The sequence below is a fragment of the Gigantopelta aegis genome, chromosome 2, assembly GCF_016097555.1.
Source record: "Gigantopelta aegis isolate Gae_Host chromosome 2, Gae_host_genome, whole genome shotgun sequence".
In the NCBI taxonomy this organism is placed as follows: Eukaryota; Metazoa; Mollusca; class Gastropoda; order Neomphalida; family Peltospiridae; genus Gigantopelta; species Gigantopelta aegis.
The window spans coordinates 39,144,587-39,261,077 of NC_054700.1; the positions used below are offsets into that span (position 1 = coordinate 39,144,587).

A 116,491-nucleotide genomic window follows, 5' to 3' on the forward strand; every position below is an offset into this window, starting at 1 on the left:
AGCTGCTACTACTACTACTACTAATTACCTACTACTACAACTACTGTTGCTGCTGCTACTACTGTCTACTACTACTACTACTACTAACTACCTACTACTACCAACTACCTACTACTACTACCTACTTACCTACTACTACTACTACCACCTACGACTATTAACTACTTCTATTACTACTACTGATTACTAGTATACTATTAACTACTACTTACATTACTATTTATACTATTACTACTTGTACTACTTGTACTACTACTACTACTACTACTACTGTTGCTTTTGCCATTACTATTGTTGCTACTACCACGTAATAACAAAGTAGTAATAATAATTCATGACGAAACGTAATCTATCCTAACCTAAAGTAATATCAATATCAATGATAATAATAATAATAATAATAATAATAATAATAATAATTATAATTCTTAAACGCAGGTGCGTGTGCAGGAGCAATGTTTTGGGGTCGAAAAACTTCCTTATCCAGCAAATTGTTTTCTTCTTTTTTTTCTATAGATTTTCCGGGTGATCATGACTTGACCCGCCTTATAAACGTCGCTCGCCAGTCTAGACCTCCCTGCTAAAATTCCTGCACAAGCACCTGAAACAAGTTCCATTTTGTATCATGTTTGTGTTCAAAGTGATTTTTAAATGATTTTTTTTTACGAGCTTTACTAACCGATATTGTTTTTTCGCGATGGTCATAAACGTGATACCAAAGAATAACGAGTTTTTGTATTCTATATAATACCAAATATTCCTGTTTTAAACGGTGGCATATAATTTTATATATGTCGAATGGAAACCAACAATGTTTACACGTCCAAATCCGAGAACGTCAACCGATTGTTTATGACGTCATGAAAAGGCACTTCCCGATACACGTGTTATATTATTGTTATATTATTTGTTTATTCTGTGGTAATAGACCACAATACGTGACACAACTCACTTATACTGACTCTGTTCATGTATTTATGAATAAATAAATTGATTCGATATATTATGAATCACGTGACATGATGTGTCCTAACGTAATGTAACCTGCCGTAATGGTATACCGCAATGGTATGCAAATTTGCAAGGTCTCTAGGTAATGTGTTGCTGGTGATGGGTCATTTGCTTACAATCCAAAAAGACCCGTGTACCTGAGCGTAACGTTTTCAAAGATTTGTTTAAAATGCGTGACGTCAAACTAATCTGTGCTAATCGTGATGACGTCATATTATCGATGACGGCGACTTTAGTACTGTGATTTACTAAAACAATTAATTAAAATGTTATTTTAGAAGTGTTATAGGATAAAAAGAATTCGCTACTCGTTTTTTTTAATATGTAAAATATCAACCTCGTCTAGTTAATCGGTATTTGTCTCGGCAGAGCCTCGACAAATACCGATTAACATAGACTCGGTTGATATTTTCCATATTAAAAAATACTCGTGACGAATCCTCTATGTAACTTAACAGCATAGTATAGCATGACATGGTATATGGCACAGGCAAATCACAGGCATAGGCATAGCACAATACAGCACAGCACAGCATTGTATAGCAAACAGCACAACACAGCATAGCAAAGCATAGCTAGAACAGCATAGCACAGCACAGCATAACATAACATAACATAACAGTATATAATTATATCATATCATATCAATAATATAATCTAACACAACAAACAATATAACACAACATAACATAATAGCAATACACCATAATAGTGTTTAGATCTAAATGCAATGCAATCCAATCCAATCCAATCCAGTCCAAAGCAAAGCAAAGCAAAGCAAAGCAGTGCAAAACATAGCCCGAGTACAATGAGAGCGTGTTTATGTCCAAATGTCCGTCTAGCTCTCTTACAGTCAGAGTACTCGGGCTATGCAAAACAGTGCAATGCAATGTAGGCAGTGGTGGATCCAGAAAATGCATGGGGGGGGGGGGGGGGGCAATGACATGAGGCGGAATGCCAAGGGAACTTTTAGAGGAGGATCGTAAAAAAAAAAAAAATATATATAATAAAATTATAACTGTCGCAAAATATAGGGGGGGGGGGGGGGCGGAGCCCCTGGGGCCCCCTAAATCCGCCTCTAGTAGGCCTAATAAAACATAGGAACTCATTCTTTAACATAAATGACTTTCTTTCTTACTTTTTCACTTTTTTCCCACTGACGTTAGTTAAATTTGGTGTTAGTTTTACGGTCACACGACATCATCGTGCCAGTCGCACCTTGTAGTAAACTCATTTCGGTATCACGGCGTGTTCCGCATAGTCCTGACCGCTGTTTTGTTTCACCTTCCTGCTTAAATGGTGTACCGTTAAAATACCGGTTCCCACGGCGACAATGTTAAACAATGTTGCCCTTCTGTACTGTTGCGCATACATCACGATATGACACTCTAAAATTAGAAAATAACATAGACCGCGGAACACGGAAAGAAAGAAAGAAATGTTTTATTTAACGACGCACTCAACACATTTTATTTACGGTTATATGGCGTCAGACATATGGTTAAAGACCACACAGATTTTAAGAGGAAACCCGCTGTCGCCACTACATGGGCTACTCTTTCCGATTAACAGCAAGGGATCTTTTATTTGCGCTTCCCACAGGCACAATATCACAAAACCATGACCTTTGTTGAACCAGTTATGGAACACTGGTCGGTGCAAGTGGTTTACACCTACCCATTGAGCCTTGCGGAGCACTCATTCAGGGTTTGGAGTCGGTATCTGGATTAAAAGTCTCGTGCCTCCACTGGTATCCGAACCCAGTACCTACCAGCCTGTAGACCGATGACCTAACCACTACGCCACCGAGGCCGGTGCGGAACACGGGTGCGTGGTGATCGAAGGGGAAATCCCGCCAAGTATTTGGGGGCATAGTTTGCTTTACTCACCTCTGGGACTTAAAGAAAATTTGTGAATCGGGGTTTGGAATAGGTGTTTGAATGAATGAAAGAATGAATAAAAAAATTGATGAATGAATGAATAAAAGAATGAATGAATAAAAGATTGAATGAATGAAAGAATGAATAAATGAATGGATGGATGGCTGGACGTCTGAGGTGCATGAATGAATGGACTGATGGATGGATGGATGGATAAATGAACGAATGAATGGATGGGGTGAATCAATGAATGAATGAATGAATGAATGAATGAGTCAGTCAATGAATCAATGAATGGAAATCTTGACAAACAGATGCTAACATTCATAAATATTTTAATATATACCTCCACATCACGAAGCAAGATGTAGCTCAGTGGTAGAGCACTCGCCTGAGGCGAGATAAGTCGCAGGAACAATGGTTGTCCCCTCCCCCCCCCCTCCCCCATCCCAAAAAGTGCCCCACGACTGGTATATCAAAGATTGTAGTATGTACTGTCCTGTATATGATAAAGTGTATATAAAAGATCCCTTGCTGTTTTAGCATTAGGAGACGCCTATGTGACGACAGCTGATCCCCCCTTCCTCACTCCCTCTCCCCTTCTGTCTGTCTGTCTATGTGTGTGTGTCTCTCTCTCTCCCCCCACCCCCCGTTATATATGTGTCGAAATAACCATATGTAATAGCCGTAATTTAAAATGTGCTGAGGTGCCGTTAGGCCTAAACCAATATTCCTTTCCTTTCTGAGGAAAAACCATTGTATGGTGATACATATTTGTTGGCGTGGTTGGTAACAATAGCTATTTGTGACTGCAACAGACTTTGCTGCCGCAGTATGTCTAATAATAACACGGGTACCGTTACAACGTGTCAAACGTCGTTCACACATATAGGCGTATTCCGCTGCTTGGAACACATGCTTACGGAAATGAAACGAGGCTTCTCTCACGAACATGCAGTATTTAGATAAATAGTAAGGGGTTATTCGTCTATTACGTAAAGCTTGAGAAGTGGGAAAGTTAAAAGTTAAAGTTTATCTTGTTTAAGGACAACACTAGAGCACATTGGCTCATCAATCATCGGCTATCTGATGTCAAACATTTGATAATTGATAGTCCTAGAGAGGAAACCCGCAACGTTTTTTTTCCATTAGTAGAAAGGAGTCTTTTATGTGCACCATTCCACAGATATGATAACACATACCACGGTTTCTGACACAATAGTCGTGGTGCACTGGCACATGGAAAGGTTTTCTTAATTCAACAAAAGTATTTTGATGTCAGGGTTCAATCGTATGCAGATTCCTTAAAAACAAGTTAAACGTAAATATACCCGTTTATGGGGTAATCCGGTTCACAGTTTTTCACGATACTATTAAAATGCAAACCTTAAAAAAAATATGTTACTACTATTATTATGACCTACTAGTGTATACACGGGCCTCGTTGGCGTCGTGGTTAAGCCATCGGACATAAGGCTGGTAGGTACTAGGTTCGCAGTCCGGTACCGGCTCCCACCCAGAGCGAGTTTTAACGACTCAATGGGTAGGTGTAAGACCACTACATCCTCTTCTCTCTCACTAACCACTAACCACTAACCCATTGTCCTGGACAGACAGCCCAAATAGCTGAGGTGTGTGCCCAGGAAACCTTGGCATGGTCAGAATGGACTGGGGGAAATAAATATTTAAAAAAAAACAAAAATCAACATTGTCCTGGACAGACAGCCCAAATAGCTGAGGTGTGTGCCCAGGACAGCGTGCTTGAATCTTAACTGGATATAAGCACGAAAATAACTTGAAATGAAATGAAATGCTTGTGTATCGATTCCTAATATGACCATGTATCGATTCCTGTATTAATTCTGTATTCATTTACCAACACCATTTATATTGACACGTTATTTCTTTCACAAAAACAAAACAAAACAAACCCGACAGTGGACAGAGCATAATTATGTGCATGCGTATGTCAATATGTCTATGATGTGGTATTTCTACATTAAAACTGTGTTTCATCGGTCTTTTTCTTTTATCAGGTTTATTTCGTATTTTTAAATCACTTCACGTAAGCTTCAACTTCTTGTTTTACTGTGAAAACACAGTGAATCAGGTATCGTGATACGTATCGTATCGTGGGCTATATATCGTGATACGTATCGAATCGTGGGCTATATATATCGTGATACTTATCGAATCGTGGGCTATATACCGTGATACGTATCGTATCGTGGGCTATATATCGTGATACGTATCGCATCGTGGGCTATATATCGTGATACGTATCGCATCGTGGGCTATATATCGTGATACGTATCGCATCGTGGGCTATATATCGTGATACGTAACGAATCGTGGGCTATATACCGTGATACGTATCGTATCGTGGGCTATATACCGTGATACGTATGGTATCATGGGCTATATACCGTGATACGTATCGTATCGTGGGCTGTATACCGTGATACGTATCATATCGTGGGCTATATACCGTAATACGTATTGCACCGTGGGCTGTATATCGTGATACGTATCGTATCGTGGGCTATATATCGTAATACGGATTGCATCGTGGGCTATATATCGTGATACGTATCGTATCGTGGGCTATATATCGTGATACGTATCGTATCGTGGGCTATGTATCGTGATACGTAACGTATCGTGAAGTAGGTGTATCGTGACACCCCTAGTACGTACATATGAAGATTTATGACGTCGTTGACGTTTGCATGGGTAAAGTAAAAAATGTCTGTCACATTCACAGAAATGTTCGTAAAAATAAAGTTGAAACGAGCAAAAAACAAAAACAAGATTGAACTTGACCCACTCATAAAAACGACACATTTCTTAATACCTTTTTATGATTTTCAAAGACTGTCATTTAAAAGAAAATATAATTTTAAAAACTGTTTGTGTCTGTTCTCAACTGTACTGCTATCTAGTTATTGAAGTCACATGCTTGTCCTTATATGTTTTAACGTAAATATTTTTCTGAATATCTCTTTATATATATATACGGTATATAAACTCAGAATGCAGCATATATTTTTTAACCAAGCAATTTCACCATTATAACCATTCATTTGCTCAACTTATATCACGATTGCAAGAGATAAGAGTTGTTTTATTCGTCTTCCTAAAATGCTGTCTGTTAACATTGGTTCTCGAGGACTCCCATTTTGTAATTTGCCATAAGATATTTTTAAAAAAATAAAAAAAATTATATAAATTATTACAAGTCAATCTTTTGTTGAACAACATACATATTTTGATAAAATACTGAAAAGGTTTTGCTGTAAGGTATAGGCCTACTACTAAACATTTCACTCACCGAAACAGGTTACGCAGTTAACCATAGCAGGCCCGTACGCGGGGGGTGGGGTGGAGCGTACGCACCCCCCATAGTCTGCCGAGGTCCGTCCATGGATGTGTAAAAAATATATTTGACATATTCTGAGGCAAAGAAACATTTCAAATTTACTTCCCAGAATACAGGAAAATACATCTCCTGCATTCTAGATTTAAAAAAAAATATAAATATAAATTTCTGAGTATGGGTCTGCCATAGGGCCTATTTACTACTGAAGCATGCTTCAGTTTTTACGCACGTGCGGTAAACTTTGCTACATAACGCTAGGCTAATATCACCTGGCGAACAAAATAATTCCCGTTTCTCCAAACTGGCTTTGGACATTTGGCGATAAAGGTACTTAAGTCAATGTTTCTAAAAACCTGACAGACATGACTTTTTGTCAGATCACCTTTTTTTTCCATTTTATTTTTCACGCACACGGTCATGTTTACAATGAGTTAGGTCTGACTTCAGCCACACGTTTGAATTGTTCGCTATCACTGAACGTAGTCCTAACATCATATTAATTAAAGACCTTTTTTATGGGCTTTTACACACTTTTCAGGAATATTTTCTCAAGAAGAGGTGTGACACGATAATGAAGTTTCATTTTCATAAAGTCGGTGTACATTCAGTTTATCACCCAAGATGTAATCGTTACGAAGAACCTGACCACACCCGCTGTTTGTATAATCAGTCAAATCCTAAACAAAATTATTTATTTTTATTTGTTTTTTATAAATAGAATAATGAACAACTAATATTAATAAAAGATCACTACTAATGGCTAGATAAGTGCGACTAAAAGCAATATAAACAACAAAAGATAGTAGTCACAAAAACAATAAACACCGTTTCTGATCTTCAGGTTACAAAATTTTGGAATGACACAAAAATAGTTGGGCTTTTTAAAATTATTATTTCCAAAACCCAAAACACTTTTCTTTTCTTTTCTTTTCTTTTCTTTTACTTAATTCAAATCAAACTGAAATCATTTACAAAACAACAACAACAAAAAAGAATAAAATAGGTTCATGGAGGCTGGGAAAGACTAGAGGTTGCTACCAATATCCGTCAAAATACGTAATATGTCTACGGTGTCACGAAATGATGTGGATACAGCCAATTTCAATCATGTTTTCACTAACATGATACTTTGTATGACAAAAGATTTGAATTGAACCAATAGGTGTGTATTTTTAATATTTAATATAAAACAGCTGCATACAACAAATGCTCTTAGCTCAATCCAAAGTAAGCCCTATAAACGGAATATCCATGCATGGAAACATATAATTATTATATATACTTATAAACACAGCACCACCTAAATTTATTTTCAGGCCTTCAAAACAAAATCGGACATAACCATTTATGCATACATATGCGAACTTAGTTTAGTGTTGACTTCACAGAACACAACTTTCTTTACACTCAGACCATTCCACAGTGGTATAGAGGAACATATATAATAAAGTAATTATAGGAAAAATTGATTTACATATATTAGTATATACTCCTTAATTCAGCCTTTAGTTATTAGTTGTCTTGAGTAACTGGGTTGTTAATTACACTAGATAACAGAGAATCTGGATACGTCTTATGTAACGATCGAAATCTCTGTAACGGTAGGTTGCTATTAAAGCCGCACACCCTAGTTCCATCCAGCGAAAATAAATTATAATTTGGTTAATCTACAAACCTGTAACACACTTAGATCACGTGTTTATCAAATGGAGTGAAAAAGCAGGTTTTATATCGATAAATACCATGGGAATCCCCATGTCCCAATTGCTTGAAATAATTTTGAAAGTTAGTATTCTAATGTCACCGGTAGATGTCGCTCGAAGCACAACAATGCCTACGTCACGGCAAATTTCACAGAGTGCGCAGTGCGTTCTTTTCACCTCTCCTGGACATGTTCCAACTGTTCTGTCCTGGTTGTATTCCCTCTCCAGATATCGTAAGACTTAGCAAACTTATTGGTTTTAAAGCCGTACACGCTAGTTCCATCCAGCGAAAATAAATTATAATTTGGTTAATCTACAAACCTGTAACACACTTAGATCACGTTTTTATCAAATGGAGTGAAAAAGCAGGTTTTATATCGATAAATACCATGGGAATCCCCATGTCCCAATTGCTTGAAATAATTTTGAAAGTTAGTATTCTGATGTCACCGGTAGATGTCGCTCGAAGCACAATGCCTACATCACGACAAATTTCACAGACTTGGGGTGCGTTCGTTTCACCTCTCTTGGACATGTTCCAACTGTTCTGTCCTGGTTGTATCCCCTCTCCAGATATCGTAAGACTTAGCAAAAGTATTGGTTTTAAGGGTTTGTAACGTTTTGTATTGAGACACTTACTTGTCTGAACTTTATTGTTACTGAAAATGTTCACGAACTGTGAAGAAAAATCTCACAAATGAACAACAACAAATCGGATGTTGATTGCGCGAACCGTGCACGAGAAAACAAACCGAACCAAAATGATAACGGTCACGTGATATACCAACGTCTGTGACATTGAAATGGAAATATCCCCTCTAAAAATAGATTGGACCTCGCTTGCTTAACGGTTTTTTCTCGACAACACGTCTTGTCAAAAAATGCAAAAAAATGCATTTCGTGGTTTTACAAACATCAGGTTTACCAAAAAGCACTTCAGGTGAATGGAAATGTGTATTCTAAATAATAAAATGTAAGTAAAGTGCAATTTTATTTGTGAAAAATGGGGTTTAATAGCGAAAAACAACGCCGTAATGGTTAACAAATAAACGTAACTAGGGTGTGTCCCTTTAAGAGTTTATAACGTTTTGTATTGAGACACTTACTTGTCTGAACTTTATTGTTACTGAAAATGTTCACGAACTGTGAAGAAAAATCTCACAAATGAACAACAATAAATCGGATGTTGACTGCGCGAACCGTGCACGAGAAAACAAACCGAACCAAAATGATAATTTTCACGTGGTATACCAACGTCTGTGACATTAAAATGGAAATATCCCGTCTAAAAATAGATTAGACAGTGTCTGTTCAACGGTTTTTTCTCAAACGTGCATCCGTTTTTAAGAAATACGAAAAATGCATTTTGTGGTATTACAAAAACCAGGATTACCAAAAAACACTTCAGGTGAATGGAAATGTATATTCTAAATAATAAACGGTAAGTAAACTGCAATTTTATTTGTGAAAAGATGGGTTTAATAGCGAAAAACAACGCCGTAATGGTTAACAACTAGCCGTAACTAGGGTGTGTCCCTTTAAAAATAAAAAGGTTTGTGGGGGGGGGGGGGGGGGAAATAGGAGGGCCAAAAACAACGTTCAACCAATTTTCTTTGCGCCGATTTTCTGTGGCACCCCCAAATAATTCTTTGTTATTTCAAGCCTGGAAAATGACATTTGTAACTTTCCTTTTCCTTTTATAAACCCACTTTAAATAAAAGTATTCAGTATTAGTTGCGATCATTCAGGCTAATACATTTCAAATTTGGCTAAAACAAAATTGAACTTTTAGCCAAATTGGCTATTAACTTATAAAAAGCTAGAGTCGTTATTAAACGGCTAAGCTTAGTTTAGTGCTCTTTTGAAGCGTAGAAATACTAATAAAAACGTAGCTATTTGGATAACAACTGTGGCTTTTACTGTCTGTTTATAAATATTGATATGCTCCAGAACCGAATGTTTATGCTCACCGAAAGTGGTTCATCCATGTTACTACGGAACAAAATTAAATTATGACAATTACTAATTTGAGAATCCACATGGCATTCTCATCTATGGTGTAAGGGGGGTAACTCTAAAAACTGTTCATCTTCATAAATCAAGATGGCCACTGAAGCTCTTCGAGCAGAAAATCCGGATTCTTTAGAAGCTCTTAACCGAGAAGCGGAGGACCTAAAATCTAAGTTGGAAGAAGAAAAGGACAAACTAAACGATGTAGACAGTAAGTGCATTCTATAGCGTCCTTTGTCTTTTTGTTTTCTTTTAATAATAAAACAAAATTAATAGTGATTTTACCAAAACATCTCCTTCTCCAGAACTGTCAGTGTCACTCGACTCACTGGCATGTGCCCAAATATTTCACTCTCGTGTGATATTACGATCAATTCATAACTGTATCGTGAAAAACCGTGAAGCTGGCTACCCCATAAACCTGTCTATTTACGTTTGACTTCTTTTTTAAGGAATCTGCAGAAGATTGAACACTGGCATAGAATACTATTGTTGAATTAGGAAAACCTTCCCAAAAAAAAAAAAAAAAAAAAGTTTGTTTTATTTAACGACGCCACTAGAGCACATTGATTTTTTATCTTATCATCGGCTATTGGACGTCAAACATATGGTCATTTTGACACTTTTAAAGAGGAAACCCGCTGTCGCCACATAGGCTACTCTTTTTTCGACAGGCAGCAAGGGATCTTTTATTTGCGCTTCCCTCAGGCAGGATAGCACAAACCATGGCCTTTGTTGAACCAGTTATGGATCACTGGTCGGTGCAAGTGGTTTACACCTACCCATTGAGCCTTGCGGAGCACTCACTCAGGGTTTGGAGTCGGTATCTGGATTAAAAATCCCATGCCTCGACTGGGATCCGAACCCAGTACCTACCAGCCTGTAGACCGATGGCCTGCCACGACGCCACCGAGGCCGGTCCCAAAAACAAAGTCCACAAATGAGGAAAAGACAAGTATCATCAACGTCCCTAAATGCGTTATGCTTCAAATTCCGTTCACTTTGTTTTCTTGTGCACGGTTCGCGCAGTCAACATCCGATTTGTTGTCATCGGCATGTCGTTCATTTATGAGGTTTTTCTTCACAGTTCAGGAACATTTTCATAAACAATAAATTTCACAAAAGTAAGTATCTAAATAAAAAACTTTACAAACCCCTAAAACCATTAATTTTACCAAGTCGTTTTTGTTTATAATCTTTATTCCTTAAAATTACCGATATGGGGTCCACATGACTCATAGAAATTGACTTAAAATGGAGAAAGATGAATTAACATTCGGTGCGTGTCACATGACCTCACATGTGCCAGATCAACAAAGCCAAAGCATTTAATTTTTACGATTTTTAAGACCCCTGTTGTTTTCAATTGTTACATTTGATCTGCAAAGGTATGCTACATTTTTGTGCCTCTATTGTACTGAATAATATTCATAATCCATTCATAATAATTGTAAATAATTTTGAGTGTATAAATTGTGTTAATTATGAATCAATTCATTAAAAAATTATATTTTACAAATTATTCACTTGTATAAACGTAATGCCTGTCAGTATTGACATCAAGTTTGAGCGATGTGTGTTGATAAAATGCGGACCGGACCAGAATGCTTGACAAATAGAATTTTTTCATTTAAAAAAATATTTAACTAAGTGTTCGTCAACTGTGCATAGTTAAGAAACATATATTTTTTCATGTAGTGGTCTTAAAAATGGAAAATGATGAACTGCACATGCGTGTTACGATACTTTTTGCAAACGCATGCGCCTGAACGCAGTTATAGAAACGTCACACTCTTTCCTATTTACCAGAGGGTGTTTCACTTTTGTTTACTAGAATGGATTTGTTTTACATCCACATTGTTGATTTTTTTATGTTAATTGATTGCAATCTATTTTGTTTCATGTATCGTAGCTGAAAAATGTAGAATAATATTTCCGTAAATATCATATTTGTGTTTTTGTCGTTAGGTGAACACAGTTTGGGACGTCGATGGTAGGCCTAGACACAACCGCCATTTTGCACTGGTACTATATTAAATGGCGTGTAATATTAAACAAATCTAAACAAACAACAGTTTCACACCGCTGTCATTGTCAAAGTCTCATCTGCTTTGTAAAGTCATTGCATACGATTTTTGGTGACATCACTTGACACATGTCACTATTGAAAAACAGTAGACCGGTTTACGGGAGTACATGTAGCTGAAGAAAATTGCATGGATATTAACATTTGTTGGGTTGATTTTGACGATAAAGTGAACAAGGTAAAACATTATTTCATCAAATCGATTGTACATTACAATGGGTGTGTGCAGAAACCACAGGGCTAGCTCTGGCAGCCGCCAAATTTGCCAATTGCGAATTTTGAAAACAACTGGCGAATTTTATTTTAAGTTGGCGAAATGATTTTACTACATTGTATTAGAAAATAACTGGTTTTCTGCCATTTTTGAAGTTTAATAGATAATTTGGCGAAACTTTGTGTTAACCCAGAGCTAGCACTGAACCATTTCCGGTTAATAGGCCGGTTCACGGTTACTCAAGGATACACAACTTTTTCTATAGACAGTCTCTCCCTCCCTCCCTCTCTCTCTCTCTCTCTCTCTCTCTCTCTCTCTCTCTCTCTCTCTCTCTCTCTCTCTCTCTCTCTCTCTCTCTCTCTCTCTCTCTCTCTCTCTCTCTCTCTCTCTCTCTCCCTCTCCCTCCCTCCCCCCCCCCCTCCCTCTCTCTCTCTCTCTCTCTCTCTCCTCTCTCTCTCTCTCTCTCTCTCTCTCTCTCTCTCTCTCTCTCTCTCTCTCTCTCTCTCTCTCTCTCTCTCTCTCTCTCTCTCTCTCTCTCTCTCTCTCTCTCCCTCTCCCTCCCCTCTCTCTCTCCCTCCCTCTCTCCCTCCCTCCCTCTCTCTCTCTCTCTCTCTCTCTCTCTCTCTCTCTCTCTCTCCCTCTCTCTCTCCCTCTCCCTCCCTCCCTCCTCCCCCCTCCTCTCTCTCCTCTCTCTCTCTCTCTCTCTCTCTCTCTCTCTCTCAAAGTCTCTCTCTCTCTCTCTCTCTCTCTCTCTCTCTCTCTCTCTCTCTCTCTCTCTCCCCCTACCTCCCCTCCTCCTTCCATCCCCCCAAAGTGTCACTGAAATAACTACAGTCAACCTGTATATGTTCATCCGCTACATGTAACTATAATATTAATAGTCATAATTTGAAATGTGCTGAGGTTGTGTTAAACAAATATTTCATATGTTTCCAGTGTGTGTTCTTGGACAGAGACTGGATAGTCTGCCTCCACTGAACATCAAACCACGGCGCGTGTTGAAAGGTCACCAAGGAAAAGTTCTCTGCATGGACTGGTCCTCTGACAAACGACACATTGTTAGCTCCTCGCAGGTATGGAGAGCCTAATTAATTGCTCAGATACGGTGTTTGAGAAATGTTTGAAAAAAGTCACTACCTCTCACAGCTTTATATAGTGATAACCGAGGACTTGTGGATTTTTTTAACTCTGTCAAATATTTCATTGAGTTAATCAAGTAACATGGAATACTAATTATGTTAGTAATTAAAGCAGGTAAATACATGTAAATATGACGATTGGACAAGTATCAGTTAGCTGTGGTAAGAGCTGGGTTCACACTTCACTGTGAACAAATTTACAGGTAATGATTAATTGCTCTAAGTTAGAAGTTAGATCATCGGAAGCCATTTAAGATATCACCATATTGATACAGTCTTTGCCAGGAAAGACAAGTGATCACTCCTGTTTCCTTCCACACTCATCTGGAGTGTTAAGAGGGCAGCAAATTTACTCGCCTTGCAAATCAAATTTTTTTTTAATCAATTTCTTTTGAAATTTTTTGATTGCTCACCTGACATCATTTAAGGAGAGTAATCTTTAGCTCGCCTTGATTTTGCTATTGATGCCATATATAAATTCACTTGCTAAACATTACTCTTCTTGAACTAGACTCGGGGGAAGTGATGGGAAGTGAGAGTAATGTGTGGGTTCGTATACTCGGACATATGATTAAGGACCACACAGATAATGAGAGAGGAAACCTGCTGCTGCCACTAAATGGGCTTCTCTTTCCGATTAGCAGCAAGGGATCTTTTATAATATGCACATGTATCACCAGTTGTGGAGTACTGGTTGCAGAAATAAAATAGTTTAATGGGCCCACTCGGTACTGACGGATTGATCCAAGATTGATTGTACATCCAGCGAACACTCACCACTAATCTACATCTTACTCCTTGGTGTGTGTGTGTGTGCGCACGCGCGTGTATTGATGTATGAATATCTATATATTGTATATATGTCGAGGTTGACTGTTACATACAATGATACATAGATATTAACGCACTGGTGCAAGGAATAATTAAATCCTTTCTGGCCTCACAAATTGTCCCATGCCATTGCTGGGACTAGAACCTATGACACCGAATCGCCTGCAAATTGCTGACTAACCACAATGTGTTTTGGGCTATCCAGGCATCCATAAAAAAAGGATGCTGTTTAACTCAACCACATGCATGGGGCCTACAATCTACGCGGTCGATCCTGTTTACGTGCATGAAACAGTAGGCAAACCTAGCACTGGCTAGTATGTATTGATGTATGAATATCTATATATTGTATGTATGTCGAGGTTGACTGATGTATGTATCTATGTATGTATATATGTATATATGTATGTACATGTATGTATGTATTTTTGTTTATCTTGTCTTCATGTAAAATACTCAAATTTCATTGGTTCTTTAGCCTTGGACAAAACCCTTATACCCCGTATGGGCGGAGTCAGATCTCTTATACCCCACCTGTAACATCTGACTGTTGTTATTGTATTAATGCACCATGAAAAAATTTGTCTGTTGCAAACATAAATAAAACATGGCTGTCAAACGATTTGCCAACCACTCGGAAATTGAAATTGAAGAAAAGCGCATTATAATGTGGCAAAACATTGTAATAATGCAGCTAATTTTGAATTTGAATGACGTCAGTATTCCAATGACGTCACTTTACATCTCCTTACATCTCCTTACAATAACACTAAACTGGATACATGATGTTGCCATTGAATTTTTGTTTGTTATTAATGCACCTGCATGTGTTCGAAGAAATTTTTTTAATTAAACATGTCGACAAGATATATTTTTTGTAGAAGCATCAAGAAAAGTTTATGGATTTTTATACCCTCTGTATGCTCTTGTACCCCTTGTGATGCTTCTACAATTTATAATGTATGATGGAGGGAGGGAGGGAGGGATGGATGGATGCATGCATGGATGGATGGATGGATGGATGGATGGATGGATGGATGGATGGATGGATGGATGCATGCATGTATGACCTGTAATGTAAGTGTATGTATGTATGACCTGTAATGTAAGTGTGTGTATGTATGTATGACCTGTAATATAAGTGTATGTATGTATGTATGTATGTATGTATGTATGTATGTATGTATGTATGTATGTATGAATGAATGTATGACCTATAATTTAAGTATATGTGATAATAAGGCTTGGTACTAAAAGTCGTCAATATTAAATTTCTGATGACCGAAGAATCATTAAGTACTGTGTCTAATATACACATACTGTCTTAAATCTGATGCCACTGACCTTTACTTTGATTATTTTGGAGTTCACTGATACTGAAAAAAGTGATGATAGCATTAAGTTATAAATGTATGTTTACGACTTGTACAGAGGCTGCCAGGAGAAGCCTAATTAACATCCCTACCGGTATCTGAAACACAGTGTTATCCAGTTTTCAATACGCCTGTCTCGTTTCTTCTTGTAGTGTTTGTGCTAGTCACTAACATGTAAGTTTAATGTTATAAGTAATCTAAAAACAAAATATGTCAAATTAAAGGTTTCTGGTTTTAAATTTAAGAAAATCAGGGCTAGCTCTGGGTCAGCAGAACATTTTGCCAAATTATTTATTAAACATCAAAAATGGCAGAAACCCAGTTATTTTGTAATAAAATATCAATTATTACATGTAATTTGTTTGCAAAATTAAAATAAAATTTGCCAATTGTTTTTTAAATTAGCATTTGGTGAATTTAGCGAGTGCCAGAGCTGGCCCTGAAAATATACAAGTATATATTTTTTTTAACACAGTATATGGCAACTGTTAGGATGTTGAAAATTGACAGTCTGTTTCATGGAGTGCACTCTAGCCGTATTTACACATCAAAAAGGATACAGCTCGATGACACTCAAGCTGACGTGTACATGTATGTGTGTTTCCTGTCCGGATGTACCGCAGATTTTATGACATCAGGAAACAGAATGTATGCCAGTCTAGTCTTAAAGGAAAACTATGAATCAGAATTGCAGAAACAAACAAAGGCTTAATGGATTAAATTAAGGAATAGATACAATCATATGCCATTACTGAAATATAAAAAAAAAAACCTTACATGTATATTTATTTATTATTTTAACAGTCAGAAAGAGTAACTCAAATGGATTTTATTTTTTATGTAAAAATGTACCAGTTACAGACACAGTGACATGATTTTAACTGCAAATAAGAATATATACATGTACACATTCAAGCAGAGTGACGGTCGACATAAGAGGCATTATACCCTTGAAAAACAACTGATGCCCCCTAAGAATTTGCTGGACTTTAGCTATTGTGTGTGTTTGCATTAATTGAGTATGCATCTTTAAAATTACCCCCCTCCCTCCCCACCCAAGTTACATAACTGGCTATGGACCTGTATAACATTGTAACATTTGATTTTCAGGTTGATTTCAGGTTGTACATGTATGGCTTTTAAAAACAGAAATATTTTTAATGTTCATAAAATTGTGTCTGAATGTAGGCAATTCTATGACGATTGATGTTAAAGGGACATTCCTGAGTTTTCTGCAAGTTTTAAGATGTTTTCGACTAACAGAGACTTTTTCACAACTGTAATTACATATCAAATATATTTTTCTGCATAAAATATTAGTGTCTGTATATTAAACATGTTTCTAATTGTTCTAATATTTGTAAAAGGTTAAATTTCATTTTATTTCCTAAAAAAGATTTTTTCATACATACGAAATTATTTGAAGACAAAATCCAGTTTGGGCTTCTTACAAATATTAAGACGACCAGAAACACATTGAATATACAGACACTGATATTCTAAACAAGAAAATATATTTAATATGTAAATTTAATCGTAGAAATATTTTATTTGTTGGAAACATCTTACAATGGAGCAAACTCGGGAATGTCCCTTTAAGGCATTTTTAAAATTTCAAATACAACTTATTTTCATCATTATTGCATGCATACATTTCTTTTTTGAAAGGTTAATAACAAAAGATCACAGGCAACTTAATGCTGCAGTAAAACTTCATCAGACTATCTGAAGCAGTCTTTGATTGATCATGACTGATGTTTTATTTGTAATACAGAACAGAACTTTATTACACTCAGGCCGTTACACAATGGTATATGAGGAACATGATACATAAGCTGTAGTGACCAGATAGGCTTTACAGGAGACAATAGTATAATACAAATGGAATAAAATAATAATGTAATGTTAGCCACAGTATGTTTACTTGAAGGAAGGAAGGAAATGGTTTATTTAACGACGCACTCAACACATTTTATTTACGGTTATAATGGTGTCGGACATATGGTTAAGGACCACACAGATATTGAGAAAACCCGCTGTCGCCATTTCATGGGCTACTCTTTTTCTATTAGCAGCAAGGGATCTTTTATATGCATCATTCCATAAACAGGATACCGGTAGCACATACCATGGCCTTTGGTGTACCAGTCATGGTGCACTGGCTGGAGCAAGAAATATGTTTACTTGAGGTACATGTAGTCTGTAACAACTGTCCTGGACAAATATAAATGTTTGTTTACTTGAATGACATCACTAGAGCATGTTGTTTAAGCTATAAATATTATCGGCTGTTGGATGTAAAACATCCCAGATAATAGTGGTATGTGCCCAAGAGAGCATGCTTGAACCTTAACTGCATTTATAAGAACGGAAATCAAGTTAAATTGAATATGATATACTGATGTTGTGTTTGATTGTTTTTCAGGATGGAAAGATGTTGGTATGGGATGCATTCACAACAAATAAGGTATGGCCTTAAATTTAATTTAAATTTGCATCTAGCTGTCTGCATCACGCCCACTCCCTCTCTTTCCCTGTAGTTACGGCCTTGCTGTTTACCAAATTTAATATGAATGTAACCAATAATCTTATATTTATGCTTGTTACATTTATTTAGAATTAATCTTTTATGACTTTAATTTAAGACACTTACCTGTTTGTTTTGAACAGGAACATGCTGTTACCATGCCAACAACGTGGGTGATGGCCTGCTCTTATGGACCCTCGGGAAGTGTTGTTGCGTGTGGGTGAGTGTCTTCAACATAACATTAGTACCCTACACGTAACCAGTGCTTATGGTTTGAAAATCCATGGTGAGTAATAAACTGCTCTCAACGTCAAGTTCACAGTATTTTTGTTTGTGATAAATTAGTGATATCAGTGTGTGATGAGGCGTGCAGTTTTTCATTTTGCACAAATCTGTATGAATATAAAATTCAATTTTTATTAGTCGTTAGATATCTATGACATTCAGCCTTATAAACAATTTTGTTCATTTCTATATTGACAAAATGGACTGACTCATAGAGAGATACAATTTTAAGTTTAATAAATGAATTGCTTTTGCACATTTGGCATCCATGTGAAGTTTGCATACATGTTTATAAATTATAGTCATTTCTCATAAACTAAGTCTTTTATCAATAAAACTGTGTTTATGATATAGAATTTATAAATTTTTATCCCAATGCATGTTAAAATTAACCAAATTAATTTTTTTATTTTATCAATTGTTTTTAAAAGCGTTTAATTGGTATTTTACCATATGTTTATGAATGCATGGTTTTGTTAACTAAACAAGTAACTTTTATTTCTAGAGGCCTTGATAACAAGTGTACGATATATCCTCTGAGTCTGGATGAAGACCCGGCAACAAAGAAGAAGGCCGTAGCCACTCATACCAGCTACTTGTCATGTTGTTCCTTTACCTGTTCTGACTATCAGGTTTGTATGAAGTGGCCACTCATACCAGAAAGAAAGAAATGTTTTATTTAATGACGCACTCAACACATTGTATTTACGGTCATATGGCGTCAGACATATGGTTAAGGACCACACAAATATTGAGAGAGGAAACCCGCTGTCACCACTTCATGGGCTACTCTTTTCTATTAGCAGCAAGGGATCTTTTATATGCACCATCCCACAGACAGGGTAGTACATACCACGGCCTTCGATATACTAGTCGTGGTGCACTGGCTGTAATGAGATTTGGCCCAATGGGCCCAGCGACGGGGATCGATCCCACGCACGGTACCACTTGGCTACGTCTCGCCCCACTCATACCAGTTACTTGTCTTGTTGTTCCTTTACTTGTGGATTTGTACGAAGTGTGTACTTTATGCAAGGATTTTTATAAGTGAAGATGAAAGAATGGAATTTGAAGCATGAATCAGCAATGAAAATGTATTTCTGTGCTTATGTATTAAGATATAATTAGAAACTTTCTGCTGTTATAAAATTTACTTGATTCTGTTTGGGGGCGAGACATAGCCCAGTGGTTCAGCATTCGCTCGATGCGCAGTCAGTGTGGGATCGATCCCCGTCGGTGGACCCATTGGGCTATATCAAAGGCCGTCCGTGGTATGTACTACCCTGTCTGTGTGATGGTGCATATAAAAGATCCCTTGCTGTTAATCATAAAGAGTAGCCAATGAAGTGGCGACAGTCCTCTTTCCGTGTTGTCCATAACCATATGTCTGATGCCATATAACTGTAAATAAAATGTGTGGAGTGCGTCCTTAAATAAAACATGTCTTTCTTTCTTTCTTGATTCTGTTTGGCTGATGTCACTTAGAGACTGAATCTTATCCTTCAATAAAATACTGAAGTTGACATATTTAGATGTATGTACAGTGCGGTGTTATTACATAAAGCACATCTAGGAAAGGTTGTTACAAACTAATTTATGTCTATTTTGAACCAAATAAGTTGTTGGTAATTTTGTGTTTATTTATCACAAATTTAGTATAAAATCATTTCATTTATACCGTTTTTACAATTTGTGACTGTTGCACGTTAATAAATTCACAAAAATTAGATTAATATATAAGCTTAATATTGCTTCAATGCCTGGTGTCTTTTTTATATTATCTCTATTAATTCACATATTGTTCCTTTTTTAAAAAACAGATATTGACAGGAAGTGGTGACAGCACCTGTGCATTGTGGGATGTTGAGAGTAGTCAGCTGATTCAGAGTTTCCATGGCCACGCTGGTGATGTCATGAGTATCGATCTTTCCCCAACTGAAACCGGAAACACCTTTGTATCTGGGGTAGGAACAGACCTGACCTACATTGTATGTTTTGGACCGCAAATAGTGATTGTTTAACATGCGCTGAGGTGTCATTAATTGTTTTCCTCATAGTTGACAATAAAAGCTAACTCTTGAAATGTTTTCTAAAGATATGTTTTGTGAATCTTAGCAGGTAGTCAGTCCTTGGTTTTTGAAAATTATAGGTGAGTGGAAAATCGCATACCTCAATATGCTAAGGTGAGTGAAAAATCATTCTCCAAAATAAATAAAATAGGCAGTGTAGCTGCGATTGGATTTTGACTGGTACGTTCACAAAATTGTCTATTAGACCAGTAGTTCCCGATTTGTTCAACAAAGAAATACCAGTTTAACGACTACATGGAAGCCACTGTCATGTTTTTAACTTTTATTGTTTTAATAAAAGGACCTTCCTATCAGCTATGAAAACTGTTGATTTTTGTAAACATTGGAAATAAATATACACATCTATTTTACATGTGCCATTTTTCACACTCGTCAGATTGAAATTACGTGCTCTATATGAGCGCGATCGCACCGGCGCACCTTAAAAAGCAAGGTCTGGGTAGTAGTACACCATTTATATGCTTGTAGTTGGTAGACTTTAATAAAACATGTCTACGTACTTCACCATCAAAACGAAGGGTTGTTTTTTTGCAAGAACATTCACAATAATCTGCGTTAATCTACTCACCAGGTTAACATCTTAGTTCTGCATACACCAAAGCAGTATACATTTTTTAAATTGGGAATCCTTCATTAGTGTATTATTCAACACCATATCTTAGCACAAGACTGATTCCAAAAGAAGTTATGACAGAGGCATGTGCTTAATACATGTGTTTGATTTCAGGGCTTTGATAAGAATGCGATGGTATAGGACATGAGGACTGGGGACTGTATATATGTTTAATACAGGTGTTTGATTTCAGGGCTGTGATAAGGATGCGATGGTATAAGACATGAGGATTGGGGACTGTGTATATATGTTTAATACAGGTGTTTGATTTCAGGGCTGTAATAAGGTTGCGATGGTATGGGACATGAGGACTGGGGACTGCATATATATGTTTAATACAGGTGTTTGATTTCAGGGCTGTGATAAGGTTGCGATGGTATGGGACATGAGGACTGGGGACTGCATATATATGTTTAATATAAGTGTTTCATTTCAGGGCTGTGATAAGGTTGTGATGGTATGGGACATGAGGACTGGGGACTGCATATGTATGTTTAATATAGGTGTTTGATTTCAGGGCTGTGATAAGGTTGCGATGGTATGGGACATGAGGACTGGGACTGCGTATATATGTTTAATACAGGTGTTTGATTTCAGGGCTGTGATAAGGTTGCGATGGTATGGGACATGAGAACTGGGGACTGAATTCACAATGTTTAATATAAGTATTTGATTTCAGGGCTGTGTCATAAGGTTGTGATGGTATGGGACATGAGAACTGTGGACTGAATGCACAATGTTTAATACAAGTGTTTGATTTCAGGGCTGTGATAAGGTTGCAATGGTATGGGACATGAGGACTGGGGACTGAATGCACAATGCTTAATACAAGTATTTGATATCAGGGCTCTGATAAGGTTGCAGTGGTGTGGACATAAGAACTGTGGAATGAATGCACAATGTTTAATACTAGTATTTGATTTCAGGGCTGTGATAAGGTTGCGATGGTATGGGACATGAGGACTGGGGACTGTGTGCAGGTGTTTGATGGTCATGACTCGGACATCAATAGTGTCAGGTTTTATCCTAGTGGAGATGCATTCGCTACGGGATCAGATGATGCAACGGTAAGTAACTATTGTGTGTTCCTTGTTTACAATTTATCACTAATATCAGTGGTCGAAATACTGCCGTCGCGACTTGTTTTTACCAGTCAACATCACTACGGACAGGGAGATATTTTTGCCAGCCATCACGTTGGACCAGCAATTATTTTACATTTATACTTTATGATCATATTTGGTCCAGCAGGTTTTGATTCAGTCTGTCAAAATTTGTAGCTTTCTGAACCAAATGTCTTGCAGGAATTTCAGCAAATTTTGAACCCTGAGTATGAATCAACTTTTATTATAAGTTTTGTACAAACTTTTTGAGTACACAATGAATGATGCGATCTCAAGTATATTTTAAATATTTAAGCATTTAAAACTTTTTTTCTCTGTTGCAGCATTTGTTCAATTTTCTTTAGTTCTTGTTACAATCTGGGCCATTTTCAAATGCAGTTTGATTAAAATTGACATTCAGACCACTGATCTGGTTTCTTATCGTGTTTTTTGCAGTGTCGTCTGTTTGACCTGCGAGCTGATCGAGAAGTTAATTGCTACAAGAAGGAGAGTATCATCTTTGGGTGTAATGCAGTGCACTTCTCTGTCAGTGGTGTGTACTGAAGATGTGGTTATATAAATTACGTCCCATTATTTCATACGTAGCTTTAAACAACAACTGTGTTTTCAGAAAAGGAATTAATCAGTGTTCTGTAATAACTGTTTAGAGGTTTCTCCAAATAGACAAAACAGGTCTATTAAAACAAAAAAGAACACTTATTCATAATTTCTGGCCCACAACAGTGATGCCTCATAGCTTATTAATAGTCACCTACTTATCCAACCGGAAGGTACTGCAGAGTATGACAAATATTTTGAAAAGTCACTAGCCACAGGGCTAGTGGGTTTGTGAAAACCACTAGCCCACCAAGATAAAGCACTAGCCCAAATTCCTGATCAATTATAACTGGATTTTTATATAATTTTTGTAACATTACACATTTACGAGTATAACAGTAAAATAAAACAAACACTTAAATCATGTTGTAACTTTCAGTTTTGTCGTGTCATACGTTTTGTCTTTTGTCAAGTGTGATCCATCGTCATTGTCCCATTTTCGTTTTTGCCCTCCCCCCGGGGAAAAATAATTGAGCAAACTCTTGGTTGGTATGTAAACACACTATCAAAATAATTAAATTTAAATGAGGATACGACAGTGTGACACACGGTAATAGATGGTTCAGTGTATTTGGTAGTTGGGTTATATATTTAGGGCCTACTATTTATGTCGCCAGGAACGGTGATGCCAAATACAGGGCATTATCCCGTGTCAGACCGATATCAAATGAATATAACGGCGACATCTAATCCGTTGTTAATTGATGAACAAAAAAGGTATTATCTTGTATCGTCAGCTGTGACGTATTATCCAAACCGCTACACGTAATAGGCCAAGCCGAGTCAGTGCATGTGCGGTTACCATTAAAGTAAATTGTTTTCCTGATTGCCGATAACCACATGTCAGCGAAGTGTTAAATTAGAAAACAATAGGTAAATAAAACAAACACTGAAATACAAAGCATGGCTGGGGTTTACTTGATTGAGATTAACCTGTCGTCGCAATTGGTGATTTCCAAGTTCTTAGCCTAAAACATATGTGCGAGATTAACTACCACGTGACGTGTCTAACCAATCAAAACACGCATGTCATTAGACTTTATTTCCTGTGCCAGAAACTTGAAAGGGAAAGGTAAACAATGCATGCTGTAACTGTGACGATGTAGAGATAGCATGTTACTGCAGTTTGCAGACCTAGCTCAAGTGGATTATTAGTATATACTGATTGCGTTGTTGATATTATTTGATGACAAACGTCACAATCAAATTTATTAAACGAAATTTCAGCCGAGAGAAAAAGAAAGAAAGAAAAAAAAACACCCCACGATCGAGCGATGACGAGAGGAGGGGGGAAACCACTAGCCCGCAGGGGCTAGTGGTTTTGCGTTTCTCACTAGCCCGAACTTAAAAACCACTAGCCACGGGCGTCGGGCTAGCAGATTTGTCGAACTCTGTACTGTAAGTTTCATCTCAATCCTTCTGTCTGTCTGTCCATCCATCTGTCCCACATATAGTTTTCTGCATGTTTTTTTTATTTTTACAATGCCTTGAGATAATATGTATAGTTTTATCATGTTCTGTTAAGATCAAGCGATTTAAACATTATTCACAAAGTTGTGACCCTTGAATTTAGAACATATATATATGAAAATTTGTTAGGCCCAGTAGAGGACATGTATTGCTTTAGCAGTACTCTCAGAATGCTTGTAAGTCCCCGACCGGTCCAACTGCAGAGGACTATAGGTTTCATTTCCATCCTTCTGTCTGTCTGTTTATCTGTCCGTCTGTCCATCTGTCCCAAATTAGGTTTCTGGATGTTTATTTTTAGAATGCCTCGAGATGTTGAGCTGAAATTTGGTGTATAGCTTTATCATGTGCTGTTACAGATCAAGCTTGACTTTCATTGCGATTTACCCAGTTTTAATGGAGTTATGGCCCTTGAACTTAGGCATTGTGAAAATTAGTTTTTCAAATTCTTTTTCAGAAGGTCTTGAGATAATGAGCTAAAATTTTCTTCATAGCGTTATTATGTACTGTTACAGATCATGTTTAACTCTCATGGCAATTTACCCATTTTTGACAGTTATATCCCTTGAAAATTTGTTTTCCAGACTTTTCTTTTGCAATGCCTGAAGATATTGAGGTGAAATTTTGTATATAGCTTTATCATGTACTGTTACTGATCAAGTTTAACTTTCATGGTGATTTACCCACTTTTTACCGAGATATGGCCCTTGAATTTAGGAGATATGACAAATTGTTGATTCAGGTAGGGGACATGTATTGTTTTAGCAATACTCTCAGAATGCTTGTTTAATATTAATTAAAGAAAAGACATTCTGTTTTCCTTTGTATGATTAATTATGCGTATGTTGCAGGTCGTCTGTTGTTTGGAGGGTACAATGATTACACCATCAACATATGGGATGTTTTGAAAGGGACCAGACTCAATATCCTCTATGGCCACGAAAATAGAGTTACCTGCCTTGGAGTGTCACCAGATGGCACTGCTCTCTGTACAGGAAGTTGGGACTACACACTAAGGGTAGGTTGCACTCAGTCATCAGTTAATTTTCTATGCACAAAATTACTAAAAAAATTTTTTTATTAATCTGGACACATTGCTCTCCTAAAATTATACAGGCAAGCAGTTGCTTTCAGTGTATGTATTGCTAGTAATTTTGAGTGAGTATATTTTAGCAATATTGGCAGGCCCGTATGCAGAAATTTGTATGGGGGGGGTGCGTAATCGACGGCCCAAAGGGCCGGAGTTGCTAGGGGGTCTGGGGGCATGCTCCACCGAAAATATTTTTAATCTAGAATTTTTATTTTTTTTACACATCCATGGACGGACCTCGGCAGACTATGGGGGTGCGTACTCGCCCCTTACACACACACACACACACACACACACACACACACACACCGATTGGCATGTGATGAGGCAACCAATTTTTCGCCCCTGCGTAAATTGTTTTGCTTTAGCACACGCGAGCGAGAACAATTGCTTATGTCAAACCATAAGGACTGAGCAAGAATAAATTCACCTACAATTTAAGTTTGTTGAATAAAGATGTGTAGACCACTTGGTTTAGCAGACAACAGAATGCCATTTTGTCTCAAAAGTCTATGTCTCTAAACTAGGTATGTCTTATAGTAGCCCCACCTGGATTGTGTAACTTCACAGATGACATACATGTATCGTAGTTTATTAGACCCCATCGGTCCAACTGGAGGGGACTATAGGTTTCATCTCTGTCCTTTTGTCTGTCCGTCCATCCATCCGTCCTTTCGTCCCACATATTGTTTTTCAGATGTTTTTTTCTCAATGCCTTGAAATTTTGCGTATAGCTTTATCATGTTCTGTTACAGATCAAGTTTGACTTGTATGACCATTTACCCATTTTTCACTTGAGTTATGGCCCTTGAACTTAGGAGATATGAAAATTAGTTTTCCAGATTTTTGTTTTGCAATGCCTGAAGATATTGTGGCTACATTTTGTACATAGCTTTAGCATGGCTTGGCCTTATGTGTGACCGCACACGAAGAGGATTAAGCTAAGCTAAGCTTTAGCATGGTGATACAAGAAATCGTTGGGGCTGGTTAGGGTCTGATAGGGGACATGTATTGCTTTTCTGGTTTTAGTAGATTAATATGCAGGAAGAGTTTCTCTTGCAGGTTTGGGCATGATGAAACTGGTTGATCAGATTGCAGAAACACTTCATTACGACAAACTACAAACTATGACAAACAAGCCGGAGTCAGCCGTGCATGCTAACTTGTGGCAGTTCACAATACCTACACAGACTGAGCTTGCAGCACGCCTGAAAACCAAGCATCTCAACTGCAAACAACCATTGAATATTATTATTATTATTAGTGCAGCATAAAATAGAGAGTATTTAGAAACCATCCTTTGATAGTATGAGTGTAAAATGTTTATATAACAAAATTAATGGGGGTTTTGTTGTATGAACAAAACATAGATCATTTATGCATAATAGAAGTGAATGATTAAATACCAGAACATTATAAATCATTTATGCATAATAGAAGTGAATGATTAAATAACAGAACATTATAAATCATTTATGCATAATAGAAGTGAATGATTCATTCCCTACATGGTAAGTGTAACCAGTGGCGTAGCGAGGGGGCAGGCAGGGGGTCCATGCCCCCCAATCAATTGTTTTTTAATGTATTAAATTTTATAAAATTATATACATAGTATATACATAGTGTGGGTTGCTCCCCACACCCCCCTCCAATATAAAAACCTGGCTTGTATATCAACTAGCAGACGTACTAATATTTTTCTTTCTTTTTTTTTAAATTGTGTTAACAAAGCTGGACTATGTATATGTCACTAATTTTACTTCAGGGGACCATGGCGATTATAAATTTGTCTAACTGCCGTACACCAAAGCTTATATTTACCATAAAATTATGCATCTGTTGCAGATCAAATCAAAACCACAAAGTTAGATTAATTTTGCAGTATCCCTCTCTGGTATCTGTTGACACTGAATTACCTGGTATGTGTGAAACGTATTAAAATGAAAGAGAAACAACAAAACTGTATGATGCACTAAACATTTGACAGAATTATGGATGATGATGTGTTTTTGTTCTACAAAGGACCACAATGTTGTTTTGCTTGTTATTGTTTCATTCCTAAGCATCATTATATTCTTTAAAAAGGACAGAATAACCTGTAAAGCATATGTCTGGACCAATATGCAAATGTCGGGGCCAATATGTCGAGACTAATATGCATATATCTAGGCCAATAATTTAACTAACCTGTCGGCACATTTCTAAAACTTTTAATGTTTTAAAGATGGCAAAGTAAATATATATATATATATATAGAAACACTTAATTGTATAGACAATTGTCTTCAGTGGCATAGTGGTTGTGCCTTCAGCCAGAAGGCTTGTAGGTACTGGGTTCGAATCCTGGTACCGGTTCCCACCCAGAGTGAGTTTAATGCCACCACACCGACTTGTCTCTCATTTACCACAAACAACTAACCGTTAACCCCTGTCCTGTTTTATTTAATGACACCTTTTTATTTACCATGTATGGTGTTGATTGTAGGGTTAAGAACCGTACAAATAACAAGAGAGGAAACCCGCTGCTGCCATTCTGGGCTATTCTTTTTTCAATTAGAAGCAAGGGATCTTTTATATACCCTATTGCACATACAGGATAATAGGCTACATACCATGGCCTTGTTACGCCAGTTATGGCGACGTTAATTGGATATAGTGGTAAGCACGGAAATACATTTTAAAAGCAATTAAGGTGTAATGGTAGATTTATTGTCCAGAATTTTGTTATGCTTGATAAAAATGTGACTTCCCAAGAGAAATGTTCTCACAAACAGAAGAAAAGGAGATGTGATCAAGTACATTGAGACTTCAGCATAATGCAGGTGTTTTAAATTTTAGTCCTGACCTGCACCCACCATCATCTCCCCACACCTGCACCTCTGGTGCAAATCTAGGTCATGTAGTGGTACAAAGAAATCTCTCAAAACCGGACCCTCTGTAAACAGAAATTCCCTCAAAACCGGACGTTTTTTGCGACCCCCTTTTAAATATATGTACAGAAGAGAACCTTTCTAAACCAGATAGCCCTTAAAACTGGACGTTTTTCTTAGTCCCAAGGATGTCTGGTTTAGAGGAGTTTCACTGTAGTAGTACTACTGATTTTGGACTAGGTGGCATCAACGTGGACCATTGTTCTCATATATCATGTGCAATATTTTTACTTGTTTATTTTGGAGTCGTTAACAAAATGTTTATCATTTTGGGAAATATGTATAGCATTTATGTTTTGATGTTAGTACATGTGTATTTTAATTATGACGATAACTGATTGAGATGTTCATCAATGCACAAGAAAGTTAATATGCAAGTCTGTTGAGAGGAGTCTGTATATTTAGAAATTTGATTTTATATTTTGTTGTATCTTGTTGGTGTTCTTAGTTAAAGTCCTGATTAAAATTATACATAACCATGTTTTTGCTTGGGGCATACGATTCATAAAAATCAAGAGAATGGATCCTGAAAACCATATTAACATTATGATAACCTGTGACTACATACAAACAACAGACATAAATAAATAAATAACAAAAGGTTGCCTTCTATAGATGAAAAGTTATTCTTTGTTATAAATCACATCAAAATGTTTGCAAATGTGAAGAAAAAAACACCTATATGAAATGATTGCAAGCTTTACCTGTCGTTACACCAGGGACCAGGCACATGTGAACACACCTGTTAAAGTCTAACCATATCATTTGTAGTATAGTCAGTGGTGGATCTAGGGAGGTGGGGGGGGGGGGGGGTCCCCTAAATGTTACAACAGTTCTGTTTTTAATTAATTAATTTATTTTTTATGTTTGAGAATGCAACAAATCCCTTCTGGAATGTTTGTGGCCTTCGGTCACATGTCATTGCCCCCCCCCCCCCCCCCACCCCCCCAAATCAGTTTTCTGGATCCATCGCTGACTGTCTTGATGATTTTTTATCTGTAAAAGCTAACTTTTTAACATTTATTACACCTGTGGTTTGTATGATGTAGTAATATATTGTTGAAATGTTAATGCAGTTTTCAGGTTTTCATTTGGGCGATTTTCAAGAATCAAAAGTAATAAGCGAAAACAAATGGTTGGGTATAATTTTGATTACCACTTTGATTAGTATTCATGTTTATAGAAAAAGGTAGAATAATACCTGTGTATACATATAATTCTGTATATTAAATAACTAGTTAATACTTAAAGATAAATAAACATCTACAATTTACAAAGCCTGTTCATGTCTTAGACACATGCCACTGCATACATTTACAATGCTTAAACATCCATGTTTAAGAAAAACAGGCTTCATAAATTCAGCCCCTAGTGTTCAAATTTGTAGTATACACTTTAAGGTATCTTGACTAAAGTCTTAATCAAAATTATACTTGATTATTTTTTGCTTATTACTTATGATTCCTGAAATTCTTTGGAATGAAACCTGTATTAGCATTATGTTGGCCTGTTACTTTATATAAAAAAATATAAACGAGACATTTAAAAAAAAAAAAAAATCTTTTTAAATTGCATTGTTAAAGATTTTAGTTTTTTGTTTTTTTTAAGAAACCTATATAAATACAGAATATATGAAACAGACTATAACAAGAATGTAATCATTGCCTTGCTGTTGTAATCACATATAGATCTGTAAGTGTAATGATGTCATATAATATCTATAGTCTCTTTCAAAATTTCTATCTTTGTATGATATTGTTAGAAAAAAGTGCAACTTTTTAAACTGCAGATTTTAACTTGGTTCACAAAAGTAACTAGCTTTATTATAATGCTTTGTGTAGATGTTATGTTTAAACCAGGTTAAAATACTGTGCATGTTGGTGCAATAGAAAGATACCTAACAAACCAGTGTTTATGTACCTAATGTTTCCATGTTTATAGTATAACCATGACTACGGTATATTTGTTGTGTCTCACAAAAATATCCTTCTTTTACACTGGGTCCTTTTAATACAAGTTCATCTGTACATAAATGATGGAGTACTTAACCACATATAGGAACCGTTTTGTATGCTTTTTTTATACACATTTTATGTTGAGTTTTGTTTTGTTTTTAACATAACATCTGATGCAGAATGATGTTGTCAAACAAATAAATGTTTACATAGAAATATGTAAGCAAAAACTATTTGTAATCAATCTCAACAGTTCTGTTTGTTTCAGAACTGATTTTTAAACTGAAGCATAATATTATTTTAGAAAGCTTTTAGTCATTATAAACAACCATGTTTTAGATTTTCTAGTCAATATATACATGTATTTGCAATTCTATTCATTTAACATGAATTTCTAGTCATTATACTTGAATTTCTAGTCATCAGTATTTATTCATTGTTTATATTAATTGTTTGTTTTTATGTTGCATCGTTTTGTTATTTATTTCTTATTTTTGCTCATAAGGCTTTTTTAAGCCTTGATGCTTTACGAAGCACCCTCAGTTGATAATGTCTGAAATAGTCCAGGACCCGTGCTTATAAAACTTAAAGTCCAGACTTTAACGTAATGCTATTTGAATGGCGTTGCCATGACATTAAAGTCTGGACTTTAAGGTTTATAAGCACGGGGCCTTATCTCATTTCTTAAAGAGATTGTCCTCAGATTGCTGCCATTATAACAGAGCCTTTTTAACCACTAAATTTACATGTTCAATACATCTTCTTATTTTGGAAGATCAGTGTCTGTACATTTAATGCATTTGTAGTAGCCCAAAATGTTTGTCCATACAGAATGAAAACGAAATTTGAGCTCCTTTAAACATTAGGATGATAAGAAATGCAGAGACTATAAATTGACTTGATATTTTAAAATCATATAATACCTAGCTTTTCCAGTGCAATCAAAGTACGGTAGGTGATATTTTCACATCACATACTTTGAGAATTTGATAACTGCAAATTTGATGTAAATTAATAGAGATCACGACACAACATTTCAAACATTTCAATAGCAACTTTACACTGCAAGCTGTCCAGCGTTCAGAAAATATATTTTTTTTAAGCAATAGTTTTTTTTATTGTGTAAGGATATCCAAAATGACATCATTCACATTTTATGTCATTTCCATTTAAAAATAAACTGCACCACATATTCTTACATCATTTGAATATCGTGTAATGGCTGACAGGAATTAAAGCTGCATATACTGTTTACAAAAACAGTTTGTATTAAGCTTGAGATTACATGATAAAGAGATTATTACCCTCATGTGTTTCGGTATCAACAATATCATATATTAGGAATAAAAATGGTATTATGCAAGCCTCTGGCGAGTATAATACATTATTTTATTCCTAATATATTATATTGACGATACCGAAAAACACTAGTAATAACCTCAGTGTGTATGTGTATACAGTCAAACCTCGTTACAACGACATTTACACCATCCAACCACAAATTGTCGGGAACATACATCAGTGTTATTTTACATGTATTCATTACACTGGGGGCGGGATTTAGCTCAGTTGGTTGAGTGCTCGCCTAAGGTGCTTGCATCGCAGGATTGAACCACCCCAGTGGATCCATTCAACTGATTGGGTTTTTCTCATTCCAACCAGTGCACCACAACTGATCAAAGGCCATGGTATGAGCTTTCTTGTCTGGGGGAAAGTGATCTCGTGCTACTAATGGAAAAATTTAGTGGGTTTCCTCTCTAAGTCTGTGAGAGTTACCAAATGTTTGACATCCAATAGTTGATGGTTGATTAATATATTTAAAAACATATTTATATATAAGTCTGTTCGTTGTTTTTTATAATAATTTCAATGCATCAATTATTTAAATGCTATTCAGTCTTCAGTTACTGTTAATCAGTATTATATATATATATATATATATATATAAAATTTTAATTGTTAAAAGGCTCTGCAAGTCCGAAACATCTTAACAAACTCGGCACAGGCTCTTTGATAACATCAAATACAAAACTCATATACCCATACTTAATTTGATTTTAATAAAATTACACTATTCATTGCTTAGAAACAGTTTTATTTGCATATTATGTACCGGTATTATCCATAATAGAGGTATGTTATAAAATATATTTATCAGTTACTGTATTTTGCTATAATTTTGTTTATTGTTGAAGTATTTTTATTCATCTCAGATGTATTTATATACATGTATAGATAAATAATTTATTTTAGAACTGCGAGCACTTGAACAAATATAACTCTTTTTGTTTTCTTAATTTATTGAAAGAAACTTAAAACAACTGTTTTAGGAATTAAAAAACAACCTGTGTATGTCTAGGGTAATCAAAATATATTTCTAGAATGATACTTGTTAGCACTTGATAAACATATTGTTAAGAATTTGTTAACTATAGCCTCGTGTCATTAAAAAATGCTAATATAGCTTTTGTTAGTTATTATTATTACCGTTAATTACATCTTGTCCCACTCACCGGATAAGTTAGCTCAGGCTCTGTATACATGTACTTGTGACATACTTTGTTATTTTAACTTTGATTTATATGAAACAGTGGTAACTAGTCGCAGGAAATATACCGGAGTCCATAGGAGGTGATTTATCCTGCACCCTATTGCATCTCATGTTTGTTAAAGATAGTGGAGGTGTGTGTGTGCCCAGGACAGCATGTTTGTTAAAGATAGTGGAGGTGTGTGCATGGGCGTACGACCCGGGGGGGCAGCGAAACAGTGGGAAAAATGTCGGGCAGTTTTTATTTGGGTAAAATGTCGGGCAAATCAACCCCTCCAGCCCCCCTAAATCAAAGTCCCCAGACGCCCATGGGTGTGTGTGTGCCCAGGACAGCATGTTTGTTATAGATAGTGGAGGTGCGTGCGTGTGCCCAGGACAGCACGTTTGATAAAGATAGTGGAGGTGTGTGTGTGTGCCCAGGACAGCATGTTTGTTAAAGATAGTGGAGGTGCGTGTGTGTGTCCAGGACAGCATGTTTGTTAAATATAGTGGAGGTGCGTGTGTGTGCCCAGGACCACGTTTGTTAAAGATAGTGGAGGTGCGTGTGTGTGCCCAGGACAGCATGTTTGTTAAAGATAGTGGAGCTATGTGTGCCCAGGACAGCATGTTTGTTAAAGATGGTGGAGGTGTGTGTGCCCAGGACAGCATGTTTGTTAAAGATAGTGGAGCTATGTGTGCCCAGGACAGCATGTTTGTTAAAGATGGTGGAGGTGTGTGTGCCCAGGACAGCATGTTTGTTAAAGATAGTGGAGGTGCGTGTGTGTGCCCAGGACAGCATGTTTGTGGAGGTGTGTGTGCCCAGGACAGCATGTTTGTTAAAGATAGTCCCCAGGAGGTGTGTGTGCCCAGGACAGCATGTTTGTTATAGATAGTGGAGGTGCGTGTGTGTGCCCAGGACAGCATGTTTGTTAAAGATAGTGGAGGTGCGTGTGTGTGTCCAGGACAGCACGTTTGTTAAAGATAGTGGAGGTGCGTGTGTGTGCCCAGGACAGCATGTTTGTTAAAGATAGTGGAGGTGCGTGTGTGTGCCCAGGACAGCATGTTTGTTAAAGATAGTGGAGGTGCGTGTGTGTGCCCAGGACAGCACGTTTGTTAAAGATAGTGGAGCATGTGTTAAAGTGTGTGTGCCCAGGACAGCACGTTTGTTAAAGATAGTGGAGGTGTGTGTGCCCAGGACAGCATGTTTGTTAAAGATAGTGGGATGTGTGCCCAGGACAGCGTGTGTGTGCCCAGGACAGCATGTTTGTTATAGATAGTGGAGGTGCGTGTGTGTGCCCAGGACAGCATGTTTGTTAAAGATAGTGGAGGTGTGTGTGCCCAGGACAGCATGTTTGTTAAAGATAGTGGAGGTGTGTGTGCCCAGGACAGCATGTTTGTTAAAGATAGTGGAGGTGCGTGTGCCCAGGACAGCATGTTTGTTAAAGATAGTGGAGGTGCGTGTGTGTGCCCAGGACAGCATGTTTGTTAAAGATAGTGGAGGTGCGTGTGTGTGCCCAGGACAGCATGTTTGTTAAAGATAGAGGAGGTGTGTGTGCCCAGGACAGCATGTTTGTTGTAGTATAGATAGGAGGTGCGTGTGCCCAGGACAGCATGTTTGTTATAGATAGTGGATGTGTGCCCAGGACAGCACGTTTGTTAAAGATAGTGGAGGTGCGTGTGTGTGCCCAGGACAGCACGTTTGTTAAAGATAGTGGAGGTGCGTGTGTGTGCCCAGGACAGCACGTTTGTTAAAGATAGTGGAGGTGCGTGTGTGTGCCCAGGACAGCATGTTTGTTAAAGATAGTGGAGGTTCGTGTGTGTGCCCAGGACAGCACGTTTGTTAAAGATAGTGGAGGTGCGTGTGTGTGCCCAGGACAGCACGTTTGTTAAAGATAGTGGAGGTGCGTGTGTGTGCCCAGGACAGCACGTTTGTTAAAGATAGTGGAGGTGCGTGTGTGTGCCCAGGACAGCACGTTTGTTAAAGATAGTGGAGGTGCGTGTGTGTGCCCAGGACAGCACGTTTGTTAAAGATAGTGGAGGTGCGTGTGTGTGCCCAGGACAGCACGTTTGTTAAAGATAGTGGAGGTGTGTGTGTGTGTTTGTAAAGATAGTGGAGGTGGAGGTGTGTGTGCCCAGGACAGCATGTTTGTTAAAGATAGTGGAGGTGATTGTGTGTGCCCAGGACAGCACGTTTGTTAAAGATAGTGGAGGTGTGTGTGTGTGCCCAGGACAGCATGTTTGTTAAAGATAGTGGAGGTGCGTGTGTGTGCCCAGGACAGCACGTTTGTTAAAGATAGTGGAGGTGTGTGTGTGTGCCCAGGACAGCATGTTTGTTAAAGATAGTGGAGGTGCGTGTGTGTGTCCAGGACAGCACGTTAGTTAAAGATAGTGGAGCTATGTGTGCCCAGGACAGCATGTTTGTTAAAGATGGTGGAGGTGAGTGGGTGTGCCCAGGACAGCACGTTTGTTAAAGATAGTGGAGGTGCGTGGGTGTGCCCAGGACAGCATGTTTGATAAAGATAGTGGAGGTGCGTGGGTGTGCCCAGGACAGCACATTTGTTAAAGATAGTGGAGGTGCGTGTGTGTGTCCAGGACAGCACGTTTGTTAAAGATAGTGGAGGTGCGTGTGTGTGCCCAGGACAGCACGTTTGTTAAAGATAGTGGAGGTGCGTGTGTGTGCCCAGGACAGCACGTTTGTTAAAGATAGTGGAGGTGCGTGTGTGTGTTCAGGACAGCATGTTTGTTATATACTCTTCAAAAGAAGAAACGCAACACCACATTGTCGTAACATTTGGAGAATTGATTTAATTATTGAATGGTGAGTCCGATAATTACCAAATGTTGCAGGATTGTTCACAATTCACTCTAGTCCATTGTGAGTAAGTGATAGGACACACCACCAAGGTCAAGGTCATCTGGAGTCAGTACCGGGTGTGGCCTCCGCGTGTGTTGACAACTGCCTGGCACCGCCTGCCCATTGAAGCAACCAGAGTACGGATGACGTCCCGGGGGATGGTGGCCCACTCGGCCTGCAAGGCTGCTGCCAGCTCGGGCAGGGTCTGGGGCTGTGGTTGTCGCTGTGGTTGTCGCTGTCGGAGGCGTCGGTCCAACTCGTCCCATAGATACTCATTTGGGTTCAAATCCGGTGATATCGATGGCCAAGGAAGGACATTAATGTTGTTGTTCTGTAGGAAAGCCGTTGTGAGACGTGCTGTGTGAGGCCTGGCGTTGTCATGTTGGAACACTGCGTTGGCGTTGGCCATAACTGGAACCATGTGTGGCCGGAGGATCTGGTCAATGTAGCCCTGTGCATTCAGGTTGCCCTGCACGTGGACCAGGTCAGTTCTGCCAGTGTGTGAGATGGCTGCCCACACCATGACACTACCCCCGCCGAATCTGTCCACTTCCTGCACGCAGTTTGCCGCATAACGTTCACCACGACGCCTATACACGCGACATCTTCCATCATGACGTCGGAGCAGAAATCGGGATTCGTCACTGAACCACACCTGTCTCCATCGCAGTTGAGGCCATTGTCGATGAATCTGGCACCACTGCAGTCGGAGTCGACGGTGTTGTGGTGTTAAGATGATACCTCGAACTGGACGTCTGGCACGAATTCCTACCTCACGTAGGCGGTTCCGTACGGTCTGGTCGGATATCCTGCGCAAACCTGGTATTGCTGCGGCTCTGGAGGTGGCAGTAGTCAATCGTTCCCGAAGGTGGCGTACCCGGATGTAGCGGTCCTGCCCGGGGGTAGTGACCCGTGGTCGACCGGATCTAGGGAGGTCACGTGTTGATCCATGTTGCTGGTAACGGTCCCACAGTCTGGAGATGGTGCTTGGGGACACATGGAATGCCCTGGCAACGGCCGTTCTGGATTCGCCTGCGTCTAGTCGGCCGATGGCATTGTTTCTCTGCGGTTCACTGAGACGTGGCATGTCCTGGATTGTCAATGTTTGTTAAAGATAGTGGAGGTGTGTGCCCAGACAGTCGGCCAGATACAGAGGCCAGGCAAGCGAACACCCTGCACTTTTATACTGTTGGTGTTCATGTTGCACGTGCAGACAACGCACGTGCAGTGGTGACATGGTTTGCACGTGGCTGCGTTTTTGCGAATATTCACATTTTGGAACTTTATTGTACAGTAGCTGCGTTTTATCGAATGTAACCTGGGAATGTGTTTGGGACATGCAATGACCTTATATTCACAAAGCATGAACCGGTAGGAAACATAAAATCGGAGTTATAACTCAGTTGTACCCTTTTGCGTTTCTTTTTTTGAAGAGTATAGATAGTGGAGGTGCGTGTGTGTGTCCAGGACAGCACGTTTGTTAAAGATAGTGGAGGTGCGTGTGTGTGCCCAGGACAGCATGTTTGTTAAAGATAGTGGAGGTGCGTGTGTGTGCCCAGGACAGCACGTTTGTTAAAGATAGTGGAGGTGCGTGTGTGTGTGCTCTGGACAGCACGTTTGATAAAGATAGTGGAGGTGCGTGGGTGTGCCCAGGACAGCACGTTTGATAAAGATAGTGGAGGTGCGTGTGTGTGCCCAGGACAGCACGTTTGATAAAGATAGTGGAGGTGAGTGTGTGTGCCCAGGACAGCATGTTTGTTAAAGATAGTGGAGGTGCGTGGGTGTGCCCAGGACAGCACGTTTGTTAAAGATAGTGGAGGTGCGTGTGTGTGCCCAGGACAGCATGTTTGTTAAAGATAGTGGAGGTATGTGTGCCCAGGACAGCATGTTTGTTAAAGATAGTGGAGGTGGTGTGTGTGCCCAGGACAGCATGTTTGTTATAGATAGTGGAGGTGCGTGTGCCCAGGACAGCATGTTTGTTAAAGATAGTGGAGGTGCGCGGGTGTGCCCAGGACAGCACGTTTGTTAAAGATAGTGGAGGTGCGTGTGTGTCCAGGACAGCACGTTTGTTAAAGATAGTGGAGGTGCGTGTGTGTGCCCAGGACAGCACGTTTGATAAAGATAGTGGAGGTGAGTGTGTGTGCCCAGGACAGCATGTTTGTTAAAGATAGTGGAGGTGCGTGGGTGTGCCCAGGACAGCATGTTTGTTAAAGATAGTGGAGGTGTGTGTGTCCAGGACAGCATGTTTGATAAAGATAGTGGACGTGCGCGGGTGTGCCCAGGACAGCACATTTGTTAAAGATAGTGGAGGTGCGTGTGTGTCCAGGACAGCACGTTTGTTAAAGATAGTGGAGGTGCGTGTGTGTGCCCAGGACAGCATGTTTGTTAAAGATAGTGTAGGTGCGTGTGCCCAGGACAGCATGTTTGTTATAGATAGAGGAGGTGCGTGTGCCCAGGACAGCATGTTTGTTATAGATAGTGGAGGTGCGTGTGCCCAGAACAGCATGTTTGTTAAAGATAGTGGAGGTGCGTGTGTGTGCCCAGGACAGCATGTTTGTTAAAGATAGTGGAGGTGCGTGTGTGTGCCCAGGACAGCATGTTTGTTAAAGATAGTGTAGGTGCGTGTGCCCAGGACAGCATGTTTGTTATAGATAGAGGAGGTGCGTGTGCCCAGGACAGCACGTTTGTTAAAGATAGTGGATGGGTATGTGTGCCCAGGACAGCACGTTTGTTAAAGATAGTGGAGGTGCGTGTGTGTGCCCAGGACAGCACGTTTGTTAAAGATAGTGGAGGTGCGTGTGTGTGCCCAGGACAGCACGTTTGTTAAAGATAGTGGAGGTGCGTGTGTGTGCCCAGGACAGCACGTTTGTTAAAGATAGTGGAGGTTCGTGTGTGTGCCCAGGACAGCACGTTTCTTAAAGATAGTGGAGGTGCGTGTGTGTGCCCAGGACAGCACGTTTGTTAAAGATAGTGGAGGTGCGTGTGTGTGCCCAGGACAGCACGTTTGTTAAAGATAGTGGAGGTGCGTGTGTGTGTCCAGGACAGCATGTTTGTTAAAGATAGTGGAGGTGATTGTGTGTGCCCAGGACAGCACGTTTGTTAAAGATAGTGGAGGTGCGTGTGTGTGCCCAGGACAGCATGTTTGTTAAAGATAGTAGAGGTGCGTGTGTGTGTCCAGGACAGCACGTTTGTTAAAGATAGTGGAGCTATGTGTGCCCAGGACAGCATGTTTGTTAAAGATAGTGGAGGTGCGTGGGTGTGCCCAGGACAGCACGTTTGTTAAAGATAGTGGAGGTGCGTGTGTGTGCCCAGGACAGCACGTTTGATAAAGATAGTGGAGGTGAGTGTGTGTGCCCAGGACAGCATGTTTGTTAAAGATAGTGGAGGTGCGTGGGTGTGCCCAGGACAGCATGTTTGTTAAAGATAGTGGAGGTGCGTGTGTGTGCCCAGGACAGCATGTTTGTTAAAGATAGTGGAGGTGTGTGTGCCCAGGACAGCATGTTTGTTATAGATAGTGGAGGTGTGTGTGCCCAGGACAGCATGTTTGTTAAAGATAGTGGAGGTGTGTGTGCCCAGGACAGCATGTTTGTTATAGATAGTGGAGGTGCGTGTGCCCAGGACAGCATGTTTGATAAAGATAGTGGACGTGCGCGGGTGTGCCCAGGACAGCACATTTGTTAAAGATAGTGGAGGTGCGTGTGTGTCCAGGACAGCACGTTTGTTAAAGATAGTGGAGGTGCGTGTGTGTGCCCAGGACAGCATGTTTGTTAAAGATAGTGTAGGTGCGTGTGCCCAGGACAGCATGTTTGTTATAGATAGAGGAGGTGCGTGTGCCCAGGACAGCATGTTTGTTATAGATAGTGGATGGGTATGTGTGCCCAGGACAGCACGTTTGTTAAAGATAGTGGAGGTGCGTGTGTGTGCCCAGGACAGCACGTTTGTCAAAGATAGTGGAGGTGCGTGTGTGTGCCCAGGACAGCATGTTTGTTAAAGATAGTGGAGGTGTGTGTGCCCAGGACAGCATGTTTGTTATAGATAGTGGAGGTGCGTGTGCCCAGGACAGCACGTTTGATAAAGATAGTGGACGTGCGCGGGTGTGCCCAGGACAGCACATTTGTTAAAGATAGTGGAGGTGCGTGTGTGTCCAGGACAGCACGTTTGTTAAAGATAGTGGAGGTGCGTGTGTGTGCCCAGGACAGCATGTTTGTTAAAGATAGTGTAGGTGCGTGTGCCCAGGACAGCATGTTTGTTATAGATAGAGGAGGTGCGTGTGCCCAGGACAGCATGTTTGTTATAGATAGTGGATGGGTATGTGTGCCCAGGACAGCACGTTTGTTAAAGATAGTGGAGGTGCGTGTGTGTGCCCAGGACAGCACGTTTGTCAAAGATAGTGGAGGTGCGTGTGTGTGCCCAGGACAGCACGTTTGTTAAAGATAGTGGAGGTGCGTGTGTGTGCCCAGGACAGCACGTTTGTTAAAGATAGTGGAGGTTCGTGTGTGTGCCCAGGACAGCACGTTTCTTAAAGATAGTGGAGGTGTGTGTGTGTGTGCCCAGGACAGCACGTTTGTTAAAGATAGTTGAGGTGTGTGTGTGTGTGCCCCTGACAGCACGTTTGTTAAAGATAGTTGAGGTGTGTGTGTGTGTGCCCCTGACAGCACGTTTGTTAAAGATAGTTGAGGTGTGTGTGTGTGTGCCCAGGACAGCACGTTTGTTAAAGATAGTTGAGGTGTGTGTGTGTGCCCAGGACAGCATGTTTGTTAAAGATAGTTGAGGTGTGTGTGTGTGTGCCCAGGACAGCACGTTTGTTAAAGATAGTGGAGGTGCGTGGGTGTGCCCAGGACAGCACGTTTGTTAAAGATAGTGGAGGTGAGTGTGTGTGCCCAGGACAGCACGTTTGTTAAAGATAGTGGAGGTGCGTGGGTGTGCCCAGGACAGCACGTTTGTTAAAGATAGTGGAGGTGCGTGGGTGTGCCCAGGACAGCACGTTTGTTAAAAATAGTGGAGATGCGTGTGTGTGTGCCCAGGACAGCATGTTTGAGCATTAAAATAGAATAAAATAATACTGTTCCGTGTTTGCAGCAGCTTTCCTTTTGTACAAGGAGGCGGGGCGTAGCTCAGTGGTACAGTGCTCGCTTGATATGCGGTCGGTCCGGGATCGACCCATTTCAGTGGGCCCATTGGGTTATTTCTCGTTCCAGCCTGGTATAACCAAGGCCGTAGTATGTACTATCCTGTCTGTGGGATGGTGCATATAAAAGATCCCTTGCTGTTAATCGAAAAAGAGTAGCCCATGAAGTGGGGGACACTCCCAAGCGAACTAGCGATGAGACTAGACGTTGTTTCGTGTGCTCTCAACCTACCCCCCCCCCCCCCCCACCCACCTGGGGGGATTGATGGCTAGCTACGGCTTGCTGTTGGAATACCACGTCGCGTACACCGGGTCACGGGCAACCGTAACCTTGGTGTACGGGGACGCGGTTTCAAACAAGAGGAAGAGGACAAGGAAGAAGAAACGTGCGCCAGGGACAGCTCAGGCGGGGACAAAGCTGGTGGCCAACCACCAGCGGCGGTCCCGTCTGCGTCGCTGCCCCCACCACGACCAATCCAGACGGAGCGGAAGGAGACGACTCGTCAACCGACCGTACAGAAGCGGAAAGAGGAGCATCTACCCAGTGCACCACGGCCTGCATCACCTGTTCTCGCCCGTCGCTCATCAGCGTCGAGACCCCCATCCACGGGGGACTCCGCGATGGCGATATTGGATGTTGGAGTTGCCAAGCGGAAGGCCGTGACCCCCCCCCCCCCCCCCCCCCCCGGGGGGACCAACCAGCCAAGACGCGGCCTTCTGCTTCCGCCAGGGACCAGTGGCAGCTCTCGAAGTCGAAGATCAAGAGTCAGTACGCCAAGTACGTGATCGGTGACGTCTCGGATCCCTACAAAATGCCAGGCGGGATCCAAGAGGAAGAATTTAAGACCTTCCCGGATGGCAACGAGATCGCCATCCATCCTGGGGATCTACGGGGAATCGGGCAGGTACTGGTCATCACCTCGCGCCGGGATGGATTGTATAGACAAGGGATCCTCTACAAAGAGATGGACAATCACACCGTCCACAGGATCATCAAGATCATCGCCGGCGCCCAGTACCTCCCACTGGCCCAATGCCTATGGGCGCACGACTTCAGAAAGTTGGTGCCCCATTTCAACGACAGCTACATCATCTCGTCCCCGTAGACGCCAACCTTAACTAGGACAGGTAACCTCCTTTTTGGGCTTAGTTGGACTTTAAACATTTTTCGATCGAGCTTCCAAATTCTTATGTTTATTTTTTTATAAATAGTCCAACGCATTTTACTTTGGCGCCCGTTCAATTGCTCAAATCACCTTAAAACCTTTTCGACCGAGCAGTCAAACTTATTTTTGGGTTTAAACTCTTAGTCCGGACATGATGTTAGGTGCAGTTATTTTCCGTAGACTTAGGTTTTTCTAGTTAGATCCGAAGGAATCGAAATTCAGCCAGTCAGAATACGGCCCATTTTCGGTGTCTACTAGTCGGTCCGCGCAGTCGCTGGACCCTACTAAATACTTGTATTCCGTATTCCAAATTCCGCCCACCTCAAACTCCCCCCCCCCCCTTGTCCTAGACTTAGTCACTGGCGAAGTCGGAGACTAAGCCCATGACAGGCATGCGTGAAGCTTTCGTGGCATGTATGCACGTTAAAACGTACCAACAACAACCATGAAGTGGCGACAGTGGGCTTCCTCTCTCAATATCTGTGTGGTCCTTAACCATATGTCTGACGCCATATAACCGTAAATAAAATGTGTTGAGTGCGTCGTTAAATAAAACATTTCCTTCCTTCCTTCGTTTTGTACAAATATTGACCTTAATGTGTCTTTGATAAATACCCAACAAAACAATGGAAAAAAAAAAAAAAAAATTATTCAAGAAAACTGCACAATAGCTTGTTTATCACAGATTCAAGTAAATAAAAATAAAAAGAGTTAACAAAAATAGGTTTTCATTCTACATAATAAATTATTATGCACTAAATAAGGTGGAAATAGGATTCTGATCTAAGTAAGTATAGTAGAAAATTGAATTGCAAAACACGGTTCAAGAAGCTAATATGCATTTAAGCCATCTAACTTGAGACTGGGTGTGCACCCTGGTACCGGCTCCCACTCGGTGCAAGTTTTAACAACTGTGGGTAGGTGTAAGGCCACTACACCGACTGTTCTTTCTCTAATCACTAACAACTAACAACTAACCACTAAGCCACTGTCCTGAACAGACAGTCCAGATAGCTGAGTTATGTGCCCAGGACAATGTGCTTGGACATATCATCACATGGAGATTTGCAGTTTGGCCAAACTATCATCTACCAGGAACATATCGCGTATAGAGGAGGTTTGCGGTGTTTGGCCAAACTATCATCTATCAGGAACATATCGTGTATAAAGGAGATTTGTGGTGTTTGGCCAAATTATCATCTACCAGGAACATATTGTGTATAGAGGAGGTTTGCGGTGTTTAGCCAAACTATCATCTATCAGGAACATATTGCGTATAAAGGAGATTTGTGGTGTTTGGCCAAACTATCATCTACCAGGAACATCATATCGCATATAGAGGAGGTTTGCAGTGTTTGGCCAAACTATCATCTACCAGGAACATATCGCATATAAAGATTTGAGGTGTTTGGCCAAACTATCATCTACCAGGAACATATCGCATATAAAGATTTGAGGTGTTTGGCCAAACTATCATCTACCAGGAACATATCGTGTATATAGGAGGTTTGAGGTGTTTGGCTAAACTATCATCTACCAAGAACATATTGTGTATAGAGGAGGTTTGCAGTGTTTGGCCAAACTATCATCTACCAGGAACATATCATGTATAGAGGTTTGCAGTGTTTGGACAAACTATCATCTACCAGAAACATATCGTGTATAGAGGAGGTTTGTGGTGTTTGGCCAAACTATCATCTACCAGGAACATATCATGTATAGAGGAGGTTTGTGATGTTTGGCCAAACTCTCATCTACCAGGAACATATCGCATATAAAGGTTTGAGGTGTTTGGCCAAACTATCATCTACCAGGAACATATCGTGTATAGAGGAGGTTTGTGGTGTTTGACCAAACTATCATCTACCAGGAACATATCGCATATAGAGGACATTTGTGGTGTTTAGCCAAACTATCATCTACCAGAAACATATCGTGTATAGAAGAGGTTTGCGGTGTATGAAGGTTTGAGGTGTTTGGCCAAACTGTCTTCTACCAGGAACATATCGCGTATAAAGGTTTGAAGTGTTTGGCCAAACTATTATCTACCAGGAACATATCGCGTATAGAGGAGGTTTGCGGTGTTTGGCCAAACTATCCTCTACTAGGAACATATTGCTTAAAGAGGAACATGCATATAATAGGACAGACGTCTTACAAAGAATGTTTCTGGTGTTTGTTATCACAAGGACTGTGTTACATGACACTATGTTTCTTGGATGTTTCTTTTCTTCAGTCCGCAATTATTATTTTTTATCACAGGAGTTGTGTTACATAACACTGCATGCATGTCTTTGATGGTTTCTTCTACTCTTCAGTTTCTGATTTTTTTTTATTCCAAGGACTGTGTTACACAACAGCACGTCTGTGATGTTTCTTCTCCTCTTCAGCCTCTGATTTTTGTTTGTATCATAAGGACTGTTACATAACACTATGTCTTTGATGCATAGAACTTCTATTAGAAGTACTGGCTCCCATTCTTGTAGGGGTGGGGGCAGGCTGGTTTCTGCCCAAATTAAACGAAAATGCCAGAATCTGAATAACAATGTTTATTGATATAAGCATTACTACCAAACAGCTATGTAAGGTTGCAAATGAATCACTACGCATTTTCCAATAGACTGACGCCATATAACCGTAGATAAAATGTGTTGAGTGCGTCGTTAAATAAAACATTTCTTTCTTTCTTTCTTTCTTTCCAATAGATTACAAATAATTTTGCGGGTAGAATAATGAAAATACATGGTAAAAAGGTCTCAGGTTAGCACTTTTTGTCTGAATATCTTTAACGTATTTGCCCGGATTTGAGGATTTGCTCGGATTTGAGGATTTGCTCCAGCAATGGGGAGTGTGTGTGTGTGTGGGGGGGGGGGGGGGGGGGGGGGGGGTGCAGTTGCTTGTTCCCCTGTCTCGTATGCTTATGCTTTGATGTTTCTTCTCTTGGTCAGGTTCCGGTATGGTTTTCGTTATCACAAGGAGCTGTGTTACACAATAGTGCATATCTTTGAGTGGTTTTTGTCCTCTTCAATTTTTTGTGGTGTCTCGTGTTCTTGGTGGAACTTCAGCATTCTCTGTTCTCTGCAAAATAAAACTTGAAAGATTAATACTGAAGGAAACTGCATTTCGTGTTAATTTACTTTCATACTGATAATCAAAATAAGATTCATGCCGACTGTGCTAGACTCATGCATCCATTAACTTGGCTGTCTGTCCTGTTATTTATAAGATATTAAATGGGCTGAACAGAACTGTCAGTAATGGACAGAAGTGGGGACGCCTTCAGCCCTGTTACTTATAACATAATTGGTAGAATATTTAATTAGATAATCGACAGAACAGAGTATTCTAAAAAAACCTGTTATTTATTTAAGAATTGTCTGTTATTTCTTTTGTGTTCATCGGGTATGAATTAAAAAAAAAAAATCATCCACAAACTGTGTGAAATGGTGAATCATACTTGCCAACTATAGCACTAAAAATTCATACTTTATTTTTAATTATTTTTGAATTATTATTCATCGAGAAATTAACAAACATCTGGATAAATGGGATGACGTCATATTGTAATAAATGTAACAGAAATTTAATCATGAAATAATGGTCAGAAAAAAGAAAGTAAAGTTTGTTTTATTTAACGACGCCACTAGAGCACATTGATTTTTTTATCTTATCATCGGCTATTGGACGTCAAACATATGGTCATTTTGACACTGTTTTGAAGAGGAAACCCGCTGTCGCCACATAGGCTACTCTTTTTTCGACAGGCAGCAAGGGATCTTTTATTTGCGCTTCCCACAGGCAGGATAGCACAAACCATGGCCTTTGTTGAACCAGTTATGGATCACTGGTCAGTGCAAGTGGTTTATACCTACCCATTGAGCCTTGCGGAGCACTCACTCAGGGTTTGGAGTCGGTATCTGGATTAAAAATCCCATGCCTCGACTGGGATCCGAACCCAGTACCTACCAGCCTGTAGACCGATGGCCTGCCACGACGCCACCGAGGCCGGTCAGAAAAAAGAAGTACAGCTATTAATAAAATAATAGGTAGAGCAGGGGATTCCTCAAAATTGTTATTTATTTCAGATAATGGGCAGGACGGAGGTTTCAGAGTTAATAAAATAATGGGCAGAATGGAATCCCAACAACCCTGTTATTTATAAAAATGAGCAGAGCAGGGATTTTGACAACCCTGTTTTTTTATAAGATATTTGGCAAAAGTGGGAACTCCTTATAAAATGATGTGCAGAAGAAAGGATTCTAACTGCTTTTCATAAGACAACTCAGGTATTTATATGCAAGTCCATTATTCATAAGACAACTCCATTATTGTTAAGTCAACTCCGTTATTTGTAAGACTACTCCGTTATTCGTTAGTCTACTGTTATAATACCTTATTATTCATAAAACAACTATAATTCCAAAGATAGCTGTTATTCATAAGACAACTGTTATTCATAAAAAAATTGTTATTCATAAGACTGCTCTGCTAGTTATAAGACAACTGTTATATACATGACAACTGTTATTCATAATACAACTGTTATTCATAAAACAACCAGTTGTGTTATTCATAATAAAACTATGTTATTCATAAGCCAACTATGTTATTCATAAGACAACTCTGTGAGACCTTTGAGCTCGTCCGACACAAGATTCTTCATCAGTGCTGTCATTTTCCTCCATTGAGGCATCTTCTGTCTTCTTCGCATCAGTGTCAGGTGCTGAAAGACACACATTATCAAATGATAACAGATTAACACTTTCTGTGATAAGTCCTTTTGTAGATATGTTTTTTTCTGACACAGGTCTCAAGACGAGAGCTTTAGTGAGCTCCATAGATCGATTTGAAACAGTTTGTTTTGTTTAACGACACTACTAGAGCACATTGATTTAATAATCATCAGCTACTGGATGTCAAACATTTGATAATTTTTTACTCATGGTCTTAGAGGAAAGAAATGTTTTATTTAATGACGCACTCAACACATTTTATTTATGGTTATATGGCATCAGACATATGGTTAAGGACCACACAGATATTAAGAGTGGAAACCCGCTGTCGCTACTTCATGGGCTACTCTTTTCGATTAGCAGCAAGGGTTCTTTTATATGCACCATCCCACAGACAGGGTAGTACATACCATGGCCTTTGATGTACCAGTTGTGGTGCACTAGCTGGAGCGAGAAATAGTCCAATGGGCCCACTGATGAGGATCGATCCCAAACCGACCATGTATCAAGCAAGCGCTTTGCCACTGGGCTACATCTCGCCCCATAGTCTTAGAGGAAACCCGCCACATTTTCCCATTTTAGGTCAGGTCAGGTCAGGTCAGGTCAGGTCAGGTCATAGGGTTTTACGTGCACATTCAGAACAAGCTGTTGTAGCGCACGCCTGTCATGGGCACAAGCGGCTCCTCCATCCATGACAGGAAAGGGGAGGGGAGAGGAGGGACCGTTAATGCCAAAGAGAAAAGGTGCGCAATTTAGATTGAGGAAATTTGGCACAATTTTCAACGGTCAGTTGAAAGTTCTCATTTTAGTAGCAAGGAATCATTTATATGCACAGCCTTTGAGTTGTGAGGTACTGGTAGGGATGGGAGGAAAACAATCAGAGAATGGGACCACCGAGATGGTTCGATCCTACAACACAAGCGCCTCGCACCGACTGAGCTCCTGAAACATGTGTCGGAAAAAACATCTATAAAATATGACGAGTCCCATAAATATTTTCAAGGGCAGACTCAGGAAAATAGTTTACGTAAGGGAACAAAAGCAAAATGGTACTTTACCATGTGTTTAATGCCTTGTCACCTGCAATATCTATACATCAAAACAAAACAGTTCTTAAATTAATTCTTATTTTAAAACTAAAATTAAACTACATAATACATAATTTATTGCTGTGTGAGGAACTACATAATATATAAAAAAATATTCTATGAGGAACTACATAAGAGATAAAATATCATTACAAGTATATAGAACATCACACACCAGCTACAGATTTACCACGGTCATGTCCATCTTCCTGTGGTGAGTGTCTTGAAACTGGGTCTTCTGACTTAGTCAAGTCTCCATCTTTATCCGTCTCCTTGTTGTCTTGTTCTGCCTCTGTGTCCTGTTTACGAGCAACTGTTTCATACTCTGTGTCATCCATTTTTCTGTCATCCCTTTCAGGTTCTAAAACAGTGTTATGCATGTAGTTAGAGATTACATGAGCTTGTGTCTTTGTTAGTTAAATCCTGATAATATCAATTCACTGGCACTAGCTCCTACTCAGATAGCATCAGTACACTGGCACTAGCACCTACTCAGATAGCATCAGTACACTGGTACTAGCACCTACTCAGATAGCATCAGTACACTGGTACTAGCACATACTCAGATAGCATCAGTACACTGGTACTAGCACATACTCAGATAGCATCAGTACACTTGCACTAGCTCCTACTCAGATAGCATCAGTACACTGGTACTAGCACATACTCAGATAGCATCAGTACACTGGTACTAGCACCTACTCAGATAGCATCAGTACAGTGGCACTAGCTCCTACTCAGATAGCATCAGTACACTGGTACTAGCTCCTACTCAGATAGCATCAGTACACTGGTACTAGCTCCTACTCAGATAGCATCAGTACACTGGTACTAGCACATACTCAGATAGCATCAGTACACTTGCACTAGCTCCTACTCAGATAGCATCAGTACACTGGTACTAGCTCCTACTCAGATAGCATCAGTACACTGGTACTAGCACATACTCAGATAGCATCAGTACACTGGTACTAGCACATACTCAGATAGCATCAGTACACTGGTACTAGCACCTACTCAGATAGCATCAGTACACTGGCACTAGCACCTACTCAGATAGCATCACTTGCACTAGCACCTACTCAGATAGCATCAGCACCCTGGTACTAGCACCTACTCAGATAGCATCAGTACACTTGCACTAGCACCTACTCAGATAGAATCAGTACACTTGCACTAGCACCTACTCAGATAGCATCAGTACACTTGCACTAGCACCTACTCAGATAGCATCAGTACCCTGGTACTAGCACCTACTCAGATAGCATCAGTACACTTGCACTAGCACCTACTCAGATAGCGTCAGTACATTTGCACTAGCACCTACTCAGATAGCATCAGTACCCTGGTACTAGCTACTCAGATAGCATCACACTGGCACTAGCACCTACTCAGATAGCATCACTTCAGCACCTACTCAGATAGCATCAGCACCCTGGTACTAGCACCTACTCAGATAGCATCAGTACACTTGCACTAGCACCTACTCAGATAGAATCAGTACACTTGCACTAGCACCTACTCAGATAGCATCAGTACACTTGCACTAGCACCTACTCAGATAGCATCAGTACCCTGGTACTAGCACCTACTCAGATAGCATCAGTACACTTGCACTAGCACCTACTCAGATAGCATCAGTACACTTGCACTAGCACCTACTCAGATAGCATCAGTACCCTGGTACTAGCACCTACTCAGATAGCATCAGTACCCTGGTACTAGCACCTACTCAGATAGCATCAGTACACTTGCACTAGCACCTACTCAGATAGCATCAGTACACTGGCACTAGCACCTACTCAGATAGCATCACTTGTACTAGCACCTACTCACATAGCATCAGCACCCTGGTACTAGCACCTACTCAGATAGCATCAGTACACTTGCACTAGCACCTACTCAGATAGCATCAGTACACTTGCACTAGCACATACTCAGATAGCATCAGTACCATGGTACTAGCACATACTCAGATAGCATCAGTACACTTGCACTAGCACCTACTCAGATAGCATCAGTACACTGGTACTAGCACATACTCAGATAGCATCAGTACACTGGTACTAGCACATACTCAGATAGCATCAGTACACTTGCACTAGCACCTACTCAGATAGCATCAGTACACTGGTACTAGCACATACTCAGATAGCATCAGTACACTGGTACTAGCACATACTCAGATAGCATCAGTACACTTGCACTAGCACATACTCAGATAGCATCAGTACACTTGCACTAGCACATACTCAGATAGCATCTGTACACTTGCACTAGCACATACTCAGATAGCATCAGTACACTGGCACTAGCGCCTACTCAAATAGCATAGTACACTGGCATTACTCAGATATCATCAGTATGGTTGTCCATTGTTGATTTGGTCATAGAGAATACTATATGTATATGAGCCGCTGTTGAATACCATTTATATTTTATGAACAAAGCCATATAATCGTAATTTAATTATTTTGAGTGCATAGTTAAATAAAACATTCTTTCTTTCAAAACTGCAACATCATGCAAGGCTGGTTTTACAACTTGCATTATAACATTTATATAAAAGTATGTTAACATATTAAAAAACCCTGTTACAATTAAAATTTAATCTTACACATGTAATATGTGTATCTTTAGTGGTTCAATGCTATTAAAGGGACAGACCCTAGTTTCAGCCCGTGAAAATTAACACTAAGTTTAGTTAATCTACAAACCTGTAACACATTTGGATAAAGCAACAATTGAGTGAAGAATGAGTCTGTGACTTTGAAATGGTGGTAAAAATAGACTAAAACTTGACTCCATAACTGTTACTTCTGAGACGCATGTGCGTTTTAAAAAATATGAGAAATGCATTTTGTGATATTAAAAACACCAGGATGACCAAAAACATTTTGAATGTACGGAAATTGATAATCTAAATCATAAAATCTAAGTAAAGTATGATTTCACTTATGAAAAACAGCCATTATAATAGTAAAAAATATGATTTCACTTATGAAAAACAGCCATTATAATAGTAAAAAATATGATTTCACTTATGAAAAACAGCCATTATAATAGTAAAAAATATGCCTCTGTGTTTAAAAACTTGAAGGTATGTCCCTTTAAATAAAGAAAAGGGAAAATTAAAATAAGAATTTATGTAGACTGTTATAAGTCAAAAGAATTAAGTAACACCTACAAAATGATGATTCTGTCATATAAGATATCACACCACTAGGATGTCCAGTGAAACCTGTCTAACCAGATCACATTGGGGACCTAATATTTATCCCAGTTAGACAGGATCCAGTATTTAGAGGGTCGTGTTTTACAATTTAGAACATTTGGGATCACGAAAGGTGGCTGGTTTTGACAGGATTCCAATTTGTTCAGTGTCCGGTTTAGACAGTTCTTACAGTATATTATTATATAAAATGTAAAACTAACAAAGATAGTGTTATCCCTAGAAATTTGCCAAGGCATGGTAGACAAAACACTTTGGGGGCATTTTCACCATTTTTAGGGCACTTTTTTGCATTAAAGACAACAAAATGTTTTTGTAATAAACATAAATGTAATTAATGTTTTTGCTTTAATAAATGAATGGCAAAATTTATAACAGATATTTTTATTAATTATTAATACATTTGTTAGTGTTTCATGAAGGCAATTTTAGAATTAATTATTGAAAAAGGCTTTTTTAATCTCAGTGCAGCATGGCACAGGTTAAGGCAAGATCGTGCTAGACTATTGAGGCATGGTGCTGCACCATGCTAAAACAAGCTATGGAAAACACTAAGACTATATTATATAAATATATAACTACAGCTATATTAATATAGAAAACGGGAGTGCACTAAGTTTGTAGGGAAATTTATCAAAGTGTACAATACCTGTACATAGAAAGTGCTGAATTTGTACTGAGATTCTTGGAGACCTCCCCAAAGGATACATAAACTGAACATTGCAGGGGTTAATAGGGGGTAGTAACAAGGGGAGGAAATGGGAGGCAAAGCTGAGTGGATATCACAGTGTGATAGTTTTAAGTTGTGCCATCCTTTAGGGAGTAAACTAGATATATTTTTATGACCGTAAGATTTATTGGATGCATTGAATACAGAATATCACTTGGTAGAAAACAGAAAATATACCTTGTTTCGACTCTGGAATCTCATTAAAGGCTTTAGACTTGAATTTTGTACTGCTATTGAAATGGCTGAATCACCACTGAGAAAGAATACACTCACTGCACATGCATATGAGATGATGATCAGGTGGTGGGTGGGTGTAGTCTCATGAAGTTGGTAAATTTTATGGGAGTTTTCAGGCAGAAAAGATACCAGCACTACAAAAACTCATATGTTTATATAACTGACAGAGAATGTTTCAGAACCACCACTGTCACAACATGGTTAGCATTCCAGTCTTTGCTAGTGTCCTATAGTATTGTACATATCCTAGTTTTTGTCAGTATCCTAGTCTTTGTACACATGATAGTCTTTGACAGTATCCTAATCTGTGTAGTATCCTAGTCTTTGTATATATCCTAATCCTTGACAGTATCCTAATCAGTGTAGTATCCTAGTATTTGTATATATCCTAGTCCTTAACAGTATCTTACTCTGTGTAGTGTCCTAATATTTGTAAGTATCCTTAAAGGGAGGATCAAGTCAGATATGAGCCTGATGTGTTGGAAAGATACATACATGTACCTAGACACCAACACATACTGACACTTTAAAAAAATTAAAAACAAAAATTTTAGAGTTAATAAAAAAATGTGTTTTGTTTCGTTTTTGTGACATCTGGTGGCATAGCTTGGGGCAAAGTGACATCAGCTCTGTCCAACTCCTCTATGCACAGTGTAAACAAATTCTCTAATTTACGACAAGACGCTTCGCTTTCATCAACCTGACTTGTAATACAACATAAATGACTTGATAGTATAATAAACTATTTAACTAAATACATTTCAGTTTGCATCAATAGAACAAAATGGATTGATAGTATTTTACTCTTTTAAAAAATCCAAATAAAAAAATGCATATTATTAGGCCTATTGGTATAGTCCAGCAAAAATACTCCCAAGCAGGAAGCAGGTTATTGTTGATTTTGGTAGGGGAAGTAGTGTAGAATCTGAATCTGAATGATGCCCAGCTGGCATCTTTGATCATTTTGAATTTTTCAAGATGGCGTCCAAGATGGTGGCCGCCGTAACCCGAAAAACAAACACGCAAGTTTAACCTTCTGAGTACTACAGGCGACACGTCAGTCGATATACTGTATACTGTATACAGTTCATTCCCCAATTCATATTTTCCGCCGTTTTGCACACGACACTCACCTGAAACGGAAATATAATTAAAGAAAAAAGATTTTGTTTTCAAAATGGTGGCTTTTGTTTTAATTTTTTCAATGGAAAATACCTTGAAATGTTGAGTTCAAAAAGTGGTTTTCGGCAAGTATTTTCGCTTGACAACAATGGCAGCAAGTCGGGGCATTTTCAGGGATCGATAGCTGATTATGACAGCTAATTTGATAATAAATTTGATCGATTTACCAACAATGAAAATTACCAAATATTGCAATATGAATCGTAGTTTGGGTTTAAAAAAAAATTCTGTTCAGAAAACCACTGTTATCAGGAATAATGGACATAAATACCGGACAGCTGGCAACAAATGCCCGTAAGTAAACACAACTTTTTCGATTTTTTGCCTAATTTTAATCACCATTAGCCGATCTAAAATAATAAAAATTACAAAAAAAGACATGAAAATAATACTTACTGATTCATATATGAACTTTATTTCATGTATTTATAAAACATTTAGTGAATATATGTGAGTAAAAATTATAAACTTGTACCCACTCAACGTGGTTTTTGTTAAAAATTAATCCAGTAGTCTAAAGGTTAAGTTGGATTTTCTATTGTAATACATCTTTTTCAATGTTTTTGTAGTAAATAAATCCATCTAGAGAGGATACAGAGCAATTGGAGTCCATTTAGTGCCTCAAATGATAGATATTGGCAAAATTATGTCCAAAATTGCCGCCAATTTGAGATCTATTGTATATAGTTTATTTTAATAGCATTTTTTCCAAGTTTTTATGGTGGATAAACCCATCTAGAGGAATAACAGAAGAATATGGTGGTTATCTCACAAAGGTAGCCCGTGATCAAAATCTCACAGTGAGACCAGCCACTGACACGAGATACAGACCCTTACTGGATCTCAAGCCTTCAGGTCCATCAACAGTGAAAACAGCAATGGTTGAAGCCGAGTTGTTAAGTTCAAATTGTGGACAGCAGTTTGTAGTTGTAACAGCAGATCAGCAGATTTACAAGGTCATAATTGTTAACATATGGACTACTCCAGAGGTGTTCAGCAATATTTACCCACGATTGGGAGGATTACACACAATCATGAGCTTTAGTGGCAGTGTTGGCAAGCTCATGATGGACAGTGGTCTGAGCGAAATCCTCAAACATGCCTTTGGTGGTGTAGACAAAATGTTATCTGGTAAGAAGTTTCCTCAAAATGTGAGAGCATTTAGGATGCTCACCGAGGAACTACTACGTAAACACATGGGTGATGTGGAAACTTATGAGGAGATGGATGCAATGCTGACAGACATATCCAACAGAAGTGACACAGTCAAGTTATGGGTAGACTGCTTTGTGCGTCCCACTCTCATAATGATGGTCTTCATTCGAGCTGAACGAGACTCGGACTGGCCACTTCACTTGTGGGCTGTGAGTCAAATGGTCCCATACTTTTTTGCATCAGCACATGTAAACTATGGAAGGTATGGTCTATACTACCTCAGGTCAATGGAATCCCTTTCAACAGAAGTACAGTGACTGTTTCTGCAGGGTCAGCACACAGTGAGATATGTTTGTGGTGCATCGATTTCAATCTGGTCTGATATGTTCATAGAATCAACATTTATGCGGTATGGACATAGTTAACGTGGCCTGACAGGAATTACTTATAACGACAATGCTACAAGGCGATGGGCTCTCAGCTTGCATTCCTGCTGCCAACTCATGGGGAGGCAGAGGTCATCATCGTCAATCAAGTGAAGTCGGCAGCCAAACAGGGTTACAAAACCATTCACATTGTATGTAACGATACAGATATCTTTGTACTGTTGGTACATTTCTACAAAACACTGAACATTACCAGTGAATTACTTATGGTGCCAACAAGTTCTAAGACTAGGAATGTGGCTAATATTGGTACCACAGTAAGGAAGCATGAGAAAATCATGCTGCATATACTGCCCTTACATGCACTGACTGGCTGTGACACTGTCAGCTCAATCTATGGTGTCGGGAAAGTAAAGGCAGTAAAGGCACTCCAAAAAGGTAACGTGCCACCATCATTGGGTAATGACCAGATAGATATTGAGACCATAGTAAGTGGAGCTACTGACTTCATTGCAGCCTGCTATGGAAGTAAGTGCAGCGGAACCATGTCTCAGATACGGTTCAATATCTGGCAGCAAGGCCACATCTTTCTTCTTCTTCTTCTTCTGCGATCCCGGCCATGTTAGATGGGTAGTCCGGTATTATGGACGAAGTCCGCAGTCAGCTTTAGCGACGTCGCTGGTCCCCTCAGCTTCTCCCTTAGGTCCACTGCACTGGGCCACGTTTGCTGTCACAGAGTGTCGAAGGTGGGACAGGATTGGAGAATGTGGGCTGGTGTCTGTGGACCAGTGCCACATGGGCACTCGTCCGTGTGAGAGATTTTCAGCCTGAAGAGATGCGAGAGGAGCTGACAATGTCCTGTTCTCAGCCTGAAGATTGTGACCTGTTATGACCTGTTCAACTGGTAGATGCCATTGCCTTCAGGCCCTATCTGCAGATGCTGCCTCCACATGTTCTTGAAGTGATTTTTTAGAAGGGTCTTGACTTCACCATATGACATTTGGTGGGCAGTTTGCTCCTGTTTGCTGTCCAGCTTGGAGAGTCTGTCAACTTTTTCATTTCCCATAACACCACAGTGGGAGGGGGATCCACTAAAACACCAGTTTTGTTTTGGAGCCCAGTGTTTGGAGTTCCCTTCTGGTATCCTGGAGGATCTGGTCTATCTGTATGGACTGAAGACTCTGGAGAAGGGCTCGGCAATCAGTGAGGAAGACTGTGTGAGAAAATGGGTCGTCTCTTCCATTCAAGATCTGAGCAGCATGAAGTAAGGCACAAGTTTCAGCTCTGAAGTTGGTGGAGAACTGACCAGTGGCGACAGACTTGGTGTCAGACACCACCTCCCTCATTTCGCACAGCATTTTCTGCAGCCATCTGTGTAGACTCGAGTCCAGATGGTGGGTGGGTAGTCCCTGTTCAGCATTTCAAGGGTCAGGGATTTCAGTTCTACTGCTGCGTGGTCTTCTTTTGCTCCGACTCCATGAACGTCAAGGATGACAGGTGGGATATCCACTGACCATTCCTCATAGTCTTGGAGCACTTCCTGTTGTTGGTTTTTGAGCGGGAGATGTTCACCATGTTTTTTCTGAAGAGCCTTAATCAGGTGATTTGGACTCTGCCGTTTGATGCGGTTCTTGGTCAGAGACTGGAGCTTGGAGTGCAGTGGGTGAAATGGAAGCTTTCAAGCTGCCATCTCTTCCACCTACTTCAGAAGCCTTTGGGCTCCATATGAGACGGGCACATCACCAGGCATGCATACGGAGGGCTGCAATAGATTCAGATCCACTTGCACTAGATACTGCGGACTATGGGTGGCTGGCTGACCATGACACTAAGACTCTCTTGCCTGTTGCGTTGCCCGCTGCGACTATGCCTGCACCAGCTCCGGTCTTAAGTCTATTATGTTGTACATGTAGCACCAATGAGCCATGAGGGGTGTCCGTGTGGTTATCACACAATACCCTGTGATCTTAATGAAAGAAGCACGTCTTTTAAGTGTGTCTAGACACAGTGTCTGGGGACCACCTAAATATACACCTGCCAATCAGGAACCACAGGTACAGGCCACGGAAAGAAAATACCAATTAACCAAGAAAACACTCCGATTATTATTTCAGTGTGTGGGTTAATTTATGTACAAAACATAAGACAGTTCTTTCAACACTTTGACAATGGTGGTTTATTTTGTATTGAAAAATAATATATACTTGGTGCTGGCTTACTGGGATGGATATTATTACAGAACATTGCGATGCACCCTTAAAAATCAGGTATTTTTGTTTCTTCAGTTCGAAGCCTAATTCCTGATGTGACATGTTAGGTATTAAGTAACCACCAGCTCGCCAGAGGACATATTCACTGGGATGGTACAAAATGGCTGTGCCCGTGACATATAATGGCCATCACATTTAACTGTTTTATTAATTAACTATACGATTATACTTGTTGATATTAAGCAATAATGTGCATTATATATCATTGACTATGCATACCAGGCCAAATACCTTAATTGTCCCCTCCTTTAATGAAGTTTGTTTTGTTTAACAACACCACTAGAGCACATTGATTTATTAATCATCGGCTATTGGATGTCAAACATATAGTCATTTTGACACAGTCACAGAGAGGAAACCCGTTACATTTTTTCAATTAGTAGCAAGGGATCTTTCATATGCATCATCCCACAGACATGATAGCACATACCACAGCCTTTGATATACCAGTCATGGTGCACTGGCTGAAGTATCCTTAATGAGACAGAGACTAGAAAAAACTACAAGCAAACTAGACATAGAAGACTGGCACTGAGTTACAAGAACAGTAAGTTTCTGTCTGTGAAGGTATACATGTGTTACCACTGGCGTAGGAAGCAGGCACTTTGTAGCAGCAGTGATGGTTTTTATATATTTATATATGTTTGTGCCCCCCCCCCCCCCCCCCCCCCCCCCTCCCAAGTTTTGACACCTACCTATGCCCGTGGGCATTACAGCCATGGTTACTTTTTTTATTCTAGAATGTCTAAGTTAGTGTACAAATGGATACAGGTATGGGACAAAATAGAGGCTGTTAAAAATAGTTAAATTATGTTATGGTAACTGCTTTTTCGTACACAACGTGGCTTGTTTCCTTTGATGTCCAGTGTGCAGACTGATCATTGTAGTTTTTTATGTGTGGAAAAAAGTGTGCATTTGGAAATAGGGGAGATAGGTGCTGTAAAATATAGTATGGTGCTGAAAAATAAAGAGGGGCGCAGAAAAATAAAGGATGATGGAGAATGTTAAAAGAGGGCGGCAAAATGCAATAGCGGGGTGGGTTTCCCCACTTAAATGGAGCAGCAAGAACACTAGTCTAACACTGTTCAACACAGTACTATATAAGTAAGAAATGTGGAAACACGTTATACAAGCAGATGCAGCTAAACTGCACATACCTCCACCGGTCTGTGTTTGAGTCATGTCAGTAACATGAGGACTCTGTGCACCTGACACAGCTTCTCCTGAATCATCAGCATCATGGAAAAAATTTACACCTTTGCTGAGATATTGATATTTGTTTTGCAACTCCTCACTTTCTTGTTTTTCATCTGCATGAAGAGATTCGGTTTTTAACTCCTCACCACCTTGTTCTGAAGTATGAATTTATTCAGAGATACCATTATTTTTAATGTTCCCATCTTGTTTGAAGCATAAATTTGTTAAAGGGGCATTCCCGAGTTTGCTGCAATTTTTAAGATGTTATCGACCAACAGAGACTTTTTAACGATTGTAATTACATACCAAATATATTTTTCTGCATAACATATGAGTGGTTGTATATTAAACATGTTTCTTATCGTTGTAATATTTGTACTAGGTTATATTTCATTTTATTTCCTAAAATATGGGTTTTTTTTGTACCTACGAAATTATTTGAAGACAATCTACACTTTGGGCTTCTTATAAATATTAAGATGATCAGAAACACATTGAATATGCAGACATTGATATTGTAAACAAGTTAATATATTAAAGATTAATCGTAGAAATATTTTATCAGTCGGAAACATCTTACAATGCAGCAAACTCAGGAATGTCCCTTTAAGAGATACAGGTTTTAATGTGTCCCCATCTTGTTTGAAACATACATTTATTTTGAAATACTGTTTTTAACTTTTTCCCATCTTGTTTTGAAAAATGAATTTATTAAGAGATACTGTTTTTAACTTTTCACTATCTTGTTTTGAACCATCAATTTATTAAGAGATACTGTTTTTAACTTTTCACTATCTTGTTTTGGATCTGCATAAAGAGATTTTGTTTTTAACTTTTCACCATCCCGACCATTTAGAATTTTTGTTTCATGCAAGTATGAACTGAAAAATAACATTGTACCGTACACACTTTCTTATGACTCAGGTATACATGTGCTCAATGTATTTCTTTCAGTTCACATTAGCATCAACTGAAAAATCTACGTGGTCAGTTTTCACTTAAATTGTCTATCATGCCTCAACCGTCTTCTAGAAATCGGTCCTAAATTGAAGACAGAAATACGACTGCATGTTGTAAAATAAGTACAAGGATATTCGGGGCAGGACGTAGCCCAGTGGTAAAGCACTCACTTGATGCACGGTTGGTCTGGGATTGATCCCCACTGGTGGGCCCATAGGGCTATTTCTCATTCCAGCCAGTGCACCATGACTGGTATATCAAAGGTCATGGTATGTGCTATTCTGTCTGTGGGATGGTGCATATAAAAGCTCCCTTGAATATAATGGAAATATGTAGTGGGTTTCATCTCTAAGACTATACCAAATATTTGACATCCAATAGCCGATGATTAATAAATCAATATGCTCTAGTGGTGTCGTTAAACAAAATAAATTTTAACATTAAGTTTTCCACTTCTCAAGCATTACATAATAGATGAATAACTTTATTTTACAAGGATTTCCCATATTTAAGCCCATGTGAAATGAAGCCCATTTCCTTAAAAATGCTAAAAATTACTGAAATAAAGCCCTATGGACATTGAAGCGTGTTTTGTATAGGACTAACGAAGTCTTGGAATGACATTCTGTTCTCCATTGCTATCCTAAATTGCATCTTTGGTCTTTATTATAGTGTAGCTGTTTTCATCTTCTTAATTTAAGTTCTGGACCTCATTTCAGTTAAAACTTTATTTTCTCCTAGGTGGTGTTTCTCGTATTTAAGCCTGGATGGGAAATCACGATAAGTATCTTTAACCTCTCACCTTCTTGATTTGATTTGACACTTGAGTCAATTTTCAAGGATGCACAATTGTTTGTCCCCAAATAAACAGAGTCATATGTGTTGTTGGCAGCTGGCAGTTGTTTTTGGTTGCTGGTACTTTGCGTAGGGTCTGGTTCCTTAGAAGAATCAGGTGGCACTGGCTGAGGTTCTCTAAAACAAAAACTATTTCATTCATTCATTTAATCGTCGATTGATTCATTCAATCATTCATGCAATGCCTGTATTCATTCATTCATTCATTTATCAAATAAATAATTTCATTCATTCAGTTCAATCATGCATTCATTAAATTTAATTATTTCATTCATTCATTAATTCATTCATTCTTTTCATTCATTCATTCATTCATTCTTTTCATTCATTCATTCATTCATTCTTGTCATTAATTAATTAATTCATTCATTCGTTCATTTATATATACATTGTAAATACATTCAAGATAATTAAGTTACTCATTATTCAATTCCTTCCTTCCCTAATTTTAATACATTGTAGACTCTTGTACATGCTTCTAATGGAGAAATGTAAAGACTACATGTTAGAATTATCAAAGTTTGACATCCAATATGGTCGGTCTAGGATCTGTGGGTCCTTTGGGCTATTTCTTGTTCCAGCCAATGTTTCACAACTAGTATAATAAAGGCCATGATATGCACTATCCAGTCTGTAGGATGTTGCATATATATGCCGCTGATTAAAAAGAATAGCCCATGATACGGCAGTAGTGGGTTTCCTGTCTTACTATCTGTGTGAGGTCCTCAACTGTATGTCTGATGTCAATTAACTGTAGTTAAAATGTGTGTCATTAAATAAAACATTTCTTCTTTCCTTGGTTCCTGGCATCACACCAAAAACTGCATGTATGGAAACAGGCCTTTCAGTTATCTGTGCTGTTTGTCCAGTCCAGGAGAGAAGCTTTACGCATCTCTTTATGCTTGAACCTTCTCTGATTTCGAGCCAAACTAATGCTTGTATTAATTAAAGGTTCAAGACAATGTGCTGATGTTATCTGAGTAGATACTTGCCATAGTGCCAATATGCTGATACTGAGTAGGTGCTAGTGTACTGATGCTATCTGAATAAATGCTAGTGAACATTGAGCCAATATGCTGATACTGAGTAGGTGCTAGTGCACTGATGCTATTGAATAAATGCTAGTGAACATTGAGCCAATGTGCTCATACTGAGTAGGTGCTAGTGCACTGATGCTATCTGAATAAATGCTAGTGAACATTGAGCCAATCATGCAATGTGCTGATATTGAGTAGGTGCTAGTGCACCGATGCTATCTGAATAAATGCTAGTGAACATTGAGCCAATGTGCTGATGCTGAGTAGATGCTAGTGCTAGTGCAATGATGCTATCTGAATAAATGCTAGTGAACATTGAGCCAATGTGCTGATGCTGAGTAGGTGCTAGTGCACTGATGCTAGTGAATACATGCTAGTGAACATTGAGCCAATATGCTGATACTGAGTAGGTGCTAGTGCTAGTGCACTGATGTTATCTGAATAAATGCTAGTGAACACTGAGCTAATGTGCTGATACTGAGTAGGTGCTAGTGTACTGATGCTATCTGAATAAATGTTAGTGAACGTTGAGCCAATATGCCGATGCTGAGTAGGTGCTAGTGTACTGATGCTATCTGAATAAATGCTAGTGAACACTGAGCCAATATGCTGATACTGAGTAGGTGCTAGTGTACTTATGCTATCTGAATAAATGTTAGTGAACATTGAGCCAATATGCTGATACTGAGTAGGTGCTAGTGCACTGATGCTATCTGAATAAATGCTAGTGAACACTGAGCCAATGTGCTGAGTAGATGCTAGTGTACTAATGCTATCTGAATAAATGCTAGTGAACATTGAGCCAATGCGCTGATACTGAGTAGGTGCTAGTGTACTGATGCTATCTGAATAAATGCTAGTGAACATTGAGCCAATGTGCCGATGCTGTCTGGGAAATAGTGAAATGAGGACAGCATGTCCTGTAGTTCCATGAGGTTGTCACAGTACCTGAACTGATCACCATGGTCAGAATGCGTCTCAGATTTAGCATCTGTTACTGTGTCAGTATCCCAGTCAGTATCCAAGTCAGTCTCTGTTGAATGCTGATGAACCTGCAACACAAAACCATCATTGGAATGGTGACTTTGAACACTTTCCAAAACATTGTCCACACCTTCATCATTGAAAACTCCAACCCATTTCTCTATATGGTATATACCATACACATATGTATGTTTAGTGATGATATATTCTAGACATGAACTATTCCGGCTGCAATATAGTTTCGTCGTGGCTAAAATAATGGGTGTAGATTATTTGTTCAGTTTGGCCTACAAATTAGGGTTTGAGTTAGTTTTAGAGTTAGACAAATAATTCTAGAGTCCCTTAGATTCTTGGATATAGTGACCAGCATGACATATTTCCAATCAGACTCTACAAATTCTAATAGGGACATATGCATGATGTGTATGTTTTGTATTAAATTGTGATGTCCATTATTGTTAATGTTCTATAGGACTCCAATGGGCACTAGGGTTTAAAGGGACATTCCTGAATTTGCTGCAATTTTTAAAATGTTATCGACTAACAGAGACCTTTTAACAATTCTAATTACATATCAAATATATTTTGTCTGCATAAAATTGTTCTCATTTTAAAAAAAAAAATTGGGGGGGGGGGGGGCATTTCCCCCGCCATTTTCACAATATACAAGTATTATAGTGCCACACATACATTTACACACTGCACAAAAAGTAGAATATAAGCCAATACACACTTGAGAGTTTTTCATATACTAAGCTTGTTATACAAAAGGTTACTATATAGAAGTTGGGTTTTTTCTTTTCAGTCTTTTATGACGCAGTTTTTCCTTGTTTATAAAAATAGTCAACACACCAAAACATTCTCTGTTTTAACCTAGTCCAGAACTATTTTGTCGCCCAATGTGTCTTGAAATATATATTGGAGCACACAGAGTTGAACATAAATATGTATTATATATATGTTTGAATCCTTTTTTGTTATGCAATATTGTATGTATAAACTTTGGCCAAAATAAGAACTCTGAAGTGGTTTTTTGGAAAGATTGGGCCATCTGTTTAGTATTGCAGCTTTTAACCCTTCGAAAATCGTAAAAGGAGGACGAAAACCATAAAACCATTTCCGTCCATTATCAAACATATCATGTATATTAGCTAGTAATGCCTAATAAATTCCAACTTTTGTAATAAGGTCTCACTACACAGATCACTTCCGGGTGAGAGTTGATTGATCATGGTCCACTATAGTTCCTAATTGTGACACACATTATGGTTCACATATTCACTTCTAGGAAATGGTGAAGAATTAAAACAATATGTATGTTTAATGGTAAGCCTTCTGGCTGTATTTTGCCCATGTCATTTTGTAATATTGTGCATCGACCTTTTGGGACATGGGTATACAGCGCAAGTGACAGCCGGAGTGAATCGGTTAATGAACCACCTGTTCGGACCGGTACTACAACCAGATGCGGTCTATTGGTAATCTTCATTTGAAGTTGGACAATTTAACATGGGTTTCAATGGCAGATGACATCTGTGTAGTGAGACCTAAATGCTTTTATTGTTAATTAAAATTAATGAATTATACCATAATGGTTCAGAGGGTATGTCATCTTCGGATAATTCAACTTTATGTTTATAGTTTGCCAGGATATTAAAGTCTTCTTTCCAAAATACACATGTATATTTTAAAAAATTTGCCATAGAGTCTATGGTAATCGTCCCCAACATTGGTAGTTAAAATATGTTTGTTAGGAAGTTGACATTGGAGAAGATTAACCCACGACGACTCTGAGCAATTGATTACCCTCCTTATTCAGGTTAATTTAAGAGTGTTAATAATTTTTTTCCAAATTAATCATCTTTAAGCCTCCATTTTCAATTTCTTATATTAATGTTTTTCTGGCTATGCGATCAACAGAATTTTTCCAAAAATACGAATAGAATATTTGATTAATTTTGTTTAATGTTTCACAGTTAGGGTTGGGAATACTAATAATCAAATAACAATTCTTCCTAATAAAGTAAAATGTCTTTTTGACCAAGCTTTCAATAATTTTGAAATTTCATCAACATTTTCTGTATAATTTAATGTTACAATTTCTTCTAAATTTACATTGAATTTTATTCCTAAGAAAGTAAAATTATTCTTCGACCAATTCAAGTTTTTGTCCTTACAAATTTGAAATCCGTTTTGTGCGTTTGCTCCAATCCATATAACAGTGGTTTTTTCAATATTTGGTTTTAGCCCAGAGTATTTAGAAAACTGTTCTATCAAGTTTAGCGTATTTCTTAATGAGGCCTCTGTGCCATCAAATGTAATAGCTGTATCATCAGCATATTGCAATAATTTATATTCGAATTCTTCTACGGAGATTCCCTTAATTACCTTATCATTTCTAATTAGATTTCCTAATATTTCAGCACATAAGATGAAGAGATATGGTGCTATTGGATCGCCCTGTCTACATCCCCGCCCTACAGAGAAGAAATGTGAGAAATAACCATTCTGTATTACTGTTAATTTACACTCCTTATTCAGTATATTGACCCATTTTATGATATCCTCACCAAAATTTAAAAAATATAGTTTTCTCAATAAAACGTCAAGAAACAGAATCGAAAGCTTTTTCAAAATCAACTAATAAAAGGAGTGCCGGAATATTATTTTCGCTAGTGTAGTGCATCAAATCATGTAGTAATCTGGTGTTTTCTGCGATACATCTGCCGGATACAAAACCCTTTTTGATTACTACATCTAAAGATTTTTAAATTCTATTTGCTATACAACCAGATATAATTTTGTATGTTGTGTTGAGAAGTGAAATTGGTCTCCATTTTTTTTTTTTAATTCACGGGGTTTATTTCCTTTAGGTAAAAGAGTAATAATTCCCTCTTTTTGAGTTATTGAAAGTTCACCTGTTTCAAAAGAGTAATTAATACTTCCAGAAAAACTTTTAAAATTCAGAAGTAAATCCATTGGGACCCTGAGATTTATTATTTTTCATATTTTTACTACCATTATTTCATTTGGTGTTATATGTCCTATTGATTCTGTTCCTTGATTTACTTTAGGGATATTAATATTTAAAAAAACATCTTCTAAATCAATTTCTATTAAGTTTTCATCTTGTGATTTATATAATTTTGAATAGTAATCTCTGGCTTCCTGTAGTATTTGCTTTTTGATCATTAATAATATTACCAGTTTCTGTAACAAGTTTTGTTATTGTTTTGTTTACATAGTTTCTTTTTTCCAAATTAAAAAAATATTTAGACGGTTTTTCTCTGTCTTCTATCCATCTAGCTGTACTCCTTAAAATTAATCCCTTCATATATTCATTTCGGATCAGTTCTTCCTGTTTTTTCGTTTCTTCTAGCCATTCTGCAAATTGTTTTATTTCTGGATTTTTATCTACAAGTTCGGACAAAAAATTAATACTGTTTTCTAATTCTTTTCTTTTCTCTTCTTTTTCTTTTTTAAGTTTCGAACTAAACTGGATTGTCATTCCTCTAATTTCTAATAAAAGCATTTTAAAAAACATGTGTTCATTTATCATCAAATTTATAGAGTCCAGGTCTGCATTTAGGACATAGTTTCAGTCATATGGAAGAGCATCGTACTGCTCAATTACACTAAGAGATCAGACACTACATTTTTTACATACTGTTCATTGTATAGCAATGAGTTATTAAATTTCCAGAATCCTTTTCTTTTTGAAAAATCTGTAAGATTTATAGAGATTTCTATAGCATTATGATCAGTTTTGTATCCACAAATTATATTTATTTTTTCAATGCCAGATGATAGTTCCTCAGATATTAGAAAAAAATCAAGTCTAGCCTTTTTTAGTGGGGATTTCTTTGTCCATGTGTATCGCCTACTGCTAGGGTTATTTACTCTCCATGGCTCACATAAATTACAATTGTTTATTAGATTTAAGACCTCTTTGCGAGCTCGAGGGTTATTTAAATGTTTATAATTATATGTATCCAATTCTTGATCCAATACGAGATTAAAATCTCCACAAATGATAGTGAATTCATTGTCAAACTCTGTAATTATATCATTAACCTTTTTATAAAAATCTGGGGAATCTCTATTAGGTCCATATATATTTACAATTGTTATTGTGTAAGACATTGTTTCTATTTCTAGAACAAGTAAATTACCATTATCATCAGATTTTGTTCTACCCAGTTTGTATTCACAATTTGACTTTAACAGAATGGCTACTCCTCTTGAATGACTACTAAAGGGATTCAGAAAGCATTCATATCCCCACTGCGCTCTTATATAGGCTTCTTGATTTTGCTGGAAATGAGTGTCTTGTAGGCAATAGATAGAAAAGTCTAATTTCCTTAATTAAAAACATCTCTACATTTATTAACATTCCCAAGTCCCTGATAGTTCATTGATAATATTTTAAGTGTTATAGATATATACTATAACTTGGAAACATATTACAGATATTCCAATATTAATAGTCCTGGTACCACAGAGAATTTTTGATGCGTTGATTAGAATAATTGAAACACATAAACAACATTTATACAAGGTAGACTGTTTAACTGTATTCCACTAAACATGTTGAAAATTGTCATTGGCTTATTAGCCTCAAGTATTTGCATGTACACAGTTATAAAGAAACAACAAAATAGATCTATACTTATGCGCATACTAAACACAAAACAACAATAATGAAAATGGGGAGTTGTCCACAGTTTCCGCATATTACACTAGCCTCTCTCCCAGTACTTGGACAATTAGGAAAGAGTGAAAGAATAAAAAAAATAATAATAAAAAAAATAAAATAATAAATAACATTAAAAAAATAATAATAAAAAAAATATAAAACAAAAATTAATTTTTTTTAAATTTTTTTTTTTTTAAAACATAAAAAAACACAAAAAAACCGCAGCTAATATAAGTAGCAAAGGTGGGACGGTCTTTGCTAAACATACTTGTGTCTGAAAAAAACAAACAAAAAAACCCCCAAGAACAACTAACAGACTAGAAAAACAAAGAGAATAAACAAACAAGAGCTAGTTATTTAGACATAATGTTCTCATATGATTTAGACATAATGTTCTCATATGATTTAGACACAATGTTCTCATTTTATTTAGACATAATGTTCTCATATGATTTAGACACAATGTTCTTACCGTTATGTGATTTAGACATAATGTTCTCATTTTATTTAGACATAATGTTCTCATTTTATTTAGACATGATGTTCTCATTTTATTTAGACAATGTTCTCATATGATTTAGACAGAATGTTCACATATGATTTAGACATAATGTTCTCATATGATTTAGACAGAATGTTCACATATGATTTGGACATAATGTTCACATATGATTTAGACAGAATGTTCACATATGATTTAGACACAATGTTCACATGTGATTTACCGGGTAGACATAATGTTCTCATATGATTCAGACAATGTTCACATATGATTTAGACATAATGTTCACATATGAAAGAAAGAAGTGTTTTATTTAACGACGCACTCAACACATTTTATTTACGGTTATATGGCGTCAGACATGGTTAAGGACCACACAGATTTTGAGAGGAAACCCGCTGTCGCCATTACATGGGCTACTCTTCCGATTAGCAGCAAGGGATCTTTTATTTGCGCTTCCCACAGGCAGGATAGCACAAACCATGGCCTTTGTTGAACCAGTTATGGATCACTGGTCGGTGCAAGTGGTTTACACCTACCCATCGAGCCTTGCGGAGCACTCACTCAGGGTTTGGAGTCGGTATCTGGATTAAAAATCCCATGCCTCGACTGGGATCCGAACCCAGTACTTACCAGCCTGTAGACCGATGGCCTGTCACGACGCCACCGAGGCCGGTTGTTCACATATGATTTGGACATAATGTTCACATTTGATTTGGACATAATGTTCTCATATGATTTAGACATAATGTGCACATGTATTCAGACATAATGTTCAAATGTGATTTAGACATAATGTTCACATGTGATTCAGACATAATGTTCACATGTGATTTAGACATAATGTTCACATATGATTCAGACATAATGTTTCACAAGTGATTTAGACATAATGTTCTTGTATGATTTAGACATAAGGCTCACTTGAGGCTTTGATAGTGTTCATTTCATTTCAACTTACTTTCATGCTTATATCCAATTAAGGTTCAAGCACGCTGTCCTGGGCACACACCTCAGCTATCTGGGCTGACAGTGGTTTAGTTGTTAGTTGGTTAGTAGTTAGTGAGAAAAAAGAGGGTGTAGTGGCCTTACACCTACCCATTAAGTCCTAAAGAACTCGCTCTGGGTTGGAGCCAGTATTGGGCTTCGAACCCTGTACCTACCAGCCTGTTGTCCGATGGCTTAACCACTGCACCATCGAGGCTGGTCGATATTGTGTTGCCACGTGGTCTGGACATGGACAATAATGTTCATGTAAGGTTTGGACATAATGCTCTCAAATGGACACATTGTACTGATATGATAAAAGTGTAAATGGTATAATTAAGGATAAAGTGTTACTCTGTAATAATTAATAATATTGAAAGAAAACGAATGTAAAACAAGAATATTTTCAACTGGGATGTTGATTGAAACCTCTCTAAATCAGAAACCCACGGAACAAAGTAAAAAGTCCAGTTTTAAGAGGTATTAAAAAGGGATCATGGTAAAAGTTCTGTTTTGAAGGAATTCCAGTTTACTGAGGTGACTGCTAATTTTCAGGTACTAGTATACTTTTTCATATTTAATGGTTGTAGATTGAAGTTGAAAAAATTACAAATTTAATTATGCAATATTAATTAAAACACATGTACACTACTTTAAAAGCATTTTTAATATAATAGTAATAAAAATAATGAATCATAGGAAAACTGAAGTGAAAGCTATTTTTAATTTGATCTGAAATTATCAGCCATGCTTCAAACATTATTTACAATCAAAGTTATTCTATGATTACAATTAATGCATTACTAGTTAAGACTTTGCCATGGGGCATTTGTCAATTAAAAAGACTTTAAAACAGTATTAATTTAATTAAAAAACAAACAATGTGCTCTAGTGGTGTCCAAAAACAAAACAAACATTAACTGCAATAAAAACAAACAAAAAGTAAACACAATAACAAAAACATTTGCTACGTCAGTCAAACCTGTTCTAGTGGCCACCTGTAATCAGCGGTAACTTTTTTCCCTCCCAAACGATTTTTAATGTAAATGCACCTGTAATAAGCGGTCACCTGTCTAACACTGCCAGTGGCCAGCTAAATTGGATTCCAAATTGTTAAAATACCTGTATTGAGTGGCCACAGTATATGTTTACTATTATATAAAAGGGATATTTTAATGAGCAACAAGGTGCAGCAAATAACGGATCTTCACACCTTCATGAATACTAGTACCCATTCAGTCCCAACATCTCTACTGTGTATCAATTAAGAAAGTACGACTCTGGAATGCAACTAATTGTCTCTGGGCAGTGGCGTATCTATGAAAAATAGTGCCTATGGCAAGCACTGAAATTGCGACCCTGTCCACAAATCTGAAACCCATCTTTTAGATAACTTTACCATCCGAGGATGGCTTGTCTGACTTTAATAGAAACTGCTCAGTGGCGCCTTCCCCCTCCCCATTCAAGTGGTGCCCAGGGCACGTGCCATAACTGTCATACCCTAGGCATGCCACTGCCTCTGGGTAGGCTAAACTTTACATTTGTAGATTCACTTACTATGACAATATTGTGCATGAAGTGGGAATGAGCGTCTTAGCTGAAACAGGTGGAGATAACTCTATTCCAGATGGCGCGACGATCGACAGGGTCCCAGAAACCTGGTTTGTCTCTGACTGGCTTCAGGTTATAAGCGACCAACTGAGTGACTGAGTTTGTTTTAACAGTAAAATAATATTTTAAATATTAGAATGTGTTTTGTTGCATTTTTCTTAATGTCTATCTAATTGGGAAAAGTACATAAAAAGAAATTGGGGTGGCAAAGTTGAGCTTTTATGCGGCAAAGTGTACCCATGCACACGTTTTTATACAGTGTCAACACGAACGCATTGAGTATTATACAAAATATATATTTATTACTTTTACTGTTAATGTCTTTTCCACGATATCTAAGTATATAAAATACTAGACCGCCCTGTGTAGGAACGTCCTGTATAGAGCCGTCATCACTATATATATATATTTGTTTAATACTACACACGCACACGTTATACCATCGACGTCCCAAACAACAAAAACACGAATATGATATTTACGGAAATATTGTTCTACATTTTTCAGCTACGATACGTGAAACAAAATAGATTTTAATCATTTAACGTAAAAAATCAACAATTTGGATGTAAAACAAATCCATTCTAGTAAACAAAAGTGAAACACCCTAGAATAAACAGGAAAAAGTGCGACGTTTCTAACTGCATTCAGGCGCATGCATTTGCAAAAAGTATCGTAATGCGCATGCGCAGTTCATCATTTTCCATTTTAAAGACAACTACATGAAAAAATATATGTTTCTTAATTATGCACAGTTGCTGAACACTTAATTTTTTTAAAAGGAAAAATTCAATTTGTCAAGCGTTCTGGTCCAGTCCGCGTTTTATCAACACACATCGCTCACACTTGATGTCAATACTGATAGGCATTACGTCCATACCTGCGCATAGTTTGTAAAATATAATTTTTTTAATGAATTGATTCTAAATTAACAAAATTTATATACTCAAAATTATTTACAACTGTTATGAATGTATTATGAATACTATTCACTACAATAGAGGCACAAAAATGTAGCATACCTTTTGCAGATCGAATATAATAATTGAAAACAAATTCTAACAACAGGGGTCCTACAAATCATAAAAATAAAATTCTTTGGCCTTGTTGATCTGGCACGTGTGAGGTCATGTGACACGCATCGAATGTTAATTCGTCTTTCTCCATTTTAAGTCAATTTCTACGAGTCATGTGGATCCGATATCGGTAATTTTAAGGAATAAACGAAAACGACTTTGTAAAATTAATGGTTTTAGGGGTTTGTAAAGTTTTGTATTTAGATACTTACTTTTCTCAACTTTATTGTTTATAAAAATGTTCCTGAACTGTGAAGAAAAACCTCATAAATGAATGACATGCCGATGACAACAAATCGGATGTTGATTGCGCGAACCGTGCACGAGAAAACAAAGTGAACGGAATTTGAAGCATAACGCAGTTAGGGACGTTGACGATACATATGCACATATATATTTTATTGATTATTATCCACAATATACATATATTTTCTTTATTATTACTGACTTCCACCCTCATATCTCAGTACACATGTAGACAAACGTCAGCTGGTAACAACTGGTAACCATTCACTCATGGGCGTATGGGGACTCTTTGATTTAGGGGGGCTGGAGGGGTTGATTTGCCCGACATTTTACCCAGATAAAATTTGCCCGAATTTCCCCCCGTTTTGCCCGAATTTGGGGGGGGGGGGATCCCCCCCCCCCCCCAGGTCGTACGCCCATGCATTCACTGCAGTGTATACTATAGAACGTCCTGTGCAGAACCGTGCTGTGTAGGAACGTCCTGTACAGAGCCGTCATCACTATATATTTTTTTTTAATACGCACACGCACACGTTAAATATATATATATATATTTTTTTTTTCCCCCCGAGTATTATCCAAAATATACATATATTTTCTTTATATACAAAATATATATTTATTCCCTTTACTGTTAATGTGTTTTCCACCATATCTAAGTATATAAAAATACTAGACCGCCCTGTGTAGGAACGATACAAAATATATATTTATTCCCTTTACTGTTAATGTGTTTTCCACCATATCTTAGTATATAAAATACTAGACCGCCCTGTGTAGGAACGTCTTGTACAGAGCCGTCATCACTATATATATTTTTTAATACTATTATCCACAATATACATATATTTTCTTTATTATTACTGATTTTACTGCCCCCCCCCCCCCCCCCCCCCCCCACCTCCCCATATCTCAGTACACGTGTAGACAAACGTCAACTGGTAACCGTTCACTGCAGCGTATACTATAGACCGTCCTGTGCAGAACCGTGCTGTATAGGAACGTCATGTACAGAACCCATAAGGTTTTGGTCCGTTATGATTGTGGTATAACAAAGAATGACAAAGCAATGAAAAAAAATACAGCTATTGTCCGAGTTTGTTGGACCCTGACGAGTGACGCGCCACCTGTTTTATTATCTCCCCTGTTCTGAGCTAAGACGCCCATTGTATAATTAAATGGAAAAAGAAAACAAACTTATTAAGAACTGTTAAAATAATACATTCTAATTACCTTATTTCTTAAGTTAATTTATAGTAAACTGTGGAGCACACGGCCATTAATTAGATGTAGGTCTACAGACAGCAACAAAAGAAACAACTGAACTGAACTTTATTGATACTCTGGCCCTAATTCAACGGCATATGAGGATAAACGTTTCAAAGACTATATATGCGGCAACCTGTAATGAGCGGCCACCTGTCTTAAGTGGCCATTTTTTCTCTACTCCCTTGTGTGACAGTTTAAGACAGGTTTGACTGTATCTACTTAACATTACTCAAACTATCAATGTCTACAGACCTCCAAAATCAAACATTACTCAAATTATCAATCTCTACAGACCTCCAAAGTCAAGCATTACTCAAACTATCAATGTCTATAGACCTCCAAAGTCAAAGAAAGATCAAATTCTATATAAAATTTCTAAACATCTTTTCTTTATGGATGCTATCTCGCATCTCCCTATTAAGAGAGTTCTACAATACAGCACACATAACTTGCACTATTTTGAAATTTCACTTCTAACACCATGACAGCTTTAACAGTATAAGTGCAGTGCCTAAACAGTATTAATGTTGTGGGTATTTTAGTCACTCAGTCTGTGGTGGTGTTTTGTGTACCTCGGCTTTAACTGTTGACTTCTGCTGTTGAGTAGTTGTTTTCTGCTTGGTTTTCCCTTTTTCCATTGCTCCCTTGCTAATATCTAGAAAGGGAAGGAAAGGGAAAAAAGATAATAAACACATTGCTTCCACAAATATTTTTCTCAAATCTTAATAACACATGTATGGAATAAAAGATTAATTTTTGTAGCATTAGAAAAGGTTAGTAAAAAATGTGGTTCCACTCACTTTAAAATTGTTGTACACACACTCATGCACAATACACACTCACACACATAAAAAACCACATACACATGCATACAAACATAAATACTCATACATCCACATGCATGCACACACACTTGCATAGGCACATTAACATAGAGGGTGTATTCCATGATATGTGGTAAAGCACGGTCAGTTTGGGATTGATCCCCGTTCGTTGGACCATTGGGGCTATTTCTCGTTCCAGTCCGTGCACCACAACTGGTATATGAAAGGCTGTGATATGTGTTATACTGTCTGTGGGATGGTGCATATAAAAGATCCCTTGCTACTACTGGAAAAATGTAGCGGGTTTCCTCTCTAAAACTATATGTCAAAATTACCAAATGTTTGACATCCAATAGCTGATGATTAATATATCAATATAACTATGTTGAGATCTGGAGCATAAAACTGTAGGCTGAGACCTATAACATAAAACAAACTCTAGGACTGTATGTCAAAATTACCAATACTAGTAACATAGAGCTAAAGCTGTTACAATGGTAGCTGTTAAGTCATAAATTTCTGCTTAAATCATGCAACTTGAGACTTACACGTTTTCGAGAATATCAACACAGAACTAATAAGACGTGGCTGGGTCCAATTAAATTGGATCACAATGAGCATAAAATGTAAAATAGCCCAGTATTAAAGCTAAAGTTTGTTTTGTTTAATGATACTACTAGAGCACATTGATTTATTAAGTTTTTGAGAGGAAATCTGCTACATTTTCCCACTGACGGGGATCGATCCCAAACAGACAGCACATCAGATGAATGCTTTACCACCGAGCTATATCCTTATCCTTCCAATTTTAATAAAACTTGATTAACTGAAATATTTACTGAATCAATGTTATGTTGTAACTAACAGTTGTAGTAATCTTGAATATAATAATTAATAACAACAATGACAAGTAAGTAATAATTTAGGGTTTTTTTTAAGGAAACAGACTATATACGGTGAGCACATGATTATTATTCAACAAAGAATATTCCAGTTTTGATTTTGGCTGTGCATTTAAATTACAATGTGATAACTGGAGGGATAGTTGAATTTGAGAAGGGCCAGTAAGATCTGTCTTCAACTGGCTGTGCTGGCAACCACGGTTTTCATGTTAATTTTCAACCCTGTATGAGATACCGATTTAATGTGTCCCCATCTTGTTTGAAGCATAAATTTATTTTGAAATACTGCTTTTAACTTTTTCCCCCATCTTGTTTTGAAAAATGAATTTATTAAGAGACTCTGTTTTTTAACTTTTCACTATGTTGTTTTGAAGCATGAATTTATTAAGAGATACTGTTTTTTTTAACTTTTCACTATCTTGTTTTGAAGCATGTATTTATTAAGAGATACTGTTTTTTACACCTTTGCTGAGATGTTGATGTGTCTTTTGTAACTCCTCACTTTCTTGTTTTTCATCTGCATGAAGAGATTAGTTTTTTTCATCTGCATGAAGAGATTCGGTTTTTAACTCCTCACCACCTTGTTTTGAAGAATGAATTTATTAAGAGATACCATTTTTAATGTGTCCCCATCTTGTTTTGAAACATGAATTTATTAAGAGATACTGTTTTTTAACTTTTCACTATTTTGTTTTGAAACATGAATTTATTAAGAGATACTGTTTTTTACTTTTTCCCATCTTGTTCTGAAGAATGAATTTATTAAGAGATACCGTTTTTAATGTGTCCCCATCTTGTTTTGAAACATGTATTTATTAAGAGATACTGTTTTTTAACTCTTCACCATTTTGTTTTGAAACATGTATTTATTAAGGTTCCACACCACCATTAATTACTCCAAGCAGTTCAATACAATTTCTATGTCAGAATATATTCTGTAAAAATATTAACACTATTGAGAGGGTTATATGCACCATCCCAGACAGGATAGCACATACCATGGCCTTTGATATATCAGTCATGGTGCACTGGCTGGAGTATACTTAATGAGACAGAGACTAGAAACAACTACAAGCAAACTAGACATAGAAGAGTGGCATTGAGTTACAAGAACAGTAAGTTTCTGTCAGTGAAGGTATACATGTGTTACCACTGGCGTAGGAAGCAGGCACTTTGTAGCAGCGGCGATGGTTTTTATATATTTATACATGTATTTAAAAATATGTCTGTGTTTGTAACACAGTATATACATGTAAGTAAGAAATGTGAAAACATGTTATACAAGCAGATGCAGCTAAACTGCACATACCTCCACCGGTCTGTGTTTGAGTCGTGTCACTAACATGAGGACTCTGTGCACCTGACACACCATCTCCTGAGTCATCAGCGTTATTGAAAAGGTTTACACCTTTGCTGACATAGTGATCTGTCTTTTGTAACTTCTCACTTTCTCGTTTTTCATCTGCAAGAAGAGATTCGGTTTTTAACTCCTCACCACCTTATTTTGAAGAATGAATTTATTAAGAGATACCGTTTTTAATGTGTCCCCATCTTGTTTTGAAACATGAATTTATTAAGAAATACCGTTTTTAATGTGTCCCCATCTTGTTTTGAAACATGAATTTATTAAGAGATACTGTTTTTTTAACTTTTCGCTATTTTGTTTTGAAGCATGAATTTATTAAGAGATACTGGTTTTTTAACTTTTCGCTATCTTGTTTTGAAGCATGAATTTATTAAGTGATACTGTTTTTTTTAACTTTTCACCATTTTGTTTTGAAGCATGAATTTATTAAATGACCGGCCTCGGTGGCGTCGTGGCAGGCCATCGGTCTACAGGCTGGTAGGTACTGGGTTCGGATCCCAGTCGAGGCATGGGATTTTTAATCGAGATACCGACTCCAAACCCCGAGTGAGTGCTCCGCAAGGCTCAATGGGTAGGTGTAAACCACTTGCACCGACCAGTGATCCATAACTGGTTCAACAAAGGCCATGGTTTGTGCTATCCTGCCTGTGGGAAGCGCAAATAAAAGATCCCTTGCTGCCTGTCGTAAAAAGAGTAGCCTATGTGGCGACAGCGGGTTTCCTCTAAAAACAGTGTCAGAATGACCATATGTTTGACGTCCAATAGCCGATGATAAGATAAAAAATCAATGTGCTCTAGCGGCGTCGTTAAATAAAACAAACTTTACTTTTTTTTATTAAATGATACTGTTTTTAACTTTTTCCCACCTTGTTTTGAAACATGAATTTATTAAGAGATACTGTTTTTTAACTTTTTCCCATCTTGTTTTGAAACATGAATTTATTAAGAGATACTGTTTTTTAACTTTTCACTATCTTGTTTTGAAGCATGAATTTATTAAGAGATACTGTTTTTTAACTTTTCACTATCTTGTTTTGAAGCATGAATTTATTAAGAGATACTGTTTTCAACTTTTCACTATCTTGTTTTGAAGCATGTATTTATTAAGATTCCACACCACCATTAATTACTCCATGCAGTTCAATACAATTTCTATGTCAGAATATATTCTGTAAACAATCCTACACTATCGAGAGAGTCATGTGACTACTAATTTTAGGGAGTGCTCTCAACTGACAAGTACTGTGCAAAACAAATCAACATAGTTTGACCACAAAATGTTTCAGTCAGCCACCCTCATGTCAGAGCACCGCCTCGTGTTGCTGTTATACAAGTGGCACTATACCACTTGCACGGTTGTTATCAGTTAGTACTACATTATAAAAAGTAATTTCAAACCAGTGGGTTATTTAAATACCACAGAGGTCAACCTACTTGTAATCATCAAAGAAAGATTTCAAAAGGCATATCAAATTTTTTTAGTATTATTTTACGAGGAACTATTTCCTAAACCAGACTATATTAACCCTTATCCTGCCGCATTCTTTTTGCTAAATTTAAAGAATTTTCACCTGTTCTACATTTCTAGTAATTTTATTAAAATCCATGGACATTTTAACATAAAATTACACCCATATATACCATAATGATCCACCTACGTAATGATAGCATTTTGTAGATGGTTATTTTATTTATGTTACCATGGCAACAGCTGCAAATTTCAATATACAATTGTTTCATTAATAATTAAGAAAACATGAATAAAACACTATTTTTTCTTTTAATTTAAGTGTATGCTGTGATTTATTAAGCATAGTGATTGATTTAAAGAAAAAATTAAGTAGACTGCCATTTTTTTCAGAATAATAGGGTGCAATGCACATACTGTCATCAACGCTTTTTTGTAAATTATGAAGATAATGTCCAACATTATCTATTATACATTTTTAGTAATATTATTAAAATCAGTTGACATTTCAGCATAAAATTACACACATATATACTAAGAATATCCACCTACGTAATGCTAACATTTTATAGTCAGTTATATTGTTTATGTTACCATGGCAACAGCTGCAAATTTCAATATACCATATTTTCATTAATAATTATGAAAACTTTAATTAAAAACTAATATTTGTCTTTTAATTTAAGTCTATGCTGTGATTTATTAACCATACTGCTTGATGTAAACATACAATTAAGTCGACAACCACGTTTTTTCTGAAAAATAGGGTCAGATGCGCATTCGGCTATCAACGCATTTTTGTAAATTATGAACATAATTTCCAACATTAACTATTATACATTTCTGGTAATATTATTAAAATCAGTTGACATTTCAGCATGAAATTACACTCATATATACTAAGAATATCCACCTACGTAACGCTAACATTTTATAGTCAGTTATATTATTTATGTTACCATGGCAACACCTGCAAATTTCAATATACCATATTTTCATTAATAATTATGAAAACTTTAATTAAAAACTAATATATATTTTTCAATTTAAGTCTATGCTGTGATTTATTAACCATACTGCTTGATGTAAAGAAAAAATTAAGTCGACAACCGTGGTTTTTCTGAAAAATAGGGTCAGATGCGCATTCGGCTATCAACACATTTTTTTGTAAATTATGAACATAATTTCCAACATTAACCATTATACATTTCTGGTAATATTATTAAAATCAGTTGACATTTCAGCATGAAATTATACACATATATACTAAGAATATCCACCTACATAATGCTAACATTTTATAGTCAGTTATATTATTTATGTTACCATGGCAACAGCTGCAACTTTCAATATACCATTTTTTATTAATAATTATGAAAACTTTAATTTAAAACTAATATTTTGCTTTTAATTTAAGTCTATGATGTGATCTGTTAACCATACTACTCGATTTAGAAAAAGAATTAAGTAGATAGCCAATTTTGTTTTTGAATAATAGGGTCAAATGCACATACTACCATCAACGCATTTTTGTAACTTGTGGACATTGTGTCCAACATTATCTAGACACTAAAAATATGTATACTATCTCTATTACTTTATATATCTTTGTCAAATGACACAAGATTTAAAAAAAGGTATATGCCCTTTCACTTTCTGTCATTTTCAAATGAACATTATTAATTCTGTTACCATGGTAACCAATGCAAAAAGAAGAACCGTTTCTCATATGAAATGTTTTAAATGAATTTATTTGAATACAAATCACTGTATAATGATGTAATAATAAGCTCCCAGCTGTTTACAAGAGATGGGTGAAAATTGTGAATTCTGTTACCAAGGTAACCAATGCAAAACAGAAAACAAATTCCAAAAAAAATATCATTTTCAAGGACCGAGAAAGAACAACAATGTATAGTGACATAATTGTACTATGCCTGTAGAAAAGATATATGAAGCTTATTAATTCTGTTATCATAGTAACCAGTTCAAAACTATATGTTACCATGGTACCCAGATCGAAACTGTTACCATGGTACCCAATGCAAACTATTGGTTACCATAGTAAGGTATGTAAAACTGGAAACTATTTGCTGTGTGCATGCAACTTTTGGGTCATAAGGTCAAAAGTAAAGGACACCAGTAATCAATAATTTGAGGGTACTTGAAAACTCCACATCACAACTGCCGCTACTAGGTGGTTATGGGGTTTGGAATCGTTTTAAATTGGACACTGCATTTCATGTACACACTTTAAGCAGCAGCTATCTTACTATAATCGTTCTAAAAATTATTAAAACGTATCCATTAATTCCCAAGATTTTAGGGTACATAATTTTACCCTTCATACCCTCTGGCAGAAACCCTGGACACTGATATTAGAATAATAGAAATAGTAAAAAGGATTTTATGCATTTCCGTAATTTATTGTGACACAAGATACTTGCCATAGTGCTTCACACGGTCACAATTGTATAAAAAAAGAAAAATGTCCATTCATCTAAAAAATGTTTTAAACCCAAAGAAACAAACATCAACATGTGAGCCCTAATTAAAATTCAATATGTACCGTATACATAATGTGTATCCAGTGTTGAACACTTATGCATGATACAAAATAGATCTAAACAGTCACCTGAGTAAATTGCTGACCACAACTACCAAACACATGGAATGCGGAGCACCCATTTTCCTAGGGGGATTAAAATGACCAAATTCATGGTTTTGGGTTTTCCATGGGTGAGAGCAACTACCAAATAAATTTGGTTGGAAATGGTCTAGTATTTCTGTAAACATAATAGTTTAAATGCATTTGTCTATATGATAGATGGTTTAATGAATTTGTCTCCTGCCTGGGGAGGGGGGGGGGGGGGGGGGGGGGGGGGGCAGAGGACACGATATTAATGAAATTCGCAAAATTGATATTTGTGTGGTATTCCTGGACACGATAATTGGCTTAATTTTCCCCTATTTGTGCCCCACCTTTAGGAGAGGGGTAGAATGACCAAATTCACAAGGAAATGGGTCACGAATATGCAATTTCTATATAACTATTGTGAACTCCATCCCCACCTAGGGGACATTCACAAGTTATATACACTGGTCATCTATTTGCCTTTATATATTATTTGAATACTATCCAGGTATAGCATTTCGGGCAAATGAGCTAGCCTACAACCTTTTCACCATGTATTTCCATCATTTTACTCTGACACAATATTAGTTGTAATCCATGTAAAAATATGTAGTGATTCATTTGCAACCCTATATAGCTGTTCATGGCTGTAACTAAGATTTAAACAATGAACCAATGAGCATGGAAGGTGCAAGACACCATTTTGTGGTCATTTCAGGAAGGTTACATACTTAAAACATCAGTATCAATAAACTATTTTTATATTATTTTACCCCCCCCACCCCAATGCATTCCTCCCACTCCAGGGGCGGGATGCAGCCCAGTGGTAAAGGGCAGCTGGTTTGGGATTAATTCCCATCGGCGGGCTCACTGGGCTATTTCTCGTTCCAGCCAGTGCTCCATGACTGGTATATCAAAGGCTGTGGTATGTACTATCCTGTCTTTGGGATGGTATATATAAAGATGCCTTGCTACTAATGGAAAAATGTTGGGGGTTTTCTCTCTAAGACTACTAGTATGTCAAAATTACCAAATGTTTGACATCCAATAGCCGATGATTAATAAATCACTGTGCTCTAGTGGTGTCGTTAAATAAAAAATAAAACACATACACACACACACCATTGCCTCTACCCGTTAGCTGAGACCCTGCTTTTTGGCAGTAAAGCTAATATGAATAATTGTTGTTATCTAGATTCAGGGATTTTCGTTCAACTCTGGCAGAAATCTGCCTGCATCCCCAACAAAAATGAGAGCCCGTACGCTTAGGCCTATGCCACTTCATCATTTTTTTTCATTTTGTTTTTTCATTTTGGGCCCTGTCGCTTAAGCCCTTGGAGAGGAAGGTCAGAATGTGTTTATGTGTGGCACAAAATGTAGTAGTTGGAACTGATAAAAAAAACATTGAGAAGTCAAAAATTTGAAACGTTTATGCGTGATGCACAGTAGTCCAAGCGGACGTAGAAAATGTGCTCCCTACCACAATAGGTCACTTGAGATGTCACATAAGTAAACATTTAAAACATTATTATCGGAATCATGAATTTATATTTGTGCAACTTCTTCTGACATTTTTACTGACGGAGTGAAAGAAGAAGAAATCACTGGCAGTTGGTCCCGCAAAGTATTGTATCTGGGTCAAGTGTCGATAATATAGGTCAACTACACTTCGAAGTTTTTGCGATTTTTCTTTGATATTTTTATCAACAATATAGGATCGTTTTATGATTTGTGATTATTACATCCTGAATACAACATTTATTAGTTTTAGCGTTACTGCCAACCAGCTATATATAATATAGGGTTTCAAACGAAGCACTACACAATTTTACACGGATTTAATTACAACTAGTATTGTGGGAGAAATGTTGGAACTACTAATACATGAAGAAAAGGTTTCAGGCCAGCTCAATTTGCCCGAATGTCTCTGTCGTATTCGCCCGAATTTTAGATTTTGGTACTAATAAATTTATCAAAATACAATAGATCCAACAGTGCAACACAACTACAGTTTACCTCATGATGATTAATTTATCTTTATAACATTTGCAGATGTGTGTGCAGGGAATGGGTCGACCCCCCCCCCCCCCCCCCTTTCCGGTCCCTGCTCGAGCAGATTAAAAAAAAAAAAAATCAATACATATTCCGGCGGAGCATTACAGAAATCCCCTATAAACTTCGCTCTCCAGACACCCATACCTAAAATCCCAGCACACATGCCTAATTTTTAAAACGATTGTCATCCACCATACAACATTATTACAAAACATTCAATGCTTATATATGCTTATTCAAAAAAGCCATGCACGGCACCCCCCACCCCCCTCCCTCCACACCAAATCCTTGGATCCGCGACTGGTACAGTAATAAAAACAAAACACCGGTGGCGCCACATAATTATGTGTGACACGAAACGAGAATGTTTTGTGATTGGTTATTGAAAATAATGTAGGTCAAGGTATTCTACAGACTACTTCAGCAGATATTCGTAACCTATCGTTTGTAATTCATTTTTTAAAAATGAGAACAAATATATATCCACTCAGTAGTGATTAATACTAATGTGAATGTTGAAAAGGAAAAACTGGCAGAAAAACAACACACAACAAAACAACGACGAACACCGAGCACATGTGCGTATTCGATCATATAGTCGACGTAACTGTTCAAGTAAACATAGCTAGTTAGAATCGTCTGCTGTAGTATAAGTAACCACGTTGTAATTATTAATGAAAACAGTTAGCCGCACATGCAAGCAATGTGTACTACTGCTGTCAAATTGTATGGCGGGAAATGTGCTGTCACATGACCTGTTATTTATAAATAGAAATAGGGAAATGGCGCTTTTCGACGACTGTTTATGCCGTCGGATTACAATTATTTGATTGTGTTTGTACCTTTTTAGGCATTAAAAGTGATACTTTTTCTATTTTAATGCAACTGTCATAATGTAGTTCATATATAATACTATATTATGACAAATTTGTAGAGATAAAAGAAACCGCTACCAAAAAAACAAGAAACAATAACAAACAATAGCACGTGCCATTTGACGGGTCATTTTTGTTTTTTAAAAAAACATAAGATGTACAACAGCAATTTAGCAAATATTTGGATATGTCATTCTAAGACTATTTATTGACATTTTCTTACTTTGTTTTTGACAAAAATGTCAAAAATTAATTTAGAAAACGATTTTTAAATGAAAACAATGTAAAGTGACGTCATTGTGATGACGCTTGACGTGTATACACATCAACGGCAGGAAACGTGTTAAGCCGCTACAGCAAGTAATGACATGACAAACAGTGGGGTGTTGCTTTAAAAATATACTGTTTTTAACTTTTCACTATCTTGTTTTGAAGCATGAATTTATTAAGAGATACTGTTTTTTAACTTTTCAATATCTTGTTTTGAAGCATAAATTTATTAAGAGATACTGTTTTTAACTTTTTAATATCTTGTTTTGGATCTGAATAAAGAGATTTTATTTTTAACTTTTCACCATCCCGACCATTTAGAATTTTTGTTTCATGCAAGTATGAACTGAAAAATAACATTGTACACACTTTCTTATGACTCAACTATACATGTGCTCAATGTATTTCTTTCAGTTCACACTAGCATCAACTGAAAAATCTACGTGGTCAGTTTTCACTTAAATTGTCTATCATGCCTCAACCGTCTTCGAGAAATCGGTCCTAAATTGAAGACAGAAATACGACTGCATGTTGTAAAATAAGGACAAGGATATCCGGGGCAGGACGTAGCCCAGTGGTAAAGCACTCACTTGATGCACAGTTGGTCTGGGATTGATCCCCGTTTGTGGGCCCATCGGGCTATTTTTTGTTCCAGCCAGTGCACCATGACTGGTATATCAAAGGTCAGGTATGTGCTATCCTGTCTGTGGGATGGTGCATATAAAAGATCCCTTGCTACTAATGGAAAAATATAGCGGGTTTATTCTCTAAGACTATATGTCAAAAATTACCAAATGTTTGACATCCAGTAGCCGATGATTAATAAATCAATATGCTCTAGTGGTGTCGTTAAACAAAATACATTTTAACATTAAGTTTTCCACTTCTCAAGCATTACATAATAGATGAATAACTTTATTTTACAAGGATTTCCCATATTTAAGCCCATGTGAAATGAAGCCCATTTCCTTAAAAATGCTAAAAATTACTGAAATAAAGCCCTATGGACATTGAAGCGTGTTTTGTATAGGACTAACAAAGTCTTGGAATGACATTCTGTTCTCCATTGCTATCCTAAATTGCATCTTTGGTCTTTATTATAGTGTAGCTGTTTTCATCTTAATTTAAGTTCTGGACCTCATTTCAGTTAAAACTTTATTTTCTCCTAGGTCGTGTTTCTCGTATTTAAGCCTGGGTGGGAAATTTTGACAAGTATCTTTAACCTCTCACCTTCATCCGGCAGTTGTTGGTCGCTGGTAGTTTGCGTAGGGTCAGGCCGTGTAGAAGTAGGTGGGATTTCTTGTGTCTTGCTAACCAGTTCCTTAGAAGAATCAGGTGGCTCCGGCAGAGGTTTTCTAAAACAAAAGATATTTCGTTCATTCATTTAATCGTTGATTGATTCATTCAATCATTCATGCAATGCCTGTATTCATTCATTCATTTATCAATTCAATAATTTATTTCATTCCTACAGTTCAATCATGCATTCATTAAATTCAATTATTTCATTCATTCATTCACTCCTTCATTTTCATTCATTCATTCTTTTCATTCATTCATTCATTCACTCATATATATATATATATATATATATATACATTCAAGATAATTAAGTTATTCATTATTCAATTCCTTCCTTTCCTAATTTTAATACATTGTAGACTCTTGTACATGTTTCTCGTTCCAGCCAATGCTTCACAACTAGTATAATAAAGGCCATGATGTGTACTATCCAGTCTGTAGGATGTTGCATATAAAAGATCCCTTGCCGCTGATTGAAAAGAATAGCCCATGATACGGCAGTAGTGGGTTTCCTGTCTTACTATCTGTGTGAGGTCCTTAACCGTATGTCTGATGTCAATTAACTGTAGTTAAAATGTATGTCATTAAATAAAACATTTCTTCCTTCCTTGGTTCCTGGCATCACGCCAAACACTGCATGTATGGAAACAGGCCTTTCAGTTATCTGTGCTGTTTGTCCAGTCCAGGAGAGAAGCTTTACGCATCTCTTTATGCTTGAACCTTCTCTGATTTCGAGCCAAACTAATGCTTGTATTAATTAAAGGTTCAAGACAATGTGCTGATGTTATCTGAGTAGATACTTGCCATAGTGCCAATATGCTGATACTGAGTAGGTGCTAGTGTACTGATGCTATCTGAATAAATGCTAGTGAACATTGAGTCAATGTGCTGATACTGAGTAGGTGCTAGTGTATTGATGCTATCTGAATAAATGTTAGTGAACAATGAGCCAATATGCTGATACTGAGTAGGTGCTAGTGCACTGGTGCTATCTGAATAAATGCTAGTGAACATTGAAAAAAGGTGCTGATACTGAGTAGGTGCTAGTGCACTGATGCTATCTGAATAAATGCTAGTGAACATTGAGCCAATATGCTCATACTGAGTAGGTGCTAGTGTATTGATGCTATCTGAATAAATGTTAGTGAACAATGAGCCAATATGCTGATACTGAGTAGGTGCTAGTGCACTGGTGCTATCTGAATAAATGCTAGTGAACATTGAAAAAAGGTGCTGATACTGAGTAGGTGCTAGTGCACTGATGCTATCTGAATAAATGCTAGTGAACATTGAGCCAATATGCTGATACTGAGTAGGTGCTAGTGTACTGATGCTATCTGAATAAATGCTAGTGAACATTGAGCCAATATGCTGATACTGAGTAAGAGCTAGTGTACTGATGCTATCTGAATAAATGCTAGTGAACATTGAGCCAATATGCTGATACTGAGTAGGTGCTAGTGCACTGGTGCTATCTGAATAAATGCTAGTGAACATTGAGCCAATATGCTGATACTGAGTAGGTGCTAATGCACTGATGCTATTGAATAAATGTTAGTGAACATTGAGCCAATATGCTGATACTGGGTAGGTGCTAGTGCACTGATGCTATCTGAATACATGCTAGTGAACATTGAGCCAATATGCTGATACTGGGTAGGTGCTAGTGCACTGATGCTATCTGAATAAATGCTAGTGAACATTGAGCCAATATGCTGATACTGAGTAGGTGCTAATGCACTGATGCTATTGAATAAATGCTAGTGAACATTGAGCCAATATGCTGATACCGAGTAGGTGCTAGTGCACTGATGCTATCTGAATAAATGCTAGTGAACATTGAGCCAATGTGCTGATACCGAGTAGGTGCTAGTGCACTTATGCTATTGAATAAATGCTAGTGAACATTGAGCCAATGTGCTGATACTGAGTAGGTGCTAGTGCACTGATGCTATTGAATAAATGCCAGTGAACATTGAGTCAATGTGTTGATGCTGAGTAGGTGCTAGTGCTAGTGTACTGATACTATCTGAATAAATGCTAGTGAACATTGAGTCAATGCGCTGATACTGAGTAGATGCTAGTGCACTGATGTTATTGAATAAATGCTTGTGAACACTGAGCCAATATGCTGATACTGAGTAGGTGCTAGTGCACTGATGCTATCTGAATAAATGCTAGTGAACATTGAGCCAATGTGCTGATACTGAGTAGGTGCTAGTGTACTGATACTATCTGAATAAATGCTAGTGAAAATTGAGTCAATATGCTGATACTGAGTAGGTGCTAGTGCACTGATGCTATTGAATAAATGCTAGTGAACACTGAGCCAATATGCTGATACTGAGTAGGTGCTAGTGCACTGATGCTATCTGAATAAATGCTAGTGAACATTGAGCCAATGTGCTGATACTGAGTAGGTGCTAGTGCACTGATGTTATTGAATAAATGCTAGTGAACATTGAGCCAATATGCTGATACTGAGTAGGTGCTAGTGCACTGATGCTATCTGAATAAATGCTAGTGAACATTGAGCCAATGTGGCGATGCTGTCTGGGAAATAGTGAAATGAGGACAGCATGTCCTATAGTTCCGTGAGGTTGTCACAGTACCTAGACTGATCACCACGGTCAGAATGCGTCTCAGATTCTGTATCTGTTACTGAGTCAGTATCCCAGTCAGTATCCAAGTCAGTCTCTGTTGAATATTGATGAACCTGCAACACAAAACAATCATTGGAATGGTGACTTTGAACACTTTCCAAAACATTGTCCACACCTTCATCATTGAAAACTCCAACACATTTCTCTATATGGTATATACCATATACATATGTATGTTTAGTGATGATATATTTTAGACATGAACTATTCCGGCTGCAATGTAGTTTTCTCGTGGCTAAAATAATGGGTCTAGATTATTTGTTCAGTTTAGCCTACAAATTAGGGTTTGGATTAGTTTTAGAGTTAGACAAATAATTCTAGAGTCCCTTAGATTCTTGAATATAGTGACCAGCATGACATATTTCCAATCAGACTCTACACATTCTAACATGGACATGCATGGTGTGTATGTTTTGTATTAAATTGTGATGTCCATTATTGTTAATGTTCTATAGGCCTCCAATGGGCACAAGGTTTTAAAGGGACATTCCTCAGTTTGCTGCAATTTTTAAGATGAAGGGGCGGATTACGCTTTAGGTAAGGGGGGTTTCTGAAACAATATGTAAATGTTTATAATTTGAAATTATACATTTTACGTGGACATCAATTTAGATCTACATTGTGGGGTGGGGTTTTTTTTTAGCCGGGGGAGGGGGAGACCGTGCAACTGGGAAACCTAATCCACCCCTGAGATGTTATCAACTAACAACGACCTTTTAACAATTATAATTACATATCAAATATTTTTTTTTTGCATAAAATATTAGTGGCTGTATATTAAACGTGTTTCTGATCATTGTAATATTTGTACTTGGTTAAATTTCATTTTATTTCCTAAAATATAGTTTTTTCGTTTGTACGAAATTATTTGAAGACAAAATCCAGTTTGGGCTTCTTACAAATATTAAGACGACCAAAAACACACTGAATATACAGACACTGATATTCTAAACAAGAAAATATATTTAATATGTGAGCTTAATCGTAGAAATATTTTATTAGTCCGAAACATCTTACAATGCAGCAAACTCAGGAATGTCCCTTTAAAACAATCAAACTTTGTTTTATGATGGGTAGCGCTACTGGTTAGCTTTTCAACTCATGTGAATCAAAGATAAAATCGTGTCATTTTTGTTTATGCTGTTAAACAATTATATACAAAATCTGGCTTTTGTGTGTCTCCTTTCTCATACCTTTATTTGTAATAAAAAGACTTCTCCATTGCCTAAAATTACTTAACAGTCATTACAAACTACTCTTCCCTGTTACAGACACATTTTTTTTATCAACACTGTTGAATTTTTAAAAAATATAAAAACTGTGTTTTGTTTTCTTTTGTCTTTTGGTCACAACTGGAACAAAATGGCCAAAAACGTAATCCCTCTCCCAAAGCATTTTTGTTTTTAATTAAGGCATACTAAATGCCACCCCTCCTCACTAGAAATGTGCATATAACAGACTGACAAAGACACACAGTACCAGTCTAGATATAAGTAGTTTAGTCCGATGTACATGTCACAATAAGTCTAACATCCATACTAAAGCACAAGATCTATATTTATACCCCCAAAAGAAGAAAAACAAAACTAAACAAAACTTATTATTAAAATATTCATTTCACGACATTTACATAGAGAGTAACTAATAATTGACATCGGATATCTGCTTTATTCTGTGAAGGTGAGAATGGGAAATTCCATGAGGCTCTGCCGAGTTAAATTTCTTCTCATTCGGCCTGAACAGGATAAAGCAGATATCCGACATCATTTACTAGTTATTATCTTTATCCTGCAGACCACAAAAAGTAAGGGCAAAAGCTATTATTTCTGTTATTTCAACCACATTGTTGATGATGACCTAGAGGTCAAATGAGCGATTTTGTAATATAGCTATGTGTAGGACATCAAAAGTCATATCCTGATAGTAGCAGGTTATGACTTTGCTTCATCCGTCATCATATTCTGTCAGTAGAAACAGTGGGTGCAGGATAAAGTAACATAATGTTCCCTTATGATCTGCACATAATGTTCTTATGTGATTTAGATATAATGTTCTTATGTGATTTAGACATAATGTTCTTATGTGATTTAGATATAATGTTCTTATGTGATTTAGACATAATGTTCTTGTATGCTTTAGACATAATGTTCTTATGTGATTTAGATATAATGTTCTTATGTGATTTAGACATAATGTTCTTATGTGATTTAGACATAATGTTCTTATTTGATTTAGACATTATGTTCTTATGTGATTTAGACATAATGTTCTTATGTGATTTAGACATAATGTTCTTATTTGATTTAGACATTATGTTCTTATGTGATTTAGACATAATGTTCTTATGTGATTTAGACATAATGTTCTTATGTGATTTAGACATAATGTTCTTGTATGATTTAGACATAATGTTCTTGTATGATTTAGACATGTTCTAATATGATTTAGACATAATGTTGTCATTTGATTTAGACATAATGTTCACATGTGATTTAGACATAATGTTCTTGTATGATTTAGACATGATGTTCTAATATGATTTAGACATAATGTTCTCACATAATTTAGACATAATGTTCTATGATTCAGACAATGTTCTCAAACAATTTAGACATAAGGCTCGCTTGTGGCTTTGATATAGTGTTCATTTCATTTCAACTTATTTTCGTGCTTATATCCAATTAAGGTTCAAGTACGCTGTCCTGGGCACATGCCTCAGCTATCTGGGCTGTCTGTCGAGGACAGTGGGTTAGTTGTTAGTTGGTTAGTGGTTAGTTAGAGAGAAGAGGGTGTAGTGGCCTTAAGAACTCGCTCTGGGTTGAACCCTGTACCTACCAGCCTGTAGTCTGATGGCTTAACCATTATGCCATCGAGGCTGGTTGATATAGTGTTGCCACGTGGTCTGGAAATGGACAATAATGTTCATGTAAGGTTTGGACATAATGCTCTCAAACGGACATATTGTACTGATATACATGACTGATGGGAATATGATAAAAGTGTAAATGGTATAATTAAGGATAAAGTGTTACTCTGTAATAATTAATAATATTGGAAGAAAACAAATGTAAAACAAGAATATTTTTAACTGAGATGTTGATTGATTCAATAGTCTTTGATAACTACTCTCGAGTGCTAAATAAATGAAAAAATGTTGGTGTCTACGCTTATTCAGCACCCTACGTTTAATTACATCTTTAAAAAATGTAACCCCCTACGCTAATTCGCCACCCAACGCTTATTACAATTCTTAATTTATCAAATGCTTACATATAGCCTCTATTAGGGGTACCGATTTTCCGCGATCACGGAATCGCGGATGGAATTGCAAATCTTAAACAGAATTTACAATTTTCCGAGTTGTCAAATAAAATGCCAACTTTTGTGGTCAGATAATTTATTAATATACATACATTGTTTTTCTGCTTAATTGATCATTTGAACCATTAAGGCACAACAAAGTATGTTACTCTACGACAAAATGTAAACACACGTTTCAGAACATTGTTGGCTGCCATTTTGTTTTTATCACTCGGCTCGGTTCGGTTTTATTCGGTTGGGTAAATTCCTAGGATGCGTTCGATTGAGTGCTCGCCTGTAAATCGATGCAACAGTTCATGCAAGCACTTTATATAAATTAATCAATTACACTACAACACTTCATCTTTTTACCAAACATTGAAGACGGGGGTACCGAATTCTTAAAGGTAAATATGACTTTTTGTTAAGCTATGTATTCTAGAGTAGATAAGTACAGTTCCTTTAGGATAAGGGGAACTGGCCCAAACTTTATCTACATTCTTTCCTCTTTTTATATATATTTTTTTACATTACAAATTCCACTCATTTTAATTACAAATTCCACTCAACCTTTTTATTTTCACTTGCAAATAGAGTTTATTAGAAATTAGCGAGAAAAATTAGGCAGAGTTACATCCCCTAACCGCATTCCAGTTCAGGCGCGTTCCGCTAACAGCTGGCATGGCCGATGACCACAGTTTAATTGTTTGTGAATCTTCAGCTGAGATTTATGCATGCCAGCCCCTGGCATAAGTGTCCCCACCTATGCTTTAAAAATAAAGAATGATACAGGTAAAAATTAAGTTGATGAAATTACGTTTTGTTATAACTGACCATGTGTTAAATATAGGAGATGAATCTAGCGAGCTGTCATCCACCCTGATTGTTTTGGTTTTCTTGCATGGAACTTTTGGATTTGTTTTCAAAGCTGCAATCTCACCTCACATTAATTATCATAATTTCATTTAAATGTACAAACACACTTACAGTTTTAATTAATTGTGTGTGACACTGACAGTGACACAGTTGTAACAGTTAGATAACAGAAACATATGTTTATAGTGAACACATTTTTTCATACTATGGAATTTACTACAAGTTATTTATTTCTGAGCCGCTTGTTTTCTAAATTACATGTACACATGTACACACAACAATAGTATATTTTTGTTATTTCCAAAACACTTATTTTTATTTTTACGTCAAACCAAATTGTTTTCATTACTAGTAAATTTTTACAGTTTAGCTAAATTTCCAGACCCTATGCTAATTCCGCACTCTACTCTTATTGGGTTTTTTTTAAATTTCCACACCCTATGCTAATTCCGCACTCTACTTTTAATTGATTTTAGAAAATTTTCCAGCCCCTATGCTTATTCAGCCCCTATGTTTATTAGGCACTCGAGAGTACTACTAAAACCTCTCTAAATCGGACACCCATGGAACCAAGTATAAAGTCCAGTTTTAAGAGGTATCTGGTTTGGAGAGGTTGTTCTGTAGTACTATTTAAAAAGGGATCATGGTAAAAGTTCGGTTTTGAAGGAATTCCGATTTTGAAGGAATTCCTGTTTACTGAGGTGACTGCTAATTTTCATATACTAGTATACTTTTTCATATTTAATTGTTGTAGAATGAAGTTGAAAGAATTACAAACTTAACTATGCAATATTAAGTAAAACACATGTACACTACTTTAAAAGCATTTTTAATATAAAACATGTGTAGTAATAAAAATAATGAATCATGGGAAAACTGAAGTGAAAGCTATTTTCAATTTGATCTGAAATTATCAGCCATGCTTCTAAAATTATTTACTCAAAGTTATTCTATGATTACAATTAATGCATTACTAGTTAAGACTTTGCCATGGGGCATTTGTCAATTAAAAAAACTTTAAAACAGTATTAATTTAATTAAAAAACAAACAATCAATGTGCTCTAGTGGTGTCCAAAAACAAAACAAACATTAACTGCAATAAAAACAAACAAAAAGTAAACACAATAACAAAAACATTTGCTACGTCAGTCAAACCTGTTCTAGTGGCCACCTGTAATCAGCGGTCACTTTTTTCCCTCCCAAACAATTTTTAATATGTAAAGCGGTCGGCTAAATTAGATCCCAAATTGCTAAAATACCTGTATTAAACGGCCACAGTAAATGTTTACTATTATATAAAAGGGATATTTTAACAAGAGCGACAAGGTGCAGCAAATAACGGATCTTCACACCTTCATGAATACTAGTACCCATTCAGTCCCAACATCTCTACTGTGTATCAATTAAGAAAGTATGACTCTGGAATGCAACTAATTGTCTCTTGGCAGTGGTGTATCTATGGAAAATAGTGCCTATGGCAAGCACTGAAATTGCACCCATCCAAAAATCTGAAACCCACCTTTTAGATAACTTTACCATCCGAGGATGACTTGTCTGACTTTAATAGAAACTGCTCAGTGGCGCCTTCCCCCTCCCCATTCAAGTGGTGCCCAGGGCACGTGCCATAACTGTCATACCCTAGGCATGCCACTGCCTCTGGGTAGGCTAAACTTTACATTTGTAGATTCACTTACTATGACAATATTGTGCATGAAGTGGGAATTGAATAATTAATTGGAAAAAGAAAACAAACTTATTAAGAACTGTTAAATTAATACATTCCAATTGCCTTATTTCTTAACATGTCGAAAGTTAATTTAATTTAACTGTAGAGCACACGGCCATTAATTAGATGTAGGTCTACAGACAGCAACAAAAGAAACAACTGAACTGAACTTTATTGATACTCTGGCCCTAATTCAACGGCATATGAGGATAAACGTTTCAAAGACTGTATATTCAGCAACCTGTAATGAGCGACCACCTGTCTTAAGCAGCCATTTTTTCTCTACTGCCTTGTGTGACGGCTTAAGACAGGTTTGACTGTATCTACTTAACATTACTCAAACTATCAATGTCTAAAGACCTCCAAAGTCAAACATTACTCGAGCTATCAATGTTTATAGACCTCCAAAGTCAAATATTACTCAAACTATCAATGTCTATAGACCTCCAAAGTCAAACATTACTCAAACTATTAATGTCTATAGACCTCCAAAGTCAAACATTACTCAAACTATCAATGTCTATAGACCTCCAAAGTCAAAGAAAGATCAAATTCTATGTAAAATTTCTAAACATCTTTTCTTTATGGATGCTATCTCGCATCTCCCATCTCCCTATTAAAAGAGTTCTACAATACAGCACACATAACTTGCACTATTTTGAAATTTCACTTCTAACACCATGACAGCTTTAACAGTGTAAGTACAGTGCCTAAACAGTATTAATGTTGTGGGTATTTTAGTTACTCAGTCTGTGGTGGTGTTTAGTGTACCTCAAATTCATCTGTCGAATTATGCCGTTGAGTTTTTCTCGCTAATATCAGGTGCCTCATCTAGAAGGGAAAAAGATAATAAACACAGTGCTTCCACAAGTATTTTTCTCAAAGTTTAATAACACACTTATAGAATAAAAGATTGATTTTTGTAGCATTAGGAAAGGTTAGTAAAAATGTGGTTCCATTCACTTTAAAATTGTTGTACACACTCACATACACATAAAACCCCCACATACACATACATACATACAAACATAGATACTCATACATCAACATGCATGTACAGATACAGATACATACATGGGCACACACAAACATGCACACACACTCACATAGACACATTAACATAGAGGGTGTATTCCATGATATCTTGTAAAGCACGGTCAGTTTGGGATCGATCCCCATTCGTGGGACCATTGGGGCTATTTCTCGTTCCAGTCAGTGCACCACAGTTGGTATATGAAAGGCTGTGGTATGTGCTGTCCTGTCTGTGGGATGGTGCATATAAAAGATCCCTTGCAACTACTGGGAAAATGTAGCAGGTTTCCTGACTAAAACTATATGTCAAAAATACCAAATGTTTGACATCCAACAGCTGATGAGTAATATATCAATGTGCTTTAGTGGTGTCATTAAACAAAACAAACTTTAACTCTAGGACTGTATGTCAAAATTACCAGTACTAGTAAAGCTGCTACAATGGTAGCTGTTAAGTCATAAATTTCTGTTTAAATCATGCAACTTGGGACTTACACGTTTTCGAGAATATCAACACAGAACAATAAGACATGGCTGGGTCCAATTAAAGCTAAAGTTTGTTTTGTTTAATGATACCACTAGAGCACATTGATTTATTAATCATTGGCTATTGGATGTCAAACATTTGGCAATTTTAACATACAGTTTTTGAGAGGAAATCTGCTATATTTTTCCATTAGTATCAAGGAATCTTTTATATGTACCATCCCACAGACAGGACAGCACATACCATGGTTTTTATATATCAATCATGGTGTACTGGCTGGGACAAGAAATAGCCCAAATGGGCCCACCGACGGGGATCGATCCCAAACAGACAGCGCATCAGATGAATGCTTTACCAGCAAGCTATATCCTTATCCTTCCAATTTTAATCAAACTTGATTAACTGAAATATTTACTGAATCAATGTTATGTTGTAACTAACAGTCGTAGTAATCTTGTATATAATAATTAATAACAACAATGACAAGTAAGTAATAATTTAGGTTTTTTTAACATGTAACCTTTCAAAAATACCACCCACCCATGATCAGCCCCTGCTGGATGTTGTTTACCTCCACTAGCAGCTTCCCTGTATGCAATATTCTCCCCCAACACCCACCGATGTTCAGCCCCTGCTGGATGTTGTTTACCTCCACTAGTAGTTTCCCGATATGAAATATTCTCCCCCAACACCCACCCATGATCAGCCCCTGCTGGATGTTGTTTACCTCCACTAGTAGTTTCCCGATATGAAATATTCTCCCCCAACACCCACCCATGTTCAGCCCCTGCTGGATGTTGTTTACCTTTACTAGTATCTTCCCAATATGCAATATTCTCCCCAACACCCACCCATGATCAGCCCCTGCTGGATGTTGTTTACCTCCACTAGTAGTTTCCCGATATGAAATATTCTCCCCCAACACCCACCCATGTTCAGCCCCTGCAAGGGTGTTATTTACCTCCGCTAAATCTTCCGATATACAATATTCTCCCACAACACCCACCCATGTTCAGCCCCTGCAAGGGTGTTATTTACCTCCGCTAAATCTTCCGATATGCAATATTCTCCCACAACACCCACCCATGTTCAGCCCCTGCAAGGGTGTTATTACCTCCACTAGCAGCTTCCTGATCTGCAATCAGCTTCTCGTATTCTTTAACCTGTGCGTTGTAGTCATCCTCCTCCCGGAATGGCGAGAGAAACGAATGTTTTAATCTGACAGTGTGCAGTGGTTTTCCTTGGGGATCATACCTTTGATTGCTGCTCATTCTAGATGATATATATTTCAATAAGATTAGGTTTTCAATCAAGCCTTTGTTGTGGGTGTGTTTTTCTACATCAGTTTAGTTTGAAAAACATTATTATGTAGTTTAAGGCTTGTAGGAGCTTGTAGTCCTTCCCACAGGGAACGCCTTTTTTCAGACTATGGAATTTGTTACAAGTTATTTATTTCTGAGGTGATTGTTTTCTAAACTGCACACGAAAATAGTGGCTTTTTGTTATTTCCGAAACACTTTTATTTTTCTTCTTATGTTGAACCAAACTGAAATTATGTACCAAAAATAGTTTTTGTAGTAGGAGAATGGGACGATAGGTTACCACCCAAGACAGAGTTTTTATGGTTCAGTCTATTTGCTAGCTCAAGTCAACTCTAGCCCTCCCCTTATTGATATTGACCCTACATAACAATATCAATAAGGGGAGGGCTGGCAGTGACTCGAGCTATCTATTTGCATGCATGCATTAATTAGCATCACAGCAATGTTTTGGTATTTAGATATTTTTCTGTAATAATATGCTGTTTAATCAATGGATATTAGTGGCAGTTAGAAAATAGTAGACTGTTTGGATCCTGGAAACACTACAGTGAGAAAAACATACAACTCACCCCCCAAAAAACCCCCAACAACAAACAAAAAACCAACAACAAAAAACCCATTGAATTTGCAGGTATTAATATTCCAAGCACAATTACTATATCTTGTACCAACCTTTATTTAAAGTTTTTATCTCTACAATTTCAGATTGGAAAGAATAAAACTGTTCTGTGTTTGTGTGCAATTTGTCAAAACATCAGTCAAGATATAAAAAAACCCATAATTCTTACCCATATTGATGGATGTTCTCTGCTCTATGGAGTTTGAAAATATATTTTCTAAAAAATATTTTAATCTCCATACACACAATTCCTCCCCAGCTAGTAGACACAGATTAACAAAAGAATAAATAAAGTAAAGTTCAGTAGGAAAAAGCTGAAGTTTCTTTTGGCTGTTGGATGTCAAATCTTTGGTAATTTTGAGATACATGTATAGTCTTGGAAACGAAACCCACTACATTTTTCCATTAAGTAGCAAGGGATCTTTTATATGCACCATCCTACAGACAAGATAACATATACCAAAGCCTTTGATATACCAGTTGTAATGCACTGGCTGGAACGAGAAATAGCCCAATGGGCCCACTGATGGGAATCGATCCTAGACCGACCGTGCATCAGGCGAGCGTTTTAAGCAGTCAAGAAAATGTAACTTCAAACTTCGTTGATAATACATTATTTCCCCTATGGTTAAAGATATCTTAGTTCATATATATCAAAGAGTTACTAGAACGTAAAGTGATGATGTCTTATGATTGGCACACAAAAACCTTAAAATGGAACATCAGTCAAATAAGTTCAGTGATATAAATTAAAATTGATATGTAATAAATAGGATATTAAACTTGTTACCATTTCATATCATGTTTATGTCCCTCATGACATAATTTTCACTGTCACTAAAGCTTGTGACAACTGAAAATTATTTCACTAGGGACATAAACATGATATGGAATGGAAGCTCGTTTAATATCCTATAATTTTTCACTATGGGTGAATATTATTGTTTTATTAATATATAGAAAAGTTTTGTTACTTCTAAAACATTTTTACTTTCCTTTTTATGTCAAACCAACCTGAAATTATTGACAATAAACACTATTAATGGAGGATGATAGAGGGTGTAGAAATACTGCACAGTGTACAATGTAGTAAACACATGACTTTAAGGCCAAACACAAATTAAAACAAGAGTACCGGTGATGTTTATGATATGCCTGTCAAAAGTAGGTCGCACCAAGTTATGGTATGCAACATACCTTTATCCCAAGTTGTACTTGCATGCAAGTTTTGATGATCCTATATGAACTGATAAGGAAAATATGACCTGGATGGACAAGTATTTCCCATATGCAATAATGCATGAAATGTAGGTCATGGTGACCTAGTTATGATACATGAAACATCATCATCCCAAGTTGTATTTGCATGCAAGGTTTTATCATCCTATATGAATTAGAAAGAAAGATATGTTCCAGAAACAAAAAGCTTTACAGACAGATGGACAATGCCATACCATAAAATGATCTGTTAAAAGGGACAAATCTGACTTGTTTCTTTATAAACAGGTGGTTATAATTGCTATACAATGTATCAGTTACAGAAAGTTCAACTTTATAATTACCTTTTCCCGATTCTTTTTGATCTAGTCCCAGTTTGTTGACGTTGCATAAATGATTCTTCACAAAGAGACCTTCAAAATAAACCATACACTGAGACCCACAATATGCAACTGTGTTGAGATCTAGAGCATAAAACTGTAGGCTGAGACATATAACATAAAACTATGTTGAGATCTAGAGCATAAAACTGTAGGCTGATACCTATAACATAAAACTATGTTGAGATCTGGAGTATAAAACTGTAGGCCAAGACCTATAACATAAAACTATGTTGAGATCTAGAGCATAAAACTGTAGGCTGAGACCTATAACATAAAACTAAGTTGAGATCTAGAGCATAAAACTGTAGGCTGAGACCTATAACATAAAACTATGTTGAGATCTGGAATATAAAACTGTAGGCTGAGACCTATAACATAAAACTATTGTGACGACTGAGCGTCTGAATGTTTTGTGAATGGCTGGTAATAAACTCCCTAATAACTATAGAAGACAAAGATGACACAAAGTTGTAAAGTTCAATCATTTATTATGTAACAACAAGGGTAAATAGTTTTCCAACAGTTTCAATAAAATGCTTCTTGCACTTCACTATATAATTTGTATATCAATCAGTATTTGCTATCAACAAGCACTTTCAAGTCATACACATTGACCAATATGTCATTAAATGTTACTAAAAACTAACATTGTCTCAGCTATATGTATTCATTAAGGTAAGTAGTATTCAGGTTACCTATTTTATTATTAACCTACATTATGCAACTACACAACTATTTCCATTATAACTAAATTTCTGTTTACTTATACTCTAACTTCAGATGTGCTAGTTTAATATATTGCTTTGTCTTTAATACTACAGTTCACTACACTATCTCTAAAACTCTCTCTCACTACTTCCTACTACTTCAGTACTATATTTCTCTACTCAGAGTGGCACTACATCACTCTCTGTCACTTCAACACTATAATAACTACATAGGGTGGCACTACATCACCATCAACTACTACTTAAACACTATAAACTACACAGGTAAACTACATCACTTTTCACTACTTCAGCTATATATTAAGCTACACTTTAACTTCTATTTCAATACTTCTGACTCTTCACTACTTCTATCCTATCTTCTCATATACACTGAGTGAACTATCTCACTTTTCACTACTTCAGCAATATTAAACTACACTTAAACTTCTATTTCAGTACTTCTAACTCAATAGACTACATATTCCTATCTCAGAATGATATCACCTATGTCTAAGACACTTTATCTCAATGTTAACTGTTCACAGTAAATACCATAGCACTTCTGGGCTCTCAGTTTATGATTGAAGGCTAACCTATATCTAAATAATAAATTTTCTAATTAATTATTATTGCCAAATATAATTATCATGTTTATTGATGATTCTTATTAGTAAGAATGGCTATCTAATCCCAACTCTTTATTTAAAAACCTAAAATTTTAGAAAAAAAACAAAATGGGTCCCAACCCACCTAATGTAAGGGTAAAGCCAGACTGACACCAGCGTTAAACGTTGCCTTTTTATAACTTTTGATAATCAGCGAAAAAATCAGCGTGCTGAATCACGTCTAAAACAACCAAAATCAGCCAGCTGAAATCAGCATAGCTGAATTCAGCGTGCTGAATCAGCGGAGCCGGCTGAATCAGCAAACTAAGACCCACCCCCTATTTGGTTGGGTAAGGCTAGTCACGCTAAAAGTACACCCGACTTCCCTATTACTGGTGTAAACTAATACCTCAATAAATTATCTAAATAAACATATACAGTTAATTCTAATCTCATTCATGTTCCTACAAAAATAATAATTTAAACTTTGGTTTTCCAAAGTTTAGTTGTATTTACTGCTAAAATGTTCGACAGCTGTGACCCGGATGTACAATAAATATAATTCTTGAAGGTCACGGTCAACTCAGCCATTACCGCCATTTGCAAGTGCGTGAACATATAAACATGATTTGTTAAACACTCAGAAGTGACAAGAAACTTCGTGCCACGACATGACATCATTGAAATATGAATTTGGAATGTACACAAGTAATAATTACATCATTTAAAAGGATTGACATTCGCCCAAACGTAATAAAATTAACATAAAAGACTTCATAAGTTGGCGGTTGGTAATGGTCTCATACCAGAGTTATGTGAGCGTCAGTTTACAATTATGAAAAAAAATGTAACTCAAACAGTATAACTTATAAATATACTGGGGTCTCACACTATGTTGAGATCTAACCAACTGTCCTGGACAGACAGCCCTGATAGCCGAGGTGTGTGCCCAGGACAACATGCTTGAATCTTAATTGGATATAAGCACGAAAATAAGTTGAAATGAAATGAAATATACCTGTGAGTTATCTGTTTCTCATACTCTTGAAAAAGTCTCTATTATACAGACGAAACGTCGAGTTTTATAACTTTTTTTTTTTTTTTTTTTTTTTTAAAGTGGATGGTTTTAGACAAAGACTTTTGGTCTCACTTATAGGGAATACTACACGCTTCATTTTGGTGTGTAAAATACTATGATATATTGATATCTCGCCAAGATATGTCAAATTTAATTTCCCGTACCCCTAATATTTGGTCACTTTTTTCACTATGTTAATTTTGTATATAAGGTCAAATTTCTCACTTATTGCCAGGAATCAGAATGTCCACCCTGATTTTTATGATGGCCCAGGTGGTCCCCTCACCAAATATGGATGGTGATTTAGGGGACCTCTCATGCATGCAAATAATCCCCAGCCCCAGGAGTATTAACACTTGTTTCCACTTGCCTTAATTCATTGAGCTCTCACAACTTATGTTATGTCACTGTGCAATGCAAACAGACTTGCAATGATGTTACTTAAGATAGCTAAAGAGAGCTTTGTAATTAGGTTCCTGGACCATCTTAATAGAATCTCTGGACCATCTTAGTAGAATCCTTGGACCATGTTAGTAGAATTCTTGGACCATCTTAGTAGAATCCCTGACCCATCTTAGTAGAATACTTGGACCGTCTTAGTAGACTCCCTGGTCCATCTTAGTAGAATCCCTGGACCATCTTAGTAGAATACCTGGACCATCTTAGTAGAATCCTTGAAGAGAGCTAAAGAGAGCTTTGTAATTAGGTCCCTGGATCATCTTAATAGAATCTCTGGACCATCTTAGTAGAATCCTTGGACCATCTTAGTAGAATCCTTGAAGAGAGCTAAAGAAGGCTTGTAATTGGGTTCCTGGACCATCTTAGTAGAATCCCTGGACCATCTTAGTAGAATTCTTGGACCATCTTAGTAGAATCCCTGGCCTATCTTAGTAGAATACTTGGACCATCTTAGTAGAATCCCTGGACCATCTTAGTAGAATCCCTGGACCATCTTAGTAGAATACCGTACCCATCTTAGTAGAATCCTTGAAGAGAGCTAAAGAAGGCTTGTAATTGGGTTCCTGGATCATCTTAATAGAATCTCTGGACCATCTTAGTAGAATCCTTGGACCATCTTAGTAGAATCCCTGGACCATCTTAGTAGAATCCCTGGACCATCTTAGTAGAATACTTGAAGATAGCTAAAGAAGGCTTGTAATTAGGTTCCTGGACCATCTTAGTAGAATACCTGGACCGTCTTAGTAGAATCTCTGGACCATCTTAGTAGAATACTTTGACCATCTTAGTAGAATACCTGGACCATATTAGTAGAATCCCTGGACCATCTTAGTAGAATACTTTGACCATCTTAGTAGAATACCTGGACCATCTTAGTAGAATCACTGGACCATGTTAGTAGAATACCTGGACCATCTTGGTAGAATCCTTGAAGAGAGCTAAAGAGAGCTTTGTAATTAGGTCCCTTGATAATCTTAGTAGAATCCTTGGACCATCTTAGTAGAATACCTGGCCCATCTTAGTAGAATCCTTGAAGAGAGCTAAAGAAGGCTTGTAATTAGGTTCCTGGACCATCTTAGTAGAATACTTTGACCATCTCAGTAGAATACCTGGACCATCTTAGTAGAATCCCTGGACCATGTTAGTAGAATACCTGGACCATCTTGGTAGAATCCTTGAAGAGAGCTAAAGAGAGCTTTGTAATTAGGTCCCTGGATCATCTTAATAGAATCTCTGGACCATCTTAGTAGAATCCTTGGACCATTTTAGTAGAATACCTGGCCCATCTTAGTAGAATCCTTGAAGAGAGCTAAAGAAGGCTTGTAATTAGGTTTCTGGACCATCTTAGTAGAATACTTTGACCATCTTAGTAGAATCCCTGGACCATCTTAGTAGAATCCCTGTCCCATCTTAGTAGAATACTTTGACCGTCTTAGTAGAATCCTTGAAGAGAGCTAAAGAAGGCTTGTAATTAGGTTCCTGGACCATCTTAGTAGAATCCCTGACCCATCTTAGTAGAATACTTGGACCATCTTAGTAGAATCCCTGGAACATCTTAGTAGAATACCTGGCCCATCTTAGTAGAATCCTTGAAGAGAGCTAAAGAAGGCTTGTAATTAGGTTCCTGGACCATCTTAGTTGCATCCCTGGACCATCTTAGTAGAATTCCTGGCCCATCTTAGTAGAATACTTGGACCATCTTAGTAGAATCCCTGGACCATCTTATTAGAATCCCTGGCCCATCTTAGTAGAATACCTGGCCCATCTTAGTAGAATCCTTGAAGAGAGCTAAAGAAGGTTTGTAATTAGGTTCCTGGACCATCTTAATAGAATCTCTGGACCATCTTAGTAGAATCTCTGGACCATCTTAGTAGAATCCCTGGACCCATCTTAGTAGAATATCTGGACCATCTTAGTAGAATCCTTGAAAAGAGCTAAAGAAGGCTTGTAATTAGGTTCCTGGACCATCTTAATAGAATCTCTGGACCATCTTAGTAGAATCCCTGGCCCATCTTAGTAGAATACTTGGCAGTCTTAATAAAATCCCTGGACCATCTTAGTAGAATCCCTGGACCATCTTAGTAGAATCCCTGGCACATCTTAGTAGAATTCCTGGCCCATCTTAGTAGAATCCCTGGACCATCTTAGAATACCTGGACCATCTTATTAGAATCCCTGGCCCATCTTAGTAGAATACCTGGCCCATCTTAGTAGAATCCTTGAAGAGAGCTAAAGAAGGTTTGTAATTAGGTTCCTGGACCATCTTAATAGAATCTCTGGACCATCTTAGTAGAATCTCTGGACCATCTTAGTAGAATCCCTGGACCATCTTAGTAGAATCCCTGGACCCATCTTAGTAGAATATCTGGACCATCTTAGTAGAATCCTTGAAAAGAGCTAAAGAAGGCTTGTAATTAGGTTCCTGGACCATCTTAATAGAATCTCTGGACCATCTTAGTAGAATCCCTGGCCCATCTTAGTAGAATACTTGGCAGTCTTAATAAAATCCCTGGACCATCTTAGTAGAATCCCTGGACCATCTTAGTAGAATCCCTGGCACATCTTAGTAGAATCCCTGGCCCATCTTAGTAGAATCCCTGGACCATCTTAGAATACCTGGCCCATCTTAGTAGAATCCCTGGCCCATCTTAGCAGCTAGAATCCCTGGACCATCTTAGTAGAATACCTGAACCATTTTAGGTTGGTAAAACCCCTGAATCATCTTAGTAGAATCCCTCGACGATCTTAGTACAATCTCATCTTAATATAGAATTTCCATGGACTAGGGGTGCAACGATACGGTCAAAACCATATTACGATATATGAAACTGTATTGCAATATAGTTGATATTATTTAAATTTAATATTTATGGGTAGTTTTTTTAAATGAAAACAGAAGGCATAACTTTTTAATGATCTTTATTAGTTTTAGCTGTTAGGCTAAATGTTTTAGGCCATATTTTTATTTTTTAACACAATACTAGTCTACTAGAACACGGGTGTGACGGTGTTAAACTATTTATAAATTGTCACATTCGGAAATCCTTACTATTGGGCTTTTCCATTGCTACTCGCCTGACACGGAAATGTACGTATTGAGTCGCAATGTTTCGGCAAATCGACCGAACCAGATAATGTGTAAGTAACAAAACATTTATTTGTAATTACCGTTAACTGGTTATTTTCATTGGACTTTTAATACGTTTTGTTTAGAAGTTAGAACCAAGTATAACCGACCTATCACTTTGTATGCCAACAAGTAAGCCGACTACGCTTGACATGATTGTTACATTTCCTGCCATCACCAATTAATAAAATGATGTGGTTTTTGTTTGTTTGTTTGTTTGCCTATTTCAAGTCAAATAAGATACAAGGAAAAAAAATAGCGTATAAAAATCGCGATAAGCCAAACTGTACCGTGGTTCGTATCGAGCTGATCAATTATCACGGTATACCGGTTTATCGTTGCAGCACTACCATGGACCATCTTTAAAATAGTCATATCCTATCAGGAATCTGTGTGTGTGTGTTGCTTGTGTGTTCATGTGTGTGAAAGGAAGGAAAATGTTTTATTTAACGACGCACTCAACACATTTTATTTACAGTTAAATGGCGTCGGACATATAGTTAAGGACCACACAGATACTGAGAGAGGAAACCTGCTGTCGCCACTTCATGGACTACTCTTTTCGATTAGCAGCAAGGGATCTTTTATATGCACCATCCCACAGACAGGATAGTACATACCAAGGCCTTTGTTATACCAGTTGTGGAGCACTGGCTGGAAAGAGAAATAACCCAATGGGCCCACCGACGGGGATCGATCTCAGACTGACTGTGCATCAAGCGAACGCTTTACCACTGGGCCACGTCCCGCCCCTCTTTCAAGTGTGTGAATGCATGTGTGTGTGTGTGCGTGTGCGTGTGCACGTCTGCGTGTGCGTGCGTGTGTGTGTGTGTGTGTGTGTGTGTGACATAACTTATCTTAACATAACATAACATAATCTAACATAGGACCACATAACCTAGTTTTAATGCTGGAAGGATAGTAGATAATAACACACAAACCTCTGTCTATTTGATCTTTGTTCACGAAGAGAACCGGACTTCATCATCATGCAACCTGTATCTGTTAGCCTGTAACAAACATTCATTTCAACACCATTTGTTTTCCATTAAATTAGTAAACAGTCAAAATCATATCGGAGAAAATAGGAATGGGAACATTACCATTGGTACATGTAGTACACACACACAAAATGTGCATCATTATCTTATGCAATGTGTTTTAGTGTCTTGCAATGATCTGTTTAATTTGAATCACCGATACTGAACAAAATGTTCACTGGAGGGTCATTTCATCCAGGGCTGAACTTCAAAGGAACCCTAAGTGAAATATTTGTAATTGTTTTAGACATATTTAGACATGTTATTACATATACAAAACATTTAAAATATTCAAACTGTATTTCATCCTTTGATAATGTTTTCTATCATTTTGTTTTAATATCATGGCCAGGACCACAAAAACATGCAACAGGGACCTCTGTGAACATGTAAACTCCAAAAACTGAAATAATGTCTAACAATGGTAGAATGGAACATATTAGAGGCTGGTAAAAAAAACAAAAAAACATTTTCTCTGTATTTTTTGTCTAAACTTAAGAATTGGGTTGGGTTTGTTTTTTCACCCTCTTTTTGGAATTTGTTGATGGTGAACATGTAACATAAGTGATAAAAAGCTGGTATATATGATTTAAAAAATAAATCAATTTACTTTCTTTTCAGAAGTTTTCAAACTAATTTTTCTCACAACCATGATCTCTCTATCTCTCTCTCTCTCTCTCTCTCTCTCTCTCTCTCTCTCTCTCTCTCTCTCTCTCTCTCTCTCTCTCTCTCTCTCTCTCTCTCTCTCTCTCTCTCTCTCTCTCTCTCCCTCCCTCCCTCCCTCTATCTCTCCCCTGCAGGTACTGTAACCTCCCCGTGGTGCAGGGGTGTAACATTCTCGATGAGAATGGATAATCCAGTACAACTCCCCTTTTGGGGGCACCTTGTTGGCTGTGAGGTGCATCGCGTAATGCTGGATGATGGGATCCTGGTGGTTGAGTTGAGTGCATATCTATGGATATGTTTACAGGCAACACACCACTTTGACCTGCAGTTCAGCCAGGTGGGTGGTCAGGGAGGCCTGACCTGATAAATCGGCTGGTCATGCCAAGCTCAAGAGCAAACAACCTTTGTTTTGTTTATAATATAGTCAAGAACAAACATTGTTTGATTTACCATTTGCATTGGTTGCTCTTGGGGCATTCATTTGTCTTGAAGAAAGATCCTCCACCTCAGTGTGATCACTGTCAGTGCACTCTGACAGTACGCCACATTTTGGTGGAGTGTAAGCATCCGACAGAAACTAGAAAATGTGATGAAATCCTTTCGATTCCATCCAGAACTTTTATTACAATTTTTACGTGATACTGACTTTTATTCTAAATTTTAATATTATCTATCTGTGATATTGGTATTTTTGCACAGCTCTTTACACTGTTTTTTATTTGACTCTTGAATTTTTATATTGATGCTGATCATCACTTCATGTTTTTAATCTACCATAGTTTGACACCCAATAGCCAATGTATTTTTCGTGCTCTCTCTCTCTCTCTCTTTTATCAAAATAACAAGATGTTAGACACCAAAAGGAGTAGCCTGTGCGGTGGCAGTGGGATTCCTTTTCTACAAGATGGCAGACAGGGTGCAGACAGGGTGGTGGCATTTGATTCAAGTACTCAAGCCAATCTTCTCATTCAGGAAAAACCAAAATATTTGCATTGGTTTAATCCAAACATCCTGAAAGCCAATCAAATGCCTATAATGCCTTCTGTTGTATTAAGAATACCCACTTCCTGTCATGTGATCACCTACTGGGATTTCCCATATTTAAGCACAGGCAAAATGAAGCCTATGGGTTTAAAAATGGGAAATTTGTACCATATTTAAACTCAAAGGGTTAAATTCTGATAATATTTTTTAACAGGCATCTTATTGACTGCTTAACACATTTGACTTAACACTTTCCGTTCATTCCCTATGAGTTGATTCTGACCGGGTTTAAACAATTCAGCAGACATTCTAATATGAGGCACAGGGTAAAGCAATATCCGGCAATATTACAAATCACATTTTATTCCAGTTTTTGTATGCAAATTGTGTACCATTAATCTGCTAAAATATCTGCAATATATCATACAAGATATATGATGTCATTGTGCTATACTTTGTCCCATCAAAAATGCATTTCTTAACTCTATTTTTATATACAATGTACTACATTGAAACTAATGATTAAAGAGTATGTAATTGAAAATATTGTTTAAAGTAAATGAATCGAATCAAGACTTATGTCACCCAGCCTATATGTTTAATCAGTAACCAAAAATATAGAATGTTATCTGGTGATATTGTGCCAATGTATACAGTGATTGCAGAATAAAGGTATTTCCAAACCTTTGGTTGTTACGAACTGTCACAGTGATATCCTCATGAACATCTGCGTCATAATTCTCTCCACCAGGCTGCTGAATAAAATAAATAAACATAGGTTCTTTATTAAAGTGACAGACCCTAGTTTTTAAACACTGTGGTATATTTTCATTATTAGAGCTGTCTATTGTAACTGAAATCAAACATTACTTATATTTTATTGTTTAGATTAGCCATTTCCATACCCCTTCTGAGGTCGAGCCAGTGAGATTCTACTGTATTTCCCTGTTTCAATGGCACAGACTCGATGTTGCACTCTGTTGTAACTTTATCCAAATTTGTTACAGGTTTGTAGATTAAACTTAATATCCATTTTTATGGGACTTTGTGACTTTAAACAGAAATATAGTCAAACTTTGATAACTCAAACTTCGGCCTCTCAAAAATTTAGATATTTTTACTATACAAATTTATAGTAATAAAAGATTTCAAAAACTCAAACTTTGAAAAAATTAGAAACATTGATCTGTCAAACTAATGTTTTGGTCCAGCAGAGAGATTTAAGAGATATTACACTTCTAAAACTCAAAATGTGTGGATTGATCAAGCTCTCATTGTCGGTAGTATTTTAAAGAAAGAAGGAAATATTTTATTTAACGACGCACTCAACACATTTTATTTACGGGTATATGGCATCGGACATATGGTTAAGGACCACACATATATTGAGAGAGGAAACCTGCTGTCACCACTTCATGGGCTACTCTTTTCGATTAACAGCAAGGGATCTTTTATATGCACCATCCCACAGACAGGATAACACATACCACAGCCTTTGATATACCAGTCGTGGTGCACAGGCTAGAGCGAGAAATAGCCCACCGATGGGGATTGATCTGAGATTGACTGCGCATCAAGAAGAATGAATTATCAGCCAAGCAAAGCACAGGTGTCTCACCTGGTGGTGTGAATTTAAGCTTTCGATATTTTTGTGATACGTATTATGTTTACAATTTTAATACAATTTATCATATTTATTTTATTAAGAGTTCAAATTTTCAATATTTCTGATACTTTATTAATAAATAATAATAATAAAATTCTTTATTTTCAGAGGGTAAACACATTCAGTACAAGGTGACTGGTCTCCCATGAGGCCCTCTCTAAACTATATATGATATTATACATCAATACATACATTCAAAGAAACAACCTCAACATACATGTAATATGCGACAAGAAACCAACTTATCTAGTATTTGGAACATGTAATATGAGGAAGCTTGTTGCAAGCTTTTCATATTATGCAACTAGGTTTAAATAACATTTAAATCAAGCTTTTTAAGTGCAAAATGAAGTCAGTGATAACTTCAGAATTATGACTACCTTACGAGCTAAATGTTAGCTTGCAAATAGCTTGCATTGCTTGTACAACCTTGTAACAAGGTTATGATACCTTGCGACAATTGCATGTTTGGGCAGGCACACACTAAAATGTGTATCTTTAATCTTGTGGCTGGCAAATGCAACTTTTAAAGATAACAGTGCAAACTAAAAAATTATGAGTTGTTTACATTAGTTTTAGCTCACATCAGTTAAACAATAGCAAGTGGCATTTGTTTTGACAGTTAAACCAGAGGAAACTAGCCATTTGTGTTAGTCGGCAGTAATTTCCTGTACCTCTTATGCAGAGCACCACAGAAATGATAAAAGTGTGGAGCGTCAGACATATAAACACACAATTTTGAGAGGGACTGCTTCACTACATGGGCTACTCTTTCCGATTAGCAGCAAGGGATCTTTTATTTGCGCTTCCCATAGACAGGATAGCACAAACCATGGCCTTTGTTGAACCAGTTATGGATCACTGGTCAGTGCAAGTGGTTTACACCTGCACATTGAGCCTTGCGGAGCACTCACTCAGGGTTTGGAGTCGGTATCTGGATTAAAAATTCCATGCCTCGACTGGGATCCGAACCCAGTACTTTCATGGCCTACTACCGAGGCCGGTCCCTCTTCTGCAGAGCACCACAGAAAAGATAAAGTGTGGAGTACAACCGGTTGACTGGTAGCTGTTCATCCACAGAAACATTTCTTTGACATAAGCTCATTATATCTCGAGGCTTAGGGTAAAAAAAGTCCACAGCTCAAAACCTATATGTGGGACAGACAGACAGACAGACAGACAGAAGGATGGAGACAAACACCTATAGTACCAACCAGTTGGACTGGTACGCACTGGCGTAGGAAGCTGGGGGTGAGAGTGTCGGGTATTAGGACAAGTGGGGGGTCCCCCCCACCCCGCCCACACTTTTGCAGATATTTTGCTTTATATTTGCTTTATAATAGTGTAAAAGTGTGTAAATATAAAAGTGTGCCCCCTCGCCCCAACACACTTTTTGGCACCTTCCTATGCCACTGGTAGGGGACTAATAAAATGTACCTCAGTTTTCAGTTCTTCGGTCATCCTTTTAGAGGGTATGAGCCTGACAACTTGCTGCAGTTTCAAGAATATCCGTTGACAGCTCTTGGAGTGTTTGTCGTTGCTGTGTAGACGGGCAGCGTACAGGGCTTCCTCCAGGTGGTTCCGCGCTCGGTCAAACCGATTCAGGTTAGCCTCAACCGCGCCTAGACTCTCCTGGGCCTGCCACTCTGACATTTTGTCATCTGGAAGAAAACCGTTAAAGTTTGTTGATTGATTGATTGAAACATATTTTATTGCTTTTTAAAGGACAAATGGATTAGGCACAAGTTATACAACTTACTAGGCCGTCTCCAAAATACATACAGGTTATGACAGTAATATATTTTTGCAATTTAAATATGAACAGAAATAAATATTATTGAAAAAGAGAAAGAATAAAGGAAACAGAAAAAAAGAGATGCAATAAAGTTTTCCATTTGTTCTATAATTAGACAGCCTGTTTGATAAAGGAAAACACAAAACACAAACAAGGCATTGCAATGATTACGTAATGGCTACACAAATAATAATAATAGCAATAAAATAAATAAATAGTAATAATTTTAAAGATCCATATTTTATTTACTAATTAAGGGTTAAATCTTTGCAATGAATTCCAGAGAGTGCGTCTTTGACTTTCATATAAAATGCATTCACAAAAGAAATGATAATTGTTTTCAAAATTATATTCACAACTGCACAAGGAATCGGTGCTAAGACCAACTCGATATAAGTCTGTTTTTAAATCACTACACCTGTGTAATCACTACAGCTGTGTTTGGTTTGTTTAATGACACCATCAGAGCACATTGATTATTAATTAATCATCAGCTATTGGATGTCAAACATTTGGTAATTTTGACATAAAAGTTAAAGGCTTTTTTTTGTTTAACAACACCACTAGAGCACATTGATTTATGAATCATTGGCTATTAGGTGTCAAACATTTGGTAATTTTGATATATGGTCTTAGAGAGGAAACCCGCTACATTTTTCTAATAGTAGCAAAGAATCTTTTATATGCACCATCCCACAGACAGGGTAGCACATACCATGGCCTTTGATATACCAGTCATGGTGCATTAGGTGGAACAATGGGGATCGATCCTAGACCAACTGCGCACCAAGCGAGAGCTTTACCACTGGGCTACGTCCGACTACTGTCATTTGGAAATGATTTTTTTTTTAAGTACAGAGTAGTTTTACCTTAGCGTGAATAGATGTTTACAGGCACCACAGGCTATATACCCTACCCCACTTTTCCTGTTGCTATGCTGAAAAACCTGAAAATGTCATACTGGAACTTCTGAAATTAAAAGTTTTTTCTTGGGAGCAAACCTTGAATTTTGTCATCTGAACAATTGTTTAACTACATAATATATTCATATTTGGTATAAAATTCAATTAAAAAAAATCATTAAAGTTTTGCCAGCTGTAGTTGTGTTGTTGTTGTTTTATATACAGTGAAAACCCTCAGGCACCCAAGTGAAGTCTGGTTTATAAGCGTATCTGGTTTAGAGAGGATGGGCTGAATTTACGAAGCCTGTTTTAGACTTACATGCATGTAACTACATTTAACAACTGCGTTTAAGAAAAACGGACCGTAAATTAGCCCTGATATGTTCTGTACTCATGTTTTAAAAGGACCATGGAAAAGGTTTGATTTTCAGGAAATTCCAGTTTGATGGTTTGGTTTGATGGGTTTTACTGTAATATACTATTTTACAGTAATTTATTTTATTTGAGGGGAGATATTATTTTATGACAAATATGAATTTAAGCAAAAAAAAAATTTCCCACAATTTCACAACTATAATAGTCACACTTAAATGGGTTAAGCTACAGTACGAGAAGGTGGATGAGTACCAGCAGGTTTTAACTGTGCCCTAACCAACTTACCACATCTAGCAGCTACTAAACTAGCTTGTAGAAAGGCATCCTTCGCCTCCTCCAACATATTAAGCTGACTGTAGGCATATCCCCGATTCAAAAAGCAGTGACCTTGTTGTTCCTCCTCCTTGAATTTACCTGAAACAATAAATTTAAATAATTAGCTTCACAGGCGCATGTGCAGGGGTGGGTTTCAGTGGGTAAACTCCCCCAAGCAATTTTTGTTTTCCCCATACTTTTTCCAATTGAGCATCTATTGACTCACCCCTATGTAAACTTCACTTGCCAAAGTGTAGACTCCCCTGCTAAAATTTCTGCACAGGCACCTGCTTCAGCTATAAGTCTGTTGACATTTTGGTTTACACACCAGATTGTATTTGAAAGTGTGTGTGTATGGAGGGGGAGGTAGGCAATGTCAGTGCAATGGCCTGGAGAATGGAAATATAAGGATCAAGAGAATTTAGAATTTCACAGGCTCCCACCCAGAGGGAGTTCTTAAAGGAGACCAGACACCAAAAGACATGTAGTGTGTAATGGATTAAGTTAGCGCCAAAGACCGCATTCCTCTAACGCCCGGCTCGCTGCGAGGCACCGGTCAGCTGCGCGTCTTAGGTTTGGGGTAAAAACAGAAGTGGGCGGAATTATACATAGATCTGAACGAAAGCGAGGCAATACGTCATCGGTGAGAGTTACCAAGCAATACCGGTACACGTGTTGATTCTTTGGTTGTGCCTTTTAGTCGTCTTTTTTTTTTTTTTTTCTCCAGGTTTATCGGAAATTTAATTTACAAGATAATTAGTGTTATTATATACTGTCGACGTAATTATATGATGGTTAACTGCGCAGTGTGTAACTGCAACAGTAACAGCAATGCATCCCAAGAAACGGCCAACATCATTGTTTCGATTTCCAAAAACCCCAAAAGTTGTTTTAAAACATGGACGCATTATTGTCGTCGAATGGGCTTTACACCAACTAAATACAGCAGGTTATGGTACATTTACAATGTGAACATTAAAACAAGTATGTACTTAAGATATACATTAAATAAAGGTATTGCAATTTGTTCACATACGAATATTTAAACTTCACATTTATTTATCTATAATTACCAAATTAATTTTCACCGACAGCCCATAACAACTCCATACTAACGTCTCTTGATCTAGTTGGTTTGTTAACCTCATAACAAAACACCTTCAAAACGTGAATTATTACGTTAGTTAACAATGTTTTTCGTCAGTTCAGTATATTGTCATTAAAATTAAAATGCTAACACTTTGGCAGGAACAACATATGTACTCTGGCCAGAAGGAATGATGGTTAAATAATTTTAAAGCTAATGTCGATTATTAAAGCATAATAAAATTGTACTTTTCAATGCTTTCTGTATGTCATATTAAAAATACTCTACACCAAATAATTATTTTAATACCTACCCAGAGGGTGCGGAGGGTAAACTTATATGTATGTACTAAAACATCTCAGAAATTAATGTATATATATATATATATATATATATATATATATATATATATATATATATATATATATATATATATATATATATATATATATATATATATATGTTTAATTTTTTCGACAGATTATAGTAACACAATTGCTGTTTAAAATATATAAAAGTGCATGAAATAAAATGTTCAATAAAAAAACATTTCAAACCCATAACCACACAATATACTCCTTTGAATATATTTAGTTTTTACAGGCCCATAGGAACGACTTGGGGGGGGGGGGGGGGGGGGGGCACTGACGGACTGGGTATAAACTCTACATCAGATTTTGGTTACAATGGCAAAAATTAATGTGATAAAGAAAAGCTCACGGGCCTGTTTTATTACGTACTCTCAAATTATTTTCTGGCAGAAAACCTGGTACCTTTGGCAGAGGTTGAAACAATTGGTCGTCTAATTTTCGACTGTTACCATAAAATAATATAATTAATCACTTTTGGCATCTAGCAATTTAAAGCAAAATTAACAATAGTTACCACATGGAATAAGCATCATATATTATTTTGTTTTACCTGTAATATATTTTACCTGTAATATATTTTCATCAGGACTTCCTTCTTCCTCCATGAATGATTAAAGAAAATAACACTGGATATATTGTAATTATTTTTATTTTATTCCAATATATAACAAATGTGTTTTATGTCAGTATGTGGAGCAAACTACCAGAAACAGTTGGTTTGAAATCATGATTACAAAATCCTAAAGATAAAAGGAACTGGTGCCTAACTTCACCCTCTACATTCGTATAGGCCTGTAGGAACGATATCTGAAGTGTTTGTGCAGGGGGGGGGGGGGGGGGGGGGGGGGGGGGGGGGAATACAGTCTCTAGTGAGGGATACAAACTTTATATCATCTTTATTTATGCAAAGTAGTGAAAATTTACAACATACATTTTTATCCTAGAGTGTGTGATGGAGAACAAGCGCCTAGGCCCGCCCCTCCCCAGTTCCTACGGGCATGTTGTATTTTATATTAATAAATGCAAAGACTACATAATAATATTGTCGATAAGACATATTAGTTGTAAAGTGATTGTCAGTATGTGGCAACAGTGTATTTTCCAACATTTCTGTTTCTGTATCCGGCTGTGGACAGTTTCGGCAGACTGGTAACACATTTTTTTAATAATTAAAAATATACGGTTTAACCAAACACATTAAAACTTGGAGGGTAACTAGTTAAGAGAGCAAAGTTTTTTGTTAAATTATTATATCTTGCTTTGGTGAGGAGGGGATGCTTTTTGCAAATGTGCAAAATCGGCCTCTGGAATATCCACTGATGTGTCATATTTACATCTATGCTGAACAAGATTTATGATGAAATATTATTACATTTTGTGTGCTTTTCTTCTAATTAGGTCCATGCTTGTATGCTAGTCTATGACCGTGTGGCTTCCTCGTCTTCGTCGGCAGTTGATTCATCTGAATTTTTGTCTAAGACAACATTTCCAGGATTAGGGACAAAGTCTCTGATAAGTGGTTCAAACTGATACGGTTTGATGCCATTAGCACAAGCTGGACACAATTCTTCGTCACTCGAATCGCTAAGTTCGTCCATGCTGCTTGGTAGTTTCTTCAGTTTTCCTCTCATTGATGACGTCACGGGTCTAGCTCATCAATTGTCGACAGTTTCCGGCAAACATCGGAGATCGGCGAAAAAAAAACCCTAACCAAGACTGGCACGCTTAACTTAATCAATAAGGGGAGGGCGGTAGTTGCGTGTTGTGGTTTATGACGGCAAACAATTCATTACGCCGTATATATGGTTTGGTGTTCGGTCTCCTTTAGAGGCTCAATGGGTAGGTGTAATGCCACTACACCCTCTTCTCTCTCACTAACCACTAACCAACTAACAACTAACCCACTGCCCTGAACAGACAGCCCAGATAGCTGAGGTGTGTGCCCAGGACAGCGTGCTTAAACCTTAATTGGATATAAGCACGAAAATAAGTTGAAATGAATGAAATTTGAATTTCAGATATGACATTTCCAGCCTTCTAAGCACAATAACAGGAAAAAGTGGGGTACCATGGTCTCCGCCACAGCTCAAATTTACAACACCACTAGAACACATTTATTTATTAATCAGCGGCTATTGGATGTCAAACATTTTGTAAAAACATTTATGTATAGTCTTAAGGACGAAAACCTGCTACATTTTTCCATTAGTAGCAAGGGAACTTTTATATGCACCATCCCACAGACATGATAGAACATACCACGGCCTTTGGTATACTAGTCGTGGTAACTAGGTGGAACAGAACTGACCATGCTTGAAATAACAAAGGTTGGTAAATTAGAATCACTGTAAACATAAAGCTTATATAGACTGCATGCGGTGCATTCGCGCAGTCTGAGGGGCGAGACGTAACCCAGTGGTAAAACGCTTGCTCGATGAGTGGTTAGTCTGGGATCGATACCCGTCGGTGGGCCCATTGGGCTGTTTCTCGTTCCAGCCAGTGCACCACGACTGACATATCAAAGGCTGTGGTATGTACTACCCTGTCTGTGGGATGGTGCATATAAAAGATCCCTTGCTGCTAATCGAAAAAAAGAGTAGCCCATGCAGTGGCGACAGGTTTCCTCTCTCAATATCTGTGTGGTCCTTAAACATATGTTTGACGCTATATGACTGTAAATAAAATGTGTTGAGTGCGTCGTTAAATAAAAAATTTCCTTCTTCCTTCGTGCGATCCGACAGTTGTGTTTGATGTGTTTGTGGCTTGTATTTGGGCATATAAGCCACATACAATTATGCATTTTGCAGGCTCACGTTTTGCATACAGAGAGCTCTCAAGTTGGAACTTTCGCAAGGAGTGAGATTTTGTCTGGTTGGGAGTCCGAAATCATGAATCCGAATAAACCGGCATGGGAAATAAGGCGCTGACAATTGGTTAAGGTTTAGAGATTCTGACCAATAAACAACGTGGACACCTATTATATGAGTTTAATGCCTTACGATGCTTAACTGGGCCGACTGGCAGTCGCAGGCTTGTTTGTCAGTTGTTGAGATCAAATGAACAACAAAAAATATATATGCATAATTTTATTTTTTTTGGCTATAATGTTTCAAATGCATGAGAAAATCATGTACCGGTGTGAGAGTGTGACACAATTTTCAAATGAGTGAGTCAAATGTGTGAGACTTGACAGCACTGCATACATCCAGTCTAGACCCTCTCATTGAAACTAACGTATTTGGATTTGTTTTTTTAGCCTTTATTGCCCAATTTATGAACTACTCACCATAGATCTTGGCAGCTTGAGCTTGATACTTAGAAGCTTCTTTAAATTCCCTCAACAAAGAACAGGCGGTTCCAAGGTTCTGCAAGATGACTGCTGTGATGATGTTGTCCTCATCAGGAAGGTTTTCCTTGGCATGTTCAAAACAGATTTTAGCACACCTGTATTTACACACACTTGTGTAGAACAGGCCCAACCTGTTGTACATCTTTGCTGGGGAAAAAACAAAACAAGATTATAAATACATGTAATCAATTCTGTTTTCCTATTCTCTAATTTTGTATTTATATATA

General features: G+C 37.5%; 4 protein-coding genes across 10 annotated transcripts in view; 1 reads left to right on the forward strand and 3 right to left on the reverse strand.

The window, feature by feature from the left end:
• Window positions 1-2,279, reverse strand: part of LOC121385172 (zwei Ig domain protein zig-1-like) — a 34,743-nt gene extending 32,464 nt beyond the window's left edge. Inside the window, exon 1 of one of the 4 annotated variants that reach the window (XM_041515756.1) lies at window positions 2,150-2,279. The gene's annotated coding sequence lies outside the window, so the exon portion shown is untranslated. Of the gene's footprint in view, window positions 1-679; window positions 964-2,149 lie in introns of those variants that run through there. The other 3 variants (XM_041515732.1, XM_041515740.1, XM_041515746.1) reach the window with 3 other exon arrangements.
• A 7,797-nt stretch (window positions 2,280-10,076) lies between these two features.
• LOC121385194 (guanine nucleotide-binding protein subunit beta-5-like) lies at window positions 10,077-31,674 on the forward strand. Its single transcript, XM_041515765.1, has 10 exons — window positions 10,077-10,194; window positions 13,220-13,356; window positions 18,052-18,093; window positions 18,297-18,373; window positions 18,944-19,070; window positions 20,259-20,402; window positions 22,068-22,208; window positions 22,701-22,797; window positions 25,181-25,347; window positions 26,482-31,674. The coding sequence occupies exons 1-10, from the start codon at window positions 10,077-10,079 to the stop codon at window positions 26,491-26,493; spliced, it is 1,062 nt and encodes a 353-aa protein (XP_041371699.1). The 3' UTR covers window positions 26,494-31,674.
• Window positions 31,675-44,624: 12,950 nt separating this feature from the next.
• Window positions 44,625-107,165, reverse strand: LOC121385203 (clumping factor B-like). 4 transcript variants are annotated; one of them, XM_041515784.1, is made up of 15 exons: window positions 107,089-107,165; window positions 104,656-104,724; window positions 97,697-97,765; window positions 95,308-95,465; window positions 93,446-93,505; window positions 86,721-86,824; window positions 84,037-84,161; window positions 75,447-75,599; window positions 72,984-73,066; window positions 61,989-62,092; window positions 59,951-60,120; window positions 58,149-58,343; window positions 47,990-48,160; window positions 46,611-46,701; window positions 44,625-45,056 (listed from the first exon to the last, which is right to left on the reverse strand). In XM_041515784.1, the coding sequence occupies exons 5-15, from the start codon at window positions 93,503-93,505 to the stop codon at window positions 44,963-44,965; spliced, it is 1,350 nt and encodes a 449-aa protein (XP_041371718.1). In that variant the 5' UTR covers window positions 95,308-95,465; window positions 97,697-97,765; window positions 104,656-104,724; window positions 107,089-107,165; the 3' UTR covers window positions 44,625-44,962. The 4 variants fall into 4 exon arrangements, with proteins under 4 accessions (XP_041371718.1, XP_041371711.1, XP_041371727.1 ...); XM_041515777.1 differs by having other exon boundaries at window positions 47,975-48,160; XM_041515793.1 differs by lacking the exon at window positions 75,447-75,599 and having other exon boundaries at window positions 47,975-48,160.
• A 2,272-nt stretch (window positions 107,166-109,437) lies between these two features.
• On the reverse strand, window positions 109,438-116,406 carry LOC121378194. Its single transcript, XM_041506273.1, has 3 exons — window positions 116,202-116,406; window positions 111,428-111,556; window positions 109,438-109,731 (listed from the first exon to the last, which is right to left on the reverse strand). Exons 1-3 carry the CDS (start codon window positions 116,404-116,406, stop codon window positions 109,475-109,477), a joined length of 591 nt encoding a protein of 196 aa, XP_041362207.1. The 3' UTR covers window positions 109,438-109,474.
• Between the last annotated feature and the right edge of the window lie 85 nt (window positions 116,407-116,491).

Bases quoted from the DNA above. Each gene is read 5' to 3' on its own strand.
- LOC121385203 (XM_041515777.1), bottom strand. From the start codon at position 93,505: ATGAGGCACCTGATATTAGCGAGAAAAACTCAACGGCATAATTCGACA. The intron at 62,093-72,983 runs GTACACAAAACA...TTTGTGTTGCAG, and splicing joins AGTCAACAGTTAAAGCCGAG to GTTCATCAGCATTCAACAGA. The intron at 45,057-46,610 runs GTCTCACAGAGT...TTTATTTTGCAG, and splicing joins TGTGTCGGACGAGCTCAAAG to AGAACAGAGAATGCTGAAGT.
- LOC121385194 (XM_041515765.1), top strand. From the start codon at position 10,077: ATGGCCACTGAAGCTCTTCGAGCAGAAAATCCGGATTCTTTAGAAGCT. The intron at 18,094-18,296 runs GTATGGCCTTAA...TGTTTTGAACAG, and splicing joins ATGCATTCACAACAAATAAG to GAACATGCTGTTACCATGCC. The intron at 22,798-25,180 runs GTGTGTACTGAA...CGTATGTTGCAG, and splicing joins AGTGCACTTCTCTGTCAGTG to GTCGTCTGTTGTTTGGAGGG.
- LOC121378194 (XM_041506273.1), bottom strand. From the start codon at position 116,406: ATGTACAACAGGTTGGGCCTGTTCTACACAAGTGTGTGTAAATACAGG. The intron at 111,557-116,201 runs GTGAGTAGTTCA...TTATTGTTTCAG, and splicing joins TCAAGCTGCCAAGATCTATG to GTAAATTCAAGGAGGAGGAA. The intron at 109,732-111,427 runs GTAAGTTGGTTA...GTTTTCTTCCAG, and splicing joins TTTAGTAGCTGCTAGATGTG to ATGACAAAATGTCAGAGTGG.